The sequence below is a fragment of the Hyperolius riggenbachi genome, chromosome 2, assembly GCF_040937935.1.
Source record: "Hyperolius riggenbachi isolate aHypRig1 chromosome 2, aHypRig1.pri, whole genome shotgun sequence".
NCBI lineage: Eukaryota > Metazoa > Chordata > Amphibia > Anura > Hyperoliidae > Hyperolius > Hyperolius riggenbachi.
The window spans coordinates 150285718-150407613 of NC_090647.1; the positions used below are offsets into that span (position 1 = coordinate 150285718).

Here is a 121896-nt window from a genome sequence, read left to right on the forward strand (position 1 = left end):
GCGATTAACCATTCGACTGTACAGTATTGGGTCAGGGATGCGCAGCCTTTTACCTATATTTTGTATCCACAGTTCTGTAACTACCAGGCTAGCAGCACCCATTGTGCTATCCTGTTTTGCATGGTAAGTATTTAGTTTAGTTTTGCATATGTTTTGCATCTGTCTGATTGCTGAGTGTGTATTTGAGCTATTTAAGCGGTGCATATGAGGTGGTGAGTCATTCAGATGCGGCCCATATTGGTGAGCGCTTGCTTTGTTTCCTGCTGTCTGTATTGAATGTAAGTTACACATTTTAGCATAGCAGCTGCCAGGGTAAAGACATTTGCTTTTAACTTAGGTCAGTTTAGTGTTAGGACATCTGCTCTGGAGATTTACCTCAACGTTGGTGCAGATGTCCAGTATATCTATATTTTTGCATGCAAAACTATGATGGAAGCTAAAATTTCTCCATAGACCAGTATTGCATTGTTTGGATGCGGGCGTACATTTTAGTCCAGGGGGGGCGGTGTGCGCCACAGCGATTAACTATTCAATTGTACAGTATTGGGTCAGGGATGCGCAGCCTTTTACCTATATTTTGTATCCACAGTTCTGTAACTACCAGGCTAGCAGCACCCATTGTGCTATCCTGTTTTGCATGGTAAGTATTTAGTTTAGTTTTGCATATGTTTTGCATCTGTCTGATTGCTGAGTGTGTATTTGAGCTATTTAAGCGGTGCATATGAGGTGGTGAGTCATTCAGATGCGGCCCATATTGGTGAGCGCTTGCTTTGTTTCCTGCTGTCTGTATTGAATGTAAGTTACACATTTTAGCATAGCAGCTGCCAGGGTAAAGATATTTGCTTTTAACTTAGGTCAGTTTAGTGTTAGGACATCTGCTCTGGAGATTTACCTCAACGTTGGTGCAGATGTCCAGTATATCTATATTTTTGCATGCAAAACTATGATGGAAGCTAAAATTTCTCCATAGACCAGTATTGCATTGTTTGGATGCGGGCGTACATTTTAGTCCAGGGGGGGCGGTGTGCGCCACAGCGATTAACCATTCAATTGTACAGTATTGGGTCAGGGATGCGCAGCCTTTTACCTATATTTTGTATCCACAGTTCTGTAACTACCAGGCTAGCAGCACCCATTGTGCTATCCTGTTTTGCATGGTAAGTATTTAGTTTAGTTTTGCATACGTTTTGCATCTGTCTGATTGCTGAGTGTGTATTTGAGCTATTTAAGCGGTGCATATGAGGTGGTGAGTCATTCAGATGCGGCCCATATTGGTGAGCGCTTGCTTTGTTTCCTGCTGTTTGTGTTGAGTGAACCCACCTCACTGCATCTTAAGTACCTTTACTGTTGAGTGAACCCAGCTCACTGCATCTAACTACCCAGTACCTGTTGTGTTTACTTAACCCACCTCATCACTGCATATACCTAGCGTTGTGTTGAGTGAACCCAGCTCACTGCATCTAAGTCTAACTACCTGTTGTGTTGAGTGAGAACCCACCTCACTGCATCTTAAGTACCTTTACTGTATACTGTTCAGTGAACCCAGCTCACTGCATCTAACTACCCAGTACCTGTTGTGTTTACTTAACCCACATCATCACTGCATATACCTAGCGTGGTGTTGAGTGAACCCAGCTCACTGCATCTAACTACCTGTTGTGTTGAGTGTGAACCCACCTGGCCACCTCACTGCATCTAACTACCTGTTGTGTTGAGTGAGAACCCACCTCACTGCATCTTAAGTACCTTTACTGTTGAGTGAACCCATCTCACTGCATCTAACTACCTGTTGTGTTGAGTGTGAACCCACCTGGCCACCTCACTGCATCTAACTACCTGTTGTGTTGAGTGAGAACCCACCTCACTGCATCTTAAGTACCTTTACTGTTGAGTGAACCCAGCTCACTGCATCTAACTACCCAGTACCTGTTGTGTTTACTTAACCCACCTCATCACTGCATATACCTAGCCTTGTGTTGAGTGAACCCACCTCACTGCATCTAATTACCTGTTGTGTTGAGTGTGAACCCACCTGGCCACCTCACTGCATCTAACTACCTGTTGTGTTGAGTGAGAACCCACCTCACTGCATCTTAAGTACCTTTACTGTTGAGTGAACCCAGCTCACTGCATCTAACTACCTGTTGTGTTGAGTGTGAACCCACCTGGCCACCTCACTGCATCTAACTACCTGTTGTGTTGAGTGAGAACCCACCTCACTGCATCTTAAGTACCTTTACTGTTGAGTGAACCCAGCTCACTGCATCTAACTACCCAGTACCTGTTGTGTTTACTTAACCCACCTCATCACTGCATATACCTAGCCTTGTGTTGAGTGAACCCAGCTCACTGCATCTAATTACCTGTTGTGTTGAGTGTGAACCCACCTGGCCACCTCACTGCATCTAACTACCTGTTGTGTTGAGTGAGAACCCACCTCACTGCATCTTAAGTACCTTTACTGTTGAGTGAACCCATCTCACTGCATCTAATTACCTGTTGTGTTGAGTGTGAACCCACCTGGCCACCTCACTGCATCTAACTACCTGTTGTGTTGAGTGAGAACCCACCTCACTGCATCTTAAGTACCTTTACTGTTGAGTGAACCCATCTCACTGCATCTAATTACCTGTTGTGTTGAGTGTGAACCCACCTGGCCACCTCACTGCATCTAACTACCTGTTGTGTTGAGTGAGAACCCACCTCACTGCATATAGCTAGCATACCCCCGAGATGGACAAAATGGACAAACCAGGTAGAGGAAGAGGTAGAGGCAGACCCAGAGGAAGGCCACCAGGCACCGGCAGGTCTGTGGCTGTGCGAGGTGGTGTTGCTGTGATTTCATGCGGACCTGCCCCAAAATACAGTGCTCAGAAGAAGGCACGTGCCATCACTTCCCAAAATCGTGAGGAGGTGATTGAGTATTTAACACAGAACACCTCATCTCCCGCAGCCACCAGCGCTACAACAAGCACCACATCCGCTGCATTTGACACTTCGCAGGAGTTATTTGGTGGTGGTGGTGAAATCACTGATTCCCAGCCACTACTGCAACAACAACAAGAAGGCGCAGGTACACCACCTCATACGTCTGAGTTAGGTGGCGATAGTATGGACGTAACGTGTGTGGATGGGGATGATGGTGGACCACCTGAAGTTGGTGCACTTGAGGAGGTGTCTGAGGAAAGCGCAGCTGGCCAGGAGGATTATGATGACGATTATACGGATAGCACATATGTTCCCGGTAGAGGAGATGACCAGGGGGACAGTTCAGAGGAGGAGTCAGAGAGGAGTAGGAGGAGACGACTCCATGATAGAAGCAGAGGGAGCTCGTCCTCAGAAACAGCTGGGGGCAGTGTCCGGTGCCATGTATCGCCAGCTATGGCCAGGGAGCACACATGCCCTTCAACGTCAGCTGCTGCTGATGCCACCGTAGCGCCATCACCCCAGGGGGCCTCAGCGGTTTGGAAATTTTTTCACGTGTGTGTCTCAGATCGGAGCAAAGCCATCTGTTGTCTCTGCCAGCAAAAATTGAGCCGTGGAAAGGCCAACTGTCACGTAGGGACAAGTGCTTTACGAAGGCACCTGGAGAGAAGGCACAAACAGCTATGGCAAGAACACCTGAGGAAAAGAAGCACCCCTCAAAAGACAAGCAGCGGAGAACAACCGTGGCAGCCGTCACAGGGGGCTTCTGCTGCTCCACGTTCCCATGGTATTGTTCGTGGCTGGGGGGGAGGAAGAATGGATACACTTTTAAACAATTTAAAAATACAACCATCTAAACTTTCAAACAATTTAAAAATACAACCATCTAAACTATCAAACAATTTAAAAATACAACCATCTATCATTTTCAAAAAATTTTAAAAAAGGGCAAAAAAACTTGCCCTCCGTAAAACATTCTTGGCAAATGCTTTCGACTTGGTTTGTCTTCCGCTGGCTCAAGGGTCCATCTGACCACAGATGCCTGGTCTGCAAAGCACGGTCAGGGCAGCTACAGCATGGGTCTCAGCAGGCTCCCACTTCGGGCCGCAATCCAACCTTCATTCCCCGCGGTGACAATGGCAGACTTGCCCTCCATAACGGATTCCCGTTAAAGGATTTAAAGTTAATTCATTTCAAATACACAGCAGGGCCTCGAAAGTCCGCCTCCTGTATTGTTATTTTTGATCACTACCTCGGGGCGGGCGTGCATGCCTACCTGCTGCCCTCCTTGGATGTGTAGTGGTAGCCGTTTCTCAGGCTCCACACCGGATTCCATCTCTCATTTCCAGGCCATTACCCGGGGTCACAAATGACAGACTTGCCCGCCTCCATATGATTCTCGTGAAAGGAATGTGGTGTCATCTTTGCCCGCCATAACTGGTTCTCGTTAAAGGATTTAAAGTACATTCATTTCAAATACACAGCAGGGCCTCGAAAGTCCTCCTCCTGTATTGTTATTTTTGGTCACTACCTCGGGGCGGGCGGGCGTGCATGCCTGCCCGCTGCTCTCCTTGGATGTGTAGTGGTAGCCGTTGCTCAGGCTCCACACCGGATTCAAACCTCTCATTCCCCGGCCATTACCCGGGGTCACAATGGCAGACTTGCCCGCCTCCACAGGATTCTCATTGTAGCGGTACTGAACAAGTACACAGCAAGTAGAAAATGTAAATTAAAAACAAAACGTAAGCTTTTTAACAATGCCATGGAAAGTTGAGAAGGAAGTCACACATTACCTGACATCACTGAGTGAGGAAGAGCAATCACGCCATGTTGCGCAGTAGTCCAGCATGGCCGTCACTACACAAACAGCTGTTTGCGGTGCGTTACACAGTGAGTTTGGTGTGTCAGTGTGAAGCAGTACTCTAATTACACTCCCTGTTTGATGTATACACATGCAAGATGTTGTAAAGCACTTTATGCCTCCAATTTAGCATTCAATGTGATTTCTGCCCTTAAAACGCTGCTTTGCGTCACATCCAGATTTTTCACCGGGACTTTTGTCATGTATCCCACTCCGCCATGCCCCCCTCCAGGTGTTAGACCCCTTGAAACATCTTTTCCATCACTTTTGTGGCCAGCATAATTTTTTCTATTTTTCAAAGTTCGCCTCCCCATTGAAGTCTATTGCGGTTCGCGAATTTTTCCGCGAACCGAACCTTCTGCGGAAGTTCGCGAACCCGGTTCGCGAACCGAAAATCGGAGGTTCGCGACATCTCTAATCATGAAAAAGGCAAGAAACGCTCAGGTTTTTGGCAGTGTGTCCATCTTAAATATGGCTAGTCTACCTGCCCAAGAGAGATAAAATTTGGATAATCTTTGCAGTTCTACTTTGATTTTTTTGGATCATAGCTAAATAATTACATTTATACCTGTCTTTGGAGTGTATTGGCATAATAATGCCTAAATAAGGGATACTAAACGTTGTCCAAGGAAAAGGAAATTTTGAGCTAATAGTCTTTTTCATATTATTTGTGAGTTCTTTGCCAAGCATGAGATATTTTGTCTCATTAAATTTATACGGAACCTCTGCAAACTTTTGTAGTGTGTACTGTACAAGGTGTAGGAACTTTTCTGGTTCTGATACAGAAAGTAGAACATCATCAGCGAAAATTCCTAGCTTTATTTCATGATTTTTCATTCTAATACCTTTTATTTCTGGAGGGAATAGAGCTGGTAAGATGCTTGCAAATCTAGTGAAGCAGAGACAGGAGAAAAAAAGGATAGAGTTCTTAACAAATCCACATAAGTCCAAAGTCACCCATCCTATTAAAATTTGCGAGACTTTCAATTTCTTTTATGAAAAATTGTATAATCTGAAGGACAGCCCAAACACAGTACAACCTACTCAAAACTCCATAACAGAGTTTTTAAGCCACATTGAGTCGCCCTCCGTGCTTGAATCCCAGATTACGCAAACAAAGATAGAATTTGCCATAAAATCTTTAAAAAAAAAAAAGGCCCCAGGTCCTGACTGGTTCCAAATAGTACTACATGCATGTAAGCAATCTAAGCATACCCAAACTAGAAAGACTCTAATGATATAATGATTTCTGGAGTGGTAGCTGAGGAGCTCATGAACGCAAACATAACACTGTTATCAGAGCCGGGGAAAAGCCCAGTCTCTCCAGCCAATTATTGCCCAATATCCCTACTAAACATTGACACACAAATTATCTTTTCCAGACTCCAAAAAATCCTACCTTTAATTAATCCTGATCAAGTGGGGTTCACACCTGGCAGGCAAGCCCCGGATGGCACTAGGAGGATTCTTTTACTCAAACAATATGCAGAGCGCTGTTGGATGCCTTCTCTGCTATTAGCTTTGGATGCAGAGAAGGGATTCGACAGAGTTCATTGGGGATTCCTCCGGAGCGTTCTGAAAAAATTTGGGATTATGGGAAATACACAATCAGCCATTATGTCGTTATATAACAAGCCCTCAGCGAAGGTATTGGCAGCAGGATATCAATCATCCTCCTTTAGAATATCAAATAGAATCAGGCAAGGTTGCCCATTATCCCCTATCCTCTTTAATTTATTAATGGAAACGCTAGCAATCTCAATTAGACAAAATCCAGACTTACATAAATTCAAACACAACCTATTAACCACTTCCCGACCGCCTAACGCACAGGGGCGGCCGGGAAGTGGAGCCCGCAAGGACCAGCTCACCCACAGAGGCGGCGGTCCTTGTAGGGGCATGGGCGGAGCGATCGCGTCATCCGTGACGCGATCCTCCGCCGGCGCCTGACTCCGTTCACCCGCCGCAACATCCCGCCGGCCAAACGGAAGCGCCGGCGGGATGTTAACCCGACGATCGCCGCATACAAAGTGTATAATACACTTTGTAATGTTTACAAAGTGTATTATACAGGCTGCCTCCTGCCCTGGTGGTCCCAGTGTCCGAGGGAGGAGGGACCACCAGGGCAGGCTGCAGCCACCCTAGTCTGCACCCAAGCACACTGATCTTCCCCCCCCCCCCCTGCCCCCTGATCGCCCACAGCACCCCTCAGACCCCCCCCCCCCTGCCCGCGTACGAGAGAGAACGGCGCCGGAGACTTGGGCGCAGGACACAGCCAGTATATGGCTGATCCTGCTGCCGCACAAGTCCGGGCCGTGTTAATTACTATTCCCCCTCCAGGCCGACATGGATAGTGGGGGAATGAAATAATTCGGCTTCCAGCAATCGCTGGAATCCGAATTATTGTTTTAAAAGCAACTTCAGGTCCGTCTTCTGACGGCGCTGAAGTTACTCCCTGTGCCTGCGATAGCCGTAGTTCCTATTACGGCCTATGGTGGCGCCGGCTGCGCCCAAGTCTCCTGCGCTGCTGCGCCCAAGTCTCCAGCGCTGGATTTACCGTGTTCGCCCTGCCCACCCCCCAGACCCCTGTTTGCACCCAATCACCCCCCTAATCACCCATCAATCACTCCCTGTCACTATCTGTCGACGCTATTTTTTTTTAACCCTAAACTGCCCCCTGGGGACTCCTGATCACCCCCCACCCCTCAGATTCTCCCCAGACCCCCCCCCCCCCGTGTACTGTATACCTCTATCCCCCTAATCACCTGTCAATCACCTGTCAATCACCCATCAATCACCCCCTGTCACTGCCACCCATCAATCAGCCCCTAACCTGCCCCTTGCGGGCAATCTGATCACCCACCCACACCAATAGATCGCCCGCAGATCCGTCGTCAGATCACCTCCCAAGTGCAGTGTTTACATCTGTTCTCTACCCTAAACACCCACTAGTTACCCATCAATCACCCATCAATCACCCCCTATCACCACCTGTCACTGTTACCCATCAGATCAGACCCTAATCTGCCCCTTGCGGGCACCCAATCACCCGCCTACACGCTCAGATTGCCCTCAGACCCCCCCCTTATCAATTCGCCTGTGCATTAGTTACATCTGTTCTTCCCTGTAATAACCCACTGATCACCTGTCAATCACCCATCAATCACCCCGCTGTCACTGCCACCCATCAATCACCCCCAGGCACTGCCATCTATCAATCAGCCCCTAACCTGCCCCTTGCGGGCAATCTGATCACCCACCCACACTAATAGATCGCCCGCAGATCCAACGTCAGATCACCTCCCAAGTGCAGTGTTTACATCTGTTCTCTACCCTTAACACTCACTAATTACCCATCAAACACCCCCTATCACCACATGTCACTGTTACCCATCAGATCAGACCCTAATCTGCCCCTTGCGGGCACCCAATCACCCGCCTACACGCTCAGATTGCCCTCAGACCCCCCCCCCCCCCTTATCAATTCGCCAGTGCATTAGTTACATCTGTTCTTCCCTGTAATAACCCACTGATCACCTGTCAATCACCCATCAATCACCCCCTGTCACTGCCACCCATCAATCACCCCCTGGCACTGCCACCCATCAATCAGCCCCTAACCTGCCCCTTGCGGGCAATCTGATCACCCACCCACACCAATAGATCGCCCGCAGATCCAACGTCAGATCACCTCCCAAGTGCAGTGTTTACATCTGTTCTCTACCCTAAACACCCACTAGTTACCCATCAATCACCCCCTATCACCACCTGTCACTGTTACCCATCAGATCAGACCCTAATCTGCCCCTTGCGGGCACCCAATCACCCGCCTACACGCTCAGATTGCCCTCAGACCCCCCCTTATCAATTCGCCAGTGCATTAGTTACATCTGTTCTTCCCTGTAATAACCCACTGATCACCTGTCAATCACCCATCAATTACCCCCTGTCACTGCCACCCATCAATCACCCCCAGGCACTGCCATCTATCAATCAGCCCCTAACCTGCCCCTTGCGGGCAATTTGATCACCCACCCACACCAATAGATCGCCCGCAGATCCGACGTCAGATCACCTCCCAAGTGCAGTGTTTACATCTGTTCTCTGCCCTTAACACTCACTAATTACCCATCAATCACCCCCTGTCACTGCTACCTATCAGATTAGACCCCTATCTGCCCCTAGGGCACTCAATCACCCGCCCACACCCTCAGAACGCCCTCAGACCCCAGCCCTGATCACCTCGCCAGTGCATTGCTTGCATCTATTTCCCCCTCTGATCACACCTTGAGACACCCATCAATCACCTCCTGTCACCCCCTAGCACACCTACCCATCAGATCAGGCCCTAATTTGCACCTTGTGGGCTCCTGATCACTTGGCCAAACCCTCAGATCCCCCTCAGACCCCCTTCCGATCACCTCCCCAGTGCATTGATTGCATCTATTTTCCCCTCTAACCACCCCCTGAGACACCCATCAATCACCTCCTGTCACCCCCCTAGCACTCCTATCCATCAGATCAGGCCCAATACAACCTGTCATCTAAAAGGCCACCCTGCTTATGACCGGTTCCACAAAATTCGCCCCCTCATACACCACCTGTCATCAAAATTTGCAGATGCTTATACCCCTGAACAGTCATTTTGAGACATTTGGTTTCCAGACTACTCACGGTTTTGGGCCCGTAAAATGCCAGGGCGGTATAGGAACCCCACAAGTGACCCCATTTTAGAAAAAAGACACCCCAATGTATTCTGTTAGGTGTATGACGAGTTCATGGAAGATTTTATTTTTTTGTCAAAAGTTAGCGGAAACTGATTTTTATTGTTTTTTTTTTTCACAAAGTGTCATTTTTCACTAACTTGTGACAAAAAATAAAATCTTCTATGAACTCGCCATACACCTAACAGAATACCTTGGGGTGTCTTCTTTCTAAAATGGGGTCACTTGTGGGGTTCCTATACTGCCCTGGCATTTTAGGGGTCCTAAACCGTGAGGAGTAGTCTAGAAAACAAATGCCTCAAAATGACCTGTGAATAGGACGTTGGGCCCCTTAGCGCACCTAGGCTGCAAAAAAGTGTCACACATGTGGTATCGCCGTACTCAGGAGAAGTAGTATAATGTGTTTTGGGGTGTATTTTTACACATACCCATGCTGGGTGGGAGAAATATCTCTGTAAATGGACAATTGTGTGTAAAAAAAATCAAACAATTGTCATTTACAGAGATATTTATCCCACCCAGCATGGGTATGTGTAAAAATACACCCCAAAACACATTATACTACTTCTCCTGAGTACGGCGTTACCACATGTGGGCACTTTTTTACACCCTAAGTACGCTAAGGGGCCCAAAGTCCAATGAGTACCTTTAGGATTTCACAGGTCATTTTGCGACATTTGGTTTCAAGACTACTTCTCACGGTTTAGGGCCCCTAAAATGCCAGGGCAGTATAGGAACCCCACAAATGACCCCATTCTAGAAAGAAGAGACCCAAAGGTATTCCGTTAGGAGTATGTTGAGTTCATAGAAGATTTTATTTTTTGTCACAAGTTAGCGGAAAATGACACTTTGTGAAAAAAAACAATTAAAATTGTTAAAAAAAGCGGAAATTTATTTTAATTGTTTTTTTTCACAAAGTGTCATTTTCCGCTAACTTATGACAAAAAATAAAATCTTCTATGAACTCACCGTACTACTAACGGAATACCTTGGGGTGTCTTCTTTCTAAAATGGGGTCATTTGTGGGGTTCCTATACTGTCCTGGCATTTTAGGGGCCCTAAACCGTGAGGAGTAGTCTTTAAAACTAAATTTCTCAAAATGACCTGTGAAATCCTAAAGGTACTCATTGGACTTTGGGCCCCTTAGCGCAGTTAGGGTGCAAAAAAGTGCCACACATGTGGTATCGCCGTACTCAGGATAAGTAGTATAATGTGTTTTGGGGTGTATTTTTACACATACCCATGCTGAGTGGGAGAAAGACCTCTGTAAATGGACAATTGTGTGTAAAAATTTTTTTAAAAAATTGTCATTTACAGAGATATTTCTCCCACCCAGCATCGGTATGTGTAAAAATACACCCCAAAACACATTATACTACTTCTACGGAGTACGGCAATACCACATGTGTAGCACTTTTTTGCAGCCTAACTGCGCTAAGGGGCCCAAAGTCCAATGAGCACCTTTAGGCTTTACAGGGGTGCTTACAAATTAGCACCCCCCAAAATGCGAGGACAGTAAACACACCCCACAAATGACCCCATTTTGGAAAGTAGACACTTCAAGGTATTCAGAGAGGGGCATGGTGAGTCCGTGGCAGATTTCATTTTTTTTTGTCACAAAGTGTCATTTTCTGCTTACTTGTGACAAAAAATATCTTCTATGAACTCACTATGCCTCTCAGTGAATACTTTGGGATGTTTTCTTTCCAAAATGGGGTCATTTGGGGGGTATTTATACTATCCTGGAATTCTAGCCCCTCATGAAACATGACAGGGGGTCAGAAAAGTCATAGATGCTTGAAAATGGGAAAATTCACTTTTTGCACCATAGTTTGTAAACGCTATAACTTTTACCCAAACCAATAAATATACACTGAATGGTTTTTTTTTTAATCAAAAACATGTTTGTCCGCATTTTTCGCGCTGCATGTATACAGAAATTTTACTTTATTTGAAAAATGTCAGCACAGAAAGTTAAAAAAAATCATTTTTTTGCCAAAATTCATGTCTTTTTTGATGAATATAATAAAAAGTAAAAATCGCAGCAGCAATCAAATAGCACCAAAAGAAAGCTTTATTAGTGACAAGAAAAGGAGCCAAAATTAATTTAGGTGGTAGGTTGTATGAGCGAGCAATAAACCGTGAAAGCTGCAGTGGTCTGAATGGAAAAAAAGTGCCTGGTCCTTAAGGGGGGGTAAAGCCCACGGTCCTCAAGTGGTTAAACGTGTTGTGGAGCAACCCGTGGCAGCTGGTTATCTTACGGTAGATGGTAAAACACTGACAGATCTGACAGGTTTTGGACTAGTAAAACTCCTCATGGGGTTTCTTACGGCTTTCTTTGTTTTCAAAAGCATTTGCTAAATGCTCAGTTAATTCGCCAAAATAATGAACAGATGAGTAGGGAGACTGGCCAGCATCTTTGTATAGATCCTTTCCGTGGAGCCCTTTTGTAAAGAACAAAGGAAATACTGAGAATCCCCATGAGGAGATGGACTAATCCAAAACCCTGGAGCTCAGGTCCTCTCATGAACGTGCTGTGACCTGGACAAGACAATGTGCTGTGCTGTACAGCGCAGCGTAAGATGTCGGCACTATATAAATAATAATAGGCAAGTTTAGGAGCTAGCATATGACAGCTGCAGGGAAGAGGAGACCCTGTTATGTTGGTAGGTAGGTATGATACCGGCTGGATACAATAGTGGCAGTCTGCCACAGATGCATTACCTTTGGCCTGGATGCAGTTGTGATCCTTTGCAGCTGGTGTTCCCACTCTGCCGGTCACATATTACACATCGCCTCCATGAATCATGGAAATGGAATATGACAGAGAAGAGATTCCAAGAATCCCTTTGTTGTTGTGGATTGTGGAGGAACAACCCCCTCAAGGTGTATAGATAACACACTACAAAATAGACATACAGTAATGGGATGTTCGGAAGATGAGACAGTGCTGTGATCCTGAGTTTGTCATTTGTACATTACTATATTGGTGTGCACATTGTTTTTCTTTGTCATCTTGTAGGCTAAATCAGTATCGGGGGAGCCCCGTACTGAGTCACCAGGAGGTAATGTGTGCTTTTTCTGAAGGGTTACTCAAACTTTTTCCTGGATTCGGCAACATCACAAACAATGGCGGCTACTCCATGGCCATAATTACAGTGTACTGTTTGTGACATAACAAGAGAACAGAGACCTTAGAGGAGCTCCTAATTACACCTGTCAGGAGAAGACAATTGTGATTCACTGACACCCATCTGACCTCTGTCTGCCGCCTCTGGATGGAGGGCGAGTGGAGAATAACTTTATCCTTCTGGGAATGGAACTGTTTACTGTTTTTGTCTGCCATTTTTGTCAACTTAAAGAGAACCTGAACTGAATAAAATTATTTAAAATAAACACATGATGCACCTGCAAATTAATATTACATACTTACCTCACCATCAGTTCCTCTCAGAAGCTCACCATTTTCTTCTAAAAACAATTCCTTCCAGCAGCTGTCAGTTATAACGGAAAGGACAACTGATGTGCAAGGTAATGTCCATGTTTTGCTGTGGCTCGATTGGGCGGTATTACAGTTTAGTGCGCTGACCTGGAAGCTGTTACAGCGTCATCTCATTTAAAATGCAAGATGGAGAATTTCATTGATCACAGTAGACAAACGGAGCACAAGAGAGGAAAAAGAGGTTAATAAGCAGACTACGTATGATGTTTGTATATTTGTTTTGACTTTTATTTATTTTTTTTATTCAAATTCATTTTAGTTAACCATTGTGTAAGGAGTGTGACAGCCTTTGATAAATAATGTTATTTTTTTAATTGGCATAAGATTTCATATCCCAGTAAATCAGAAGTACAGTATTTCCTTCTGAAAGCAGAAAACATCCTCCATAACTTAAAGAAAAGGAATATGGAAACTGCCATTTGTATTTCCTTTTAAGCAACACTAGTTCCCTGGCTGCCCTGCTGATCCTCTGCCTCCAATACTTTTAGCCACAGACCCTGAACAAGCATGCAGATCAGATGTTTCTGACTAAAATCTGACAAGATTTGCTGCATGCTTGTTTCAGGTGTGTGATTCAGACATTACTGATGCCAGAATGATCTGCAGGACTGTCCGGCAACTGGTATTGTTTAAAAGGATATAAATATGGCAGCCTCCATATCCATCTCACATCAGGCTCCCATTAAAGCAGACCTGAATTTAGAACTTCCTCTTTGCTCTAAAAGATACACAACAGCATAATAACCTTTAAAGAAAAACATTTATTTTTTACAGCTGATACAAATCCTTCAATAAATCTGCACGGTGTCTACTTCCTGCTTTCATGTTAAAACATAAGGTTAACATCCTGTGTTTACAAATAAGCTGCTCTGCCGAGGCAGTCAGCTGACACACCTGAGGGATCAGATTACAACTCATGATTAGTCACAGATGATGGGGAATTAGACAGTCTAAACTCTCTACATACATACAGGGTGCATTTCTATTCTGTTTTCTTTTTGTCCTGCGCAAGAGTTTAGGTCCAATTTAAATGGGAACCCATAAAAAATGATTAAATTGAAGTGTCTGGCTATGTGTCTGTTATTTTTATTTTCTTTCTTTGTTAGCTTTGAGGGATGGAATGGTTGTGTAGTAGAGAACACTTCTGCTGTGCATAATAATCCTTATTAACTCCGCATATAATAATACAGAGAAATCCAAGAAGTCCTCTGATGAAGTTGTGAGTAATCGCAATACACATAAGGCCCAAGGATCACCTTGTGCACCTTCTTGAACCCTCTTTTTGGGCTTATCGAGGTCTGGTAACCGGTTACCAGGTATTATAAGAGTTGACTTTACACCACCGGCAAATTATAAAAAGGTATTCACAGCACAGTTTTATACTTGTTAAAGCACTTTGAACAATATGAGTAATTCGTCTTGTGAATTGTTCATTGAATGTTTGTTCCCTTAGAGATCTTTATTATAGCCTCATTTATTTTAATTGTTTTTAGGTGTTAGTTTAGGATCATTGCCGTCATTTCAGCATGTCATTTTCTGTATTATTATAAGTGCAATTAATAATGATTGTTATATTTTGATCCATCCTTTATACTTTCTACAACAATTAAGGCAACCATTGATTGAAAGTCCATGACGATGCCACGTTTTCCTTAGTGGTTGATTGGCAGAGTATTATCATATGTGTTGTCCTTACATATGTGTATTGTCCGTACAGAGCCTCTGAGGAAGCAGCAGGGGAAGTAGGAAATATGGGCGCCTGTTAGCGTCATACATTTGGACGCCCCATAGGTGCCCATAGGAAAGATTGGTACAAATAAGAAATTTGGGAGAATGTCGGAGTCCAATAAATAGTGGGTGCAGGGACCAACCACAATGAGAAATGCTTCTACAAACAGCAGTGGGTGAGGGGAAGGGGCGGTCAGGGACGGTCAGGGACGGTTAAGATTAGGCGAGGAAGGGGGTTATTAAGGTTAGGCATCAGGGAGGAAAATTTAGGGTCAGGCATCGGTAGGGGAGTGATTAAGGTTAGGCATCGGTAGGGGAGTGATTAAGGTTAGGCATAGGTAGAGGGAGGGTTCTGTGTGAGAATAGGGTCAGGTTTAATTGTAGTAAAATATCGGTTTTATTTACTGATATTTTACTATTGTAATTGCCAATTTAAAAATGTAGAATTTCTGTAAATTTACAGATATTCTACTTGCTGAAATTGGGCGCTCAAATTTCCCAGCGATTCTTTCTCATGCAGGTGCGGCAAAATGTGCAGCAGGCACTTCTGCAAGCCTCAGATTCTATATACTGATGTTATTTTTGGTTGTTTATCAACCTGGACAGCAAGCTGAGCTGGGTCCCTATTTCGAATCCCAGCCAGGCAGGGCACTATCTGTACAGAGTTTGTATGTTTTCCCTGTGTCTGTGTGGGTCTCCTCCTGACACTCTGGTTTCCTCCCACATCCCCAAATCATGCAGCTTCCCCCCAAATTGTACCTAGACTATGATACCTACACTACATGATACATACATAGACATATGACTATGGTAGGGATAAGATTGTTAGTCCCTCTGAGGGACAATTAAGTGACAAGACAATATATTCTATACATCGCTGCAGAAGATGTCGCTATATAAATAATAATCTCAAGAATTATTGTTCTTAAAGTGTATGGAACTCTTTCTTCTTTGATCTAAAAGATTATTTACAGCATAAAAACCTACTACCAGAAAAAAAAAGGTGGCAGAACAGCAATCTAACAGTTAAACGTAACACTTTCTCAGCGGATGCTACACTTTTGGAATCCCTCACATATCACGTCATAGACTTTGCAGTTGCACTTTTGACCAGAAGATGGTGCTCAAACTTATTGTTTTAAAATATCACTGTAGCATACTTCATAGTAAGAAAGGTGAACCATTTACAGTATATCAGCCCTGAGATTAAACAGAGATTTCAATTGTAATCTTTGTACTGCCAAACACACAGGCTGAATAATGTAGCTAGAAGAAAGGGCTAGTGCACACCAAAATTGCTATTGCAATCGGTAGCGCTTAGCGTTTTGCGATAGCGATTTAGTGAAGTGATTTTCAGAGCGATTTTTGAATAAATCAGCGTTTTTGCTCATTCCGTCAAGCTGAATTACTCTAAATAATGCTACATGCAGCGAATTTGTGATTTTTGAAAAATCACCCTAAGGCCTGGAACCCACTACAAATCGCTATCGCAATTGTCAGCGTTTTTAATGAGCGTTTTGTAAGCGATTTCGTGAGCTTTTTCTGGCAATTTTGGTAGAGATTTTAAAAAGTGTAAGCTTTTTGCCAGCGATTGTGTAGCGATTTGTGATTAGCATTTTTAATTCTGATTGGTTCTTTCAATTAATTTAAATTTTATTTACAGTGTGCAGTAATTTAAAAACGTTAGCAAATCACTCGGTAGAGTGATTCATGGGCGATTACACCAGCGTTTATATACTTTATATTGCAGAAATGCTAACGCTAAAAAATGCTGCATGTCCTGCGTTTGTGATTTTGGTAATTGCAATTTCTCCAGTGGAATTTGGCCCATCCACTAACATTAGCTGAGCGTTTAGGGAAATTGCTAGCGTTTTGAATCGCTCCCTAAACGCTAAAAAAAACGCTCTAGTGGGTTCCAGCCCTGAGGATCTCTTTCCACTGCACTGTAATTCAGCTAAACTGCAAAGCACTAGTGATTTTTGAATCGCTAGGTTTTGCTATTAAAATAAGAATTGCGGTAGGTATTTTCCACTACCGCAATTTGATTTTGGCCAAAGCACGATCTCGTTTGGAAGTGATTTTTGATGTGATTTTGCAATGCAAATGTATTGCGTATGCAAAATTGCTATTGCGTAAAAAAAATTGTGACAAAAAGCAATTGCAATGATAGCGTTTAGCGCTTATGATTGCGATTGATAGTGGAATAAGGCTCTCATGGGGTTTCAGTAGCCAAGCTCTTTGCAAAGCTCTGGCGATCTGAAAAATGCTCAGAAGTGCTCTTGGTGTGCACTAGCCCAAAGTTAAGGGCTAAAGCATATTTGCAATGTTAATTTCATGCTCCTGAATGATTTAAAGTTAAACTCTAGTATTACAGGTTAGTTATGCACCTGTATGTAAACGAGTCAGGTACAACTGAAAGAAATAGTTGCAGGTGAGCATGCCGCAGTTTGCCAAAATTCTTGTAGCGCGTATATGAAACTTATTTTTCACAAAAGCTTAGGGACCCTTTAAAGAGGAACTCCAGTGAAAATAATGTAATAAAAAGTGCTACATTATTACAATAATTATGTATAAATGATTTAGTTAGTGTTTGCTCATTGTAAAATCTTTCCTCTCCCTGATTTATATTCTGACATTTATCACATGGTGACATTTTTACTGCTGGCAGGTGATGTCACGTGAAGGAGATGCTGCTTGCTTTTTTGGCAGTTGGTAACAGCTGTTATTTTTCACAATGCAACAAGGCTCCCACAGTGTGATGTCTGTACCTCAGCGCTGTGAGGTGCTGACATCACACTGTGGGAGGGGTTTCGCCACAAAATCAGCCATACAGAGCCCCCTGATGATCCGTTTGAGAAAAGGAATAGATTTCTCATGGGAAAGGGGGTATCAGCTACTGATTGGGATAAAGTTCAATTCTTGGTTACAGTTTCTCTTTAAAGCAATCCTGTGGCAACTATGAGAAACAGAAATAGAGCATGCACTAGGAAAATATATAAGCAGAGCTGACCTTCAGTGTAAATTCCATGCTAAAGTGATCAGTAATTCTAGAAATGCAGAATGTTGGAGACAAACTTTACATCTTCTTGCTGCTATTCAACATTGAACCTATGACTGTACCCAACTGAGGCCACCTAAAAAAATCCTTCCTTTGATTATTGCAACATCCCCTGTGGCCACACATCAAATGAATAAGTATCACAGTTGCACCATACATCCAATGGACCGTGTTTGGATTGCGGCAAAATCATCGTAGTGGAAATAGGAAGAAATGCGATTGAAGCACAATGGAATCCATGCAATCCATTAGCCGCTCTGGGCTATCTGGATACGTATACGCATCCAGTGTTGCCACGGTGGGTGCACACTCATGCAAGTGCGCTCATCACTAGTTCCTGGCAGCATTTACGTGGTGGTGATTGATGAAGGGAAACACTGTTTCCTGAGCCAATCACAGTGCCTGAAATGAATGAACATGAACCCTCAGCAGCTGTTTGCCTCTACGGCTGCAGTCACCTATGGTGCTGTTTTGCTGAAACTTGATAGGTCCAGATTATGGCATCAAGAATGTAAAGGAAGTGTCCCCAGGATACAGACAAAGAGGAGGCAGAGGAGGGACCCTAGCCAGGTGTGTGAATCTCCAACAGCCCTTGGTATCACCACAAATTAAGTAGGTGTATTTGCTGCAATTGATTCAGACCAGGGTTGGATTTACCATACGGCACGTGCCTATGGGCGCCTGATGATGGAAAGGCGGCTCATTCCCCTCCCCTAGTGCCTCCCTCTCTCCTTCCCTATGCGGAGTCCTAAGCAGAATGTAAATGAGAGGTTTCTCACCCTGCTCTCAGTATTCCACTGACGAGATCTCCCTTCAGTTGGGGGCAAAACTAACTACAGTGGTTTGCAAAAGTATTCGGCCCCCTTGAAGTTTTCCACATTTTGTCATGTTACTGCTACAAACATGAATCAATTTTATTGGAATTCCACGTGAAAGACCAATACAAAGTAGTGTACACATGAGAAGTGGAACGAAAATCATACATGATTCCAAACATTTTTTTTTACAAATAACTGCAAAGTGGGGTGTGCGTAATTATTCAGCCCCCTTTCGTCCGAGTGCAGTCAGTTGCCCATAGACATTGCCTGATGAGTGCTAATGACTAAATAGAGTGCACCTGTGTGTAATCTAATGTCAGTACAAATACAGCTGCTCTGTGAGGGTCTCAGAGGTTGTCTAAGAGAATATTGGGAGCAACAACACCATGAAGTCCAAAGAACACACCAGACAGGTCAGGGATAAAGTTATTGGGAAATTTAAAGCAGGCTTAGGCTACAAAAATATTTCCAAAGCCTTGAACATCCCATGGAGCACTGTTCAAGCAATCATTCAGAAATGGAAGGGGTATGGCACAACTGTAAACCTACCAAGACAAGGCCGTTCACCTAAACTCACAGGCCAAACAAGGAGAGCGCTGATCAGAAATGCAGTCAAGAGGCCCATGGTGACTCTGGACGAGCTGCAGAGATCTACAGCTCAGGTGGGGGACTCTGTCCATAGGACAACTATTAGTCGTGCACTGCACAAAGTTGGCCTTTATGGAAGAGTGGCAAGAAGAAAGCCATTGTTAAGAGAGAGGCATAAGAAATCCCGTTTGCAGTTTGCCACAAGCCATGTGGGAGACACCGCAAACATGTGGAAGAAGGTGCTCTGGTCATATGAGACCAAAATGGAACTTTTTGGCCAAAATGCAAAACACTATGTGTGGCGGAAAACTAACACTGCACATCACTCTGAACACACCATCCCCACTGTCAAATATGGTGGTGGGTGGTTGATGGGAAGATGGATGGAGCCAAATACAGGGCAATCTTGGAAGAAAACCTCTTGGAGTTTGCAAAAGACTTGAGACTGGGGCGGAGGTTCACCTTCCAGCAGGACAACGACCCTAAACATAAAGCCAGGGCAACAATGGAATTGTTTAAAACAAAACATATCTATGTGTTAGAATGGCCCAGTCAAAGTTCAGATCTAAATCCAATCGAGAATCTGTGTCAAGATCTAAAAACTGCTGTTCACAAACGCTGTCCATCTAATCTGACTGAGCTGGAGCTGTTTTGCAAAGAAGAATGGGCACGGATTTCAGTCTCTAGATGTGCAAAGCTGGTAGAGACATACCCTAAAAGACTGGCAGCTGTAATTGTAGCAAAAGGTGGTTCTACAAAGTATTGACTCAGGGGGCTGAATAATTACGCACACCCCACTTTGCAGTTATTTATTTGTAAAAAATGTTTGGAATCATGTATGATTTTCGTTCCACTTCTCACATGTACACCACTTCGTATTGGTCTTTCACATGGAATTCCAATAACATTGATTCAGGTTTGTGGCAGTAATACTGTATGACAAATGTGGAAAACTTCAAGGGGGCCGAATACTTTTGCAAACCACTATACTTAATACCATCGGTACCTCTGGTTAATGTAGCTGCCTATGATGGGCAAGGGAAGTAAGGGAGAAGTGACAACTGGGCCAGCCAGCACACTTGTGGTGCAGTTTGGTGGGGGTTTTGTGGGTTCCTGGATTGCCAAATGTAGGGTGCCAGGATATCTGTGCCTATATGCTCCTGTGATATAAATCCAGGCCTGATTCAACCAGTGTCCCAGTCCCATAAACATTATGAGCTGACCCTGCATACTGGTCCATGTATCTGGTCAGAGGCTCTCTGCCACTGTCAGTGCGCTGCAGTGAACAGAAACGTTCTTGGTGACATGGTTATGCAGTGTAGGAAAAGGCTTTTTGCAGAAAATGGTAAACGCTTACTCTTTAGCAGCCTCAAATAATTAAGCTAGGAGGTCAGTTTTGATTATTTGGTTGGTTCTAATATCTGAATTTAAAAAAAATTGTAAGATTTACAACACATGTAAACACACAAATAAGAAGTATGTTCCTTCCAGGGTAAAATGAGCTATAAATTATGTTTCTCCTATGTTGCTGTCACTTACAGCATTTAGTAGAAATATGATGAAACTGACAGGATTTTGACTAGTTCATCTCTTCATGGGGGATTCTCAGTATTTCATTTATTCTTCACAAGAGCACTCCATGGAATGGATCTATACATCCTTTAAGGCCTGGGTCCCCAATAGGTCGATTGCAATCTACCGGTAGATTGCAACCGCCTGCTGAGTAGATCACGGCCGTGTGGCCGTGTCCTGTGAAAAATTAAGGAAAGGTTCACAGTGGGCTTGCAATGTGGAAGTCCCACTGCAATGTGAACGTCACATGGCTGGTGCATTGCAGTGCGGCGTAAAGGCTGCATTGTAACGCAGCATCCTGCACTGCGAACGTAGCCTGCGTGTCATACAGGACACTTTTCATCCACATAAAATGTACTTTCCAGCCAAAATGTTTAGTATCCTTTTTATAGCCACTGTCATGTCTCACACCTTCTGCTCAAAAAAGATTGAACAACGCTTTTTAACCTCTTCACCTCTAATGGCATTTTACCTTCATCATTTAAATAAGCAATCAATCTTTAAAAAAAAAACTTTTTGGGTCCCTACACTGCTCTTAAGCTATTGCACAGTCTCAATTCTTCACTTGGCTTCCAAACTGCTGGAAAGGCACATCTATTCAGAACTGTGTAATGTCCTCTCTACTCACTTCTTGTTGAACCCACACCAGTCTGGCTTCTGCTTGCATTATTCCACATAAACAGTCCTCATTAAAGTTGCATGTGACCTCCTAGTTGCAAAAGCCAAAGGCCGATTTTCTATACTATTTATCCTCAACCATTCCTCTACTTTTGATCAATCTCTGCTTCTCCAGACCCTCTTGTCACCGGGGATCAAGGGCCTAGCGCATTCTGTGCATCCTTGGATTTGCTCCCACCTTTATGGACATTCTTACCCTGTCTCCTACTTCACTTTTTACTTTTCTCCTCAATCACTGTCTATCGGTGTACCACAAGGCTCTGTAGGTAGACCTCTTCTCTACTCCATTTACATTCATGGCCTGGGACAATTAATAAGCACTTTTGGTTTTCAGTATCACCTCTATCCTGATGACACTTAAATCTACAGGATTTCTCAGCTCTCAACCTCTATAAACTATTATCTCGAGTCCCTTACTGTCTATCAGCTGTTTCTACATTCATGAGCAAAACAGAGATTGTAATATTCCAACCTTCTCCCTCTGATCCCCACCTATAGTTACCATCAATGTAGAAAACACTCCAATAACTCCAACTCCTAAAGCTCGCTGCTTTGGGCTAAATCTGGACTCTGAGTTCTCATTTAAAGTTTTGAATTACATGTAGGATTCATTGGTCTTTAAAACCTTTGAAAATCTCATACAGTTTCTAATATTATTTCATGACCCCACAAAATACAGTACAATATACTAGGTGGAACTGTAGGCAGCATTGCTTTGTAATTGCAGTCACATTATGATATGTGATTATTATGTTGACATTCATCTTTAGAAATCATCGATTTCTCCAACATAAATTCTCCTACAGGAAAGCTCTGGAGAAGCATGTGACTTGATTAGGTGATCAGTTTGTCTGATTGGCCGGTAGCACTCATATAATCATATCACTTCCGTTTCCTGTGTAGGCTAAAACAGGAAGTAGACGTTAGATGTGATCACAAGCATCCAGAGACTTACAAATTGATCACTAGATTAAATCTATCACAGGCCTCTCCATGCATCCTTCAGTAGGAGAGTTTATGAAGGAGCCATTAATCATCACAGGTTTTCCCAGACCCCCACAGAGTTCTGATATCCACACCCAGACAATAACCAAATTCAAACATGTATACATGCATTGCACAACACTATGTAACCGTGACAACTTACAAAAATAATAGTACATTTTCCCAATGCAGTATATAAATATTATTGTTTCATTACAACCACACCCACATAGAACAATGGCTGATTAAAATACTTCCTAATGTAAACTTTTAAAATAAATCACACCTAGGGATAATTCCTCTAATACATGTATTTGCCATAACAACCAACAAGTGGTGTCACAATAGATTTTTATTGGCAGGATTGCCTGAGATTCAGAATGAGTACATCATGTGTAAGTATGGGGCCTTCCCATCATTAATTCATGAGTCATAAGTGCAGCCTAAGCTTGTTTCGCACTGAAGGTATCCCAAGAAAATACAAGGCAAAAAAATGGATATTTGATTGTTTTTCATTCTAATGTGGAATTCTGCATGTTTCCTGAAGAAGGCGCCAGAGTGGGGACAGTTAGCCCCAGCAGTGGCGTAGCTAAGAAGCTGTGGGCCCGATGCAAGTTTTTCATTGCCCCCCCCCCCCCCCCCCCCCCTGAGCACAGGACCAATATAGAGCTAATACTGCAGTTGAGGGAGGGCCCCTCTGGCCCAAGGGCCCCAATGCGGTCGCAACCTATGCACCCCCTATTGCTACGCCCCTGAGCCCCAGGGTCAAGGCAGAGGCGAGAGAGGCTCCAGCCTCAAGGCGCAGTGTAGAAAGGGGCGCACAACTCAGCTTTCATTCCCCTATTGTGTTTGAAGCAAATAGAAATAAGAAAAGGGGATACATGGTAGTGACTGCAAGCCAGATAACTAGAGATTAAGGTGTTGGGGGGGTTGTGGGGCCCTGTGGCACCTCTTACTCTAGTAGCAATCAGTGTGTGATGGCTTGAGTGGGAGGGATGGAGGGGCGCACTTTGTTGTCTCAGCCTTGGGTGCTGGAGGACCTTGTTCCGTATGTGTAGCAGCATAAGTCACTCACTGGCTGTTCCGGCAGGCGGTGGCTGCATCGTTCGAGCCTCTTCTCTATCCGGCACGTGTTTTCACAAAACACACACCGGACCTGATAGAGAAGAGGCAGATAGCATGGATGAAGAGTGCACAGTGATGCATCCGCCACCCACCGTAACAGCCAGTGAATGATCCATTCTGCTACATGTGAGAGGCCCCGGGAGCTTTGGGTTACTGTATATTCCTGCGTATAAGACTACTTTTTAACCCTTGAAAATCTTCTGAAAAGTTGGGGGTCGTCTTATACGCCGGGCGTCATTGATGCTGGGTGATACGCCCTATCCTGTTACCGCCTCTCAGATCTCCCTGCTGAGGGAGCACAATCTATTCTTCCATACCGCTCTGATAAACAGGTAGACAAGGAGAGCTGACCAGTCTACTTAAGGAGAGTTGACCAATGCAACAAGTCAATTGACTATATACTGTTATATACTGGGTAAGACATACAGTACAGCACCAGTATCTGTTCATACACAGCACCAGTACATTATTTTTTTATTTTTATTTTTATTTGGTGTGCGTTGGAAGAGGGGTAGTCTTATACGGCGAGTATATCCCAAACTCTATATTTTAACTGGAAAAGTTGGGGGGTCGTCTTATACACCCAGTCGTCTTATACGCCGGAATATACGGTAACCATTTTAGCCCACGGGTATTTTTCACCTTATGCATCAGAGCAATTTTCACCTCCCATTCATTTGCCAATAACTTTATCACAATGAATTGATTCTATATCTTGTTTTTTCTGCCACCAATTAGGTTTTCTTTGGGTGGTACATTTTTCTAACAATTATTTTTTTTAATGCATTTTCACAGGAATATTAAGAAAAAAATGTAAAAAAATCATATTTCTCAGTTTTTGGCCATTATAGCCTTAAAATAATACATGCTACCATAATTAACCCCCCTGGCGTTACAATAAAATCGCCAGGGGGCGTTGCAGCACTTTTAAAAAAAATTTTTTAAATCATGTAGCTAGCCTAGCGCTAGCTACATGATAGCCGCTGTGCAGCGGCATCCCCCCTCCCCTTCCGATCGCCTCCGGTGATCAGAGCAAACAGGAAATCCAGTTCAGAATGGGATTTCCTGTTTGGCTTCCCCCGTCGCCACGTCATGGCGTCGGAGGGAGTCCCGATCCACCCCTTAGCGCTGCCTGGCGGTGATTGGCCAGGCTGGGCAAGGGGCCTGGGGGGACGGCGTGGTGGGTAGCGGCAAATTGGCACGGAGCGGCGGCGATCGGTTTGTACACGCAGCTAGCAAAGTGCTAGCTGCGTGTAACAAAAAAAATTATGCAAATCGGCCCACCAGGGCCTGAGAAATCCTCCGCGGCGGCTTAGCCCGAGCTCAGCTCAGGCTTACTGCCAGGGAGGTATTTGTCCTACTTATTACACCATTTAAATTATGTCCCTATCGCAATGTATGACGCCAATATTTTATTTGGAAATAAAGGTGCATTGTTTCAGATTTGCGTCCATCACTATTTATAAGCTTATCATTTAAAAAAAAAATGTTCATAATATACCCTCTTCACATGCATATTAAAAAAAAGTTCAGACCATTAGGTAACTATTTACGTTTTTGTTTTTAATTGTAATTTTTTTTTCATAAAACATTTTTGGGGTAATTTTTGGTGTGGGAGGTAAACAGTTAATTTTAAATGTAACAATGTGTGTTTATTTCATTAAAAAATGTATGTAGATGTACTATTTGGCCACAGTGAAATGTTTTTTTTTAGTCCTGGAAGCGAGCACTCTCCCTTCCAGGAATCACAAGGAGGATGGTAAACTTTTTTTTTTTAATCAGAAAGACGGCGGCTTCTGATAAAGACAAAGACTTATATAGCGCTTTTCTCCTGGCAGACTCAAAGCGCCAGAACTGCAGCCACTAGGACGCGCTCTATAGGCAGTAGCAGTGTTAGGGACACATGTCTAAGGTCTCCTGCTAAATAGGTGCTGGCTTACTGAACAGGCAGAGCTGAGATTCAAACCCTGGTCTCCCATGTCAGAGGCAGAGTCCTTAACCAGTACACTATCCAGCCGTCACTATAAGAAGCCGTCGGTCTTTCTACCGGGGACTTAGATCAATGAATGGGAACTATGCGATCGATTTTTATGGTGACAATATCGCTTTAAGGGTTACTAAATAGGAAGGGATTAACATAAAGAGGGAAGTTAAGGGTTAGGGGATAGGAAGGGGCTAACATAAAGGGGGAAGTTAGGGGTTAGGGAATAGGAAGGGGCTAACATAAAGAGGTAAGTTAAGGGTTAGGGTATAGGAAGGGGCTAACATAAAGAGGTAAGTTAAGGGTTAGGGACATGCACAGTGTGAGAGGGCACTCAGCAATGTATAGAATTATACTGAAAGGATTTTTGTGGTTTTATCACAAGTGGAATGTCACTTTAGCACCCATTTTTGCATTGTTCCGATTTCTCAGTGAAGAACATGTATTTTACTGCTAAGTCGTCAGCTGCCACTTACCTCTGTGTGCAGCTACTAAGTAATGCTGCATTGTAAAGCTGGCAGCATTGGACATCCTGGTGGGTTATGGAGTCTGAAACATTGCATTTCAGCCCAGGGGACTCTACTGACCCCACATTGTGCATTGCTGTACAGGCAGGCTCGGACAGAGCCGCCGAACCACCGACGATCCCATCGGTGGGCCCCGACTTCCCCTCCTCCTGGGGGCCCCTAGGGGTGCGCTGGAGGGGAGAGCCGCGGGGAGGGCAGCCCGATGTCCCGATGTTTTATGTCCCTTAAAAAAAACTATTTTTCCCGGGGGGGCCCCCTCCTATCCTCCCCCTCCCTCACTTCGGAGGGGCCCCCTCCTGTTACGAGCGGCGGGCACAGCAAAGTTCCGGCGAGGTATAGCAGAAGATAGGGGTCCAGCTACCTCCCGGACTACGCTGTCTCCTCTATGCCGCTCGCACTGCTTCCTGGTTTAGTGCGCGGCAATTACAAAGGAGACAGCGACTGGGAGGCAGCTGGACCTCTATCTTCTGCTTTACCTCGTCGCCGGAAGTTTGCTGTACCCGCCGCTCGTAACAGGAGGGGGGCCCTCCGAGGTGAGGGATTGGGAGGATAGGAGGGGGCCCCCCCGGGGAAAATAGTTTTTTTTAAGGGAAAAAAAAACAAACAAAAAAACAGTCGGGCTGCAATCCCCGCGGCTTGTAATTGGAGGGGGGACACCCAGGTGAGGGGGAGCATAGGAGTCGGGGCCCCCACTGGCTACCCACCCGGCTACCTAACTGCCCACCCGGCTATCTAACTGCCTACATTCCCACCCGGCTACCCTTCTGCCTACCCTCCCACCCGGCTACCTAACTGCCTACCCTCCCACCCGGCTACCTAACTGCCCACCCGGCTACCTAACTGCCTACCCTCCCACCCGGCTACCCTTCTGCCTACCCTCCCACCCGGCTACCTAACTGCCTACCCTCCCACCCGGCTACCTAACTGCCCACCCGGCTACCTAACTGCCTACCCTCCCACCCGGCTACCCTTCTGCCTACCCTCCCACCCGGCTACCTAACTGCCTACCCTCCCACCCGGCTACCTAACTGCCCACCCGGCTACCTAACTGCCTACCCTCCCACCCGGCTACCCTTCTGCCTACCCTCCCACCCGGCTACCTAACTGCCCACCCGGCTACCTAACTGCCTACCCCTCCCACCCGGCTACCTATCTACCCACCCGGCTACCTAACTGGCTGCCCACCCGGCTACCTATCTACCCACCCAGCTACCTATCTGCCTACCCTCCCACCCGACTACCTAACTGCCCACCCGGCTACCTAACTGCCTACCCTCCCACCCGGCTACCCTTCTGCCTACCCTCCCACCCGGCTACCTAACTGCCCACCCAGCTACCTAACTGCCCACCCGGCTACCTAACTGCCTACCCTCCCACCCGGCTACCTATCTACCCACCCAGCTACCTATCTGCCTACCCTCCCACCCGGCTACCTAATTGCCCACCCGGCTACCTAACTGCCTACCCTCCCACCCAGCTACCTATCTGCCCACCCGGCTACCTATCTGCCCACCTGGATACCTATCTACCCACCCAGCTACCTATCTGCCCACCCGGCTACCTAACTGCCTACCCTCCCACCCGGCTACCTATCTACCCACCCAGCTACCTTTCTGCCCACCCTCCCACCCGGCTACCTATCTGCCCACCCGGCTACCTATCTACCCACCCGGCTACCTATCTACCCACCCAGCTACCTATCTACCCACCCAGCTACCTATCTACCCACCCAGCTACCTATCTGCCTACCCTCCCACCTGGCTACCTAACTGCCCACCCGGCTACCTAACTGCCCACCCAGCTACCTATCTGCCCACCTGGCTACCTAACTGCCTACCCTCCCACCCGGCTACCCTTCTGCCTACCCTCCCACCCGGCTACCTAACTGCCCACCCAGCTACCTATCTGCCTACCCTCCCACCCGGCTACATAACTGCCTACCCGGCTACCTATCTGCCTACCATGCCATGGGCGTCCCTACATAGGGCAAAATGGGGCATGCGCACTCCCCTGGCTAGCTGCTGCCCCCCCCCCCCCTAGCTACCCGGACGTGGCTGGCCCGCCCGCTCTGGGGTGGCAGCGGAGAGAGAAAAGAAGTGGCAGGCACAGCGGCGCTGCCTGCCGCATCACTTAATTCTAAAGGGGGGAGCGAGAGAGGGGGAGCCCCAAGGTGAGGGAAGGGGGAGGGGGAAACGTCCTCCCTTCCCCACCGCTTCTCTTCTCTCTCCGCTGCCACTGAGGACACCTATAGATCTGGCTATTTAAACTGGGGACACCTATAGACCTGTCTATCTATACTGGGGGGCCCTGTCACTACCTAAACTAGGGGCTCCTGTCACTACATACACTGGGGGGGGGGGGGTCCCTGTCACTGCATACACTGGGGGGCTCCTGTCATACCTAAACTGGGGGTACCTGTCACTAACTGAACTGGGGGGGCGCCTGTCAATACCTGAACTGGGGGCACCTTTCACTTCCTGAACTGGGGGGCCCTGTCACTACCTAAACTGGGGGCTCCTGTCACTACATACCCTGGGGGGCACCTGTTACTACCTTAACTGGGGGGCACCTGTCACTACAAACACTAAGGGCTCCTGTCACTACCTAAACTGGGGGGTATCTGTCACTAACTAAACTGGGGGGCTCCTGTCGCTACCTAAACTTGGGGGTCCTGTCACTACCTAAGCTGGGAGGCTCCTGGTGCTACCTAAACTAGGGTGCACCTGTCACTACCTAAACTATCCAGGCCAGCCCAGCATCACCACCAGCCAACCAGCCCGGAATCACTGTCAAAAAGGCCATAGCATCACCACCAACAGTCAGGCCAACATTTACTTCAACCAGCCAAGTACAGCCCAGCATCACCGCCAGGCCAGCCACAGCATCACCGCCAGGCCTTTCAGCCCACACATCATCCCCAATCCAGCCAAAAACAGTATTGCCTGGCACAGCAGCCAGTAGAGGAGAATTCAGAAGCCAGGTGAGAGGTGTCTACCATATTAAGTGGGCATTCTGCCTATTTATGTGAAATGCTGTTTATTTATGTGCCTCATGACTGCTGAATTTGTCTTGTTGGGGGCCTCATGGTTACTGAATTTGTCTTGTTGGGGGCCTCATGATTGCTGAATTTGTCTTGTTGGGGGCCTCATGATTGCTGAATTTGTCTTGTTAGGGGCCTCATGATTGCTGATTTTGTCTTGATGGGGGACCTCATGATTGCTGAATTTGTCTTGTTGAGGGTCACATGATTGCTAACTGCGAGACTATGGAAAAAGCTGAATCATCATCATATGAGACAAAAGCTACTTTTTAAAACAGAAAATAAAACTGGGAGGTTCTAAAAAAAATAAATAAAAATAAATACATTTTTCAGGAGTTGGATGGATAAAATTGTTTATCTTCACAGTTTATTTTCAACTTGGATTTTCCATAATGTTCATGTATGAGTTAAAACGTTTTTATTTAGTTTAAATTGCTGTTGCCACTTTGTAATAGATAAGTGACTTTTGGGTTGCAGTTTGGGCACTCTGCCTTCAAAAGGTTCGCCACCACTGTCCTAATCTAATGTCCCACCATTCATGCAAATTTGTCTCCACCCATGACTACACCTACATTCTGGTCCATGACCACACCCAATTCTTCCATGACCGCACCACTTCTTCCCCCTCCCCCTTTTTTCTATCTGCCCACCCGGCTAGCTATCTGCCCGCCATCTCACCCTGCTAGCTATCTAACCTATACTGGGGGCAGCTACCTATCTAACCTATACTGGAGGCACCTACCAATGTAACCTATACTGGGGGCAGCTACCTATGTAACCTGTATTGGGGGCATCTACCTTGCTAGCCTTTACTGGTGGCAACTATACTGGCTACCTATATTGGAGGCACCTACCTAACTAACCTATAAAGGGGGCACCTACCTATCTAACCTATGCTGAGGGAAACTATTCTGGCTACCTATATTAGCCCACTGCCTTACTGTTCCAGTTACATTACAATTACCCCCCCACCCATGTGATGTCATGTCCACACCCATTTTTTTTGTCGCTGCACGCTTTGCTTTTTGGGGGGGGTGTTGGTAAATTATCCGCACCGGGTGTCAAACACCCTAGCTACGCCACTGGAGGGGGGCACAGCTTGGAAGGGGGGGAATTGGGTACAGAGCGGTGGGGAGGGGGGGAAGCGTCCCCCCCTCCCTCACCTAGGGCCCCCCCTTCCGCGCACCCCCCTCTTCCAGAAGTGCAGCAAGCAGCGAGCGGAGAATAGCTACAGAGATGATGCTATCTCCGCTCCGAGTCCGCATGCCGCTGCCCTGCTGGTCTCTGACTGTAGTGTGTGACGCTGTCCAATCACGCTCTCGCAGTACTTCCTGCTAGAGCGTGATTGGACAGCGTCACTACAGGAGACAGAGACCAGCAGGGCAGCAGCGGCATGCGGATCGGAGATAGCATCATCTGAAGCTGGTAAGCTATTCTCCGCTCGCTGCTGGCTGCACTTCTCGAGGAGGGGGGTGTGTGCGGAAGGGGGGGCCCTAGGTGAGGGAGGGGGGGAGGCTTCCCCGCTGATCTGTGCCCTCTGCCCCCCCTTCCAAGCTGGGGGGGACTTGCATTGTGTGGGGGTATCTCTGCCACCAACCTGATTGCATTGTGTGGGGGTATCTTTGCCACCAACCTGATTGCATTGTGTGGGGGTATCTGCAGCCAACCTGATTGCATTGTGTGGGGGTATCTGCAGCCAAACTGATTGCATTTTGTGGGGGTATCTGCAGCCAAACTGATTGCATTTTGTGGGGGTATCTGCCGTCAACCTGATTGCATTTTGTGGGGGTATCTGCCGTCAACCTGATTGCATTGTGTGGGGGGTATCTGCCACCAACCTGATTGCATTGTGTGGGGGTATCTGCCGTCAACCTGATTGCATTTTGTGGGGGTATCTGCTGCCATTTGACTACTTGATGAATTATCATGAGGCATGTAACTACTTGAATATTTTATCTACAATGTATCTGGTCGGACCTAATCTCTGAATAACGCCGCTACTTATTTTGTGTTTTGTATTTTTTTTTTTAAGTCTGCCCATGACTCATCATGACCACGCCGATGTTCCAGTGCGTGGTGACACCCATTTAGTTTCGCATTTAGACATATCCCTATTGGAGACTGTCCTCAGAATTGCTCACAATCTATTCCCTACCATAAAGTCATGCAACATTTCTAGAGTAAATGTGTATGTGAGCCCAAAATGGGGGGGGGGGGGGGGGGGGGAGGGAGGAGGAGGAGAGGGGGGTGGGCCCCAGGCTGAAACTTCCTTGGTGGGCCCTTGGTGTCCCAGTCCGACCCTGTGTACAGGAAAAACACACAAAGATCTCAGAGCAAAGGAGACAAATGAGATTCAAGTGATCATCACAGGCAAAAATCACTAACCTAGTTTTCTAAAAATACAAGGGATATATTTATACCAGCACTTGCCCTGGATCTGTAGGAGTAAAAGAACAGAACTTGTCACATGTCTTATGACACACAAATGTAATCTGTGGCTGTGCTTTGTCCCGTTTCTTCTGCATCTGCCCCCTACTAGGTCCTTGTCTGCTGCTGTCAGGTTGGGGTCTCGCTGGGGACTTGAGTAATGATGCTTCTCAGATCCCGGGTAAGAGAATTAGCTGTCAAGTGTCATGCTTACTGAGCCTCTGATGAGACCTATCAGGGCTAGTTATAGTGAATTCTGTAATAAAACTTCATTTCACAGATAGCTGCCACTTACTTATTACAATAATACCAATTAGGGTAGATGGGGTGGATTGAGTGAAAATCCAGCTAGTACTATCAGGTTAATTTCGGGCAAGAGGTGACAGTGATGTCTGTCTGTCTTGCAGCTCCTTCCTCCCCTCTGCTTAGTTACAACAGGAATGATATACAGAAGGAGTCCCCGATATCCGCCAGTGGCGGGGACCAACTGATACCGGATACATGAGCTTGCCGGTTGCATGAACAACTAGCTAAAAAAGCACAGACCTTCCCCTCTAAATACTTACTGTGTCGCCTGCAACATCTAGCAGCTGTTCTGCTGCTTCTATCAGCTCCTAACTGCTTTCCAGCATCCTCTGTACATGGAAGTCGGCATGTCACATGACCCGCATCAGGCCAGGTGACATGTTGGCTTCCGTGCCTGGCACTAGAAAGCAGCTAGGAGCTGCAGAAAAGCAGCTAGACATCGCTGGAGGCTTGGTGAATATTTGAAATGCCTCCAAAACCCCCCAAAGTTATAGTCCTGGTTATCCATCAGGCATGCTGGTTAGTTGAGTCTTCCGGTTGCCTGAGTTCTGGATAATAGAGACTTTGGTGTATAGAGATGGTCAATGAGGTGCAAATAATTCAGGCTTGCAGTGGCTTAGCTAAGGAGCTGTGGGTCCCGATGCAAGTTTTACAATGCGGCCCCCCAAGCACTCTATACATAGCAATTGACACGGCGCACCAAAACCTGCCAATGGCAACTACAGTGTCAGAGGTGCAAGAAGGGGATGGGGAACAGCTTGTTAATGATTACCACTATTCATAGTATCTATAGAAGTAATTATTATGAGCACAGGACCAATAGAGAGCTAAACCTGCAGTTGAGTGAGGGCCTTATGGGGCTCCTCTGACCCAAGGGCCCCGATGCGGTCGCTACCTCTGCACCCCCTATTGCTATGCCCCTGCAGGCTTGCATGTCAATTTCATGCAGTGAATCTTATTGACCCAATTCCAAGCTGCGTGACATTTGCATGGAGGCCAGAATTGCTTACCTCTCTTTGACTACCACTAGTGCTGAGCTGAGTACAGCACCAGTATCCAGAGAACAGCAAAGGGTTAACTGATGTTGCTCTTTGATTGGTCACTTCTCCTTTAGCATCGCCATTTTACCCTGTTTAAAGCTAAGTGCACACATCAGAATGTAGAAAGAGAAATGTCTCCCCTTGAGGATCCAGAAGTTTGCTTTCTTAAAACAGAAAGAATTTGCGATAATTCAGGTTGGAGTGAGCTTGAGATGTCTCCCAGTGTATCACTGCTGAATATATGCAAATTAACCATTGTTGCCTTTAGAAGCTAAACACACCTCCAGAACTGCTGGAATGCAATGATGTGTCAGCTTGTTAATTGTACAGAGCCATAATAATCCAACATGCATACAGACTGTTTCGGATTGGTTGATCCTCATCAGTGCATGGCATGGATTAGTTTGGCTCTATGGAGTAGGGCTTGAAACACCCAGAGGTACAGACTAACCAGCAAGGTGATGGTGACCCAGAACTCATTGGAGTTTGTAAGGGACTACAATGGTCCTAAAAGCCCCCTTACTAAAATGCTATGGAAAACAAAAGTTTGCTTTCTTAAAACAGAAAGAATTGGAAAGATTGGTCTTTCCACTCTGTGACTACTTCCTGATTTGACTATAATGTTTTCCACACTGTTCTCCTTGTATTAAGCAGATTTACCTGACATATAAATGCTCCTAACAGCAACATATTCATTGAACTATCATTAATTTTAAATTACCAAATACTCTCCTTGTTGTGTTGCTCACAATCTAATTTGGTTAGACCCAACTAAAACCTGGGTAACAGAAGTTGGGACTGTGACTTCTAAAGTCCCGTACACAGACAAGAGGAAAGTCGGTTGTGGCAGTCGTTAATTTACAACCTCTTGTGAGAATCCAGTGTGCGTACAGTGAATGACGGGTTGCTAGTGGCCCAGAGCATTGTTCTCTCCACTTACCACACCTGCCATGTGACCTCGCTCCCGCGATGCTCCGCCCCTGGCAAAGGAACAAAACACATAGTTAGCCTGCAGGGTAAAGACATGTCTGTCAGCCTTGACTCCATGGCCATGTTGCCTGAGGGATCGGGTACCAATCCCCAACAAGTGACATGCCTGGTATGTGTGTGAGGCTTAAAGAAAACCTGTACTGAAATAAAGTTCCCCTGGGGGGTACTCACCTCAGTAGGGGGAAGCCTCTGGACCCTATCGAGGCTTCCCCCGTCCTCCTGTGTCCCACGGCGGTCTCGCTGCAGCCCCCGGAACGCACAGGCGACAATTTGTTGCGCTGTGCAATATTTAACTTTTCTGGTTCCAGCGGGGGCACTGTTGCGGCTCTTCTGACGGAGATAGGCGGAAATAGCCGATCTCCGTCGGGTCCGCTCTACTGCGCAGGAGACTTGTGCCTGTGCAGTAGAGCGGCCCGACGGAGATCGGCTATTTTCGCCTATTTCCATGGAAAGAGTGGATACTGCGCCTGCAATGGAGCCAAAAGGTAAATATTTACACCCCGGCCACTCCAGGGGGATTTTCGCCACTGCTGTGGGACCGAGGAGGACGGGGGCTTCCCCCACCCGAGGTGAGTACCCCCTAGGGGAGTTTTTTTCATTACAGATTTTCTTTAACACTAACAAAGGTTCCCAAAACTGGTAATAAGTCATTCGTTCTAATCAAATTCCATTTTTATAAGTACCAAATGTGAAAATATATATATATATTGCACACTACATTGCGATTATTAATGATTGTTTTGGGCATCTTAACAGATTGTGTTCATGTGTCCCTTGACTGTTTCCTGTTGTCATTTCTTGTCAAAGCTTGCTTCAGCTTATCCTCCCTCTCCCCTCTCCATAGACAGAAGATGCTGCCCAGCAGATGTCTGAAGTACCGTGTTTGTCAGGTAAAGGCTACTTTAAGTTGACAAATATTCCTGGTCTTCCCTGGGCATTACTTGTTGCTGTCGACAAGAATTCAAATTTTCTTTTCTTAATCAGAAAATCGCTCAGTTCAGCAGCCGACAATTTACTGCCAAACGTATAAAATAAAAATTTCAAGGAAGACTTAATTCAAAGATGAGGAACTGCATCCATGATTGCATTGTTTTATTGTAATGAAAAAGGGCAGACTAAGGTCATATGGAAATACATTATCTACAGCCTAATGCAGAAAGAGCTGACCAGCAGGGGGGTGTAGTGTTAATGAGTTTAATGGAGCTGTGTACAATAGATGAGTGACACATTGCAGGATAATAGAGTGAGTTGGTGTGGGACTGTAGCATAGCTCAGAAGACCAGATATCAGAGATCTGCTGGCAACTGCTGGATGGAGAAGTCGGCAGAAGAGTCTAAAGGTGCCCATACACTCGTCAGATTGGCAGCAGATAGATAAGAAATGCATCTGATGATCTATCTGATGTGTTTTTAGAACATTTTTTACCAGGATAGAATTCCAATAGATATCAGTTTGAAATCTATTGAAATTCGATCTGATGGCATTTTTTTGCCATCAGATTTCCATTAAGGCCAATGCAAACTGATAAGCAATCTCATCAGATCGACCTAAATTTTCCACCCTGCCAGTTCGATGGAAATCTATCGAAATCGATCGAAATCGGCCATCGAACGGTCGATTGGCCAACCGATTTGTGATCGGGATCGATCGGTCGGCCAGAAAATCGGCTGAGTGTATGGGCCCCTTTAATGCAGAACTGCTTGTTTCAGCTCAATGTGGCCTGATTATAAGGGTTGGTTCACACTTGCATTAAAAACGTATCTGTGGCTCCGTTTTTTGGCCCGGACCAAAACCAGAGCCACAAATACCAATGTTAAAAATAGCGGCCGTCTTCACACATTTCAAAAATGGATCTCTGGGCGATCCGGAGGATCCGGTTTGAAAAACTGAACAGAGAGTCTGGATTTGCAGGCTGCACATTGGTGTAGGGGTTAGCGCTCTCCTCCTTGCAATTCTGGGTCCCTGGTTTAAATCTCAGCCAGGTCAATGTCTGCCAGGAGTTTGTATGTTCTCCCCGTGTCCATGTGGGTTTCCTCCCACATCCCAAAAATATACAGATAAGTTAATTGGCTTCCCACTAAATTGGCCCTAGACTATGATACATACATAGACATATGGCTATGGAAGGGATTAGATTGTGAGCCCCTCTGAGGGCCAGTTAAGTAACAAGACAATATATACTCTGTACAGCGCTGTGTAAGATGTTGGCGCTATATAAATAATAATAATTTGTCAGTTTTTCACGGATCTCCCTCTACACAGACAGCTTTGGACACAGAAACGGATACGTTTCCAGTGTGCCAGCCCTGTCTGTGGGTGGGGAGGGGGTGACAGCGGTGGGGAGGGGGGTCAGACCACCCCTACCACAACTGGGTCCCCCCTTCCCCTCTCCCCCTCTAGCTAGTTTCTTTTAAAATCAATCCAGCAGCTTGCGGCAAGTGTGGAACTCACTCACTTCCTTGCGTTCCACCAATCGCCGCATCACTTCCTGCAATGCCGCCCTCGGTACTTCAGTGGGCAGCATTGCAGGAAGTGACGCGGCAAACAGTGGAAGAAGGAAGTGAGTGAGTTCCCCGCTTGCCGCTCGCTGTTGGATTGATTATAAAAGAAACTAGCTGGAGGGGGAGCATGGAAGGGGGCACCCAGGTGTGCCCGCTGGCCCCCACCCCATGGATAGGGCTTGGGGCACGTTTTTTAATGCAAACGGACCTGGAAACTTATGCTGCAAAAGGGCAGCACGGATACATTTGTGTTCTCGTTTTAGAAACCGAAGCCTGGGCCGCGGATTGCATTCTGCAACCGCATCTAGTGTGGCCCGACCCTAAATGTCTGTACAGATTTCAAACCTTTGATAGCCAGGACAACCATAGTGGGCGAAAATAGAGATGGGAAACCTTTGGCCTATCCAGAGGCTTCCCTCTACTTAGGTAGGTATCTAACTTTTTTCAACAGCTTAGGTTCTCTTTAAATCAGTTTGTTCAAAATGTGTGTTTAGGTGCATCGTTTAAAGGATACCCGAGGTGACGTGACATGATGAGATGGACATGTGTCTGTACAGTGCCTAGCACACAAATAGCTATGCTGTGTTCCTTTTTTCTTTTTTCTCTACCTGAAAGAGTTAAATATCAGATATGTAAGTGGCTGACTCAGTCCTGACTCAGACAGGAAGTGACTACAGTGTGACCCTTACTGATAAAAAAAATTCCAACTATAAAACACTTTTCTAGCAGAAAATGGATTCTGAGAGCAGGAACAAGATAAAAAGAGTCAATAGTTTATAGATTTTTAGCTCTGGCACACTTCAATGAATGTGTCATTGAGCAAAAACAATAAAACAGTTAAAACTTAAAAAGTAGATTTAAACATAAAATAAAACTGTGGAATATCTTAAAAAGTACTTTTTAGGAGAAGGAAAATAGATACAATCATTTATTTCATTCGTTTATTTTCGCTTCAGGTGTCCTTTAATTATTTCCAGTCATTAACATCCCCATCCCTCTGCTGTTTACAGATGAAGTGATGGGAACTGTGTTTATGGTCATTTCTACACTGTATAGAAGACACCTAGGGACTCCCTATTATGGGTGGGTACATTTTGTTGCCAAAACTATTAGCAATATGTGGACACTAAACTAACTCAATAATGAACCTTGGGGCCAAATGACATATGTGGAGCATTGGATCCTGGGCAAAAAAAAGTGCGCTGAAAGTAGGTACTTTATTGATAATGAGGAGAGGAGGGCTGGAGGGAGGTGGGGAGTAGATGGGTAGTGGGCAGAGAGCAGGATAGAGCAGAGGAGAAGATCTACCCCTACCTTATTCTTTCAAAGTGCTGCAGGGACCAAGAGGCATAGACGGATGGTGCGGTCTGATCCAGCGCCCCTCAGATGCAGCACCCGGGGACAGATGTTCCCCCTTAGCTACGCCTCTGCTACTATAGGTTCTGTAAATAAATGGCCATTGGGGAAGAGTTTGTGTGCATGGATAGGGAACTGGCTAATGGACAGAAAACAAAGAGTTGTGGTCAATGGATCGTACTCAAAATGGGAGACTGTTAGCAGTGGGGTCCCACAGGGGTCTGTACTGGGTCCAGTGCTCTTCAATTCATTTATTAATGACCTAGTAGATGCAGTAGTGAGCAATGTTGCTATTTTTGCAGATGATACAAAATTGTGCAGAATCATCAACTCTCAGGAAGATAGTGTCATATTGCAACAGGATCTGGATAGGATGGCTATATGGGCACATACATGGCAGATGAAATTCAATGTTGACAAATGTAAAGTCATGCATTTTGGTCGTACCAATGGTCTAGCACCATACAAAATAAATGGGATACAGTTGGGAACATCAAACTTAGAGAAGGACTTAGGAGTACTCATCGACAACAAGTTAAATAATCGTACTCAATGCCAAGCCGCTGCAGCTAAAGCGAACAAAATTTTGGGATGCATTAAAAGGGAAAACTCTCTAGTAAGGCCACATCTGGAATATGGAATTCAGTTCTGGGCACCACATTACAAAAAAGATATTGCAGTTTTAGAGCAGGTGCAGAGACGAGCTACAAAATTGATACGTGGGATGGAAGGTCTCGCTTACCAAGAAAGGTTAGATAAACTGGGTTTATTTAGTCTAGAGAAAAGACGCCTTAGAGGAGATCTAATTAACATGTATAAATACATTAGAGGGCAATATAATAGCTTGGCGGATGAGCTTTTTGTCCCTAGGCCTTCTCAAAGGACTAGAGGACATGAGCTGCGCATGGAGGAAAAACGTTTTAGCCATTTATTTAGGAAAGGGTTCTTTACAGTAAGAGTGGTTAAGATGTGGAATGCATTGCCACAGGAAGTCGTTATGGCAAACTCTATACCTGCATTCAAAGGGGGCTTAGATGCTTTCCTTGCGTTGAAAGACATCCGTGGCTACAATTACTAGGTTATGCCTAATGATGTTGATCCAGGGATCTTATCTGATTGCCATCTGGAGTCAGGAAGGAATTTTTCCCATTTGGGGCTAATTGGACCATGCCTGGTGGGGTTTTTTTCGCCTTCCTCTGGATCAACAGGGGTATGTGGGGGACGGGCTGGAGTTGTACTTTGTACTGGTTGAACTCGATGGACGTATGTCTTTTTTCAGCCAAATTAACTATGTAACTATGTAACATAAAATACCAATTTGAGTTATGAAGCTTATCAATGACTCATGTGTCACGTGGAAAATTCTGTGTTAATTGTGGAGATATATATGTTATATGCAGTCCTGTAGAAGACTGTTTTTCCTCTTATTTATGCAATGTCTCATTTATGATAAGTGTAACCCATGATGGGAGGGTACATCCAGGGTTTAACTGTCCCTTCTCACATTTAAGATTATTTTTTGTTCTGCAAACTTTGTGAAAGCCACGGTTGAGTAATGTTTACTCAGCACAGCAGTTATGTATTTGAGGATTCCTAGTGGTGAATGGGAAGCAGGCAAACCACAGACAATGCTGTAACATAAATAACCCTGCAGTTGTTTTCTGCTCAGGAGAGATAATGACATTAAAATGCATTAGAATCAGCTGTATGTTCCACTGCATCAAGAAATATTCCCTCAGAGGTTCTCACATGTACAGATCCTGAATATGAACAATCACACCAGTATTAAAGAGGCACTGTAGTAATATATAGAAAAATGCAGTAAATTATTCAGGATACTCCACGTCATTTTCCTGGTCGCAGCATCGAAAACACTTCCTATATCTATATATTGCTGTGTATTGGTCCTCGCCCTCCCAGTGATGCTTAGCCTAGGCTGTTTAGCTATGGGGAATTCTCCTCACAAAGCATTCTGGGAGACTAGGCATTACTTTCACTGGCTTCGGAATTCTCAGAAATAAACATTCCTCAGCTGCACCAGACAGGACTAAAGATATTGCCGCCTTTATAAATTTTACAATGGACAAACACTGACTAAATAATTTATAAGTAAATATTGTTAAAAAAAATAAGCAATTTTATTAATTACATTATTTTAACGTTTCCTCTTTCATTACTCAGCTGGGACTTCACACTGGCCCACACTGCTTGTACATATGTGTTAATGCCCGGATAACATGATTGGTTGATGCTATATATCACCCGCTTCCATGGAACTGCTGGTTATTCACAGACAACTGGGAGAATTCAGGGCTGGTGGTTAAAGTGTGCCGTTCATGGATGTCAGAGCTGGTGGCAGCCAGGCAGCCATCCTTCAGACAATTCTTGGAGTGCCCACCCACCATGCAGTAGTCACCCCACCTCACCTGCAGCTGGAAGAAGGGTAACTGAACCGTGTGGTAACTGGTGACTGTGTGGTTCAACCATCACATTGAGAATCACATGAAGATATGCAAAACTGAATTCGTTTTATTCAGTTTTATATATATAAGCACTGTTGTGTTGGCCACAGCAGCACTGTACAGACAGATTTTCTTACATCAAATACTTAGGCTTTATGCTTTAATAACAATAAGAGCAAATGGAAAACTGAAATTAAATCTCTGTAGGCGAGTCCATAAAGTATGCAGTAAAACAAATATTGTAAAAAATTATAGTATGACAAAAAGCAATGTGCAAAAAAATGGTAACCCACAGCAACCAATCAGAACTGATCTTTCACTTTTTTCCTCTCTATATTGGAGGCTCACGGCTCCATCTGGCATCTGCTAACTCCTGTGTCTCCTTCCCTATTGTTTCCTTCCTGTTACATTATAGAACATACTGTAAGCTCACAAGGGCAGAAACCTCCTAGCTTTTCTTATTTAGCTGTAATGCAGGGGTGATCAAAATTTTTAGTCCAAGGGCCATATCGCCATTCTTGAGAGTGCTCTGGAGCCAAACTAGCAAATTTAAACACAGTTTTTGCTGATTTCGGTTAGTTACACTATGTCTGTGACATTTTGTCAAATAAAACATTTCCACAGGAAATAATAACCCATATACCGTGTGCAGTTAGCATGTCCCTTTCAGCATGCAGGCAAAGTGCTTCTGGCACAGTGACAGCTGCTAATCAGTGGCTGCTACTGCTGCTGGCACAGTGGCGGCTGCGAATAAGTGGCTGCTACTGCCACAGTGGTGGCTGATAATCTACAGGCGAGCAAAGGGGAGGCAGAGTGGCGATACAAGGTTGGCCCTGCAGGCCACCTGGAATAAGCAACTGTAGAGAGCTTTGGAGGCCACCACAGAAGGCTCGGCGGGCCTCAATTTGCCACCGGGCCAGACTTTGGACATGCCTGCTGTAATGCAAAACATGAACGTATGCCAATTTTAAGCCTCGTTTCCATGCAGCGCAGAGTCCCATGGCTTTTTTGCATGTAACTCCCGGCTGGGGCTTGCGATTCCATCCATTATACTGAATGGGATCGTGGGCTGAAGCTCCCCGAAATGCAGGCAACCATGCGCAGCATTCACTGCTGAATGAATGCAAATGGCAGACAGTGCAGTCTATGCACTGTCTGCTGTCCCTGTGATCACGTTTCCATAAGCGTGCCTGAAAGCGAGCTATATGGAAACGAGCCCTTAGTGATATCTCAAAGCACAAATTAACTACTGTATTTGTACTTGTATTGCTGGATATCATGATCATACACTGTCTCCAACTTCTCATGTATGTATGTTCCCCAATAATTGTTTTGCACTATGTACAGCACTACAGAAGATGTTGGCGCTATATAAAGAAATAATAATACATTGGCTATGATAAACTGAAAACTGGTTGGCATGCAGTTATTGCTGTTGCACCCAGTATTGTTTTATTGAATAATTCACGCTTTGGCAATGCTGTGTGTTGACATTTGTTTTATTGTGAAATATCTCTGACAGTTGGTGTGGCCCAGGCAAATCAACATCAGTCTCTCTGCTGTCTGCCCACCAGCCTTTTACACTGAACAAAACCAAAAAGATGGATGGGACCCGGTGAGCAGCTGGTGAATGACACAGCACTGGGGAGGAAGGCCATGATGAAATAGGCATGTGAGCAATAAAATAGCTGTTACTGTTGTGTTTCATAATGAATGGTGCTTACTGCTCTCCTGTGTCTGTGGTTTGAAAGGGAAACACATAAAGTTTTTAAGAACCAAGCTGAGGCCTCATCTTTCAGCATTTCTTATATACACTATAGTGCTGTTCTGCAGAATCTGTTTCAGGAAGAATTTGAAATGTAATTTTTCAAATCTGAATTTAGAATTACATTGAGGTTAGCAGGATGCCACCTTTGATTTTACTTGTGCTTCCCTTACAGGGCTTCTAGGCAAGGTGTCACCAAAATGCATGGGGCTGGGTAGAAAATCCTCCCCCTTCAGACAAAGCATTGATGCCCAGTATGGGCTTTGGGCTTTTCCCCAGTGAAGGACCTGTTGATCTCGGCATTAGTGAGAGACATGAGGTTTCCCCAGGGCTTGGGGTCATCAACAGAGCACCCCAAAAGGGTTGATGAGCTGCTACATCGCTACTAGTTGATGCCAGGTGACAATCCCTGGTGTTACTCCCACCAGAGATGAGAACAGCAGAAGGGCGATCCGTGAAGTGGGCAGACGGTATTGGTAATGATGTATAACACCAAGGCTAGTAAGGTCAAAGAGTTAGGATCAGGTCAGGATACAGATCATTAGGGATGATTAGCAGTATAATGCAGAAGAAGAACTCAGAGAGGATGGATGCTCCTAACAGCATCTCAACAAGTAAGCTAGCAAGATCCTGCTCTGCAATCAGCAGAAGAAGATTCATCTAGTGGTAAACCAAGATCAGTGTTCTGGTGTAGGATCCAAAACATGAGCGTCTCCATCGCTGCTCTTCTATCGTCACAGCTCTGTATGGCTCCGAAATGTTCTATCAGACCTAGGATGGTAGATATATGGAGCTATGTGACTGCACACCAGGCGTTCCTGTGGAGAGAGAAATGCTTGTACATGATTGGGAGCATGAATGAACGTACATATTCGACAACTCTTGTCAAATGTGTTCAGAGGGTCCCAGTGCCGGATCGGTGGGGTGAAGAAGGATGGGGAAGCCTCTGGACAACCCAGATGCTTTCCTCTACTGAGGCATATGTCTTTTGCTTAATTCTTTTCTCACAGCTAGGCCAGGTTCACACTACACCGCAAACGCAACATATGTGTAAAACGGCATGGTTAGCATATCCACCCAGGATGCGCTCTTGCATCCTGAGAGGATGCGCTGCCATCTGTCACATTGGTTACTGCACTTGCGTTGATTGGTCCAAGTGAACTAATGAGAATTTTCTCTGTTGCAGAAGTACTCCAATTGGTTCTTTTGCAAACCAACAGGAAGCACTGTACTTCCTGGTCTCTGGGACGAGCGAGTTTGTGTTCTGTTTGACAGTGTAAACGCATCCTATTAATAAGATGGGATGCCTTTACTGTTTGTTTTTGCATTTTGCCTCTTTAGTGTGAACAGGCCTCATGCTTTAAAGTGTATCTAAAGCAAACTAAGGAAAAAGAGTTTCACTTACCAGGGGCTTCTACCAGCACCCTGCAGCCATCCTGTGCCTGGGCCGTGCTCAACGATACTTCGTTCCCCCACCGCGGTTTAGTTTCGGGTTTGCCGACTGGGAGTCGGCGGGCCACTGTGCCTGCGCGGCCACAGGACACTATTGCGGACGGGAACGCAAATAAGGATACGCATCGCTAGGGCCGCGCAGGCGCAGTGGCCCGCAAAACTCCCACTCGGCAAAACTGAAACTAAGCGGCGGTGGGGGAGCGGATGTTCGTTGAGGACCGGCGCGGGCACAGGACAGCTGCAGTGGACTGGTAGAAGCCCCAGGTAAGTGAAACTTTTTCTTTAGTTCACTTTAGTTTTCCTTTAAGGCAGGCATTCAAGACAGTAATTCTTGCATGATGTGTGCATATGTGTTAATTTATGGACATAACTTTGCACAAACTAAAGCAGAACTTTTCTCATGATGGTTAAATGTTAATAAAAAAAATTGTCAGCAAAGTCCTAAAGAATGAGATAAGATACTAAAGAAATGTGGTGCATCAGGCCTAAAATGACAAAACATCTCCTGTGAGAAAACTCAGGAGAAAGGTCTATGGAATCAGAACCATAACACTTTCCCAATTTCCTTCGCAGTGCTCCCCTTGTCACACCATAATATCATGTTATGTGATATGACCACCTTAGCATGATGTGAAGCCAAACTGGTGACCAAAGAGATGGAGGTAACCAATTGAGGGATTGGTCTGAATGATCTTTACTTCATGGATACAGCTGTTACCTTGGCTAGCTGATGCAAGATTCAGCAGTTCTGGATGTAAGCCTGGCTTCAGGGGCATAACGAGATAATTTGCATATTCAGTAGTGATGCATTGTGGAAGACCACAGTCACTCACTTAAAGCTGAAATATTACAAATACCTTCTGTTTTAAGACGGTAAACTACACTGAGTGTTGACTTTTTAGTAGGAGGGCTTTTCTGTCTCTTTTAGTTCCCTATATACTTTCTGAGTAGTTTTGGTCACCCCGAGCTGCTTGGGTATTCTGAAGATCACCAGCGAAAACCCACTTACCACACAACAGTCCGATTTGTTACAAATCCTTGTTTGGCCAAACAATCCATTGATTCCTATAAATGACTTTATTACTACTGGCATAGACTCTACAAGGTAAAATAATAAAGATCTATCTGAGGCTTCAGCTGAACTTATTTGCAATTTAGCCTGAAAAATGCACTGTGTGCCATTACAATAGAGTTAGGTTTCTTTATTAAAAGCCTGATCCCCTTTTCTTCCCCTTTTCTTCTCCCACCTTCTAGCAGATTACTGTAACAGGATTGAGCAGTCATCCAAACATGGGCTGAAATAAAGAAGGGGTGGGAGTCTTAAATACATCTTTCCGGCTCAGGTTTAACTTCACCCCACCCAATCCCTGTCCCTGAAAAAGGCCACTTTAAATCTGTTAATCTGTTTCTAATGAAAGCTGGGGAGGGAGTCCTGTGAATATGACTTGATGCCCTTCTCTATTCAGGGTGAAGTCTGGGAAAGAGTGTCTTCTATTCTGCATGTGTGGGAAGAGACGGAGATCAACACAATACTCAATCATTACTCGATATTTCATTCTCATTTTTTTATTTATTTATTGATGCCTGATGCAAAAGCTCTTACAGACATTCTGTATAACAATACAGTCAGACCACACACCCTTTGAGTTTTATAACATAATGATAATAACAGTAAAGCTATCACTTGGTAAGAAACAACACAAGCTGTGAGTTATCCAATGCTTCAAATAAATAAAGCAATATGATAACAGTAAAATAGTCCACATCTCTGTATGTGCAAATTACAGCCATTTCTGTCCATTATACACTATATAGTGTGTTGCGTAATCGTCTGGCCCCCGATACGCCTGCATGAAACAGGGGCATGTCTAACGATATTCTTCACTTTTAAAATGTGAATAGTGTAAATTATCGTAAAAAAAAATATCTGTATATATTAACGATATTTTACTACAAGTTAACCTAGCCCTACTCCCACACAGATTCCTTCCCCCTCCAACGCCTAACCCTAAAACCCCTCTTCTTGATGCCTAACTCTAAAACCTCCCTTCCTGATGCCTAACTCTAAAACCCCCCTTCCTGACGCCTAACCCTAAATCTCCCTTTTTAATGCCTAACCCTAAAACCCCATTTCTTGACTCCTAACCATAAAACCCACCTTCCTGACACCTAACTCTAAATTTTCCCTTCTTGATGCCAAACCCTAACCCCCCCCCCCCCTTTTTGCCGCCAAACCCTAAAGTCCTCCTTCCTGATGCCTAACCCTAAAACCCCCCTTCCGGATGCCTAACCATAAAATCACCCTTCTTGGCCTTTAACCCCAAAACTCCCCTTCCTGACACCTAACCTTACATCCCCCTTTTTCATACCTAACCTTAAAACCCCCCTTCTTGACTCCTAACCCTAAAACAACCCTTTCCGACACCTAACTCTAAAACCTTCCTTCTTGATGCCTAACCCTAAACTCCCTCTTCTTGATGCCTAACTGTAAAACCCCCCTTCCTGATGCCTAACCTTAAATCCCCCTTCTTGACACCTAACCCTTTCTAACCTTATAATGTTCAAAATTTATTTCCAAACACTAGATTTCAAAAATGAAGAATTTGTAAATACAAAACATAAAAACATGTAAAAGACTATAATGTTCTAATGTTCAAAACTAAAAAATTTTTTTTTTAAAAACTATAACGTTATAATTTTTTAAATGATAATTATGTCACACCCAAATTTCTGCGTTGAGCACCTAATAGCCGATTTTTGCATTAGCGCCTATAGGGCATCCAAAATGGTCCATTAGCCACGGGCACCCAAATTTCATGCTCCACCTGATGCATCCTATGCCAGTGTAACCAAAGGATGCTCAAAAACAATCTTGTTTATTTTTGAGACTATGGCCCATATGCAATTCACTTTTTCACCTGAGTTTTCTCCCAGGTGTTAATTTTAAACTTGTCAATAAAATGCCTTTTAAGCCACTAGAAAGCAATAAAATACTCAAAATAATGTTGATAGTACTTTTTCACCTATTTTTTGGTACTTTTTTAGTTGAAAAGTGCTGGAAAGCTATTTTAAATAAAAGATGAAAAATTATCTCCTAGGAGAAAACTCAGGAGAAAAAGTTAATTGCATATGGGCCTATATGTTAATTGTTCTATCTAAAAAGTACATTTTAATCAACTTCTCACGATTTGGAACATTTTATTTTCCAAGTTTTGGACCATAAATATATTGATGAACCACAGATAAGGGTACCCAGAATGTTTTGGGTCTTTTCAAATTATTTTGAGTTTTGCCAAATTCTTTTAATAAAACAGTATTGCAGCAATCTAATCAGGATATGTTTAATATTTTCAAACGCAAAATTCTGGGGCAAGACCAGCAACAATGAATTGTGTTCCCCTCCTCTCCTTAGCGAGTCAGGTAAAAAGGGTGCCGCGCAGTCGCAGAGATTTGGGCGCTGCCATAGGCTGTAATGTGTATTACAGCTATAGTGGCACTCAATCAGTAGTTTGGGCGTCAGCAAAACATGGAGCCCAAATTACTATAAAAACAGTGTAATTCGGCTACCAGCAATAGCTGGAAGCCAAATTGCTTCTTACCCCCACTGTACTGGATTGTAGTAATTCATGCTGCTGGGAAATTTATCACAGCAGGGTGAGCCATTTCTCGGCTTCACCTTGCGCCCAAATTTCCTGGCGCTTTCTTTACATGTATGCCTCGTTAGCCCCTGAAATCTATATTGTTGGCCGTAAGGTCCTGGCTATGTAAGGAGTGAGGAGTGGGGTACCAGGTATGTAAGATAATGTTTGTTTTCTTTGTTCGCAGTTGCATGATATCTTAGATATTAACCACCTTAGCGGTATGGATGAGCTCAGCTCGTCCATTACCACCAGAGGGTGCCGCTCAGGCCCTGCTGGGCCGATTTTGATAAAATAAAAAGCAGCACACGCAGCCGGCACTTTGCCAGCCGCGTGTGCTACCTGATCACCGCCGCAGCGCGGCGATCTGCCGCGTGCAGCGGCGATCCGCCGCGTGCAGCGGCGATCCGCCGCGTGCAGCGGCGAAAGAGGGTACCCCCAGCCGCCCGAGCCCTGCGCAGCCGGAACAAATAGTTCCGGCCAGCGCTAAGAGCTGGATCGGAGGCGGCTGACGTCAGGACGTCGGCTGACGTCCATGACGTCACTCCGCTCGTCGCCATGGCGACGAGGAAAGTCAAACAAGGAAGGCTGCTCATTGCAGCCTTCCTTGTTATTTCTGATCGCCGGAGGCGATCGGAATTACGCTTCAGGAGCGCCCTCTAGTGGGCTTTCATGCAGCCAACTTTCAGTTGGCTGCATGAAATAGTTTTTTTTTTATTTAAAAAAAACCCTCCCGCAGCCGCCCTGGCGATCTCAATAGAACGCCAGGGTGGTTAACACATCTGCCCACTCTTCTCTGCCATATTGGCCTGCAGATCTTGATAGCAATCATTTATCAGGGCCGGCCTTAGGTTTCACAGCGCCCTGAGCGAAACCTGATTTTTGTGCCCCCCTTCATCCTCTTCCCATGTGCGCGCACACACACACACACACACACACACAGGCCTATATGCATTTCACTTTTTCTCCTGAGATATCTCCTAGGACAGTGGTTCTCAACCTTTTTGACGTTGTGACACATCACGCCAAATGCTCAGATCTCCATGACACATCACATATGTCTAACAGAAAAATACTAATAATAACCACGAATGGATGGAAAGAGTCCATTATCCTGAATACACTTAAAAATGAAAAATAGAATCTTTCAGAAATATTAATACAAACAATCAGTGGGACAGTTACCCCCCCCCCCCCCATTTAGAATGATAGCACAGCACCGACAATTTGCACCACGCATTATAGTTGCAGTGCCCCCCCCCCCAAAAAAAAATGCCCTCAGACTCAGTATAGGTAGGTAGCCAGGTATAGGTGCCCCCAGTATAGGATCTCATGTGTAGGTGCCCTCAACATAGGTTGACAAACATAGGTGCCCCCAATATAGGAAGTCAGTTGAAGGTCTCCATAGCGTCCCCATAGGTAGCCAGGTGTAGGTGCCTCCAGTATAGGTAGCCAGGTGTAGATGCCTCCAGTATAGGTAGCCAGGTGTAGGTGCCTCCAGTATAGGTAGCCAGGTGTTGGTGCCCTCAGTAAACGTAGCCAGCTATAGGTGCCCCCAGTATAGGAAATCAGGTGTAGGTGCCCTCAGTATAGGCAACCAGCTATAGGCGCCCCCTTGGAAGCCGGCGCCCTGAGCGACCTCTCCAGTCGCTCAGGTCAAAGGCCGACTATGTCATTTATATTAGGGAGAGTGCTATCAGGGTCAGAAAGCTTACTATACTAAATAAGCGCATATCATTTGGAAATCCAAGCCAAAATTCTTAAATACCTTAATTAACATGCTTCCTTTCTGCCATACATTAAAGGAATCCTGAAGTGAGAGGGACATGGAGGCTGACATATTTATTCCTACAATGCAAATTGCCTGGCGGTCCTGCTGATCTTTTGCCTCTAATACTTTTAGCCATTGACCCTGAACAAGCATTTGCAGATCAGATGCTCTGACTGAAGTCTGACTGGATTAGACAAACACCCACCAATCCCATTTTACTATGTCACAGTTGCCATTCAGGTCTCATCCACTAGAATATTGATGGCTAACCTTGGCAATCCAGCTGTGGTGGAACTACAAGTCCCATGCGGCATTGCAATACTCTGACAGCTCTAAGCATAACTCGGGGAGGCAGAGGCATGATGGGATTTGTAGTCTTGTCACAGCTGGAGTGCCAAGGTTAGCCATCACTGCACTAGAGGGTTCTGAAGGCACTGTGAGCAGAGTAAGAGTATAAGATTGGATGGAGTGCCCAAACATGATACAGTCTCGATTGTATGTACAACCGGTACAAAAAAGTTATCAATTTTGCACTGGAAATCTGGTAATTTGCTGCCATGACTCTCCAGATTGAAACGAGGTGAAAAGATCTTGGACTACCTATTCCTAAAAGGAAGAAAAAACAGTTATTTGCAACCTAACAATCAACAATTTATACAGATAAGACAAATGCGGTAACGTGGCTCTTTTTGAGGACCGGGGCCCATATGCAATTAACTTTGCCTGGGTTTTCTCCTAGGTGATATTTTCAAACTTATCAATAAAATGTCATTTAAGCCACCAGCAAGCAAGAAAATACTCAAAATAATTTTGATAGTACTTTTCCACCTACTTTTTGGTACTTTTTAAATTGCAGAGTGCTAAAAAGTTATTTTGAATAGAAGATAAAAATGTATCTGTTATGTCTTCGGACACTGTTGACCCTTCCACCGATGGAGGAGACGTTACCCAGTAATGGAATCTAAGCGCCCACGGGCCTTCACCAACAAACCCCTAGGAGAGGGGAAAGCTGGGCTTAGCTGCCTAGTGTTCACCAGGTCACTACTAGGATAGTCTCGGCTGGTGGTTGGGAGAACAGTGACACTTGAGTAATCCAGTAAAGGTAAATCCGTAAGCAATCCGGGTCAGGGCAGGCGGCAGGCAAGAGCAGAGTCCAATAGCAATCCGGATCAGGGCAGGCGGCAGGCAAGAGCAGAGTCCAATAGCAATCCGGGTCAGAGCAGGCGGCAGGCAAGAGCAGAGTCCAATAGCAATCCGGGTCAGGGCAGGCGGCAGGCAAGAGCAGAGTCCAATAGCAATCCGGGTCAGGGCAGGCGGCAGGCAAGAGCAGAGTCCAATAGCAATCCGGGTCAGAGCAGGCGGCAGGCAAGAGCAGAGTCCAATAGCAATCCGGGTCAGGGCAGGAGAATCAGGATAGTCAGCAGGCCGGGTCACAACAGGAGATCAAACAGGAATCAGGCTTGGTCAAGAGTAATCCAGTAAAGGTAAATCCGTAAGCAATCCGGGTCAGGGCAGGCGGCAGGCAAGAGCAGAGTCCAATAGCAATCCGGGTCAGGGCAGGCGGCAGGCAAGAGCAGAGTCCAATAGCAATCCGGGTCAGGGCAGGCGGCAGGCAAGAGCAGAGTCCAATAGCAATCTGGGTCAGGGCAGGCGGCAGGCAAGAGCAGAGTCCAATAGCAATCCGGGTCAGAGCAGGCGGCAGGCAAGAGCAGAGTCCAATAGCAATCCGGGTCAGGGCAGGAGAATCAGGATAGTCAGCAGGCCGCGTCACAACAGGAGATCAAACAGGAATCAGGCTTGGTCAAGAGCGAACAGCTGAGTACCAAACAAGCTGTCAGAACGAACAGCGCTGAACGCTGGGAAGGGACCGCCTTTTATAGAGGCAGGGCCGCACTTTGGTGCGCAATCTCGGAATGCTGCGCATGCGTACAAATGTCCGCCATGATCCCGCGCATGCGTACGCGTGACCTGACGCCATTCCGCATGGACGTACGCACGCCCCGACCGCCGTCGCTAAACCACGGCCAGCAACGCGCGCACGCGCAGAGATCCCTGGACGCCAGTGTGGGACTGAAGCCACACACGGAGGACGCCGCGGACAGAGCAGAGCCACGTGAGTATGACAGTATCTCTAGGAGAAAAGTCAGGAGAAAAAGTGAATTCCATAAGGGCCAGAGAGTTGTAGCATGGATAAGAATAATCAGGAAACAGCGGCCAAAATTGAAACGATTAAATTGTAAGTATAAACTATACACAAAAATATTCCTTATAATCGCCTACTATAGTTGTATAACCAATATTGGGTGGTACGTATGTTTTTACCTGCTCCGTACGTCCACATCTCATGCTCTGTGCTTTTATTACGATCTGTTTTCCTTTTTCCGTTTGGCTGTGCTCAATAAGTCTTTGTCCTGAGTGATCCAAAGTATTGGGGTTTGGCCAGTGTCCGGCTGGCCTGTCGAAAGATGGAATTCGACAAAATGATGAACAAAGCACCTAAAGATCTGTTTGTACCATACTCTTAAAGACCTCATCCTGATGGGAAGGGCTGACATAAGAACTGATGCCTTCCTTGCCAGAGGGGAAAACTCCAGCCTCCTTTTAGGAAGAACAAAATTGGGCAGAAACTGATTTCTCTATGGGCATAAATCCTAGCAAGAAATGGACTGCATATGTGCATTCAGTAAGGCATTATGTATTCACACAAATGAAACACGAGTATCAAACTGTAGAGCATGACTGATAACTTGTTTTGCTCAGCAGCTGTGTATGTGATTTGTGTGAAAAATTCTCAGTGTGTGCATCATACTGACCTTAATAACTTCTGTAAAGATGGGTCGGTTAGCATATTCTTAAAGGAACACTATCAAAGCTATACAATCTGTGCCAACAGCATGAATGAATGTGGCAACAACAGTAAGAACGGACACAGCGTATACTTATCTACCTTATAGATGCTGTCCCCTTTACACACTGACGGCGACAGAAAAGTGGGCCAGGTCATTATCTGAGTGGATTCCTCTTATTAAGTGCAGCAGTGGATTTATACTACTGTGTGAGGCTTCCCCACAGAATTCAATTTCAGATGGAGAGGGGGGAGAAAATGATTGGCCAGCCAGAATAGTAGCGAGAGCGGTTGTCTCTCGCTTTTCATTGTAACTTATTGAGGCAGGTCTTGCACTGTATAATGCGCTCTGGTGTGGGGGAGCCTCACAGTATTCACTGCTGCACTCAATAAGAGGAATCCCCTCAGGTAATGACCTGTTAGTGTGTAAAGGAGACAGCCTTTATAAGGTAGATGATAAAAAAGACACTGCACAGCAAAAGTATATGCTGTTTCCGTTCTTACAGTTGTTGCCACAGTCATACATGCTGCTGGCACAGATTGTATAACTTTGATATTTCTTTAATGGTTAGAAATACATGAAATATAAAGTAATATGAAATGTGGGTTTCTCTAGGTTCCACTGGCATCCCAGCTGAACAGCTGTGTGAGGAACACAGATAATAATTTATTTGAAGCGTCTAGGCAAAGTTTACAGGTGTGTGGTTTGGAGACTGTTAGGCTGGTAAGAGCCTGCTTTATGAGGTTCTGTCAACAAGTATCCAATCAGCAGGGTGCTGATAAGCTCAGGAAGACCTTTCGGTAAAGGCTGAGAGCGACAAAGCTAATCACTCTGCCCTGGCTGTTGTGATCTTGTCATTGAAATATGATGCATTTGATATTGTATTTGATATTGATAAACAGCCACATGTTTGTTTCAGTGTGGGATTCAGACACTATTGCAGCCAAAGATCAACAGGACAGCCAGGCAACTAGTATTTTATAAAAGGAAAAGAAAAAACATGGCAGCCTCTATATGTTTCTCACTTCAGGTGTACTTTAAAGAGACACTGAAGCGGAAAAAAAATTATGATATTATGATTTGTATGTGTAGCACAGCTAAGAAATAAAACATTAAGATCAGATACAACAGTGTAATTGTTTCCAGTACAGGAAGAGTTAAGAAACTCCAGTTGTTATCTCTATGCAAAAAAGCCATTAATCTCTTTCAAAGTCGTGGAGAGGGCTGTTTTCTGATTTTTATTATCTCAACTGTTAAGTGAACAGTTTTCTTTTTATCTGCTAGAGGAGAGGTCATTAGTTCACAGACTGCTCTGAAAGAATAATTTTGAATGCAGAGTGTTGTGTAATCTGCACATATTAGATAATGATGCAATGTTAGAAAACACACTATATACCTGAAAATAAAAATATGAGAATATTTTCTTTGCTGCTAATCTTCTAGTAATTATTCATAGTACACAACCAATTCATTATATCATATTTTTTTTTCGCTTCAGTGTCTCTTTAAGGGAACCTAGCATGCACTCTGCAGGTATCTAAAATATGAGGAAATTAGAACTGATTTTTAGCTGAGCAGCATGAGATTGCGTGAGATTTCTATAGCCGACAGCTGCTCGCAAACAAAAAACAGTCAGTGGAAAACCACGGTGGTTTCCATGGTTGTACTGTGAACTCTCCCTGACTCTAACATGATTTTCAATTTTTGTCAACTACCCAACCCTGGACACGTTTAAATCAAAACTGAAAAGCTACTTTTCAGTTTAGTCTGGCATTTATGGTCACAATATTTTTCCTTTGTACACATCCCTATGTACCGATCTGAGACAAGCTTATGCGCTTTAGGTACTACGGGAGAAAAGTGTTTTACAAATGTTTTGTTGTTGTTGTTTCGTTGTTGTATGACTACACTCTCTCATTAGTCCATTAAAGGACCACTATCGTGAAAAAGTGTAAAATTTTAAATAAATGTAAACACATACAAATAATAATTACATTTCTTCCACTGTAAAATGAGCCATAGATTACTTCTCTCTTATTTTGCTGTGACTTACAGTAGGTAGTAGAAATGTGACATTACTGACTGGTTTTGGGCTAGTCCATCTCTCCATAGGGGATTCTCAGCATGGCCTTTATTCTTTATAAGGAGAACACTCTCTGAAAAAGATTTATACAAATATGCTAGCCAGCCTCCCTGCTCACCATGCACTTTTTTTGGCAGTTGGACGGAGCAACTGCCATTCACTGCTTTGAAAATAAAGTGCTTTTGAAAATAAAGAAAACCCTGAGAATCCCCCATGAAGAGATAAGCTGGTCTAAAACCTCAAAAATCAGTAACCCTTAGCACACTCGCATGCAAATGTTCAAACAAATGCATTCACAGAGTCACTCATCCAGGCACCACTGCTATCCCTACAGATCATTTAAAACCCGGGGTCTTAGTTCACAGAGGAATGCATTCTCTTGCTTAGTCACCTACACTGTGCAGAAGTACCCAAATAAACGTAGGTGTCCTAACTCTGGTCCTGTAACATGCATAGTGCAGACATGCAAACATTCATTGCATCAAACCTATCTAGGGATTAGGAGCATACATCCTGACGTCCTCTCCTGGGAAAGATAGCACATCATACCAATCGCACAAGGGAGCTAACGTAATGTATCCATGTGCACCATGCACATACACCAGCATAAGCTGTGTGCATGCTGACAAACACATACAGGGGAGGAGGGAGTGCACTGGATTAGATTACTAGCCACAGGGGTCAGTAACAAGAAAAAATGCATATATCCAGGCACATCGCCTCTAGTTAGGACATTTAAATAATTCATTTAAGGAAAGGGAGGTGCTAAAGGGGGTGCGGCCAGAAAAATAGCAAAAATCAGTAACACACTCGCATGCAAATGTTCAAACAAATGCATTCACAGATTCACTCAGGGCCAGAGTTAGGACACCTACGTTTACCTGGGTACTTCTGCTCAGTGTAGGTGACTAAGCAAGAGAATGCACTCTTTTGTGAACTAAGACCCCGGCTTTTAACTTAGCTGTAGGGATAGCAGTGGTGCCTGGATGAGTGAATCTGTGAATGCATTTGTTAGAACATTTGCATGCGAGTGTGCAAAGGGTTACTGATTTTTGCTATTTTTCTGGCCACACACCCTTTAGCGCCTCCCTTTCCTTAAATGAATTATTTAAATATCCTAACTAGAGGCGATATGCCTGGATTTATGTTTTTTTTTCTGGTCTAAAACCTGTCAGTTCTGTCACATTTCTATTGCCTACTGTAAGTGACAGCAACATAGGAGAAAAGTGATTTATGTTTCATTTTACTCCGGGAAAAATGTACTTCTTATTTGTATAGGTTTACATGTACTTTACATTTTAAGATAAGGACAGTCTATAGTCTTAGGCACCTAATCAATGTGCAGGGTGCAATAGACTTTTTGTGTGGATGATGCCACACATTTTAAGTAATTAAAAGATATGCACACCTTATAAATTATATAGCTAAATTAAAAAAAAAATCCAATCACATAATTAAAAAAAAACAACACATATGCCAACATTTTGGGGCAACGTCAGAGTACCTTCATCAGGGCAATACACATTAATGTCCCCATAGGTAATGTGAGATTTCTAGTAATGTGAGCTCACTTGCCTAAGTGATGTGCTCTGCTTCGGCAGCTATCCAATGGGATGTTACATGAGTTACATGCTTCTGGTCACTGAGAAGGGGCATCCCTGAGCATGGATTGATAGGGGAGCGCGGCGGCACATATGGGTGAGTTGGTCTGCTGCAGAAAACCCTGCAAGGGCCCCAGGGACCACAATTGCATTAGAGGCGGGTCTGGGCAGGCAGCTTCTTATGTGTGTGTGTGTGTGTGTGTGTGTGTGTGTGTGTGTGTGTGTGTGTGTGTGTGTGTGTGTTGGGGGGAGTGGTTGTCAGGGGCCCAGGGGGAGCCCTATTCATTTTGCCCAGGGCCCAGTTGTAGCTAGAACCGGCCCTGCTTTCAGGTTTAAGAGCATTAAGTGTTCACTGTGCTGAATGGCGTGGCTAGGGTGGGGACCAATGGAACCTCAACACTGATGCAAGAATGGATTAAAATGTAATGGGGTTCTAGGCAAGGTACTGGATTTGGGTCCCCTTGGTCCTTTAGATAAGCTGAAATGGAGAGAAGTCAGAGAAGCATGGCAGATGGGCTCCTTGCCACTCACTAGGCACCTGCCTAAGTTGCCTGGTGAATGATTCTGCTCTGCGCTGATGAATTAGCTTACACTGATGGTTGGCATAGTGTCTAACCCGCTTCGCCCAATGCCTAACCGTAACAATCCTAATACACAAGATGTATAAGGATTATGATTTAGTACCATATATGAGGTTAATATCAGGTACAGCTGCATGCTTATCAATGTGTTTTATAATTATGTTTGACATTCTGATTGAATACATTTGGGCAGCACTTTCTAGCCATGCATTTCTTTCCGGACACAATTAATAGTTAAAGTGACCCTGAGCAGTGCATACAAATCAAAATCTGTGCTTACCTGGGGCTTCCCTTGGCCCCCACAGCCTGCGAGGTCCCTTGGCATCCTATGGGTCCCCTTCATGGTTGTACTGGCGGCTCCGTTAAGCTGGCGACTGTAGCTGAAGCTGTGAGCTACTGCGCCTGCGCGGCCCGTCGGCGCACCTGGCTCGATCACGCACGCGTAGCTGTAAGCCTCCTGTGCAAGCGCGATTCTTGAAAGACTGAACTGCATAGCAGGCTTATGGCTAAAGGGCTCCTGATAAAGTTGGTTGCGCGGATGGGCCACGCAGACGCAATAGCTCACAACTTTAGCCATAGTCGCCAGCTTAACTGAGCCACTAGCAGGACCACGGAGGACACCAAGGGACCTCGCTAGCTGCCAAGTAGGGGTTGGCAGAAGCCCCAGGTAAGTGCAGATTTTGATCTGTATGCACTGCTCAGGGTCCCTTTAAACCACATGTATCGAACTCCAGGCCTGGAGGGCCAGATCCATGCCAGTGTTTAGGATGGACTGAGAAAGGAAGGAATGTGTTCTACCTGATGGATCACACATTACCTGATTCAGACCCATCAATTTATTTGAGCTGTATCAAAAATGTGTGAGGATCTCGGCCTTCGTAGGACCGGTATGACATACTGGCTGCTTTAAACCATCAGAGTCCAGCTATTTCCTGCCCCCAGCCTCAGAAAATCCACAAAATCAGAAATGTCCTCACTTTCCACTATCAAATGCTAAAGTTTTGTGGAGGTAGTTATTTATAAGCAAATACCAGAAGATATTCAATAAGTAATCAGTAAAATATGACAACACAGCTACAGTGGTATACATACTTCACACACTGCCAGAGTGTATGAAATGCTCCTATAGCTATAAGCTGTTTGTATGAATGTGCATATAGTGTGAAAGGCTGTTTATTCCCCTGACACGTGGTTCGTGTAGGTTAATGGGAATACAATGGGGCCCCTCGCTGCAATGGCAGTGCTGCTGATGGATGTGTGGGTGACTGGAGAGAGCAGTGCTGCTCGTGAGAACCAGGCCTCCTGCCCACTCATCCCTGCAGCAGAATGCAAGGAGAGAAGAGCTGCTGCATCCGTTGCCGTGGAAACCAGGTCAATTCTCGCGAGCCCACCCGCAGCGTTCATGGAAAACTATACTGTCGAGCTGAGAAATCTCGCGAGCTTTGGGCCGGGTGCTTCCGGTCGGAGAGGACAGAGGAGTCGCTGCGGTAGGCGAAGAAGAAGAAGAAGAAGAAGGGAAGGTGAAGGTAGGTGGCAGAATAGACGGACGTGAGGGCTAAGTGACCGTACGGCGAGATGAGCTCCTTTTTACTTTCACCAGCCCTAATAGAAACGCAGATCGATCCCGCCCACACAAGCACCAACCTCCATCTTACGTTGCCATAAGGAGCACCTACCCCCACTCTACGCTGCATGCTTCTTTGCAATGACTACCACCATTTCAGGACATTGTACTCGCTCCTGACACCAGGATTCTGACCTGCCAGGGCACCTGTCTAATTCCATCACTATGCATCCCGAGTTAGGCTCACCTGTCTGACACCTATACCTTCTATCCATGATAGGTGATGTCAGGGACCTTGAGCTGTAATTGGGGTGTCTTGTTACACCCTGTCATTACTGTGCCAGTATTATTAGTGTCTTCCTCTTCTCTAATTCAGTGACATCCACATATCTCAGTATATGCAGGAGGCCATTCATAGTCATCTTATTTAACATTTACTGCCACATTTTAAGCTGCTGCAAAAACTGCCATGATTACATCAGCTGTAACAAACACATCCTGCATCCTTGTTTAACTCACCTCTAACAGTCTTACCTGGCTGTATCATCCCTGAATGGATAATTATACATTATTTATTGCACCTGCACTTGTCTCGGCTTCAATCACTATGTAACATTACAGCATTTGTCAGACTGTGACCATACATATTCATGTTCATAGATCTACAGAAATGTTGATCTACTGCATATATACAAGGGTAGATCTACAGAAATGATTTATATAAGTAGGTAGAGCTACAGAAATGATGATCTGTACACATACGTAGATATGCAGAGATGTTCATCTGTACATGTGGATAAATGTACAGAGGTCATCTATACATATGTCTAGATTGACAGAAATGATGATCTGTACATATTACAGATATAATATATATATATATATATATATATATATATATATATATATATATATATATATATATATATATATATATATATATATATATATATATATATATATATAATACATATTGAAACAATGATCCATACACCTGGAAAGATCAACAGAAATAATCCACATTCTCCCCTGTATGCCCATTCAAAATGCAGGATTCTAGAGACAAAATGCTTACTTCACCCTCTGGCCCAAAGGGCTAGTTTTGGAATTTTGATTAAATGTTTAATTCATTCACATAGTTAATGTCGCAGTTAGAGTTCATCCATACATGATAAAGTTATATAACTGTAAGTTAAACACAGTTCATCCAGGCCAGGCTGCATGTCTGCATCACTTCTCAAGGACAAGATTGCTGTTCTGCGGAACCTCCTTGGAGCTCCATGTCCTGCTCAATTCATGTGTCTTGTTTACAATATCATTGTTACTTCTACTTCAGGCTGAACATATCTAAAAGGGACAATGCTGTGTGTGTGTGTGTGTGTGTGCGCGTGCGTGTGTGCGCGTGCGTGAGTGTTAGTAATTGTATGCCATTTTATGCATAATAACTCACTGAAGACATGAATATAATGTATGACAACTAAGGATTTTCAAGAAAATAACACTTATGGTAGTGTATGGAAAGTACTATGAAACTCAAAATTTAAAAGCTTGCTTTGACCCTTTTGAAAATAATAAAAAAAAATGTTTAATTGTATGTTAATCTGACCGGTTACTGCTAGCTCTGTGCTGGTCAATGCAGTACAAAGCTGTAGTAATCGTCGCCCAAGCACTGTGTCTGCTGTCTTGTTCCCACTTATGTCAATCTTGTGACCAGGGCCAGATTTACAATTTGGGAGCCTGTAGGCACAGATGTTCTGGCGCCCTAAATCCCGCCCCTCAACACAGGCCACACCACCAAGTAAAAATATTCTTAACTCAAATCCCTGTGTCATGTCACTAACTGTCCTTGTCACTAAAGATGCCATAAGACAGTGATTAGAGTGTAAGATCCTAAGGACATTAAGTGACATGACACAGGGATCAGAGTTCAGATTTTGTTTTCAAGGGTTAGGGTGTAAGCTCCTGAGGTCAGTGATACCAGGCAGGGATTAGAATGTAAGATCATGAAGTCAGTGATGCAAGGCAAGAATAGAAGAAAGAGCAGTGAAGGATGAGGAGGACAGATCAGTGAAGCAGGAGGATAAGGAGAACAGAGCAGTGAAGCTGGATGACAAGGAGCACAGAGCAGTGGAGCTGGGGGACGGGGAGGACAGAGCAGTGAAGCTGGGGGACGAGGAGGAGGACAGAGCAGTGAAGCTGGGGGACGAGAAGGATAGAGCAGTGAAGCTGGGGGATGAGGAGGACAGAGCAGTGAAGCTGGGGGACGAGGAGGACAGAGCAGTGAAGTTGGGGACAAGGAGGACAGAGCAGTGAAGCTGGGAGATGAGGAGGACAGAGCAGTGAAGCTGGGGGATGAGGAGGACAGAGCAGTGAAGCTGGGGGATGAGGAGGACAGAGCAGTGAAGCTGGGGGATGAGGAGGACAGAGCCGTGAAGCTGGGGGACGAGGAGGACAGAGCAGTGTAGCTGGGGAACGAGGAGGACAGAGCAGTGTAGCTGGGGGACGAGGAGGACAGAGCAGTGAAGCTGGGGGACGAGGAGGACAGAGCAGTGAAGCTGGGGGACGAGGAGGATAGAGCAGTGAAGCTGGGGGACGAGGAAAATAGAGCAGTGAAGCTGGGGGACGAGGAGGATAGAGCAGTGAAGCTGGGGGAGGAGGAGGAGAGAGCAGTGAAGCTGGGGGAGGAGGAGGAGAGAGCAGTGAAGCTGGGGGACGAGGAGGATAGAGCAGTGAAGCTGGGGGACGAGGAGGATAGAGCAGTGAAGCTGGGGGAGGAGGAGGAGAGAGCAGTGAAGCTGGGAACGAGGAGGATAGAGCAGTGAAGCTGGGGGACGAGGAGGATAGAGCAGTGAAGCTGGGGGACGGGAAGGATAGAGCAGTGAAGCTGGCGGAGGAAGAGGAGAGACCAGTGAAGCTGGGGACGAAGTGGACAGAGCAGTGAAGCTGGGGGACAGAGCAGTGAAATTGGTGGATGAAGAAGAACAGTTCAGTGAAGTTGAGGGATGAAGAAAACAGAGCAGTAAAGCTGGGGGAAGAGGATGTCACAACAGTGAAGAAGAGGAGGAGAGAACAGTAAAGTTGGCACATGAGGACAGAGCTGTAAAGCATGAGGAGGACAGAACAGTGAAGCTGGCAGATGAGGAGGAAAGAGGAGGAAAGGATGGTGATGACAGAGCAATAAAGCAGGAGGATGAGGCGGAGAAAGCTGTGTAGAAGTGAAAGATGAGGAGTGCATAGCAGTGAAATAGGAGGATGAGGATAGAGCGTTGAAACAGGATGATGAGGAAGAGAAGTAAAACGGATAGATGAGGAAGACATAGCAGTGAAGCGGGAGGATGAGGACAAAACAGTAAAACAGGAGGATAAGGAGGACAGAGCAGTGTAGCAGAAAGATGAGGAGGACAGAGCAGTAAACCTGGCGATGAGGAAGACAGAAAAGTGAAGCTGGCGGATGAGGAAGACACAGCTGTGAATCTGGCAGATGAGGAAGAAAGAGAAGTGAAGCTGGTGGATGAGGAGGACAGAGCAGCAAAAGCCAGCTGGTGATGAGGACAGAGCAGTGAAGTAGAAGGATGAGGACAGAGCAGTGAAGTAAAAGGATGATGACAGATAAGTGAAATAGAAGGATGAGGACAGAGAAGTGAAGCAGGAGGATGAGGGCAGAGCAGTGAAGCAGGAGGATGAGGAGGACAGAGCAGTGAAACAGAAGAATGAGGAGAACAGAGCAGTGTAACAGAAGGATGAGGAGGACAGAACAGTGAAGCAGAAGGATGATGAGGAGAACAGAGCAGTGAAGCAGAAGGATAAGGAGGTCAGAGCAGTTAAGCAGGAAGATAAGGACAGAGCAGAGAAGGATGAGGACAGAGCAGTGAAGCAGGAGGATGAGAATGATGACAGAGCGGAGAAGGATGAGGATGATGTGGACAGAGCAGTGAAGGATGGGGATGATGTGGTGGACAGAGCAGTGTAGGGTGAGGATGAGGAACAGGAGTGGAGGGAGCAGTGAAGGATGATGAGAGATCACCTAAGTTGTGGCTGTGCTGCTGCTCGGTGACCTCTCCTGTCGGGACTGCAGCTGGGCTGGGCAGGGGGTTGCACTCCTCCTTGTACTGCTCCTGGAGCTCGGCGGTGTTCCTGTGACGTGGGTGGGCACTGCAGAACAGGCTTTCACGAAGCAGCCGGTCTTCTCTTCACACTTCTTCCCGGGACTGGCTGTGGGGGCAGGGTTCCCAGCGAGGTGTGGAGCACGAGGGGAGACAGGCTACCATTACTGTCTGCTGATGTCTTCTGGGGGGAGGCTTTGTCCCAGCCAGGCTACGGTCTTGGCGGCCTCCTGTTTGCTGAGTCTTCAGGGACGGAAGCTGCTAACAAACACGGAAGTGGCTGACAAGTCTTCCCCTCTGCCACCGTGAGGGTAGCTTCTTTTCTTCAATCTTACTTCCCCAGTCCTGTGCAGGGGGGGGGGGGGGGGGGGGGCGGAGCAGAGCAGAGCGGCGGCTGGCCACATAGTATTGCAGAGAAGGAAGTGCAGTAGCGTCCTTCTCTGCATTGGTAAAGAAGAGGAGGTGGCCATTTGGGGACAGAATCCGCCTCTCCCATATAAGGCGCCTTTAGGCTCGTGCCTACAGTGCCTGATGCTAAATCGGGCCCTGCTTGTGACCCTTTTTTCCAATTCAGCGTTTGATGATTGTTTATACTGAATGTCATTGGAGATGTTCCTAAGTTTTAATTGAATTCTATTAGAGCCATTTTTTTTATTGAAACCAACATGTAAAACATCTCTTGTATGGCGTTATGCATTATCAGCAAGTATACTTACCTTTCTGTGCTGGATGCTTTCTAGAATGAGCTGCAGAGGTCACTGTTTCTGTTAGCAGTTCTGGGTTGTGGAAATGCAGGCCTATCTCCCTATGATGACCTCCTCTGCACCACAACAGATTCCAGGTCACATGAGTGAAGAGGACATGGCTAAGACTTTCATTCATATCCAATATGTGTTACTTCTGAAGCCCAACAATCTGCACAAAAGGAGTAAACATATGCCCTTTTTTTTTTACAGATTTCCCGTAAACTCTTGTGGTTATTCAGTCTGATGTGTTGCATGTATGCCTTGATATACCGTTTCCCCGAAATAATTAATACATCCCCCGAAAGTAAGCCCAAGCAGGAATTTCGAGCTTGCTTGAAATATAAGCCCTACCTTATAAGTAAGCCCTAGCTGCAGGAAGGGGAAAAAGTATGGCAAGTATGGCAATTTGTGTTACTACTGAGCTCATGGTCTTTCGGGTGGGACCATGGCACCATCATTGGGTCAATCATTGCACTCACTGCTAATGAGAGAGTGCAGTGATTGGCCCAGTAATGGAGTCATGGTCCAGTCTGCGAGACCATCGGTTCCAGTAGAAATACATGTTGACGTACTTCTACTCCATAGGCTGAAGCTCAGGGACACAGTGGCAAGGAGCTGGGGGAAAGAAGAGGATGCAGGGGGACATCTGAGGACACAGTAGACACCAGGAGGACAGCGGAGGACATAGGTGGACACAAAACACAGTAGGACAGGGAATGGAGAAGGACAGGGAGGACACCAGGACTACACTAAAGGTACAAGGGGGGCACAGGGGCACACAAGAGGTTGCTCCAGCAGAGGATGGGGCAGCACAGTGGGAAGCCAGGAGGATACACAGCGCAGAAGCTTGTGTGTTCATAGAAATATAAGACATCCCCTGAAATTAAGCCCTAGCATTTTCGGGGAAACACGGGTATGTGTTACAGATGAGCTATTGGCAATCTTTTTTTCTATTTTATACAGTAGAGGAATGGCTAGAATCAGTCGTAGGTGTTATTGCTGCCTGGGTTCCCATTTTGGAGATTTCCATTCACTTCCTGTTAATATCATTTGTTATGTAGACCGGAAATGAGATACGGTAATTTCCCAAAGCAGGTCTGAGATATTAATAAGCAAAATACAAAGTGACCGCCACTCAAGAAACTATAAAAATACAAAACTTTATTCTCAATATCAATTCTATTCACCAGCTATTTCCCTAAACCTCTTACCTCCCCCCCATAAAAAGCTGCATGGACTACTACAACAGGAGCGCTCCTGGACATACACCCCCATAAGCAGCCACACCACATGCATGCAATCTAGATCGGCCGATCTTCCAAGATCAAATGTCATATGAGACCTATGGGGCTGCGTTCAAGTGTCCGCGTCAATTGGGCTCGATAACTGTTCGTTTGGTACCTTAATCTTGATAAGATCACAATAGAGCGTTATATATTACTTCATAGTCTATTACTTTCACTGCTTCAATGGTAATCTTCACCTTAATAGTAAGCCAGCAGCTATAGGTTCAGCAACATAAGCTATTCAAGCCACCATGTAGCAGCCCAGTCACGCTGGCAAAAGATTCCTCTTCGTATGGCCATCGCGTGGTAACAAGACTATACCTTTTTTATGTATGAGGATATATATGCTCACGGTTTCCGTCGCGGCGTCCCGCGACACCAGGTACCCGGTTTAAGTTGCCCAAGATGCGGACATCAACCTTCCAGCATGTGTATTGTGCAGGAGCGTCCCGTCAGCCATCAGCAGCTAGCCACGCCCACATACGCGTTACGCCCACATCACGTGAGCTTCTTCAGTGTGATGACGCTGTGGAGCGTCATCACACTGAAGAAGCTCACGTGATGTGGGCGTAACGCGTATGTGGGCGTGGCTAGCTGCTGATGGCTGACGGGACGCTCCTGCACAATACACATGCTGGAAGGTTGATGTCCGCATCTTGGGCAACTTAAACCGGGTACCTGGTGTCGCGGGACGCCGCGACGGAAACCGTGAGCATATATATCCTCATACATAAAAAAGGTATAGTCTTGTTACCACGCGATGGCCATACGAAGAGGAATCTTTTGCCAGCGTGACTGGGCTGCTACATGGTGGCTTGAATAGCTTATGTTGCTGAACCTATAGCTGCTGGCTTACTATTAAGGTGAAGATTACCATTGAAGCAGTGAAAGTAATAGACTATGAAGTAATATATAACGCTCTATTGTGATCTTATCAAGATTAAGGTACCAAACGAACAGTTATCGAGCCCAATTGACGCGGACACTTGAACGCAGCCCCATAGGTCTCATATGACATTTGATCTTGGAAGATCGGCCGATCTAGATTGCATGCATGTGGTGTGGCTGCTTATGGGGGTGTATGTCCAGGAGCGCTCCTGTTGTAGTAGTCCATGCAGCTTTTTATGGGGGGGAGGTAAGAGGTTTAGGGAAATAGCTGGTGAATAGAATTGATATTGAGAATAAAGTTTTGTATTTTTATAGTTTCTTGAGTGGCGGTCACTTTGTATTTTGCTAATTGAATTGTGGTTGAGACCAGCCTTCCCCTTAATTGGGTGAACTAATACATTAAGGACCTGTGCACCGGATATATTACATTTGCTGAGATATTAATAAACCTGATAGAAGTCACAACTCCATACTGACGATCTAAAGAAGTAGATTTGCTTCTGTTTCTGTCCCTTTCAGAGCAATTCCCCTCACTTCCATCTCTACCTGACATGTTTTGAGACACGTAGTCTAAGGTAATCTTTGCAATATCCCAGGTAGAAAAGAAAACCTGATGATGGTCTCACGTCTTTCTCACTCTTTGTTCTGACCCTTTTTCACTCTACCCAGTGATTGGAAAGCTAAGTACACACTTATTTATTTATTTATTGTATTTATAAAGCGCCAACGTATTACGCAGCGCTGGACAATAAATAGGGATTCATACAATATTTAGGGGTGACATACAGCAAAATGACAATACCTGAATACAAGAAAGATCAGATCAGGCAGCACAGTATGAGTACAAGGTAATGCTTAGTCAGTCACTGGATGGAGCATGGAGATTAGGCAAGTTAGGTTCACTCAGATGCCTAGCATGGGTTCACAGTAATGGAGGTGCATGATCAGGTTGGACACAAAAGGAGGAGGACCCTGCCCAAAGGCTTACAATCTAAAGGGAGAGGTAGGGACACGAGAGGTAGGAGACCAGAGTTCAGCTGTGGGTTTAGAGCAATTGTGAGGGGTAGTAGGCCAGAGTGAAAAGGTGAGTTTTGAGGGCTTTCTTGAAGATGTTGAAGGAGGGGGCTGCCCTAATGGGTGGAGGTAGGGAGTTCCATAGTGTTGGAGCAGCTCTTGAGAAGTCCTGGAGGCGTGCATGGGACTGGGTGATGCGGGGGGCGGTTAGGCGAAGTTCATTGGAAGAGCGGAGTGAGCGGCTAGGTGTGTACCTCTGAGTAAGATCGGAAATGTAGGTTGGACAGGTTTTGTGCACAGATTTGTAGGTCAGACACAGTATCTTGAATCTGATTCTGGACTGGATAGGAAGCCAGTGGAGGGATTTAAGGAGGGGATCCGCCATGGTGGAGCGATGGGAGCAGTGGATAATTCTGGCTGCTGCATTCATGATGGACTGCAATGGGGCTGTTCGGGTCATAGGGAGACCAGACAGCAGGGCATTGCAGTAGTCAAGGCGGGAAATTATGAGGGCATGGATGAGGAGTTTGGTGGTGGCAGAGGTCAGGAAAGGGCGAATCTTACAGATGTTACGAAGGTGGAAGTTGCAGGACTTTGTGAGGTTTTGGATGTGGGGAGTGAAGGAGAGTGCGGAGTCTAGGGTGACACCCAGACAGCGGGCTTGAGAGGTAGGATGAATGGTAGTGTGGGTAACAGTGACATGCGCATCTGGGAGGTTTATGGATGTCCGGGGTGGGAAGATCATAAATTCCGTTTTGTCTAGGTTTAGTTTCAGGAACCTAGCAGACATCCAGGAGGCGATGGCTGATAGACAGGAGGAGACCTTGTCCATGGTAGTGGTGGATATGTCAGGGGTGTGGAGGTAGATCTGGGTGTCATCTGCATACAGATGATAAATAAAACCCATGGAGGAGATAACCTTGCCAATGGAGGATGTGTATAGGGTGAACAGTAGGGGGCCAAGGACCGAACCTTGGGGGACTCCCACCGAGAGGTGGTTGGGGGTGGATGAGGACTCATTGAAGGCGGTCGTGAAGGAGCGGTTGGAGAGGTAGGATGAAAGCCAGGACAGGGCAAGATCGTGAATGCCCATGGACTGGAGGGACTGGAGGAGTAGGGGATGATCTACTGTGTCAAAAGCTGCTGAAAGGTCAAGAAGGAGGAGAATGGAGTATTTACCTTCAGCTTTAGCTAAGGCAAGGTCATTGACCACTTTGGTGAGAGCAGTTTCGGTTGAGTGGCCAGGCCGAAATCCAGATTGCAGTGGGTCTAGCAGTGAGTTGGCATTGAGGAACTGGGTCAGGCGTTTGTGAACCAGACGCTCAAGGAGTTTTGAGGCAAAGGGGAGGAGGGAGATAGGACGGTAGTTGGAGGGTAGTGAGGGGTCGAGGGAGGGTTTCTTGAGCAGGGGTATTACAGTGGCCTGCTTGAAGTCTGAGGGGAAGGTGCTGCCTGTGGATAGGGAGAGGTTGAACAGGGTAGTGAGGACTGGGGCCAATTCCGTGAAGTGAGGCTGGAGTAAATCAGAAGGGATGGGGTCAAGGGGGGAAGTGGTGGTATGGGAAGTCTGCAGTAGGTGGATGACTTCCTCGGTGGTAGTAGGAGTGAAAAATGTGAGGGGAGGATAGGGTGGAGGAGGAGCTGGTTGGGAGGGGGTGGGAGGTGAAGATTTGAGATTGGATATTTCCTGGCGGATAGAGACAATTTTGTTGGTGAAGCGGGTGGCTAAATCTGTGGCAGAGAGGGAGGAAACAGAGGGTGGGGGGGGGGGGGGAGGTGGGTTTAAGCAGGGAGTTGAAAGTGGCAAAGAGACACGCCGGGGGTTGGAAGCTTGTGCTCCGATGAGCTTGGTAAAGTATTCCTGCTTCGCATGAGCAAGGGCAGTGTGGAACTGCAGCAGGTTGGTCTTGTACTGTAGGAAATCCTGGTTAAGTCTAGATTTTCTCCATTTCCGTTCAGTGGCGCGTGTTTCCCTCTGGAGGTTGCGAGTATGGGTAGTGCGCCTGGGCTGGGGGTTAGGGGGTCGGTTGCGGCAAAATATTGGTGGAGCAGCTTTCTCTAGGGCTGATGAGAGAGTTTGGCGATACTGAGCTGCAGCAAGATTAGGACAGGTTAGGGTGGGGAGAGTGGAGGAGAGGGCATGGAGGAGGTCAGCAAGGACGCTAGGGTTGAGCTTGCGTAGGTCTCGCTGCCATCGACCAGGTGGGCGGGCGGGTAGTTTGGAGGTGCCTTCCGTGAGGAGGTTGAAGGTGAGAAGGTGATGGTCTGAGGGTGGAAAGGGTGCAATGTCAAGGTCTGCAATAGCGGTGGATTTAGTGAATAGGGTCGAGAGTGTGACGTGCAGTGTGAGTGGGGGCGTTGGTGTGTTGTACTAGTCCAAGTGAGTTGGCAATGGTGAGTAGCCGGGTCACAGCGGAGTTCTGGGCTTCATCAATGGGAATATTGAAATCCCCAAGGATGATGGTGGGGAGGTCAGAGGAGAGGATGTGAGGGAGCCAGGAAGCAAGGTCATCGAGAAATTGTGGGGTGGAGCCTTGAGGTATAAGACCGCAACAATGGCAGGGAGGGGGTGGTAAAGGCGGATGGTGTGGGCCTCGAATGATGTGAATTGTAGGGAGGTAGGTGGGGTGAGGACACGGAAGGTGCTGGATGGGGAGAGGAGCAGACCCACCCCTCCCCCGGTCCTGTTGTCTGGTCTGGGGGTGTGACTGAGGTGAAGCCCACCATAGGAGAGGGCAGCCTCTGCGGCAGAGTCAGAGGGGGTGAGCCATGTCTCAGTGAGTGCGAGGATGGTGAGGGATTTGGAGAGGAAGAGGTCGTGGACTGCTGTAAGTTTATTGCGGACGGATCTGGCATTCCAGAGACCGCAAGGTAGGGGGAGCATGTGTTTGTGGGTGGGATGGATGGAAATAAGGTTGGAGCGAGGATGGGTGTTGAGGTTATTTGTGGACAGAGGGCTGTGAAGTGTATGAAGCAGGTCAGCAGGGGATGCTTGTCTGGCAGCAGGCTGTGGTCCAGGATTGGGTGATATATCACCAGCTGCAAGTAAGAGTAGGAGAGAGAGAGTAAGCAAATGTGAATGGGATTTAAATGTTTGTGAGGTTTTTGAGCTGCTGGAGGGAGAGAGAGATTTCAGGAGAGCTAACAGTTCATGAGAAGCTGAGTAAGGTGAGGAAAGCAGAGCAGGTGAAATGAATATGGAGTGTGGTACACTGGGAGGATGCATATTGCAATGCAACTTGTAGATATTTGCAGACAGGCAGAACATGAGAAAAAGTGCAGTAAACATAGTAATGGTCTCTGATTATAACCAGGAAGTTTCCAACCACTAAACATTTTATATGAGTATGCAGTTAGTGCAAGCAAACCTGTGTAAATGAAGAAGCAGAGTCTACTTGGCTGTGCAACATATATCCAGCAGTGGCATTTTTAGCAATAGCATTGGAGGCAGTTGTGGATGCAGAGTAGTAGTTTCCAGCAGAGTCCTGTGGCTGTTGAATCCTGTTTGAATTCCTGGGTGAATTCTTGGTAAATTGTTGGTAAGTTGTGAAGCACTTTGTAATAAATGGCACTTGGGAATTAAATGGCACGAGTGACCTAGGCCACAAGTGACCAAGCTCCAGCACTTAAATAGGTATGGTAGCTGCCATGATGGAATTGGAAGTGATTCTCAATTAGAAATTGGGAAAAACAGTTCTTCTAGTTATTGTCACCAAAATGATCATTAGGGATTGTTTTGGGCAGCAGTCTAGGAAGAGGAGCTGTACAGACACACTGCTTGTCTGTCTTGGCTGAGCAATGTGTTCTGTGCTATGGAGAGTGGCACGGGAAGCACTAGCAAGCATTGCATTGCTCTAGAAGCTTCAAATGAAGATACTGAAGGAACAAGATCAATTGAGTGAAAATGATCTGTTAATGTGGATTGCTAGAAGTGAGGCCAGTGATGTTGGGGGATATCTGTAAACACTTTGGAGTTATGGATACATTTATTAGGAGCAATTTTTGGGCCAATATAATTCTCTGGTGTTTCTAAGGGCTCCTCACTAGATTCAGTGGTTCTACCATTTCCTTACACTATCCAGTGAGCCTGTTTCCCACTCTGTACAGTGACACTAACTGCTCCTCACTATATTCAGTGGTTCTTCCTTTTTCTGTGGTTTTAACTGTTCCTCACTCTATACAACGTGTCCTAGCCTTCTTCACCATATCCATTGGTTCTAAATCTCACCCTGTCCCAGTGGTTTTAAGTACTTTTTGCTCTATTCTGTGGTTCTACCATTTCTTTTACACTTTCCAGTCCTTCTAACTGCTCCTCACTCTATTCAGTGGTTCTATTTTTTTTCTCACACCCTACAGTGATTCCAACCCCCCTATCCTATCCATTTGTTTTAAGCTGTCCTTACTCTATTTTATTTTTACCCTTCCTCACTCTATCCAGTGCTTCTTACCCTTCCTCACTCTATCCAGTATTTCTTATCATTCCTCACTCTGCCCAGTGCTTCTTACCTTTTCTCACTCCATCCAGTGCTTCTTACTTTTCCTCACTAAGTGCTTCTTACCTTTCCTCACTCTATCCAGTGCTTCTTACCCTCCCTCACTCTATCCAGTCTCTATCCAGTGCTTCTTACCTTTTCTCACTCTATCCAGCATTTCTTACCATTTCTCACTCTATCCAGTGCTTCTTACCTTTTCTCACTCTATCCAGCATTTCTTACCATTTCTCACTCTATCCGGTGCTTCTTACCTTTTCTCACTCTATCCAGCATTTCTTACCATTTCTCGCTCTATCCAGTGCTTCTTACCTTTTCATACTCTATCCAGTGCTTCTTACTTTTCCTCACTCGGTGCTTCCTTCTTTTCCTCACTCAATGCTTCTTACCTTTCCTCACTTTATCCAGTACTTCTTATCCTTCCTTACTCTATCCAGTGCTTCTTACACTCTCTCAATCTATCCAGTGCTTCTAACCCTTCTTCACCCTATCCAGTATTTCTTACAATTTCTCACTCTTTCCAGTGCTTCTTACATTTCCTCAGTCTATCCAGTGTGGCTTATCCTTTCTCACTCTGTCCAGTGCTTTTAACCCTTTCTGGCGCTATCCAGTGCTTTTTACCCTTTCTTTTTATTTTTTTATTTTTTATTTTTTTATTCTTTTTTTCTTCAAACTCAGCCGGTATGTGACCCAGATATGACCATGTGACAGCTGTGAAGCCATCATACGTGGGTCTCAGGTCTGCATCATAGTTTGATTTTCTTTCCTCTCCTCCCCCCTTCCCCCACCCCATCATTACCACAACATATCAAATATTTCCCCAGTGGCTCAGATCAAATTAATTATAGTAAAAAAGAAAGAAAGAAAGGAAGAGAAAAAACAGAACAAAATACAAATACCAACAAAAAAAACCTCCACCTACCCATCTTAATGTTAAGTGGTTAAATATCCCTTTCCGACTACCCCCTTATTTTATGTGCATGCCCTCCATGCATGAGCCAACAGGGCCGGACCGAGCCCAGGGGGGGGGGGGGGGGGACAGGCCGCATGCACAAACAGGTCACATATCTAAACTGAGAAGCAAAGCAATTACTCTTATTTCACCTTTCATACACATTCATATAAGAGCCTTCTATACTTCAACATATATCCATGCAACTGCACATTCATCCATCCATCCATTTATCCTTACAATTTCAGTTGGTAATATAGTGGTTATTTGGTTCCTTTCTCCTCATCCCTCCCACTTCAAATACTTAACTTCATATTATATGTTACTTATTTTTTCCCATGCAATTTTCCATTCCTCCATTTGTTTGTTGGTGCCAGCATCTTCCACACAGCCCTCGCCACCTTGCAGAAAATCTGACATCATCCATATCCACTCTTCCATACTGGGAGCTTCGGGGTTCTTCCAGGATTTTGCTATAAGTTTCCTGGCCACAATTGCTGCAGGGGTTACTAGTTTATTTGCATGTCTTAAGCTGTCAGATTCCGGGAAAATAATGTGGGATTCCTTTAAATGCGTTATAAGGGGATCCTTAATAGCAATAGCAAGTAAAATTAGAAAACAAAAAACGAAGCAGCTAGATAATTTAATGGATGAACTCAAAACAGCGAAAGCCATACATAAGGAAAATCCTGAGCAGGATAATTTTTTGAAAGTTAATTCAATTAGGCATAGGATAAATAAAATATTAAATGAAAAATGTAGTAAAGAATATAAAAAACTCAAAAAAGATTTTGTCATAAACTGTAACAAACCAGGAAAACTTATGGCCAAGCTATCAAAAAAAAAGACAACAGCCCAATTCATAGAAAAAATACAGAATCATTTCGGTCAATCAAGCTACAGCACGCAAGAAATAGGACAAGTATTTGGGAAATATTATGCAGAGCTATATAGTATAATGCAGGAAATGCCATTTGATAATATGAACAGGTATCTCACACAAGTAAATTTACCAAAAATTACAGTCGAGAACAAAGATACGCTGGATGCCCCGGTAACAGAAATAGAGTTTAAAGAGGCAGTAAATTTGCTTAAAATCGGTAAGAGTCCGGGTCCCGACGGGTTCACCTCGGAGTTCTATAAAGCATTCATAGAGGAGATGGCACCGGACTATTGTTTAATGATTAATAATCTGGATGAAAGTGAGACCTTTTCTAGAGAATCAAATCAGGCCGCAATCACCCTAATACATAAAGAAGGTAAAGATCCCCTACAGTGTAGCAACTATCGTCCCATTTCGGTAATTAATATTGACGTTAAAATATATTCAAAAATTCTAACATTAAGACTGGAAAGGGTGTTAGATCAGCTACTGGGGAAGGAGCAGATGGGTTTTAGAAAATCGGGCAGGCTATCGGACAATATTTCTTCAGCAATAAACTTTATATATAACGCAAAAATTCGTAATGAAGATGCCATCTTAGTGGCCATTGACGCTGAAAAGGCGTTTGACCGTATTTCAAGACCATTTATCTACACAACTTTAGAACACTATGGTATCGGTCCCATCTTTATCAAACGAATCAAAAATCTATATTTAAACCAAACAGCCAGAGTAAAAATCAATGGTACCTTGACACACTCCTTCCCTTTGGGGAACGGCGTGAGGCAGGGCTGTCCAATCTCCCCCCTAATATTTAATTTAGGCATAGAAGTGTTAATACGCATGATCCATTCTGACATGGAGATATCTGGGTGGCATATAGGTAACTATGAAAGTAAACTACTAGCATACGCGGACGACCTTCTTCTGACACTAACCAATCCCCTGACCTCTTTCGAAGCAGCAAATAAAATAATAACTGAATTTTCCAAATACTCGAACTATAAAGTAAATAATTCTAAAACTACGGTATTAAACATAAAAAGTCCCGTCGAAATATTGAGTACCCTACAACTAAGGTATGGCATTCATTATACCAATTCTCATATTAAATATCTCGGTATCAATTTATGTAGTGATTTCAATGATCTATTTAAATATAATTATACACCAGTGCAAAAAGATTGTGAGAAGATACTGAGTAAAATGAAAAATGCCCAATTTAATATAATTGGGAAAATCAACTTTATAAAAATGAAAATTCTTCCTAAAATAATATTTATAGTACAAAATCTGCCAATAAACATCCAGAGGAATTGGTATAATGTCTGGAACAATATATTTCAAAATTTCATATGGAGAACACCAAACCGCAGAATTTCATATAAGATAATAAGCAGGCACAAGAAATTGGGAGGAATGGGGGCACCAAATATTAAACGATATGCCCAATGTTTTCAATTGCAAAGAATCTTAGATCTCAGGATATGCGACCCGAAGAGATTCTGGACAACATATGAAAGAAGTCTGTTTAATTATGATATGCTGGATTCGTGGCACCCCCACACGGTAGTAAAACTCCTCCCTTCTATCAGCCATCCATTATTAGCACCTGCAATTAAAACCCATATGGAAGCTATAAGATCTATGTCAAAGAGCAACAAAATATCATTACTAACCACTCTACGCAATAATCCAGATTTTCAACCTGGCTTAACCTCAGGGTGGTTTAACCTCCTTGGCGGTCTGATTCTTTCCAGATTTTAGGGTCTAAAAGCGGTGCAATTTTTTTTCACTCTTTCAGACCCTAAAACCTGAAAAAAATCATTCTGGCAGGGAGATCTGCAGCAAAATTAAAAAAAAATTACCTTCCTGGGCTGCAGTTTTCTCTTTGCCCACAAGATGGCGCTAATATACATATAAACGAACTTCTCTATTTCTCTAATATAGAGAAGTTCGTTTTCAATGTTAGCCCCGCCCCCGATGACGTCACGCTGCCACCACCGCTCTGCTGCCACCACCACGGCTGCGCTGCTCCAACTGGCTGCCGGGTCCCCGGAAGAATAGCGGGGACATGGGGGATCCCGGTGGCCAGGGAAAGACCCCACACTGCCGGGGAGAGAGGCTGGAGTCCCGCTGCGCAGCGAGATCGCGTGCGGGACTCCACAACTGCAGGTAAAGCTCTGCAATGCCTACCCCGACCTGAGCTCGGGATCACCGATAGCAGCTGCTTTTTTCTACCCCGAGCTCAGGTCGGGAAAACCGGCAAGGAGGTTAAGGAAAGTGGGCTCCCTCGAGATGTTAGAATCCTAGACTTGGTTGGCCACAGAGATTCCACATTGAGGGAGATCTATAACATAGTCAGAATGGATAAGGGGCTGTGGAGCTTCCAGGTCAGGAGCTACCTTTCCAAACATAAGGATAATATAAGTAAAACCATAAATATTTATGAAAAGTGTTTTCTTCATTCGAGGATGGGGAAGGGAATGACAGCAAATTTATATTTTCTTCTTGACAGTTGTCAAACTGATCCTCTACCTAAGTTCTGTAAAGGCTGGGAACAAGACCTAAATCATATCAAAAACTTGGATTGGGGAGCAGTATTCCAGGAAATTTGGACCCCCGGTTATACCTCATTTTAACTTGTTAATTATAAACTCATGACGAGATGGTACTTCACACCCTCTAAGATGGCTAAATTTAAAGGCGGGAATGGGAACTGTTGGAGATGTCTTACCGCATTTGGTTCATACATGCATATGTGGTGGTCGTGCCCGGTTATACAGAACTTTTGGAGAGAGATAGGAGATTTAATTAAACTTCCTTCCCCTTTTCATCCCAGTATGGCTCTGTTGAGTTGCATGGAACCTGACAGCTTAAGACATGCTTTTTACCCTTTCTAACTCTATCCAGTGTGACTTACCCTTTCTCACTCTATCCATTGCTTTTTACCCTTTCTCACTCTATCCAGTGCTTTTTACCCTTTCTCACTCTATCCATTGCTTTTTACCCTTTCTCACTCTATCCAGTGCTTTTTACCCTTTCTCACTCTATCCAGTGCTTTTTACCCTTTCTCACTCTATCCAGTGCTTTTTACCCTTTCTCACTCTATCCAGTGCTTTTTACCCTTTCTTACTCTATCCAGTACTTTTTACCCTTTCTGACTCTATTCAGTGCTTTTTACCCTTTTCACTCTATCCAGCATTTCTCACTCTTCCTCACTTTATCCAGTGCTTCTTACCTTTTCTCACTCCATCCAGTGCTTCTTACTTTTCCTCACTAAGTGCTTCTTACCTTTCCTCACTCTATCCGGTGCTTCTTACCCTCCCTCACTCTATCCAGTATTTCTTACCATGTCTCACTCTGTCCAGTGCTTCTTACCTCTTCATACTCTGTCCAGGGCTTCTTACCTTTTCATACTCTATCCAGTGCTTCTTACTTTTCCTCACTCAGTGCTTCTTACCTTTCCTCACTCTATCCAGTGCTTCTTATCTTTCCTCACTTTATCCAGTTCTTCTTATCCTTCCTTACTCCATCCAGTGCTTCTTACCCTTCCTCACTCTATCCAGTGCTTCGTACCCTCTCTCAATCTATCCAGTGCTTCTAACCCTTCTTCACCCTATACAGTATTTCTTACAATTTCTCACTCTGTCCAGTGCTTCTTACCTTTTCACACTCTATCCAGTGCTTCTTACCTTTCCTCACTCTATCCAGTGCTTCTTACCTTTCCTCACTTTATCCAGTGCTTCTTATCCTTCCTTACTCTATCCAGTGCTTCTTATCTTTCCTCACTTTATCCAGTGCTTCTTACCCTTCCTTACTCTATCCAGTGCTTCTTACCCTTCCTCACTCTATCCAGTGCTTCTTACACTTCCTCACTCTATCCAGTGCTTCTTACCCTTCCTCACTCTATCCAGTGCTTCCTTACCCTTCCTCACTCTATCCAGTGCTTCGTACCCTCTCTCAATCTATCCAGTGCTTCTTATCCTTCCTTACTCTATCCAGTGCTTCCTTACCCTTCCTCACTCTATCCAGTGCTTCTAACCCTTCTTCACCCTATCCAGTATTTCTTACAATTTCTCACTCTGTCCAGTGCTTCTTACCTTTCCTCAGTCTATCCAGTGCGTCTTACCCTTTCTCACTCTAGCCAGTGCTTTTTACCCTTTCTCACGCTATCCAGTGCTTTTTACCCTTTCTCACTCTATCCAGTGCTTTTTACCCTTCCTCACTCAATCCAGTGCTTTTGACCCTTTCTCACTCTATCCAGTGCTTTTTACCCTTTCTCACGCTATCCAGTGCTTTTTACCCTTCCTCACTCAATCCAGTGCTTTTTACCCTTTCTCACTCTATCCAGTGCTTTTGACCCTTTATCACTCTATCCAGTGCTTTTTACCCTTTCTCACATGATCTAGTGCTTTTTACCCTTTCTCACTCTATCCAGTGCTTTTCACCTTTTTCACTCTATCCAGCATTTCTCACCCTTTCTTACTTTATGCAGTGCTTCTTACCCTTTCTCACTCTGTCCAGTGCTTCTTACCCTTCCTCACTCTGTCCTGTGCTTCTTACTCTTCCTCACTCTGTCCAGTGCTTCTTACCCTTCCTCTCTCTGTTCAGTGTTTCTTACAATTTCTCACTGTCCAGTGCTTCTTATCTTTCCTCACTCTATCCAGTGTGACTTACCCTTTCTCACTCTATCCAGTGTTTTTTACCCTTTCTCACTCTATACAGTGCTTTTTACCCTTTCTCACTCTATCCAGTGCTTTTTACCCTTTCTTACTATATCCAGCCCATCTTACCCTTTTTCACTCTATCCAGCATTTCTTACCCTTTTTTTTTATTACTTTATGCCGTGCTTCCTCACTTTATCCAGTGCTTCATACCCTTCCTCACTCTGTCCAGTGCTGGTTACCCTTCCTTAATCTTTTCAGTGCTTCTTACCCTTCCTTACTCTGTCCAGTGCTTCTTACTTTTCCTCACTAAGTGCTTCTTACCTTTCCTCATGCTATCCAGTGCTTCTTACCCCCCATCACTTTATCCAGTCTCTATCCAGTGCTTCTTACCCTTCCTCACTCTATTCAGTGCTTCTTACTTTTCTCACTTTATCCAGTGCTTCTTACCCTCTCTCAATCTGTCCAGTGTTTCTTACCCTTCCTCACTTTATCCAGTGCTTCTTACTTTTCCTCACTAAGGGCCATATCCTATTCAAGGTGATAAGTAGCTTGCAGATGCGAGCTACTAATCTCCTTGCCATCGCGCGAGGATTACTGGCAAATCCTATTGCCCATATCCTTCGCGCGATGGCCGATCGTTAGGGAGCATTACTCAGGCGAAAGCCTGAGCGATGCTCCCTTTTACCGAGCGATGGGGAGTGAGGTTTACGCTGTGGTGCTGTCCATCAGCACCACGGCCTGACTCCCCACACATGCGCACTCGCCTGCCGAACATCGCCGACATCTTCCGCTGCAGCATCTGGGGGTCTCCTTTAATAAGGAGACCCCCAGAGCTCCCCGTCGGGTCGCCGCACAGTTTAGAAGCCCCCGCGCAGCTCTGCAAAGGCTCCCCGTCATACGTACCGCCGCCGATCACGCGCCGTCTCTCGCCGCAAAATCCGTCACGTAATTACAGTGTATCTAACACTGTAATTAGTCCGCATAGAAGGAGCCCGGGCAAAGCATCTTTGAATCTGCAGCCGGGCTCCCCATTGGTCTGCTGTCTGAACCAATAAAATGGCTCAGACAGCGGACCAATGGGGAGCCCGGCTGCAGATTCAAAGATGCTTTGCCCGGGCTCCTTCTATGCGGACAGTAATTACAGTGTTAGATACACTGTAATTACGTGACGGATTTTGTGGCGAGAGGCGGCACGTGATCGGCGGCGGTACATATGACCGGGAGCCTTTGCAGAGCTGCACGGGGGCTTCTAAACTGTGCGGCGACCCGACGGGGAGCTCTAGGGGTCTCCTTTTTAAAGGAGACCCCCAGATGCTGCGGCGTCGACGTGCGTTAGCTAGTTTAGACCTGCTTTTTGCAGGTCTAAGCTAACGCTCATGTCTGCCGGGAAGCATCGCTTCCCGGAGACATGATAAGGGTAATTGGATTCCGTGGTAAGAACTCGCTGGGCGATTATATCGCCCAAGCGAGTTCTTTTCCGCCTGGGGGGGTCTAAAGTTTAATTAGATTAGGCGATGCCCCCATCGCCTAAGTTAAGAACTCGCCAGTGCTTAGCGCTGGCGAGTTCAGCAATAGAATATGGCCCTAAGTGCTTCTTACCTTTCCTCACGCTATCCAGTGCTTCTTACCCTCCCTCACTCTATCCAGTCTCTATCCAATGCTGCTTACCCTTCCTCACTCTGTCCAATACTTCTTACCCTTCCTCACTCTGTCCAGTGCTGCTTACCCTTCCTCACTCTGTTCAGTGCTTCTTACCCTTCTTCTTTCTACTGAGTCTTCCAGCCATTCCTTATTTGTTCAAACAGTCCTTTCCTCTTCAATGGTTCCAGCCATTCCTCCCTTCTGCACTCTTCCCTCCAGTAGTTCCAACCTGTCTCCCTCTATCCAAGGTTAAAATAAAGTTTTTCCTGGCACTCTGCGTTAACCAGTGTACACAGAAAAGAGTGTTAATTAATTACCAACATCTGTACATTTGCTGACAACAGAAATTAATAGTTATTCACTGGCGGTACAAATTCCTAGCTTATAGGATAAGTGGTTGTATGTGAAGGGGTTAATACAGTTTGCAGCTGGTATTTAGATGTTATGCTGTGTGTTTCACCTTTATTGATCTTTGTGTGCATTCCTTGTATGCATCACAGTCTGTACAAAATTTCCTGTAATATTTCAACCAGTATTTCTAATAAAATTCAGCCGGACCTTGTCCCTAGACACTAGGCTGATTTTTCAAACCAGATGCAAGATTCCTGGAGCAGAAATTGAGTGGTTGCTAGAAGCTACCAATCAGGGTTCACTTGTTAAATAAAAAAACATTTCCGTATGGTTGTTCTGGGCAACTGCTCCTCTTCTGCGCTTGTTTTCTGTCTAGTTTGAGAAACAGGACAAGGGGCCTAAAGAAAAACTATGACCAAGGATTGAACTTCATCCCAATCAGTAGCTGATACCCCCTTTCCCATGAGAAATCTTTACCTTTTCTCAAACTGATCATCAGGGGGCTCTGTATGGCTGGTATTGTGGTGAAACCCCTCCCACAGTGTGATGTCAGGACCTTGGTCCTGACAGTTTCCAGTCTGTGAGCCTTGCTGCATTGTGGGAAATAACATCTGTTTCCAACTACCAAAGCTACATCATCTCTTTCCACAGACATCACCTGCCAGCAGTAAAAATGTCGCCATGTGATAGATGTCAGAATGTAAATCAGGGAGAGGAAAAAGTTTACAATGGGCAAACACTGATGAAATAATTTATAAATAATTGTAAAAATGTAGCATTTTTTTATCATGTTATTTTCACTGGAGTTCCTCTTTAAAGGGACTCCGAGCAGTGCAGAAACTATGGAAAGATGCACATAATTTTAAAGCTCTCTTTCTCCTCTTTCCAATGATATATAAACCGCCACCCTACGCCTTTTAGTTTTCGCTATTTTCGCGATTGAAATTGCCGCGGCCGCGATTTCGATCGCAAAAATAGAGAAAACTAAAAGGCGTAGGGCAACGATTTAGGTGTCGTCAGAAAGAGGAGAAAGAGAGCTTTAAAATGATATCCATCTTTCCATAGTTATATTGTATTACACAGGGCGACTTTTTGCCAAAGTCAGCAGCTGCATTCAGCAGAATGGAGCTGCTGACACTGGGGAAAGTGTCGTCCTGTGTAATACGATATAACTATGGCTTGATGGATATCATTTTAAAGCTCTCTTCTCTTTCTGACGACACCTAAATCGTTGCCCTACACCTTTTAGTTTTCTCTATTTTCGCGATCGAAATCACAGCCGCTGCAATTTCAATCGCGAAAATAGCGAAAACTAAAAGACGTAGGGTGGTGGTTTATATATCATTGGAAAGAGGAGAAAGAGAGCTTTAAAATGATATGCATCTTTCCATAGTTTCTGCACTGCTCAGAGTCCCTTTAAAGCACACTTCACAGCTCTAGAAACTGCTTCTTAAAGGGAATAGTGTATAACTACATGCTCCTCTCTCGTCCATCATTTATTGACCTTTTGGACTCTTTGTGGTAACATGGCTCTTTGTGGTTGTTCTGTAACCATCAACTAATGAGTGGTTTAACATTAGTGTATACGGTATATGTGTCTGGTCATGATCACTGTTCCCTGGAGAAGCATAGATGGATTAGTGTTTCTGAATTGTATTTAATGCTATACGCCTATTGCAGTTTTTGTTTGCTAAGTACTCTGTGATGAAATCAGAGCTGTGTATTTCGCCACAGAAATAATGTCAAAATCAGTCAAATCCACAGGTCTTCTGGAACGTTATTCCAAAACAATCGTAAAAGTTTATCTAAAAATGATAAGTTCAAGAAAATGTCCTTCACTGTAACAATAGACCAAGTTATCCATATATAAAAACTCAGGTCTTTTATAGTTTATCTCATTCCTCTCAAATCTTATACACAACATGCAATTTTCCTATCAGATCGTCTTGTGAAATAATAATTTCCAGCATGTTCAATCTGCTTCCTGCCCAAGAAAGGGAGTGATTTTGAGATCATTACTGCACAAAAACAATCGGAAGCAGATCTGACATGCTGGAAATGATCAATTAGTCAATTAATCTGATGGTAAAATTGCATGGTGTGTATAAGCATTTAGATTTTCTTTTAAATACAGTTGTCTGGCCACGTGGAGAAAGCAGGCAAGAATGGCAGTGGGCCAAGGTACCAGGATGTCTGTGTTATTGTGCTATTGGAGTACATTTGAAATCGACGCCGGTAGACTTGGGCGCAGGATACAGCTGTATATAGCTGATCCTGCTTCTGCACAAGTCCGGGCCGATTTAATTACTATTCCCCCTCCAGGCCGCCATGGATAGTGGGGGAATGAAATAATTCGGCTTCCAGCGATTACTGGAGGCCGAATCATTATGTTTTTAAGCAACCTCGGCTCCATCTTCTGAAGGAGCCGACGTTACTCACTGAGCGCTTCAATAGGAGTGATTCCTATTGAAGTCTATGGAAGCGCCGGCTGCGCCCAAATCTAGCAGCGCTGAAAAGCACTGCTCCGTGCTATTGTGTTATTCAGCCCTCAGTAGTAAGCAGATCCATTAAGGGCCTTTCACATAGTATGTAGTGTATTTCCCTCCATCGGTCCTTCGACCTCGCATAGCTACAGAACGCATTGCAGCCTCTGCCCTGCAATGTCACCCAGGGCACAAAAATCACCCGACTCCTCAATTTATGAAACCACCGACTCCAGGTATCCGACTCCTTGACTCCGACACCTTAGTCTAATACTTGCCAGGGCTGTTGAGTTGATAAAAAAAATCATCCGACTCCTCAGTTTATGAAACCTCTGACGCCAAGTGCCTAAAGATTGCTCCAACTCCACAACTCCGACTCCATAGCCCTGATGTCATCTGAGGAAACTCGATCCCTCAAACCATATTGCAGAGGCTGCAACAGAGTAAGTGAACCTGATCTCTTGGCAATTATTACAGAGCAGAGGCTGCAATGGAGATTACCTGATTCTTCAGGTGATATTAAAGGGCAGAGGCTGCAACGGAGGGAACCCGATCCCTCAGGTGATATTGCAGGGCTGAGGTTGCGACGGAGGGGACCTGATCCCTCAGGTGATATTACAGGTCAGAGACTGCAACAGAGGGAACCCGATCCCTCAGGCCATATTACAGGACTGAGGCTGCAGCAGAGGGAACCCAATCCCTCGGGAGACATTGCAGGACAGAGGCTGCAACGGAGGAAACCCGATCCCACAGGCGATATTACAGGGCAGAGGCTGCAACGGAGGGAACCTGATCCCACAGGCGATATTACAGGGCTGATGCTGTAACGGAGGGGACCCGATCCCAAAGGCGATATTGCAGGGCTGAGGCTGAGATGGAGGGAACCCGAACCCACAGGCGATATTGCAGGGCAGAGGCTGAGATGGAGGGAACCTGATCCCTCAGGTGATATTGCAGGGCAGAGGCCGAGATGGAGGGAACCCGATCCCTCAGGCGATAATGCAGTGCAGAGGCTGAGATGGAGAGAACCCGATTCCTCAGGTGATAATACAGGGCAGAGGCTGCAACAGAGGGAACCCGATCCCTAAGGTGATATTACAGGGCAGAGGCTGCAACAGAGGGAACCCCATCCCTCTGGCAATATTGCAGTGAAGAGGCTGAGATGGAGGGAACCCGATCCCTCAGGTGATATTGCAGGGCAGAGGCTGAGATGGAGGGAACCCGATCCCTCAGGCGATATTGCAGGGCAGAGGCTGAGATGGAGGGAACCTGATCCCTCAGGTGATATTGCAGGGCAGAGGCCGAGATGGAGGGAACCCGATCCCTCAGGCGATATTGCAGAGCAGAGGCTGAGATGGAGTGAACCCGATCCCTCGGGCGATATTGCAGTGCAGAGGCTGAGATGGAGAGAACCCGATCCCTCAGGTGATATTGCTGGGCACAGGCTGAGATGGAGGGAACCCGATCCCTCAGGTGATATTGCAGGGCAGAGGTTAAGATGGAGGGAACCCGATCCCACAGGCGATATTGCAGGGCAGAGGCTGAGATGGAGAGAACCCGATCCCTCAGGCGATATTGCAGGGCAGAGGCTGAGATGGAGGGAACCCGATCCCTCAGGCGATATTGCATTGTAGAGGCTGAGATGGAGGGAACCCGATCCCTCAGGCGATATTGCTGGGCAAAGGCTGAGATGGAGGGAACCCGATCCCTCAGGCGATATTGCAGGGCAGAGGCTGAGATGCAGGGAACCTGATCCCTTTGGCAATATTGCAGGGCAGAGGCTGAGATGGAGGGAACCAGATCCCTCAGGTGATATTGCAGGGCAGAGGCTGAGATGCAGGGAACCTGATCCCTCAGGTGATATTGCAGGGCAGAGGCTGAGATGGAGGGAACCCGATCCCTCAGGCAATATTGCAGTGTAGAGGCTGAGATGGAGGGAACCCGATCCCTCAGGCGATATTGCTGGGCAAAGGCTGAGATGGAGGGAACCCGATCCCTCAAGCGATATTGCAGGGCAGAGGCTGAGATGCAGGGAACCTGATCCCTTTGGCAATATTGCAGGGCAGAGGCTGAGATGGAGGGAACCAGATCCCTCAAGTGATATTGCAGTGTAGAGGCTGAGATGGAGGGAACCCGATCCCTCAGGCGATATTGCTGGGCAAAGGCTGAGATGGAGGGAACCCGATCCCTCAGGCGATATTGCAGGGCAGAGGCTGAGATGGAGGGAACCCGATCCCTCAGGTGATATTGCAGGGCAGAGGCTGAGATGGAGGGAACCCGATCCCTCAGGCGATATTGCTGGGCAGAGGCTGAGATGGAGAGAACCCGATCCCTCAGGCGATATTGCAGTGTAGAGGCTGAGATGGAGGAAACCAGATCCCTCAGGTGATATTGCAGGGCAGAGGCTGAGATGGAGGGAACCCGATCCCTCAGACAATATTGCAGTGTAGAGGCTGAGATGGAGGGAACCCGATCCCGATCCTTAAAGTGGTCTAACACCCAGCATTTCAACTTTGCTTTAAAAGATTGCTTACAGCTTATAAACTATTATGCCAGATTTTTTTTTCAGCAGAAATTCACTGAATGGATTAAACATGACATTTTAGTGCTGCATTTAGCTAGAAATGCTCCTCGTGCTTGCTTGTTTAGTTACAAATGTATCTATCTACAATGTAACAAACAAACACTGCTCTGAGAGAACAAAGAGGGCTTCCCCGGCAGGCTTTTCAAAGGTCTATTTGTATTACAAATAAAGATACATTTTGTAACTACAGATGAGAACGGATGCGGATTCCTAGTTAAATCCAACACTAAAATGTCATGTTTAACCCATTCAGTGAATTTCTGCTTAAAAAAAAATCTGGCATAATAGTTTGTAAGCTGTAAGCAATCTTTTAAAGCAAAGTTGTAATGCTGGGTGTTAAACCGCTTTAAGAGGCGCTTAAAGAGAATCTGTATTGTTAAAATCGCACAAAAGTAAACATACCAGTGCGTTAGGGGACATCTCCTATTACCCTCTGACACAATTTCGCCGCTCCTCGCCACATTAAAAGTGGTTAAAAACAGTTTTAAAAAGTTTGTTTATAAACAAACAAAATGGCCACCAAAACAGGAAGTAGGTTGATGTACAGTATGTCCACACATAGAAAATACATCCATACACAAGCAGGCTGTATACAGCCTTCCTTTTGAATCTCAAGAGATCATTTGTGTGTTTCTTTCCCCCTGTTCTCATGCACTGAAGTTTCAGGCTGCTTGTTTCTTCCTGCAAACAGCTTTGCCCTTGTCTGTAATTCTTCAGTATGTGAAAGCCCAGCCAGCTCAGAGGACGATTTATCCAGCTTGTAAAAGATAAGAGAGAAGCTGCTCTAATCTTAAATTACACACAGGCAGTGTGCATAGAGGGGCCTGGAAGGGGGGAGTTCATAGCAGAACCACAACACTGAAGAACTTGGCAGCCTTCCAGACACAGGCCGACAAGTCTGACAGGGGAAAGATACATTGATTTATTACAGAGACAGTGATAGTATAAAGTGCTGCAGTAAGCCAGAACACATTAGAATAGCTTTTTGAACTTGTAGGATGATAGAAAACAGGATGCAATTTTTGTTACGGAGTCTCTTTAACTTGAATCCTTGTGCAGATTGTTTGATACTCCTCCCTATATTGCCTGATGAAGCGGGGTTGAACCTGCGAAACGCGTTGCATTTCTTTTTGGAGTTCCTAATAAATATGTTTGACTGTCTGAATCGCAGTCGTTGTCGTGTCTGCTTGAGGGAGGTAAGACCACCACTTCCTCCTTCAATTTTGCCAATTAAGTTGTTTTTTAAGCTCATTTAATCTAATCTTATACTTTTGGCGCCTCTGTTCATTGTATACAATTTTGAGTCCACCATTGGTGGAGGGTTGCTACCCTTTCTTCCTGTCTACAGAGAGCGACTTCTTAATCCTGAGTGGGGTCAGGACAATTTTCCCACCTGCCTTTACAGTGGTTGCCTGCTGGTGACCCTGACTTGTGAGTATCTAGCAATACAAACTTATTGCCACCTTGTCCAGTACGAATTACACTATTGGGGCTCTTGGTGTTCCTTGTTTTTATCTCTTTACTTATATGGATGCTTTGAATAGTAGTAATCCGTAACAAACTGTTCCCCATCCCCGTCTTGCAGCTCTGACACTGTGGTTGAGTGCTGGGCGGAGGCCCAATGTAAAAGTTGCACCGGGGCCCATAGCTCCTTAGCTATGCCACTGCTGGCATGCCTTCATTCACAAGCTGAATTTAAGAGACACTGAAGCGGGAAAAAAAATAGGATCTAATGATTTGTATGTGTAGTACAGCTAAGAAAAAAACATTAGCAGCAGAGACGCAAGTCTAATATTGTTTCCAGTTCAGGAAGAGCTAAGAAACTCCAGTTGTTATCTATGCAAATTAGCCATTGAGCTCCACGACTTTCAAAGTCGCAGAGAACTCTGCCAGACACTTGAGATAATAAGCTTTAAAAGACAATGCATCTTTTATTTCCCTCTGCAGGGAAGATTTTCAGCAGCCTAGTGAATTTTTGAACCCATTTAGAATGCTGAGTAGTGTCTAAACTGCAAATATTAGAGAATGATGCAATGTTATAAAAACACTATATAACTGAAAATAAAAATATTAGAATATTTTCTTTGCTACTACTATTCTAGTAATTATCTGTATTACACAACCAATTCATTATATCATATTTTTTTCCCGCTTCAGTGTTTCTTTAAGGAGTAGGTTTTTTTTGAGAACGTAAAGTTTAAAGAAAATTCTTATAACCAAGCTACATTATTGCATTGTAGAAAAATTACTAAAACTACAAATCTGGAGTAATTAGTTCCACATAAATTACTTTTAATAGCAGAGCTGGATATAGATGTACAGTATATATTTTTCACCAGAACCATTGTCTTCTCAATGGGCATTGATTATACCACACTCTTCCTAGGATCTGGGAAATAGAAACCAAACTGTAGCTGTTGGTTGCCATAGTAACAAGTAAACACTGGATTTGAGGATTTGCGCAAGTGCTGAATGCTGCACTGATTCCTGACATCTGGATTGTTTACTAGCAATTATGGGAACTGTCTCTGTGTCAAAGAGTGCAAGTGGGATTGTGCGCTAACCAGCGGATGGATAGAGGGAAATTATATAATTAGACAACATTAGCAATGGCATTAATATTCATGGCAATGGCATGTAATAGTTTTTTTTAGCACTTAAAGTGACCTTGATGTAAGAGGGAAATGGAGGCTGCCATATTTCTTTCCTTTCAAACAATGCCAGTTGACAGACACTCATACTGAACTTTGTGGTGTGAGTAGTGTCTGAATCACAACCATGGAACAAGGATGTGCTCAGTGTTTTCAGACTTTAATATGAGCAACTGATCTGCACACTTCTTCTGAGTCTGAGGTTTGAAATATTAGAGGAAGAGGATCAGCAGGACCATGGCAATCAGCATTGTTTACAAGGAAATAAATATGGCAGCCTCTACCATGTGTATATGCTTCTCACTACAAGGTCACTTGTAAAGTCACCTTGTTACCCTTCACAGCAGTCCACATTTTCATTTGAAAGGTAACTGATTTATAATTAGGTTTAGCAGTGAAATTTGGACAGGCCGCAATGTGATCTGAATGATACAGGGATGGCCTGTTTATAAACTTCCCAAACCAAACTGTTTACTAAGAGCCACTAACATCCCATGTTCAGGCAAAGACAGATCTGTATAGATTTATATTCATAAGTGTTCCAAAAATACAACCAAAAGTATGTTCTGCAATAACCACCCAAGCTAATTGCTTGTATTCCAGCTTTGGAGGTTTTCAGGCGTTGAAACATTTCAGGAAGCTGTGATTCACAAGCCAGTGTTATCTCTGGTGAAATGTCACTTTGGCACAGTTTCCAGAGATGTTTATCAGATGTCATTTGACCGTTTTTCTGGTTTGTACAACAGTGGGCTGTCCCAATGACACGCTACCACCAGCTGACTCACTGAATGTTCTGTGTAATGTACATTTCCCCCAAACCCATCCTGGCATTGAGGAAACCTGTAGAACAGGTGCTGCTGCCCATTCAGTGGTGTTTCTCATTGTCATTCTGTAAATATCACTGCCTATGTAAACATCATTCTATATAGACATGGAACACCTGTCTGAATATTGTAATACAGATAGCATTGTATGCTAAACATCTCAATGCTAATTTTGTGTCCTCTTCCTGAAAGTGAACCTGAACCGAGTAAAATTATTTAAAATAAACACGATGTACCTGCAAATGAATATTACATACTTGACTCACCGTCAATTCTTCTCAGAAGCTCACCGTTTTCTTCTTACATCGATTCCTTCCTGTTCTGACAAGATTTTGTCAGAACTGAAATATATCTGTTGCTGTCAATTATATATCAGTTGCTGTCAGTTATAACTGAAAGGACAACTGATGAGCAAAGTATTGTCCATGTTTCCCAATGGCTCAAATGGGCAATATTACAGTTTAACAGTGTGCTGACCCGGAAGCTGTTGTGGCATAATGGGCATTTTTTAAAATGGCGGACTAAGAATTCCTTTGAACACAGTGGACACACAGGATACAGGAGAGGAGAAAGAGATTGATGAGTAGAATACACAGGAGGTAAGTATGACGTGTGTCTGTTTATTTTTACTTTTCATTTTCAGTTCAGGGTTGCTTGAAGCTCAGAACATTAGCATGTTCCAGAGATACATGGAAGCACAGTGTGGTACAGAGGCTCCCCTCTGCTGTTGTGTGGTAGGACTGGACAGCAGTGCTTCATTACATGATTCTTTCACTAGTCCTGTTGGTAAGATGTTAGAAACTGTTTCATTTTCCAATCTCATTGGCTGATCAGACCATTCAACATCAAAACTGCTTTTTAGTCCCCAGAATGCAGTCATCACCCTGGGGTGGCTTTAGGCAATGCTACATATAGAGGTCACATCAGATTTGCAACAAGCAGCATTTTTTATATTGATCTGTGGAGTGGAGGCTATTCTGAATATGATCTTAAAGGCCTCCCTCACAAGGGAGGTTGAACTGGGCACTTGTTGGTTGTATATATACTGGAATATAAGCTGACCCGAGTTATAGGCTGACCCCCAACTTTTACCTTAAAAAACTAGAAAAAAATGATTGACCTGAGTATAATCTGAAGGTAGGAAATGGAGCACCTACTGAGGACCTCCTGGTTCAAGAGAGAGCCTGCATTAGCTTTGGACTGTACTGGGTAATGCAGGTAACTGTTACCTGTACCGCTTATGTTTTTCTCGCTTTCGGAGAGGCACTATACATACCACATACTGGATACCGCTCTGACGGGGCACGTTCCAGATGGGGGGCAGAAGACTACTTTGCGTACTGCTCTGGTGTGGGGCACATTCTGTAGAAGGCAGAAGCCATCTATGCATACTGCCCTGAGGGGGATGCACATTCCACTCTGCATATACTAACGACTTGCGTATAAGCCAAGACACTTTGGTTCCAATAAATTGGTTTATACTCGAGTATTTACGGTGCATTCTATCTAATCCAGGGCTGAGCAGTCGAAGCAATTTTGGGTACCTGGAGTCAGAATCAGTGGTTTCAATAAACTGAGGAGTCGGAGTCAGATGATTTTTAAACCAAATCCATAGCCTTTGTAAAAATTAGATTAAGGAGTTGTAGCAGTTTTGAGTACCTGGAGTCAGTCGGTGGTCTCATAAACTGAGGAGTCAGATGATTTTTGTACCTCTCCACAGCCCTGATTGAGGAATATGTTCCCAGATTGAGCAATTTTTTTATCAATGCTGTCTGGAAAAATCTGATTGCCTTCCTGTTCTTGAGGCTTACCCATGTTTTGCTCCTTGTGCTAAACCTGTGTTTACTTTTGTAAAGTTTTATTTTCTTTTAATCAGTGACTTTGACATTGACAAGTTCAGCTCAGACCTTTTTACAGGTTGGACTTGTTGTTGGGTGTGCTGTGTTTGTGTGACTGGTGTGTACTGGACTGTGTGAGGCACCTGTTTGTAGTACAGGAAGAGGTGTACAGTCTGACCCCACTGTCTTGAATTCTTATATTCTGCAGCACATACGTTGCGCTATCATAAGCAAAGGAACTGCTGATTGCAGAAAGGCTTGGCAATCGGTTATCTCCAGTATTTTGCTTAATTCGGAGTGTTCATTAGAAAAAATGTTGTGACATTAAAATGCCTTTTCCTGTGTTTCCAATACTCTTCCACTGTGTTAGCTGATATTCTCACTTCTAAAGTAACACAATACCTACTAATTCAAAAGCATCATGCATACATTGCATGAGGTTGGATAGTGATTTACCTTCTAACAAAAATAACTATTTCCAAAGTAATAATGGTAGTGAGAAAAATGTCTGCTTTGGTCAGGATGTCAATAATGCATGTGATGATCTGGCACAGATGGTGTGAATTGTGCCCTGATCCAGTAAGATCTAGGCATGTGTTCAATTATGTATGGACCTGAATAGAGAGGAAGCATTATTCTCAGATGCTGCATTCATTCAGCAGTGTGCACTCTGCTTTGCTATGGAATGCTATGAATGGAGCTTGCAATCTACAAGCTTTGTCTTGCCAAGTAACTGCCCTCTGCACATTTGATCAGGCTGGAAAAATATCACAATATCACAGAAAGAGCTGCATTTGACTACATATCCCATTTATACACACTACACTATGGAGGGCTCCCAGTGTCTGTTTTTGTTTTCTTTTTCTGGAAGTTCATTCCAGATTCTCATCAGTGTGCTTGGAAATGATCTTTGAATAAAAGGTATGGTGGCTTTTGGTTAATTTTATTTAACACTTGCATTTTCACAGAAATATATACAGTAGATACAGTGTGGCGACCAAAAAACCTGTAGGTCCCCCGTGTGCCTGTTACTCTCTGCTTGCTGTGTGTGCTCCCTGGGTTTATTGAAGCCTGTGTCACCTACATTTGCTGCTGTATAAGAGCCAGGCCTGTGGAGCCCAAGCAATTTTTGGATGCCTGGAGTTGGAGTCGGTGGCTTCATAAATTGAGGAGTCGGATGATTTTTGTACAGCCACACCCCTGGTAAGTATTAGACTACAGAGTCAGAATCGAGGAGTCGGAGCTATGGAGTCGGAGTCGGTGGTTTCATAAACTGAGGAGTTGGATGATTTTTTTACCGACTCCACAGCCCTGGTAAGTATTAGACTAAGAAGTCCGAGTCGAGGGTTCAGAGCAATTTTGGGTACCTGGAGTCGGAGTCGGTGGTTTCATAAACAGATGAATTTGATGATTTTTGTACTGACTCCACAGCCCTGGGTGACATTGCAGAGCAGAGGCTATGATGCATTCTGTAGCTATGTGGGGTCAAAGAACCAATGGAGGCAAATACACTACATACTATGTGAAAGGCCCTTAATGGATCTGCTTATTACTGAGGTCTGGATAACACAATAGCTACAGCCAGTAGCACACATCCTGGTACCTTGGCCTACTGCCATTCTTGCCTGCTTTCTCCACATGGCCAGTCAGACAACTGTCGGAGGGGGTATCATAAACTGAGGAGTTTTTTTTTAAATTGCAAACGCTCTACCTGTACCTTTTCTGAGTGTTTTGGCTCAATAGCAGGTATAGGGAAATTGCAAACCGATTGAAAAAGCGCTTTGTATTGCGATTTCCCAGGTGCTTTGCTGAATAAATACATTGTATTTATTCATTTCCGGGTTAAAGAGTTCACTTCACCACTGACGTCAGGAAGTGAAAAATCAATCGCTTCGCAAAAGCGCTTAGAAAAGCACTTATAAAAATGCTTTTCTAAGTCGAAATCGCTCTGAAAGCGCTTGTAAAAAACACCCCATAAATCACTAGCGCTTGCGATAGCGCTGGGCATTTATAATGTGAACAAGGCCTAATAGTGTTGTCTGAATATAGAAATTGTTCAGGTTGTAGGTAGGTCGCTATACTACGGAGATGAGGTGAGGTTAAATTGGATTGTACCCATCCTACCACGCCTAGTATCTGAGCTCTCCCTATTAAGTTGCAGTGGGGTGTCAAAACCCCATTGATGTTTTGGAAATTTAACCCATTTTGGTTCGATTTACTCTCAAATGATGATCTCATTACAAACTAGGTTGTAAGTACAAACAAGACTAAATTATGTGTAGCAAGGTGTACTCTTCCTGTTACAGAATTGTTGTTCTGTTGCCATCGGGAACATTCACACAGATCAGTTAGGATTAATGCAGAGTGGTATTTACCATCCATCTGATGCATGTTGTGCCAGCAGCCAATTGCGGGGCCTCGGTGTGGTTATGTGGAAGTCAGAATACATGTGCAAATCATGAATCTCTGTGAAGTTTCAGAATCCACATTGAAGTCAGAACGTCCTGAAATCTGTGTATAAGTGAAGAAGTTGTCTGCTACTGCTGAGACCTAATGTAGCCATTGAGAGAGTTTTTAATTTATTGTCTTTAAATCAGTTCAGGAATGGTTTTATCCAGGATGTAAGAATACTTATATGGGATGGGATAGCAGTCTATCTTGGTTACTGTACTTGTCTCGGGCAAAGTGGTAAGTTATATATGGGTCACACAGTATTTTGTATCCAATCCAACCACAGTCTATAAACTGAGGTCTTATTGCTATTATTTTCTGTCTGTTACGAAAGGCATCCATTAATGATACAGTCTTGATTGTGCAATCTTACCACTTACATGTAAAGTGAAGGACTACATAAAGTATCCATTCAGAGTATATTCACTAAGGGCCTATTCACACTGACAATCGCAAAACGATAGTGATTAGCGCTAGCATTTTGCACCATGATTTTTACGCAATAAACACATATATTTCACTGTACATTCTCGTGATTTTTTTGAACAATTGTGATCAGGGCTGTGGAGTCGGGGCAATTTTGGGTACCTGGAGTTGGCGTCGGTGGTTTCAGTAAACTGAGGAGTCGAAGTTGGATCATTTTGAACCAAATCCATAGCCTTTGTAAAAGTTAGACTAAGGAGTCGGAATCGGAGCAATTTTGGGTACACTGGTGGTTTCATAAAATGAGTCGAAGTCGGATAATTTTTGTACCGACTCCACAGCCCTGATCATGATTAGCATTTCCTAACACTGTAATCAGGATCACTCAAAAATCGTGAGAAAACGATGCAAGCACCGCATTCGCTTTTGCCGCTAATCACCGGCGATTGTGGCAGTGAGATCACTGCTATATACTTTTTATTGCCTTTGCATTTATAAAAAAATGTTAGCGATCATCGGCAATTAACGGTAAACGCCCGCTAATCGCCCAAGTGTGAATGGGCCCTTAAAGGTACCTGAGATCATGATAAATAAAAAAAAAAACATACATACCTGGTGCTTCCTCCAGCCTTCTTCAGGCTCATCAGTCCCTCACCGTCCTCCCACGCAGCCTGGATCCTCTGCTAGGTGACTCACTAAATGCGCCAGTCAGCACGGGTGCAATCTGACTTGTGCATTGTGCCAACTCGCTTCCGTCAACAGGAGCACTATGCGCCTGCGCAATAGTACTGCAAAGGTGCACAACGCTCCAGGCTGACAGAACGCGCATCTGGCCTGGCCGCGCATATGCAGTTCCTTCTGAACGGAATTAATTACCGGCCTGCCTAGTGGACGATTCAGGAAGCCTGGGAGAACATGGAAGAACTCGAGGGACCGTTGAGCTTGAAGAGGTCTCATGTTCTCAGGTTTCCTTTAATGTATCCTTCTACATAGATTTGGTATGATTGTACAATGTAGATTGTGTTATTGATGAGCACCTTACACTACATGTGCTTCTTTCTCACCTGCTTACACTAGAGCCAGATTATTGTGTCCCAATATATTGAAGAATAATCACAAGACCTTCCAAGCTTGTGTATTGACTTTCTTGTGTTGTGTTTTCCAGTGATAAGAGCACAAGTCTACCATTTACCACTCCAACTCACAAAGAGCATTGGAAGAAAGCAGCCATGGGAAACATCTTTGGAAATCTGTTGAAAAGCCTAATTGGGAAGAAGGAAATGCGAATACTCATGGTCGGGCTTGATGCTGCAGGAAAGACCACCATCTTATACAAACTGAAGCTTGGAGAAATTGTCACCACCATCCCTACTATAGGTATTATCAATCATACAAGGCTGCTGTTTATTCAGCATTTCATTAGATCTCCCCAACATAGTTTATTTTTGCCCTTGTTATTTACATGTTTATTTACCTGTGTAATTCAGCAGATACATAGGTCTTCTGCTGGGATCAGACTTGAGATAATCGGCACGATCTGTCTTCAGTCAACACAACCATCTCTGGACAGACTTATATGTTCAGTTCTCTGCTTAGAGGAGGAGTTGCCCCTCTTGCCCTGGGCCAATACAATATACAGTACAAGCACCTCCTTGTTGTTAATACCTGTGTGTGAATATTGCATATCTGTGATCAGTACATCAGTGATTAGTACTTGCAGTGCTGCCTCAGGTTCAACTGGCTTCCTGGACACAGAAAGAAATGATAGATTTGCAGTGAACACTGATCAGACTTAAACATAGGCCTGTAACTGGGCAGCAGTGGGTGAGTGGAGGAAGCAGGGAGAGGTACAAAGATGCTGTATATATATTGGATTGTAAGTCAGTATAATCACATACCAATCAGTATCTTCTTTAGTAAAAAATTGAATTGAGCCCATCGGGGTGATCTGTAATCCTTAGCCTCCTGATGCTGCTAGTTGTCTTCAGGGACCATCCTGTTCCCTGTCCCTGGCCCTCTTTGTATTTGACTGGATACATCTGTTGAATATCCTTCTAGAAATCCCACAGCAAAAGCAACCCCTTGTCCAGAAGTGCTTTGTTTTACTGTGCATGAGCAGTTTGAAACTTACACATATCCAATTCATAGTGGCTTGTTGCTGTAGAGAGTACTGGGAATGGGACAAACTCTGAAAGCAACACGCAGCATCAGGGGGCTAAGCAACTTACCAATCCTCCAGGCACCTTCTTCTGTACTTCCTGTAGCTGCTTTCCAGCATCCTCTGTGTTCGTGTCCCAGCATATCATGTGACCCGATGTGGGTCACATGACATGCCGGGTCCCATACATGGAAGTCAAGAAAGCCCCCTTGAGTTGCAGGTAGTCTAGAGGAAAGCCCCCGGAGGATTGTCAATTCACTCCTGTTGTGGAAAACTCTGCAAATTAGAAAAGTACTGCCCCCGTTACCCCTTTTAGGCATGCTGGATAATTGAGACTTCTTGATGCCTGAGTTCCCGATAATGGGGACTTTGCTGTAGTTAGTTTGGCTGAAAAAAAGACTTCTGCCCATCAAGTTCAACCAGAAAAAAAAACAAAAATTCAAATAAACACTGCACCTTTAAAAGGGGAAAATTCCTTCCCGACTCCAGGTGGCAGATGAATTCCTGGAACCAGAGCGGGGACAAGGTCCTCCAGCACCCAAGGCTGAGACATCAAAGTGCGCCCCTTCATCCCTGCCACCCGAGCCATCAAACACTGATTGCTATTAGTCTAAGAGGCGCCACAGGGCCCACAACCTCCCCAACACCTTAATCTCTAGATATCTGGCTTGCAATCACTGCCATGTATCCCCTTTTCTTATTTCTTTCTGCTTCAAACACAATTAGGAATGACAGCTGAATGAATTCTGCGCCCCCTCCTACACTGCGCCCTGAGGCTGGAGCCTCTCCAGCCTATGCCTCGGCCCGGCCCTGCCTGGAACTGCATAGTGATTGTAGCTATGGATGTCCTTCGGTGCAAAGAAAGCAACAAAGCCCTCTTTAAATGCAGATATATAGTTTGCCATACCTACTCCTTGTGGTAAGATATTCCACATTTTAATCACTATTAGTGTGAAGAACCACTTTCTTAAAGTGAACCTCTGGACTAAAAAACTACTCAGCAGAACTGAAAAGGCTTGGTGTTTAACAGTTTCACAGCATCAGAACTTTGTTTTTCTTACCAAAGCATCATTTTTAGCTGAATTTTTAGCTAAGCTCCACCCATCAAAGAAAACTTCCCGGACTTTTTTTTCCCCTGATGCTGTGCAAAGCATGATGGGATTTCCTATGTTGTTATTCACGTTGCCTAGCAACTGGGAGACGTGATCAGCACACAGGACAGTTGGAACTGTGTCTCATGCTCTCTGTCACCTCCTTTCAACCAAAAAGATGGCTGCCCTCATGAAATCAAACATTTGCCTGTTCTTTTAAAACAGGATGGGTAAGAGATTATATTACCTATCTGTTTTAATTAACATATAAATAATGTAACTTAATGACAGTATGTTTGTTTAGGCTAAAGTTCCTCTTTAATAGATGGCAAAAACTTTTTTCCTCCATACGAACATCATGATACCTAGTTCTTTGCACAAGCCTAGGGACAAATAGCCAAGCTTTTGTATTGCTCTCTCATGTATTTATAAATGTTAATCAGGTCACCTCTCAGTCATCTTTTTTTCAAGCTAAATGGGGCCAGTTTGTTCAAACTTTCTTGGCAAGACCTTCCATCCCTCTCATTTATTTAGTTGCCCGTCTTTGGGCCTGGCCCAGTACATCAATGTCCTGCCTATAGTGTGGTGTACAAAATTGTATACCATATTACAGTTTTACCCTTACAAGTGATTTATACATAGAAAGTAGTATGGTAGCATCTCATGATTCTATTTTCCGCTTTATGCATCCTAGAATTCTATTGCTTTAACGCCTGCTACTTGACCTCATATACACTGTATATACACTTTATTATACGGTTACTTAACTTGTCATAAACCAGTATTTCCAAGTCTTTCTTCAAGTCTGATGTTCCCAGCTGTATGCCATTTATTTTATATGGTGCTGTTGGCACATCCAAGGTTGCATGACTTTGAATTTATCAACATTACATTTCATCTGCCATATGCCTGGTCCATATGGTCATTTTATTCCTGTTATAATATGTCACTATCTGGCTTTGCCTTGATAAATTTTGAATAAGTTTGTTTTATCTGTGAAGATGGCAACATTACTCTTTATTCTATCTACTATATCATTATTAAATAAATTGGAAAGGATTGGACCTAGTACTGATCCTTGCGGGACCTCACTGCTAACATTTTCTCATTTTTAATATGAACCATTTACCACCTCTCTTTGCCTTCTATCCCTTAACCAGTTATCTATCCACTGATACACATTTTCCTAGTCCCTGCATCCTCAGCTTCTGCACCAGACTATTGTGGGGAAGTGTGTCAAAAGACTTTGTAAAGTCCATGTATATCACATGTATTGCTTTCCCAAAAGCTGAATTTGCATTCACAATATATAGCTAGTCATGAACTATACTGGTTTATACAAGTCAGGTTTGGGCTTTGTTTCTAGTAATTAAAGATAATTTAAACCATTTAATGTATTTCCATTTGCATCCTCTCACAGGCTTCAATGTAGAGACAGTGGAATACAAAAACATCAGCTTTACCGTGTGGGATGTGGGTGGTCAGGACAAGATTCGGCCACTATGGAGGCACTACTTCCAGAACACTCAGGGTAGGTATCCATGTATAGACACTTGGTAAATGTGTGGCTCGACATGTCCCATACTGCAATACCAAAGGCGTCCATTTAGACATAGAATTATCCTTCCTGTTTTCCTGCTTTTATCTGACCTTTCCTGGCTCCATTGGTATTCTTATCCAGTAGCCCTGCTTTTAGTCTCCAAAATTCCTAACAATAACCTTACCTTGCACTTAAAGGATTCCTAACACTAACCTTACCTTGCACTTAAAGGAATCATCAGGGAAAAATAAAAAAATCAGCCTTACTCATCTGGGGCTTTCTCCAGCCCCTTGCAGCCGACTTTCCCACGCTGACCTCTCTGCCGCCGCCCCAGGCTCCCCGCATGCACTGCGCAGACGCAGAACTGCGCCTGTGCAGTGTGCCGCCGACCACGTGACCATGATTGACAGCGACACTTCACGCAGGCGCAGTAAGGACGACCTCGAGGTCGGCCTGAACAGCGTGTGGGGAGCCCGGTACGGCGGCGGACAGCGGAGCGGTCGGTGTGGGACAGTCGGCTGCTAGGGGCTGGAGAAAGCCACAGGTGAGTAATGCTGTTTTTATTTTTTATTTTTGCCTGATGTTTCCTTTAAGTTTAACCCTTAGGACTCGTTCAGACTATAAGCGTGCCGTGCGCATTTCAGCAGCACGTATAGTGTGCGACACACAAGAACGGTAGAAAGCCATAGACAGCCCTTTTACCGTTCCCATCATATGCGCTGTGCAGCAGTGCGATGCGTTATTGCACTGCTGCATGCATTTTTTGGCAATCGCAGCACAGATTCATTCACTGTATTGAATGGGATCTGCAGTGCATAGTATCACAGATGACGTGCGATCATACATGTTGCGTTCCGATTGCACGGCCATGTGATAAACAGTATTACAAGAAACACAAGACTGGTCAGCATGGTGGTGTAGTGGTTAGCACTCTTGCCTTGCAGTCCCGGGTCCCTGGTTTGATTCCCAGCCCGGGCACTATCTGCACAGAGTTTGTATGTTGGTTGCGTGGGTTTCCTCTGGACACTCTGGTTTTCTCCCAAGTCCCCAAAACATACACATAAGTTAATTGGCTTCCCCCTAATTTGGCCCTAGACTATGATGGACATATGACTATGGTAGGGATTAGATCATGAGCTCCTCTGAGGAACGGTTAGTAACAAGACAATCCAGTTCCTCCACATGTATCAGCCTTTAATATTATATCTCATTGAAACATGAAGAAAAGAAAAGACAAAAAAACAACACACGTGATACTGTATAAATTGTGTCAACAATATTCCACCACTTGTACAAAGCTTCTGTGTACTGTCTTCCACCACGGTAAACAGCACCTCCGAGCTACAGGCGTGGACAGTCGGCATGTGGCGGATCTATCGTTGTAAGAAGCTTGTTTTTACTTGGGAAATGTCAGTGCACTTCTTTTAACAATTTTTAATAAAAATACGGTTTTACACTATGAGGAGCTCCTTTAATTAATAGGTGGTGTAATAAGACAGTTAGAAGCTGCATTAATCTGCCGAATATGTTCACAGTGGCGTACCTAGGGCATTTGACACCTAATGCTGGGTATTAAAAGACACAACCCCCCCCCCCCCCCGTCCTAAAAAAAAAAAAAAACACTGTGTAGGCTCCCCCCCACTTAAGTTGGCCTCAGTATAGGTAGCTAACAAAAAATGGGTGCCGCGGCGAAAAATGGGCATGGCCATGACCGGATGAGGGCGGAGCTAACTGTAATTTAAAGTAAACCCGGGTTGAGAGTGATATGGAGGCTGCCATATTTATTTCCTTTTAAACAATAGGCAGCCCTGCTTATCTATTTGGCTGCAGTAGTGAACTGAATTATACCAGAAACAAGCATGCAGCTAATCTTGTCAGTTCTGACAATATTGTCAAAAACCCCTGACCTGCTGCATGCTTGTTCAGGGTCTATGGTTGAAAGAATTAGAGGCAGATGACCAGCATGGCAGCCAGGCAACTGGTATTGCTTAAAAGTAGATAAATATGGCAGCCTCAATATTATTCTCACCTCGGGTTCCCTTTAAAAGTGTAACGCAAAGACAGTGGGCCCAAGTTTTGGTGACCCTTTCCCCAGAAAATTCACATAATTGTGCAGGTTTTCTCAAGAAAATACACGTAATGTGAGCAGATTTGCCCAGAAATTACGTTCAATCATGTCGGCACATTTGACCAGAAAACACGTTCAATCATGTCGGCAGATTTGACTAGAAAATACATGCAATCATGTCGGCAGATTTGACCAGAAAATAGTTCAATCATGTCGGCAGATTTGCTCAGAAAATACATGCAATCATGTCGGCAGATTTGCCCAGAAAATACATGCAATCCTGTCGGCAGATTTGCCCAGAAAATACATGCAATCATGTTGGCAGATTTTCCCAGAAAATACATGCAATCATGTCGGCAGATTTGCCCAGAAAATACATGCAATCATGTCGGCAGATTTTCCCAGAAAATACATGCAATCATGTCGGCAGATTTGCCCAGAAAATACATGCAATCATGTCGGCAGATTTGCCCAGAAAATACATGCAATCATGTCGGCAGATTTGACCAGAAAATACATGCAATCATGTGGAAGATTTGACCAGAAAATACATACAATCATGTGGCAGACCTGGCCAGAAAACACTTCAATCATGTAGCAGACCTGGCCAGAAAATACATGCAATCATGTCAGCAGATTTGACCAGAAAATACATGCAATCATGTCGGCAGATTTGCCCAGAAAATACATGCAATCATGTCGGCAGAGTTGACCTGAAAATACATGCAATCATGTGGAAGATTTGACCAGAAAATACATGCAATCATGTGGAAGATTTGACCAGAAAATACATGCAATCATGTGGAAGATTTGACCAGAAAATACATGCAATCATGTGGAAGATTTGACCAGAAAATACGTGCAATCATGTGGCAGACCTGACCAGAAAATACATGCAATCATGTGGAAGATTTCACCAGAAAATACATGCAATCATGTGCACTTCAGTCACTTCAGTCATGTAGCAGACCTGGCCAGAACAGTTGATACACCTGCTAATATAAAAAAAACATTTACTCACCTGAAGCAGCAGCAGACCTCCTGTCCCGGCCTCTGTCCGGCGCGCAGCTCCCACAATCCTCTGCAGCCAGCCAGCCAGCCAGCCAGCAACTGAAACTCCTGCGCTGAGAGCAGGGCTATGGGAAAATGGCGCCCGAAGCCCTGCATTGCAGACTCCAGAGCAGGGCTTCAGGCGCCATTTTACTGTAGCCCTGCTCTGCCGCTGTCAGAGCTGCGGCCTGCTGCTGTCAGTGAACTGACACGGCGTCTATTAGACGCCGAAAGTCAGTTCACGCTGGGGGGTGCTTTAGGGGTGCTTGGAGAATTTTAGGGGGTGATTCAGCACCCCCTGGCGCCGCCACTGCCCCAGTATAGCTAGTATAGTTGCCCCCAATATGGCTCATATAGTTGCCCTCAGTGTAGGTAATATAATTGCCCACGGTGTAGCTAGTATAGTTGCCCCAGTATAGCTAGTATAGTTGCCCCCAGTATAGCTAGTATAGTTGCCCCCAGTATAGCTAGTATAGTTGCCCCCAGTATAGCTAGTACAGTTGCCCCCACTATAGCTAGTACAGTTGCCCCCAGTATAGCTAGTACAGTTGCCCCCAGTATAGCTGGTACAGTTGCCCCCAGTATAGCTGGTACAGTTGCCCCCAGTATAGCTGGTACAGTTGCCCCCAGTATAGCTAGAACAGTTGCCTCCAGTATAGCTAGTACAATTGCCCCCAGTATAGCTAGTAAAGTTGCCCCCAGTATAACTGCCCCCAGTGAAGCTAGTATAGTTGCCCCTAGTGAAGCTAGTTGCCCCCAGTGAAGTTAGTATAGTTGCCCCCAGTATAGCTAGTATTGCCCCAGTATAGTTAGTACAGATGCCCCCAGTATAACTAGTACAGTTGCCCCCAGTGTAGCTAGTACAGTTGCCCCCAATATAGCTTGTACAGTTGCCCCCAGTGAAGTTAGTATAGTTGCCCCAGTATGGCTAGTGTAGTTGCCCCCCGTAAACTTAGTTTAAATGCCCCCAGTATAGCTAGTTTAGTTGCCCCCAGTATAGCTAGCCCCCACTGTATAGATGCCCCAGGAGGGGGAAGCAGCGCTAGAAGGAAGGGCAGTGGGGGCAGCGGCGGGGAGGGGGGCCAGAACCCCCTCACCTGGGACCCCTCCTTCTGCCTCTCTCCTTCTCCATAGATTACAGGCAAGTGTTGGCTCGACGGGAGGCGTGTGGAGAATTACTCACCTCACTTCCGCGTTCCAAGCGCTGGCAGCGTCATGTCGTCACAGATCTCCGCCTTCAGTGCTGCCGCTAATCAGGAAGCACAGAGGGCGGCATTGAAAACGGAGACCTATGACGCTGCGCTCCAGCGCTTGGAATGCGGAAATGAGGTGAGTAATTCTCTGCATGCCTTCCCGCCGAGCCTGCACTTGCCGGTAATCTATGGAGGGGTAGAGAGGCAGAAGGAGGGGTCCCAGGTGAGGGAGGGGGGGATTCTAGCCCCCCTCCCCGCCGCTGCCCCCACTGCCCCTCCTAGCGCTGCTTCCCCCTCCTGCTCTGCTGCTGTGGGGGGGTCGTGGCGACACCCCCCCTAGCTGTCAGTCACCCGGTGCGCCACGCCCCCCTGCGCTCTGTGGTAGGAACGCCACTGTATGTTCAGTACAGCCTGTGAAGGTTTTGAAGCCTACCTGTGTGCTGTCTTATAATTTGGATGGCAACAAACAAGATGAGAGACCACGTGTGATGTGTGGTGAACTAGAATCTTTGGGGAGGCTTGCTGGCTAATCCTTGTGCTCCTTTACTGTCTGTGGTTTGGCAGTCACATAACACGGTGAGGGTCTGTGATACCTGTTTAACGTGGTGGAAGATAATACACAGAAGCTCTGTACAGGTGGTGGAATATTGTGGACACTCAGAATTTATACAGTATCACGCTGTTGTTGTTTTTTCTTTTCTTTTTTTTTTATGTGTCACTGAGATATAATATTGAGAGGAAGATTTTGCGGAGGCTGATACATGAGAGAGCAGAATCTGGAGGAACTGGATTTATGCACTATAGGCTTGGTGATGGCTTCTGCGATCCATGGACAGGGATTTTTAATTTAGTTAGGAGTGGCTTCACTGGTCACTAAGGACACAATTTGATTTGAAATGTTTGTGTATGTATTTTGGATTTTGTGCTTTGTGCTGTTTAAGTGTTTAGCATAAGATTAAGGGTGAGTATTAGGGGTGAGCGCACTTTCATTGTTGTATATTAGTAACAAGACAATATACTCTGTACAGCGCTGCGGAAGATGTCAGTGCTATATAAATACTAAATATTAATAAGAAGAAGATGACAAATAAGTTGAAAATTACAGTGATATTTTGTTACACTTTAAATCATTACATTTAAGGATCTCTAACCTTACTTTCCATTCAACCTTTAACTATTCCTAACAGATTCACTTAACTTGTCCTGATCCTAATGCCGAGCATATTGTGAGGATGGAGAGTGCTGATAATTGCTTCTGGTGCCCTCTGAGCCCAGCTGAACAGCAGCACAATGCACAGTTCATTTATAGGTCATTCTATTAACTGTTCTATAAACCTGAGCTTATTTCAGAAACATATATACACCTAATACACAGCAAGAGGTCTGTAGAACGGAGTTGTTTGGAACAGAACTTTGTGCTGATATTATATATATGTTGTTATTATTAATAAACTTAAAAACACTGAATACAAGTTTGTAATTTTCATAATGTGACTGTGATGTTAGGCCGGACACTGGTGCACAACTAGTGCTATTCAGAACATCCATTCTACTATTCATCGACACAAACGTTTATTTTGTGTATATGATATGAACTGCAGAGTACATAGTTGACATTCTCATTAGAGCTTTAGTAAGCTTGATGAGAAGTGAATAGCCTGTGTGATCCAGCAAACCTGAACTGGATTCTATTAAAATGTGTCTGCTATTATGTGGGAAATGTTTGCAACCTTCATATGTGTAATATATGATCACAGTAAGGATACCTGAACTATGGATAAATATAAGAGGTGGCCATACCTGGAACTGTACCTCTGTGGCTTCTCCACTTTGCCGGCCTCCCTTCTGTCGTGGCGCTGTCCCTCCTATTCAAGGCTCTGACTGACACAAAAGGGGAAACCAAGAGCCAGTATGATGTGGTATGTTGAGAGGAGAAATCAGGGGTAAAGTGAACACCGTGAAATATACCCATAAACAAGGGTTACCAATTAGGAAACCACTTTGAAGGCAGGTGGGGAGATTAGACCTGACCCCACTCAGGTTAAGAAGTTGCTCTCTGCAGATGGGAAAGATGGGGGTAACACCACTCCACCAAGGGTGGACTTGGCAATACCTGGTATGGTCTGAAACATGTAAGCTGTTTTCATGGGACTTTTGCTCTTAATCGTTGCCATGAAGTGGAATTAGTTGAAGATATAGCGGAGATCATTAAAATGGAATAAAATATTATTGGTTTGTCAGTCCAGGTTCTAAAGCAGGGGTGTAAAACTCAAATAGAAAGTGGGCTGAAATTGAACACTGGGACCAAGTTGCAGGCCATCCTCAGTGTCTAGTGGCCACCTCCCTCCCCTATACAGTTCCCTGGTGTCTAGTGGCCCTCCTCCTTCCTCTATACAGTTCCCTTTCACTTTGAGCCCACCAGGAGAAAAGCGTGATATTATTGTTCTAGGTCTTGTCTTGTTGTGGTATCTAATGCCTTTTCCCTCCCCTATACTGTTCCTTGGTATCTAGGGGCCCCCTTCTCCTCTATACAATTCCATTATGTCTAGTGGCCACCTCCCTCCCCTAGACAGTTCCTTGGTGTCTAGTTACCCTCCACCCTTCCCTGTAGAGTTGACTAGTGTCTAATGGCCACCTCCCTCTCATACACAGTTCCCTGGTGTCTAGTGGCCCCCCCTCTCTCCTACACAGTTCCCTGGTGTCTAGTGGCCCTCCTCCTTCCCCTATACAGTTCCCTGGTATCTAATGCCTCCTCCCTCCCATATACAGTTCCCTGGTGTCTCGTTCTCCCTTCCCATATGGCTTCCCTGGTAGTTTAGAGTTGGTCGAACACAATGCAAAGTGGGAAAACCATTTGCCGGCCAAAATTGATGGCTCTGCAGGCTAGGTTTGGCCCCAGGCCAGAGTATGACATGTATGTTCTAAAGTGTAACTCAGAGCACTAGATAAAAAGAAACTGGCAGGGGCTCCCGCAGCCACAACACTCCTGTATGCAATGGATGGACTACTAGGAACAGGGAAGTATTTGTAAGCAGCTGACAGCAGATCTCATATGTCTGCAGGGGAACAGACTCCGTGATGGAATCACATTATTGACAAGGGGCAATGTTGATTTGTTTTAGCACATTTGTAAGTACATGTATTCTTTAAAGTGTACCAGAGACTAGATAATATAAAAGTTTTATACATACCTGGGGCTTCCTCCAGTCCCATCAGCACCGATCGCTCCAACGCTGCCTTCGTCAGCCTTCTCCAGCTCCAGTACTGGGTCCCGGCTGCCGGTGAGATATGTAGAGAGCGCACTTCTCTTGCTCTGAAGGCTGAGGACGGTGGTGTGGGAGCAATCCGTGTAGATGGGGCTGGAGGAAGCCCAAGGTATGTAGAAAACTTTTATATTATTTTATCTCTGGTTTCCTTTAAAGGGAAGGTTCACGGTGGTTTAAAAAAAAAAAATGCTAATCCACTTTCCTGGGGCTTCCTCCAGCCCGTGGCAGGCAGGACGTGCCCTCGGCGCCTCTCCGCAGGCTCCCGGTCTCCTCCGGTGGTGCACCCGGCCTGGCCAGGCCGGCTGCCAGGTCAGGCTCTTCTGCGCTCCAAAATGCACCTCATGCGGGCGCGCAGACGTCATCGGACGTCCTCCGGGCTGTACTGCGCAGGCGCAGAACGACTGCACCTGCGCAGTACAGCCCTGAGGACGTCCGATGACGTCTGCGCGCCCGCGTGAGGTGCATTTTGGAGCGCAGAAGAGTCCGACCTGGCAGCTGGCCTGTCCAGGTCGGGTGCGCCACCGGAGGAGACCGAGAGCCTGCGGAGAGGCACGTTCTGCCTGCCATGGGCTGGAGGAAGCCCCAGGTAAGTGGATTAGCATTTTTATTTTTTTTTAAACCACCGTGAACCTTCCCTTTAAAGAAAAACTCCAACCAAGAATTGAACTTTATCCCAATCAGTCGCTGATTACCCCTTTTACATGAGAAATATATTGCTTTTCACAAACAGACCATCAGAGGGCGCTGTATGACTGATTTTTTGCTGAAACCCCTCCCACAAGAAGCTCTGAGGACCGCGGTACTTTTGACAGTTTGCCACAATGTAACAAGGTTCACAGACAGGCATTAGCTGTTTACAGCTGTCTCTAACAGCCAAAACAGCTAGCAGCAGCTACATAACCTGCTAGCAGTAAAAATGTCACCATGTAATAAATGTCAGAATGTAAATCAGGGAGAGGAAAGATTTTACAATGAGCAAACACTGACTAAATCATTTATACATAATTATTGTAAAAATGAAGCACTTTTTTTATTACATTATTTTCACTGGAGTTCCTCTTTAAGCACATGATAGAAAAGATCCTAAATAATATGAAAAAAAGAACATTAAATATCTTAGCTATATCATGGATTGCTAGTGGCTTTTTGATTACTGACTAGTTTATGCAGTTCTGCTTCCAGTTTCTGTATCTGCCCTCTGGATCCACAGATAAAGCAGTGTGCGGGATTCCCTAGCCTGTGGTTTCATGGTTCGTATGGCCAACACTTGAGTCTTCTTTTCCCCAAGCATTCATAAATCTCCTGCATGGATTCTTGTATTTTGTCATATCTTGTTTCACAGAGTGATGGTAAGAATTGCTCCCAAAGTGCTTGTAGATTTGCAAGGCAGACTAATGTGTTATTGATTTATAATATATAGGGATTAAATACAGCAGAATAGCGTAACTGGAGTACCGTGTAATGATTTGCGTCTTCCTGTTTTGTCAGGTTTAATATTTGTGGTGGACAGTAATGACAGAGAGAGAGTTAATGAGGCGCGTGAAGAGTTAATGAGGATGCTGGCGGAGGATGAGCTCCGGGATGCTGTGCTACTTGTCTTTGCAAATAAACAGGTTGGTTTTATGATTGATAATATGTTTGATGTTTGTATTGCAGTCATAAGTCAGCTTTAGGGAAAAAAAAAAAATTTGAGGTGAAAACCAACTTAAAGGGACCCAGAGATCAACAAAATAAACGGTTTATACATACTTGGGGCTTCCTCCAGCCCCATCCGCCTGGATCGCTCCCACGCTGCCTTCCTCAGCCATCTCAATCGCCAGTACCGGGTCCTATAACTTCGACCAGTCAGGGCCAGTTGACGCAAGCGCAGTGTGCTCCCTCCGTACTGCGCAGGTGGCATAGAGACGGAGTGCGTCCCTGCGCATGCGTACAACTGGTCGCGTCTGGCTGAAGTTATAGGACCCGGTACTGGCGATTGAGACGGCTGAGGAAGGCAGCGTGGGAGCGATCCAGGCGGATGGGGCTGGAGGAAGCCCCGGGTATTTTTAAATCTAATATAATTATTTATCTCGGAGTCTCTTTAACCTTTTATCAGCTAAATAAAGTAAAATGTTATTAGGCTGCAGGGCTGAAGCTTTCCTGCCCAGCCTGGCAGCGTATGCAGAGCGGTGTAGGAGGTGTTTTTATATTTACATGTTGCCAGACGCTGGACCGGTTTCCTCTCTTCACCCACCTGCGGTCCTGCACTCCTGCCATCCTTTTCTGACTTCTGATCACGTTATCACATGTTCGGGGCTCAGAGGATAGTGTCAGTGGTGCAGCGCCACCCGATGGTGGAAGAGGGGTGATGGAAGAGTCTCTCTCATCTCCCCTCCTTCACCACTGGGTGGCGCTGCACCACTGACACTATCCTCTGAGCCCCGAACATGTAATAACGTGATCAGAAGTCAGAAGAGGATGCCGGGAGTGCAGGGCCGCAGGTGGGTGAAGAGAGGACGACGGTCCAGCGTCCGGTAACATGTAAATATCCCTGCGCCGCTCTGCATGACTTCAGTAGGCAGAACAAAGATTTCAGCTGGCTAAGGATAAAATGAGTGCAGCATCTTCAAACAAAATATTTCGCTTGGAGTTGCTGCTAATGGGTTAAAGAGTATCTGTGATTAATTACATTTTGGGAAATCAATTGGAATAGTCCATTGTCCAAAATGTCCTTATGCCTGGTACACATGATGAGATTTTCTGACAGATTTACTGCCAGATCGATTATTTCCAACATGTCCGATCTGATTTCCAATCGATTTTTCCATAGAAGTGATTGGAAGATCGTTTGTAAATCAAATCGGACATGTTAGAAATAATCAGTCTGACATTAAATTTGCCAGAAAATCTCATCGTGTGTATCAAGCATTAGATGTACACATACATACATACATACACAGTACAATAAAAAAAGATTTTACAGGGTTTTTTTCTGGACAAAACGATCAAATCGAATGAAAGTTGAAAAGAATCCTTTTTTTTCGATCAAGAAAAATGTACAATTGTCCTGCTTTTTTCCCTATAAAAGTCCGATGAGAGATGTTGGAAAAAAATGTATATTCGATCTTATCGGAATAATCAAATTAAATTATCTAATCGAAAAAAAAGGAAAAATTGTACCATGTATGGGCACGTTTATGCCTGGTACACACCATGCAATTTCCCGTCAGATAGATTGATTATTTTCAACAGGTCAGATAAGATTTTCAACTGTTTTTCTGATTTATTTTGTATAGAATTGATTGGAAATTCGATTAGAAAAACAATCGGAAATCAGATCAGACCTGTTGGAAATAATAGTTTCCACTGTCAATCTAACGGGAAATTGCATGGTGTTATAACCAGGCATTAGGTTTTAAGAGTGCACAATTTTTCTTGTGTTTAACATGATTCTCAGAGTCCTGGAGGTGGCAGCATGGAGCACCGATAGTCCTGTGATGCATAATGCACCTTGTGTATGTCAGGGCCTTTAAGCCTGTGGTACGCATATCACCAGTGGTACTTTGGAGTTGGCCAGGTGCTACATTCCAAGTTTGCCTGCTACTTATTTGCCCATCTGCCACTTGTCCTGGTCCTGTCCTGCCTCCACAAATGACGGCTACCCCTCGCTGTGCTGCCCTGTCGTCAGTGTGGACCGCTCGTCTTGCTGTCTCCTTACTGCGGCCGGGTTACCACTGATCTAAGGTCTGAACTATTACGCGGGACAGCACAGAGAGGAGCAAGTAAGGGGGAACCGAACTTTGTAGCAAGTCACTGCCCAGCTCTGCGTGGTGGGTGAGGCTACCTATATTGAAGTGGTACCTATAGTGGCAATCTACCTACAGACTGGTAATAATGGCAGTCTGTAAGGCCCGGTTCACACTTGCGGTTTAGCAAAAACCGCACCGGATGTCCGGACCGCACCGGAGCCGGATCGGACCTGAACCGTACGGTTCCTGTCCGGATCCGGTCCGGTTGCATACGGTTTCCGTGCGGTATGAACACGGTTGCGGTCCGGATCCGGATTCTTAAAGAGATAACAACCTGTATAAAAACAAAAAAAAAATGTTGGGGTCTGGGAGGTCAGCAGAAGGGGGACCTGTGGAATCAGGCCCTCCGCTGTTTAGCACTCACCTCCACCTCCAACATGCTGCCAACATCTCCAGCTCGTGCTGCTCCACTCCAAAATGGTTGCCCATGTGTCCCCGATACAATATCGCCGCAACAATCCTCATAGGAAGTGGGGTAGAACATCCGGATTTTTTGCCAGTGTGTTGTGCGCTCTCCGGTTCTCATTGGTTTCCATTGGCCGGATGGTGCAGTCCGGCTCCGCCCCGGATACGGCTGCCGGAGGAGCCGGACCAAAAAATAGCGCATGTTGGAACGGACACCGGAGTCCGGATCCGGTCCGGCTCCGGTCCGGACGAAACGGACACATGTGAACCCTGGCATAGACTTACATTGCTATGCCGTGCGTCCGTTTCGTCCGGCCAGCATGCGGTGCGGCTCCGGCACGGCTATTCCGGATAGCCACCGCTAATGTGAACCGGGCCTTAGCTAGCAATCTAATTTTCATCTTTTTTCCCCCCAGCAATTAATCCTGCTATTCCCCTCCCATATGCCCCCCTCTTTCTTAAAGTGTACCTGTAAGAAAAAAGTTCCCCGTGGGAGAAACCCTCTGGATCCTAAAGAAGGCTCCCCCATTCCTCCTCAGTAGAGGGGATCCAGCACTGGAACCCCTTGAAAATCTCCTTGTTGGTAGGAGTGCATGTGCATTTGCGGCTCTCCGTTGGAAACAGCCGAGCTTGATCGGGTCAGATCTATTGCGCTGGAACACTGGTGGTACTTGAAATGTTTCAGGTGAAAAAAGTGGTACAATGAGTGAAAAGGATGAAAAGCCCTGGTGTATGTCACGCAGCTGCCTATCTCTCTGGTAGTGTGCATTCCATTAATGATAACGGCCCTGTATGCTCTCTGCATAGTCACAGCCACACTACTCAGCACTTTAGCTAGTCTTCCCTAGTTATATACCTCCCACCACTCTGTTATCTAGAGAAGAGCATTGCTTCTCGTCAGGTGAGAGATTTTGTCCCATGATAGGTATAGGGATGCACTGCACTATAATGTTAATACACACATATTGATTAACCCATTCGCGTTCCGTCGTTTTCACTTGAGCAATGTTCACCTCCCATTCATTAGCCTATAACTTTATCACTACTTATCACAATGAACTGATCTATATCTTGTTTTTTCTGCCACCAATTAGGCTTTCTTTGAGAGGTACATTTTGCTAAGAGCCACTTTACTGTAAATGCATTTTATCAGGAAGAATAAGAAAAAAACGGAAAAAATTCATTATTTCTCAGTTTTCAGCCATTATAGTTTTAAAATAATACATGCCTCCATAATTAAAACTCACGTATTGTATTTGCCCATATGTCCCGGTTATTACACCTTTAAAATTATGTCCCTATCACAATGTATGGCGACAATATTTTATTTGGAAATAAAGGTGCATTTTTTCCCTTTTGCATCTATCACTATTTACAAGTTTAAAATAAAAAAAAAAAATAGAAATATTTCATCTTTACATTGATATTTCATAAGTTTAGACCCTTAGGTAAATATTTACATTTTTTTTTTATTGTAATGTTTTTTGTTTTTTTTTATATTAAACATTTTATTTGGGTAGTTTTGGGAGGGTGGGATGTAAACAATAGTTTTATAATGTACTGTATAGTAGAGAAAAAGCTTTCCAGGAGCAGCTCAACCAATAAAAAATAACTTTTAATAATCCTCTTCATCTTAAAACGACAGTAGCATAACAATGGCATAAAATGACAATAATGATGTATCCAAGTGGTACTTAGCCAGACACTGCAGCAACATGGAGGTGCGGAGGTGAGGTCGACGGCCGTTTCGCCCCTACATCAGGGCTTTCTCGAGACCGATCCGAGTTTTATAATGTAAATGTGTGTTGAGTTTTATTTTTTTTTACTTTTAGTTGTAGTTTTACTTTTTGGCCACAAGTTGGCGGCCATGAGTTTGTTTTCATGACGTCACTCTAATCGTAACATACGCTTAGAGAGACGCATGGGGGACTCTACAGCCAGAAAAAGCGCCGAGAGAAGATGTCGCTTTTTCAGCGGGGGAGAGGAAGCAGTGATCGGGCACCATAGCCCGATTCACTGATTACGTGGCTAACGAACCGCGGGCCGGGAGCGCGCGATCGCCCGCGGGAGCGCGCATGGTTCCTGGACGTAGTTTTTACGTCCAGGAACTAAAATAGGTTAATGATTAGCAAAAAAAAAATCTACGCCCTGTTTTGATGCTGATGTGGCTGCCAGGGTATAGATTTCAGCTCACTGACACCCCACATTCTCGCCGATCTTGACGCTCCCGCCGATCTCGCCGCTGTCTCCCCGCTGCAGCTCACTCGCTCTGCTGTCTCTATAATGGCAGAGCCCTTATATTGGCTCCTGACCCTGTCTATCAACATAAGCCACTCCCACTGGCGTACATTGATAGACAGGTTCAGGAGCCAATGAAAGCCGCTCCTGACCAGCTTACAAAAACTCAACCATTATAGAGATGGCAAGTGGGTGGCCGGAGGTGGACGGCGTTGCAGCGGGTATGTGCAGCAATTCGTTGGTATTCCACCGTTTCTTGTACCAGTGGTCTCTGGTCTTTAAGGGGACAGAGACCGCTGGTACTTAAGTGGTTAAGCAATACCACTTGCCTGGCTATCCTGATGATCCTCTGCCTCTAATACACATAGCAATAGACCCTGAACAAGCATGCATCACATTATTGTCAGATCTGACAAGATTAGCTGCATACTTGTTTCTGTTGGGATTCAGACACTACTGCATCCTAATAGATCAGCAGGGTTTCCTGGCAACTGGCCTTGTTTAAAATGAAATAAATATGGCAGCCTCCATATCCTTCCCAGTTTAGTTGTCCTTTAACCAGCACTTGTGTTAAAGGTTCAGTGATTTGCCAAATTCTATGTCCAAGGTGAAGCTAAAAAGCATGCTGGGAGAATTCCATAGTGAGCATTACACCTTAGTTGATATTGCATAATAGAGAGGATTGCAACAGTCACATGACTGCTATTTCACTGACCTTTTTAGCAGTTCTCACTATAGGTTGCTAGGACCTAAGCTAAAAAGCTTATAATAAATTCCTGCCTTACAGGATCACTTAAAGGACATCCAAGGTGAAAATAAACTGATGAGAAAAACAATTGTATCTATCCTCCCTCTCGTAAAAATTACTTTTTTAGATATCCCACAGTTTTATTTTATATTTAAATCTATTTTTTACGTTTTTACTGTTTCATTGTCTCTGCTCAATGACACCTTCATTGAAGTATGCCAGAGATCAAATCTATGAATTATTGACCCTTTGTATCTCTTTCCTGCTCTCAGAAGCCATTTACTGACAGGAAAGTGTTTTATGGCTGTAATTACTTATCAGTGAGAGTTATTAGTTTTTTCCTTGTTTATCCGCACTGGTCGTCTTCATGCACTTCATGCTGTGGTAAGCAGGAGACATTGGGGTTGATTAAAAGGTAGCGCACTGCAATTTTACTCTTACTTACAAAGCTGACATAGTGTGTATTGTGCAAATAGAGCAAATTGCATTGCTAGTGTAATGCGCATTAATAAAGTAGCATAAGGTGGGGTGCACCAGCAACAGGCACGTTTCCTAGGCAACAACCCCCATTAATAGCTGGCCAACATTCATACCTTAATTTGGGTCCCAATATCATAAGGCTGAATCTGTAGGCTGAATTGCCTTGACAAAGCTCGGAGAGGAGGCTGAACCAATCGGGCGGCAGGTCCACATGTTCAAGACACATGCAGGGCAGAAGTACAGAAACCCAGTGTGGCTACAGGAGACCGATTGAGCACTGAAATGGACTGCAAGTTGCTGGAACCAGGCTCCCGAGGACAGAGCATTCCCGGAAGATTGTGAGGCCAGTCCAGACTTGAAACAACTTTTGTTGCAACAGCTTACTTGAGGCTACGGATTTAGCCTTGTGGTATAGTGGCCCTGATTAAGGTATGCATGCTTCTCGGCCATGAATAGGGGTGGAAGGGTTTGCGGCCCCTATATGGGAATGTCCATTTCAGATCACTCAGATGTTTGTTAATAAAGATAAACTTTGATGCTCGATTTGAGCACCGATTCATAATTATTGTTTCACATGATCTGCTGTAATAATCAGCTGCTCCCACGAATTAGACATGGTGTTGCAAAATCAGTATAGGGGGGGGGGGGGGTGCCTCCTTGCTAATAATTATTGCAACTTCGAATTCAGCCACAGTTGTAGTCCTACATGAGCCAAGTGCAAGCTCTAATAGCAGGAGACTTTAATCAGTAAAGCCAGGTTTAGAGGAACACCTATATCCTCCAATGTTCTGTACAACTCCACAGCCTAGGAACCTTACAAAATCAGACCTATTATGCCAGGCATTTGTAGCCGCCTACAGTACAGGCCATTTAAGAGGCACATTATTATTAATGAGTTATGCAGTAACTGACATGAATGAGTGGAACAGGGTGGGAGCTGGAAAGGACTGTGGGACCTTGAAAACATTATCACCTTTTTCTTCCTTGCGGAATCAACTTCAAATTTGCCTACGAAAGAAAAATCCTATTTATAATAATGCAATACTGATAAATATATAAATCAATACTCCCTTTAACTGTTTGTGTATTCCTTTGTGTGCAGGACCTCCCCAATGCCATGAATGCTGCTGAGATCACAGACAAGCTGGGCCTTCATTCTCTGCGTCACCGCAACTGGTACATCCAGTCCACCTGTGCCACCAGCGGAGATGGTCTGTACGAGGGGCTGGACTGGCTAGCCAACCAACTAAAGAACAAGAAGTAACGACTCCCAGCCCTACCTCTGCCTCCCCAGTGTGCGCCTGACTCTTCCTCCCCCATCCCTTCCATCCAAAATTCCCTCCTCAGCCAGAGCAAGATGGGGTTGGCTCTCTCCCAGTCCACCCCATCTCTTCTGGTCCCACACTCGCTTACTTTGCCGTTTTGGTTTGGGGTGTTTTTATCGGGTGCCGTGTTTCTTCTGACTCATCCAGCTGCTGTTATCGCTCTTTGTCCTTTTTTGGAGATTTTGGGTGGGGGAGGACTTGTGAGATTTGGCAGTACATGCCATAGCAATCTACCCCCTGTAGACAGGGTCGGTAAGGAAAAGGATTTGGGAGCTGTGCTGTTTTGTGTCTGTATGTTCTGTGGAAGCTCCCTGTGCTGAAGATTGAGAGATGTATTTGGCTTATCGTGATTTGTTTTTAAGACAGGTTGTCTCAATGCTGCATACAAGACAGTTGAATTAGTGCCACCAAGTAAACTGTATTTTTCTTCGTTTCCAAGAGGGGGGTTCATCAAGGTTGGGTCCTATTAAATCAGTTGACTTAATACTGTGAGGTCATCGTATAAACTTGCCCAACCTTTCCCACATACAGTACAAAACTGGATAATCTGTAATCTGCCGAATATGGGACTCACTCCAAATTTCTACTGTGGCATAATTCAGCCTAGTATTTCCCAGTGCAGTGCTTATATGGAGTTCTGCCACACTTGCTCTCCACTCTGTGCCAGGCACACACAAGAGGCGGCTGCTACGCTGGGTTTGAATAGAGGTGTTGAAATGAAATCCCTTGCAATAAAAGAGTCCAAATGGATCCGCTACACTCCGATCGTTAGTGCTGACTGCAAAAGCCATAGTGTTTCCTTTGCATCTGTTTGAGCCAGTGGGAGAGTTAAATGTATATGAACTGTGCATGTGGGTTGTGCTTTTAATTTTCAAAACACCTGCTGTAATGAAATAAGAGGTTATTTGAGCACATTGTGCTCTTGTAGTTAAAGCCTTCACCACCCTTATTTCTAATGACTGGAGCAGGTCCCAGTGATGTCACCGTAGCGATCTACACTCCTCCTGCCAGTTACATCACTGGGAGCCAGTCCAACTTGAAGGAATACACACATGCATTTATTTGCATTTAGTGTTTAAGTAAACTGAAATGTTCTACAACCTGCATTGACACTTCTATTCAAACTTGGTGGCTGTGAAATCTTCACTTATGTTTATTATTTTTTTTAATTTAGTTCTGTATTTTTCCTCATGATAATTCAGCTGTTATGAAAGAAAACAGAACATAGCGCTCATGGTTTCAGCCTGAGTCTTTTCGCAACGTTGTTACTCTCTGCGAAGCAAAAGGCATGACAGGGATTTAGTGTTAAGGTGATTCATCATTACGTCGTCGATTTGAAACAGATTTTCCAAGTGACCTTTTTCTGTCTACAGATGGAATAATAGGGATTATTTGCTTGATGGGAACTGTGAATACAGGAAAACAAAATTCTTGTTCTGTTATTCTTTTTTATTTCTTTGACTTAATTCAGAACAAATGATAGCATATGGTGCCCTTTGGATAAAGGATGGGTAAGTGTGCTCCAAAACACATAGCAAAATATTATGTTTCTTGAAAGGTGTCGTATAACAATAACTGAAATGCCAGAAGCTGCACATCACCAGGGTGAACTATTGTTTTTTTAAATAGATATTTATATTTCATTGCAGCAGTATTGTCAGGACTCCACCAAAAATGCATTATTTAGTTTTATGTAGAGGGTCAATATGGCATCGTGTGTAGATAACCGTGATAGGCAAACTTGGCTCTCCAGCTGGTAAAGAACTACACAATTCCTCCCACAATGCATTTGCCTTTATGAATCATGGCTGTCAGACTCCTGCAATGCATTGTGGGACTTGTAGTTCTTTAACAGCTGGAAAGCCAAGTTTGCCTATCACTGGTATATAATAACCTCTGTATCTCTCCTGTGGAACCTCTCAAGTTGCTCACTTAGTTTGACCAAAAAAGACCATACAGTTGCGTCCCGATTAAACACTTGCGTTTCTCTGCCAAACGGACCGGATGACCTGACCGGATTGGATCCGGATCGGAACCGTACGATTACAGTTTGCAGAGTATTGCGCAGTGGAAGTGACTTACGGATCAGCCCGGTGTCTTCTCTCTCACAGCTCCTGGCGGCTTTGCAGCTTCCTTGTACAGTTCCCCGGTGTGTCACCTGACCTGCATCAGGTGACGTTTCGCGTCGGAGCCGTACACAGAGGAGGCCGCAAAGCTGCTGGGAGCTGTAGGAGAGAAGAAGACCAGCGCTCGGATGATTTGTAAGTGATTTGCTGCGCACCCACTCCATCTAATGTCATATTTTGCACCAGTTGCTTGACTTCTCGAGCAACCGGCAAGAAAACATATCTGGCAATTCCCTCCTGTGCTGGATAAAAGAGACTCCACTGTATATCCATCAAGGCCCAGCAATATAAAACAAAATCCTTCAATCTACAATAGAAAAGAACGCTCTTCTGCAGCCTGAGAATCCTCAGCTGATCCAGAGGGAAGATGAAACAACTCTTGATGATATTGGCTAAGTCCGCATGGCAATCAGATACAATCCCTGGATCAAAAGTCTGTTAATTAGTATTGGAAATATAGGAGGCTCTTCTATATTATCTTTTATGAAAACACTCCTTCCCTCAGAAAAATGATCTTCTGTTTTTGCTAGAGCCAGTTCTGATAGAAAACTAGTCCACATTTTCACAGCCCTCACAGTGAAGAATTTCAAATGGTCTTTGTGGACTTTAAAGTGCTCCGCCTACCTGCCAGAAGACTTCCAGTTAATGAGATGCACATAGATTTCTGGCATGCAAGCTATGAACAGTTTAGTTCACTTGGAGAGCCATAAGTCTTAGCAAGCATAAGGTGACCAAATCACCCACTACCTTCTTCTAATGCTTCAGTATTGGATGGAGCTCCTCGTTAAGTTCCCGGGTTTACGTTATGTGTTGAGGTTGTGATTTGTGCTTACAGGGTAGATGTATGCCTTGATGAACCGTCAAAGCACAACCAATTACATCTCTAATTGGAGTATTAATAATCACATAGTACCTTCATCTGTAGTGGTGCTTTACAGAATAAGACAGAGGCTTGGGTGAGTATTATATGTAGTACAGATACATGAATGTGTCAGTGACAAAACATACACAGCCTTGTTAAGAAAAAATAGTATGAGAGCCCTGCCCTGCCTATGAACGTATAGTCTGTAAGAGAAGATCAGAGGTAAAATAGAGGTGCTGCTCATAGCAACACTCACTTGTCTGATCTTATTATATCTGTATACTAGATTTAACATCTTGCTAATAAAGCAAATCTTTGACTTTGGGACATGTGCGTTAACAAAGCATCATGTTATGCATGCAATTACCTCTGCACTGCTCCTTCTTAGCCGCCAGGGGCAGTATGGAGCAACACGATAAGGCACTTCTGCAATGTGGCAGTCTAACTGCACAGCAGATCAAACCCTTCATGCTAGTGTTTCCGGCCTATGCCTGTATGATCATGTGTCAGGATGGGACAATTCATATGAATTATAGCTCTATCTTCTAACCTATAGCAAGACCCTTCTAATAGGCAGCTGTCTTCTTTTGCTTGACTAACTATTCTTGATCATTTCAGATTCCAAGTGATGACACTGAGAGCCTCTAAGCTTTACAATATTACATGTTCTTTCACTGGCCCTTCTACACCCTTCAGAACATTGCTGCTCGTTCCATTGTGTTACGTTCCTGCATGTTTACCATTCATATGGTGCTTTACTGATGAAGGTCCGTTACAGTATTTAGAATGCCGAGGTCTGAAGCGTCTCTGAAATCTATAATTCTGTTTATGTTACTGAAATAGGCGTAACATATTATTGGAATGGCCATGGGTCAGACTAATGTTGGTGCTCTTGTAGACCACTGGACTGTATTAAATGACCACAGGCATCAACATGTGATAGTTGATGGTCTGATATTGATGCAATGCTCAATAGGAGAGCTTCATAGTACCTGAGCATATTGACCAATCGGGGAGGGGGGATAGGGGGGTTACTAGGCAAGTAGTTTTTAATGAAATGGGTGGTAAGTGGCCTTATTCTTCATGATTACTGCCACTTGTGTGGGTATATTGGCTCATGTGGGCCATTCCGATGGTTTTGTTGTGAAGATGAGAAGCAGTTCACCAGTGTATGTTTTATCCATAAGTCTGCCCATTTTCATATGTATGTATGTTTATTTGCCTTATACATTTTTTATGACACTATAAATGTCAGCAGATCATTTCTTCTTCTACCACTTAGAACTGCATATAATTCAGAAGTGACAGTGTTGTTACTCTGCAGTTATGTCTCAAATGAAACACTTAGCTATCTAAATCCAAGTGTTCGCTACTCTTACTAGGTCTCCATACCGTGTTTGTAGCATGGAAAGCATTTCATCTCTTACTATGGGCATTGTAAGCATAAACATGTTGATTCCCATTATGTTTGGTCTTTCTTCTTTAGAGTTTTTCCAGAATTGCTGCCCTAAGGCTCCTTTCACACTGCAGCCATTGCAACGGACAACTATGTTTCAATGGGCCAGCACATTAGTGGTGCGGCTTTTTCCATTAGAATGCACAGCATGCCGGGTAACATACAGTGTGCTGTTCGTTTACAGGATAATGTGCACATTTACAGTGGCAGTGAAGCATACTTTTATGGACTGTAGTGAAGCATGCTTCTATGGACTGTAGTGAAGCATGCTTCTATGGAATGTAGTGAAGCATGCTTCTATGGACTGTAGTGAAGCATGCTTCTATGGAAGGTAGTGAAGCATGCTGCTGGACTGTAGTGAAGCATGCTTCTATGAACTGTAGCGAAGCATACTTCTATGGACTGTAGTGAAGCATGCTTCTATGGACTGTAGTAAAGCATGCTTCTATGGACTGTAGCGAAGCATGCTTCTATGGACTGTAGTGAATTATACGTCTGTGGACTGTAGTGAAGCATGCTTCTATGGACTGTATTAAAGCATGTTTCTATGGACTATACTAAAGCATGCTTCAATGGACTGTAGTGAAGTATGTCTATGAACTGTAGTGAAACATATGTCTATGGACTGTAGTGAAGTATGCTTCTATGGACTGTAGTGAAGTATGCTTCTATGGACTGTAGTGAAGCATGCATCTATGGACTGTAGTGAAGCATGCCGCTGGACTGTAGTGAAGCATGTGCCTATGGACTGTAATGAAGCATGCTTCTATGGACTGTAGTGAAGCATGCTTCTATGGACTGTAGTGAAGCATGCTTCTATGGACTGTAGTGAAGCATATGCCTATGTACTGTAATGAAGCATGCTTCTATGGACAGTAGTGATGCATATGCCTATGGACTGTAGTGAAGCATGCTTCTATGGACTGTAGTGAAGCATTCTTCTATGGACTGTAGTGAAGCATGTCTATGGACTGTAGTGAAGCATGTGCCTATGGACTGTAATGAAGCATGCTTCTATGGACTGTAGTGAAGCATGCTTCTATGGACTGTAGTGAAGCATGCTTCTATGGACTGTAATGAAGCATGCTTCTATGGACTGTAGTGAAGCATGCTTCTATGGTCTGTAGTGAAGCATGCTTCTATGGACTGTAGTGAAGCATGCTTCTATGGACTGTAGTGAAGCATGCTTCTATGGACTGTAATGAAGCATGCTTCTATGGACTATAGTGAAGCATGCTTCTATGGTCTGTAGTGAAGCATATGCCTATGTACTGTAGTGAAGCATGCATCTATGGACTGTAGTGAAGCATGCATCTATGGACTGTAGTGAAGCATGCTTCTATGTACTGTAGTGAAGCATGCTTCTATGGACTGTAGTGAGGCATGCTTCTATGGACTGTAATGAAGCATGCTTCTATGGACTGTAGTGAAGCATGCTTCTATGAACTGTAGTGAAGCATGCTTCTATGGACTGTAGTGAAGCATATGCCTATGTACTGTAATGAAGCATGCTTCTATGGACAGTAGTGATGCATATGCCTATGGACTGTAGTGAAGCATGCTTCTATGGACTGTAGTGAAGCATGCTTCTATGGACTGTAGTGAAGCAGGTCTATGGACTGTAGTGAAGCATGCTTCTATGGACTGTATGCTTCATTGTATGCATCGCATCTCACTTCTAATGCGCAGTGTGACTTTTCAGCAACATGCATAGTGTGCAAGCAGTCTAAGAAATCTAGCTACTGCTCCATTTTCTGCCTCCGGCTCCCTGCTATGTATTTTTCAAAGGAACATGGAAAGTGGGAGACAGCATCAGATGCCAGGGGAATATGATCCCTGCATGGCTTCCTTGTTCACAATAGGAAGAGGGTGTCAGGAGAGGAGAACACAACTAGCTGGGGATTGGGAATGGTTAGCATGTGATCTTGCAGACAGTTACAGAGACTGTGGTGTGGGAATAATTATTACAGGTATATGATTGCAGCTGGAGCTTTAGGGAAAATACACAGATGTCACTGTAGATAAGCAAAGTAACAGGACTGATCAGGCCCATCTATCTCTCTACAAATCAAAGATGCTAGATGATAAAATTAAAGCACACCAGCAACTGCAGGTACAATCTGTCACATATTACAGAGAAAAGTATACAGGGTGAGCTTATCCGTGCTAGCTTGTCATAAAAGATATTGGGGTGTGGCTGTGTTCCTTCCTATCATGTATGTTGTGGGGAGACAGCGTTGTGGTCACGCTAGGCACATGCGGTATGACGGTTTCCACCGGGGTGGCTCCTGGTTATACAGGGGCATCCGAAGCTGCCAGCACCAAACACGTGTGCGTCTTCTTAATGAATGTAAGTGGGACTGGGCCTAGTTGACAAGACATGCATTAGACATGAGTAGCTGCTGCCACCATTGCTTCTTGTCCATGCAGCCGTTTCTGATGCACAGGCAGTAGAAGACAGGATACATTGTACATGGATGGGGCAGGGAGAGAAGCCATCACTGAAGCACTTATTCACAAGCCTCAGCAGACTAGTGCTGCAGTTCTCTAGGAAAGGTTGTGCTCCACTTGTGATAACATAAACGTGATGGAATGGGATGTTTGTATAATCAGGTCTATCTGGGATAAGCAGTGCTTTAGTGCCCTGTGACTGTGTTGGAATATGAATCGCCTACCCAATATAACAGTGGATAGGCAAGCTGTTGGGTATGCTATATCCCTATCTGCCCTGGTGTGCTGGAACAAGTGGCATTAATAACCTGAGCTGCCATTGTGCTCTTTCACACTACGTAGTGCACTTTTTACTTTAGGGACCATTTTGTTTAATCCAGTGATGATTGATTTGATATTTATTGATATTGTTTGGTTGTAATCAGGTTACTTTTCATGTTTTCTTTCTCAGTTAATGATGCTATTTGCCTCAGTAGACCTTTTTCACTTGTGCTCTTCTCTATCTTTTACCTCTGGTCTGTGTGGTGTATAGTGGAACGTATGGTTCAAGCTGGGTATTCTTTTTCATTTGTATATTTTGGAATGTAAGCTGTATGTGTTTCAAAAAAAGGATTAAACCACTGGAAGCAAAACCTGTTGTTGTTGTTACTTTCATTGTGTCCACGTATGATATTTATGTACTTTCACTCCATTGATGGACAGCAGTAACACTGCCAGGCATGTTGGGACCGCCCCCCTTGGGATCCCATTGGCCAGCTGCTCAATGAGCAGGAACCTATTGTTGAGCTTTTCTGCACCTGAAGGGAAGGAGGAACCGCATGAAAACGCTCATAAAGCCTGATTATCAGGCTAGGCACAGATTATCTGTAAGGTAGTCCGAAACCTGCATACCTAAAGCTCTGTACACTCGCTAGATAAAACCTGGCCTAGGCAGCCGATAACAACCGCCTCTGCCGAGAATCCAGCATGTGTATAGCAAACCTCGACTGGTCAGCCAGCTATCCATCCTGGTGGACCATTTCTGCCTAGGGACCTTTTACCTATGTGTGACATCACTCCCATGCTGCTCCACCCCCTCCACCATATAACAGAACATGTCTCTCGATTGCAAGCGAGCAACGTGCCTGCACAGCCTCAGCCCTGCAATGTCACCTGAGGAATTGGGTCCTGATCCCCATCAGGTGACATTGATTGTGTGTACTGGCCTTTAGAATTGTCAAGAATTGAAGGGATGCTTTTACAGTCCTGCATGGCTCATGTGTACAAGCCCTATGAAAGTGGATGCAGAGGAAATAAAATGGAGAGGTTGAGAAGAGAGATTATAGTGGCTTCAAAAATGTCTGTTAGTGATTTAAAACAAAACTTTGCTTTCTTAAAACAGAAATTATTTGCAATATTTCAGGTTGCAGTGAGCTCCGAGATGTTTCCCATGATGCATCGCTGCTGAAATATGCAAATTATGCATTGTTGTCCTTGTGAGCTAAACACACCTCCAGATCCACTGGAATGCAATGATGTGTCAGCTGTAACATTACAGAGCCAAACTAATCCAACATGCATACAGACTGTTTTAGATTGGTTGAGTCAGTGCATGGCTTGGATTAATGTGGCTCTATGAAGTAGGACTTGAAACACCCAGAGTTACAGATTACCCAGCAAGTTCACAGGGACAACAATGGATAACTTGCATATTTCAGCAGTGATGTACTGGGAGAAATATCGTAGCTAACTCCAACCTGAATTATTGAAAATAGTTTCTGTTTTAAGAAAGCAAACTTTTGTTTTCCATACAAGTAATCCAGCAAACCTGGACTATATTTTAAAAGAATTGTCTGCTGTTTGGAAGTAAACATTTGCCACCCTCACACGGACCATAGCA

The 121896-nt window shown here is 44.8% G+C and overlaps 1 protein-coding gene and 1 long non-coding RNA gene across 3 annotated transcripts; one reads left to right on the top strand and one right to left on the bottom strand.

Moving 5' to 3' along the window:
• Positions 1-41613: 41613 nt before the first annotated feature.
• On the bottom strand, positions 41614-53862 carry LOC137544126 (uncharacterized). Its single transcript, XR_011025730.1, has 3 exons — positions 53719-53862; positions 51142-51274; positions 41614-42776 (listed from the first exon to the last, which is right to left on the bottom strand). It is a non-coding gene; the product is annotated as an uncharacterized lncRNA (long non-coding RNA).
• Positions 53863-57374: 3512 nt separating this feature from the next.
• Positions 57375-120649, top strand: ARF3 (ADP ribosylation factor 3). 2 transcript variants are annotated; one of them, XM_068267685.1, is made up of 5 exons: positions 57375-57456; positions 92938-93149; positions 96442-96552; positions 105627-105751; positions 112900-120649. In XM_068267685.1, exons 2-5 carry the CDS (start codon positions 93002-93004, stop codon positions 113059-113061), a joined length of 546 nt encoding a protein of 181 aa, XP_068123786.1. In that variant the 5' UTR covers positions 57375-57456; positions 92938-93001; the 3' UTR covers positions 113062-120649. The 2 variants fall into 2 exon arrangements, with proteins under 2 accessions (XP_068123786.1, XP_068123788.1); XM_068267687.1 differs by having other exon boundaries at positions 57379-57450.
• The last annotated feature ends 1247 nt before the right edge of the window (positions 120650-121896 follow it).

What these genes read in the sequence shown, in the direction of transcription:
- ARF3 (XM_068267685.1), top strand. Translation starts at nt 93,002, where the DNA reads ATGGGAAACATCTTTGGAAATCTGTTGAAAAGCCTAATTGGGAAGAAG. An exon ending in CACCACCATCCCTACTATAG is followed by an intron (nt 93,150 to 96,441) that starts GTATTATCAATC and finishes ATCCTCTCACAG; the next exon opens with GCTTCAATGTAGAGACAGTG. An exon ending in TTGTCTTTGCAAATAAACAG is followed by an intron (nt 105,752 to 112,899) that starts GTTGGTTTTATG and finishes CTTTGTGTGCAG; the next exon opens with GACCTCCCCAATGCCATGAA.